The sequence below is a fragment of the Gobio gobio genome (assembly GCF_949357685.1).
Source record: "Gobio gobio genome assembly, chromosome: 17".
Classification (NCBI taxonomy): domain Eukaryota; kingdom Metazoa; phylum Chordata; class Actinopteri; order Cypriniformes; family Gobionidae; genus Gobio; species Gobio gobio.
The window spans coordinates 8,550,565-8,694,743 of record NC_137110.1 but is presented as its reverse complement, the minus strand read 5'-3'; the positions used below and the strand labels follow the sequence as shown (position 1 = coordinate 8,694,743).

Here is a 144,179-nt window from a genome sequence, read left to right as displayed (position 1 = left end):
TGACATGATATTGAGGCCTCTTGACCTGAAAGAAACTGTTCCTGTGAGCTACAGAGACTGAACTTGTGAAAGATAGTGTTGTCCAGTGAAGGCAGCATCATTGTTTGGGTTCCTGTTATTTCTGGGTTGGATTATTATTTACACAGAGAGGATCTGGAATGGATATTTTCTTTCACATGGTTACCCATCCACAAGACACAGGCAGCTGTAAAACCAGTTTAGCTCAGCTGAAGCTCATTGTTAAGCTCAATGTTTACTTGACACATAAGTCAAGCCTTTGACAGCTTTACATATTTAAATATCTGATGACGAATTTGAGCCCAAATAGTGCCATTGCATCACTGTCGGGTACATACCTAAATCATACAGAGCGCATCAAGCACTTGTTAAAATAAAAAGCTTCAAAACTTGTCTGCAACAGTTTCTACACTTTTTCTTCCTTTCGGGGAATCAGCCCACAAAATAATTACTTAAGAGTTGTATCTAAATACTAAGATGAGATAAAATACAGTATTTATTTCTGAAAAAGGTCTTGTTGATTCACTCTATAAGCTAAACTCTAAAAGTAGCTTTAAATGTCAAGCTGTTTTGTATTTAGCATGCTCGATGAGACTGTAAACAGATCTCCATACGGAACATTTTTCATTGCTTGCATTTCTCATTTATAAACAGAAAGTCGGCGAGGAGAAAGATACCAGTTTTGGACATGTGCACTCTTTTCATTTGCACACACACATGCATACACTCCCCTGCCGAAGATGCAAGAGCTTAAAAGGGGCGGGAAGTGGACAGACCTTCAATACATGTTGGAGTAGAAGCAGCAGTTCATTGAGTTCAAGACTATGTTATTTAACCAGCCCTGAAACAGGAAGTCAAATACCCACGAACACAAAACCTCTAGGAGGGACTTCGATTTTAAAACTCGCACACAAGAACATGTTGACCAAGTCCACACAAATGAAAAGGCAATAAACAGAATCATCGGCTCAGTGGACTTCCCTAAGAAGTTAACTACATACTTCCTGTTGCTGAAACATTAATGCTGATAGCAAACACACCGCAGAACAGACACAGCAGAGGGCTTGTATCTCTTTAAGAAAGATGAAGCGTCTAAATATGGAAGGTTTGACTTGAGTCTTACTCGAGGGGAGGGCGTAGGTTTGGCTATGATACATTCCTCTTCAGTATCCTGCCTTTACCCTATATCACCAAGCAGACATGCCTAGTTACACACTGCATACTTACAACTAGATAAACACAGAGATATAATGTTGGCCAGGCCCTATCCATGAAATGTAGTGTCTGTGTGTGTTGTACAATTACTTAATGGTTACATTTTTTATATATATCACCAAGCAGACATGCCTAGTTACACACTGCATACTTACAACTTGATAAACACAGATATATAAAGTTGGCCAATTACTTAATGGTTAAATTTTTTTTTATATCACCAAGCAGACATGCCTAGTTACACACTGCATACTTACAACTAGATAAACACAGAGATATAAAGTTGCCCAGGCCCTATCCATGAAATGTAGTGTGTGTGTTGTACAATTACTTAATGGTTACATTTTTTTTTTGCTTCGTCATTCTGAATCCACGCTGCTCACACCGCAAACAGTCATGCCCTTCTGCTGATATCACACACTGACAGTTTGACTTGGACACATATTTTGGCTCAGTGCTTATTGTGTCAGCGTACTGGTTTATATTTAGGGTTACTTTTCTCTAACTGTTTGAATGATAAGAATAAAAGGACTTCTCTAAATATCTTCCTTACATCCACAGTATAGGTAAACAACTTGATAACTTTCTGTAAAAAAAAAAAAAAAAAAAAAAATGCAAAACACAATTGCCCCAGGCAACTGGACGCCAGCTCTGGAGCAACCAAACTAACATGCAAATAAGCCTCACTATTCATGGCAAAGCTCAGAGGCCTTTTTTTTCTTTCGATTTTGGGCCCCTCTTGGGTTACGTAACAAACTTGAACTGGTCTTTAAATTGCTTAAGACACTGAAAGCCTTGGATTCTGAACTATGATTTAATTAGGAAAATATTTATTCAATCATTTTCTTTCATAACAGGGATGATTGGTTCCCCTCAGAAGAACACAATTTGAAATCTGTCTTCATCAGTCATCAAATGATTTTTTTCTGCTAAATATTATGTCTTGATTCATTAATCTGTTTAAATTCCAAAATTTTGATTTTAAGGCTTTTTGTGTGTGTGTGAGTGAGATTGAGACAGAGACAGGATGGAACTGCCTTATTTTTGTATGTACGGATGTGCACAACGACTAATTTCATTACATTTAAATGGAAATTTTGCAACCAACTAGTCGACTAGTCTATCCCACTCTCCAGAGACAGTCTGTATATGCGATCCATTTTAAATAGACTACTTAATCGAGGAACAGTCAAATCCCATCCTGAATGCCACTAAAAATAGGTCAGACACATGCAATGTGTTTGCATTGCATTATTATCTTATTAGTAATTGTATAGTTGTAATAATTCATTGTAATTAACAGAAGAATCTGAAAAGTTTTGTGTAGGCTTTCAAAATACTCCCTCACCTTGCTCATCTTCCAAGTGGACATTTCTCTGAACAGCTCTCGCTGCGAGCGCCACAGAGAAAACCAACGCATGCAAAATCTGAGGTAAAATGAGGTAATCTGAGGTCAAATTTTGTTTTCTGCTCCAGATATACACTTTTCAAAATAATATATTAATTTTAAAATGCAGCATTAACATGGCGGTAATTTAAATGTACCCTTTGTAAAAAAAATAAAAAAAATTAAAACCTAGTATTTATATACAGTATGTTAAAACTTTTAATAATAAAAAAAAAAAACTATATTCAAGTCTGTGAATGTATGTCTGTATTATCAGTCACTCAGGCTCAATACACATCATAAACTAGGTGCAATAACAATTAACGCTACTGAAAGTTTACTTACAGTATATTACAGTAACTAAGATCTACATCCTTAGTTAAACAAACAATGCATCTTGTAGCATTTTTGCTCAGTGGCGAACAAATCTGAAGGCGCAAGGCAAAACTTTTATTTTAAGGTGATGTAATAATTACACATTGCTTCATGTACTTACTATAGTAATAACAGTATGCATTATTACAAGTAACTAACCCTAAACCAAAGCCTAACTGTAACTCTAAAGTAAGTAAACATTTAATTAATATTTATCAGTACTTATTTGAGTAAGTAAAATGTAACTGTCGCCTTAAAATAAAGTGTAACCAAAAAAAAAACACATTTTATTCAATATGATAAAAAGAGTAGTGACATACTGAAATACGGTCTCATCAGGAAGCGAACACAATAATGTACGTACTCGGAAAACTACAGCGAGAATGACATTTAACAAACCTGTTCTTAGAAAGCTCACTGAACAGGGCACAGCATGGCATTTTGCCAGAAATGCATTCATAACCACTGAGAATATTACTTATTTGATTACACTTGAAAATGAAAATCAACAATGTGTACATGACACTAAAATGCTTTATTTGTTCTTCCAATTCCAGATCACAAGGAATATGCTCAACTAGGAAACCATGATTCCAGTCACAACTGCAAGGAAAGCTACTTATTTACATCTGTGTAATCATATAATCTTGAGCTGGACTAATAATTGCCTTGTTTGTGCTTGCTGACTTTTCAATCAATTTATTCCTTTATTTAATGGTTAATTATTGCTAGGCTCTAATTTAAGGCCTTGATGTGTTGTTTACAGTGTTGGGAGTAATGCGTAACTACTTTTAGCGGTAAAACACATGTAACTAAATATTTTTTAAATTGTTTTTATAGTTTAGTTTCTTTATAAAGTTAATTTAGAAAAATGTTGGAGCATTTTTTTGTTCGTTAAATTAAAGCTTTAATTTTTTTCTTTAAAGTGACGGTGACTTAACCCAATGCTTTAGCCTCTCAAATCAACACTTGACTTGTCTTGCCTATAATAAAACCCATAGATATAAAACACTTAAAGCATCACAATGTTAGTTTAAACGTTTAGCCTACTATCACCACCACCGCCACCACCACCACCACCACAGTAAAAAGGCATTTTTGATAAGTTGAGGAAGGCTGATCATAGGCGCTCACAAACGAAACGGGCTACACAATCTACATAAAAAAACCATGCAGGTTGTCTTACCTTACACCTCTCCGCAAAATGAATATAAATCAGATATTCAGTTCCCGCGCTATATGCACATTTAACAGAGTTCACGTCAACGAAAGCAACAGATATGAGCTGCATTTTATTCATCAGCTCATTTCAAGATCAAAGACCGCAATATGAGAAAGAGCGACCTAAGCACTGGTGAGATCATTTAGTGTCATTCGTTTTAATGAAGATGATTGTGTGTTTGAGCATCTGAGACTTGCTTCACTTGTGCCAGTTTGCGGTCTTGCTACTCATTCGCTGCGATGCGTGTTGCAGTAGAGCCATCATATCTGACTACTGATTACAACATGTCATATATAGCCTATAACGCGCTCTCACACGTTTATTTTTTAACAATTTGCCAGGAGTAAAATTTACATATGTGGTTTAAACAACCAGATGCATTTATACCAGTTCCGCCTGAAATGTTGAATGAAAAATTATGTTTATTGTGTTTGACTGTTCAGATTTCCATTTAAAAAGCAGACATAAAATAAACTTTAAGGGGTACTTTCCCTAGTAACTAATTACTTTTGATATACAGTAATTGGTAAAGTAATTCAATTACTTTTAAAAGAAGTAACTAGTAACAATTACTTTTAAAAGAAGTAACTAGTAACTGTAACTAATTACAAATTTTCAGTAACTTGCTCAACACTGGTTGTTTAACACACCCTATGTCAACAGGTCGACAAGTTGTACACTAAGAAAAACTAGGACACTTAAGCCACACTAAAAAAAATATATATATCATTAAACACGATAACAAAATATCAAAAGTGGCATTTATAATATATATATATATATATATATATATATATATATATATATATATATATATATATATATATATATATATATATATATATATATATATATATATATATATATATATATATATATATATATATATATATATATATATATATATATTTATTTCAAATGATAAAACAATATACTTTTCAAAATAAAATAAACTTTCTGGTTGCCAAACTTGCTGACTTGTGTTAACTTAAGGGGAACTGACTGACACTAAAATTACAAGTTGGTTAAAAGTAATTGCAAAAATGTCTCAAAAAAAGGAAGGTTATATCCGAAAAAAGTGCAGCATTTTTTACATTTTAGGTTTGACATTCTGTTATCTAAAGCAATTACATTAATACATTTTAGTTGGTTATGTGTCCAAACACTTTTTTGGAGCCAATGAATGATGAGTACAGGCCTGCAGCATGAGGAAGAGAAGCTGCTTCTTACTCTGCAACAAAGACAAAGATCTCTCTTTCTGCCTCTCTCTCTCTCCGAGCGTGATGCTCTGACTGTCATGTCCCCTTTTAAAGCAGCATCTAACTGCCAGCTTCTAGTTCAGTAAAGTCCGGGAGACACCCCACTTATGAAATGCTTTAAGCCACTCACAACTCCACTGAATTGTTTTTAACAGACGTCGACATAAACATCTCTGCATTTTTACAGTGCTAACAACGCTATCCTTTACTGGAACACAGCTCTGCTAGGACTTAACACTGCTGTATTACAAACAATATTATGTAACTTACAGTAAATGACCTCAAGCAAAAACTCGGCCCTCCCTTTCAAACGTCTATGATTAACAATTACAGCTCAGCACCGATTTGCCCCTTTATTTTTCACAGAAATAAATTACCTCAATGGCATTTGGAATTCTATCGTTTCATAATGCCTTTATTAGTGCCCATTAGGCTGAAATGACAGTAACAGGCTGACTTGAGGAAGCAAAATAGAGTCTTCTGACAGTTTGCTTTAGGTTTAATCTTTAATCAAATCCTCCAAATGTCTATTTGCAAATTGAGAATTCAACTGAAAGCTTGTTAGTTCCACTTGATGAAGTACAGGTCAACTGTACACCTGCCCCCAATTACCTGATTTTGCGGCCGTCCTGGTGCTCTCAGCTGTCATTTTTCAACAGTTTGAACTGATTAGACAGAATAACATGTTTCTGAAAAATGCTTGTCTTCATAGCCAGTATTTGTCTGGCTATCACCAGAACAAACTCAATTTAAGATTGAACATTGGTCTGGGGAGTCTGCTCTGTATTTTCTACTGCACAAGAGGCTTGACAAACGAGCATAAATTAAATGTCTCTGTACGCAACTGGATAGTCCTTCAACCAATCAGACCACAAGAGTGTGTAAAATGTATTCATAACTCTGTTTTTCATTTTATCTCTCCATCTCTACCTGGAAAAAATCATTGTAGTCATTAAATATTTACTTGTTATGCCAAAAGATCAAGAGAATTAGATCATTAGACATGACGTAATGGTTCTTCGGAAGACTGTATGAAACCAGTTTTGGTTTTTAACACAACTGGAATGTGGAGAAAAATTAAGAGAAAAGAAAGAAAGCAAAAAAGTGAGTGACAAAGTTGTCCTCTTATGCAAATACTAAAACCTGACAGGTGAGTGACAGGTGTGGCACTGCTGCCAATTCATACAATAGACACTGATAAATGTACTTTAAATGCCTGAGAATGTTATTGTCAGGCATAATAGCTAAGGCCACGTTTACACCTGGTACACTTTGTTCGATTGGATCACAAGAAGGGGATGATGCTAAATACAGGTGTAAATGGGGTCTAAAATATTTTGAGCTTGACCACTTTCGACCACTTCCAGAGGAAGTCAAGAACGCATTCTACCGGATTGCTTTCGTAGTGTAAACACTCATGTGGTCGAATGTGTTTGAACAGCCACAAAAGACAGACTACTCTCCACCTACTGACCTAATGCATAAACATTATGTGAAGTGAGCTAGATAGATGGGATTTACACATTGTCGGCTGAAGACCCACGAAAAACATACCAAGCACAATGTTCTCTTGCCATTTCCTGATTTCTAACACACTCACCACGTTTGGCGCGATCTGCTATCAGAGCAGAAACGAAAGCTACTGTCTCCGGGCACGTTTATATGTGAATTGTGCAAGCTTAGTTTGTCTATTAGATCGAAAGATCTGAATAAAAAAAAAAAAAAAAAAAATTGTACCTGCCCATAGACCCTCCCCTCAAAGAAATCAGGACAGAAGTGGTTGAAAGTAGACAAAATAGACCAGGTGTAATCGGAAATGTGTCTCCCTCATTTACTTGTGATCCGATCGACAAACACGCATCTTAAAACCTTTCCGACAAAGCATACACTCTTCACGCATGTTGTTTAATATCAGAAGCTGGTTTGGTATGAAAAACCCAAGCACGAGGGTCGTCTTAAAAACCAACAACGTGTGTGCATGTTTCTCTGGTATTAGAGAGGCACACGACCGGGCACAATGAATGAAGAGCGCTGTACAACACAGCCAAAACACTAGGCAGTGTGCTGGGAACGGGTCAAGAACACGACCTCTCGGGCAGGGTTATGTTGATTGTTCCCTAGCTAGAAGCCAGCTGCAGCTCTCCTCTCCCTATGGACAGCTCCATCATTCCCAGCACGTCAACCAAAAACTAGATTAATACAGCAAAACCATAATGCACCGCTGAACTTAATGTTAAACATACAGTAGTGGCCAAAAGTGATGTCCGGCCTAGGAAAATTGACATCTTCACCCTTCATTTAAATATTATTGTATGTGTTTATAATATGTGTTAACAATTTTGTAATCATTTCACGTAGTTGTGTTTGGAGTCGATTGTTTTATTTGTGAAAACGCAATGAAACTTGGGCAGACATTATTTTTGACCAGGCTGTCATACAAAGAAATGATGAACACACGCAAAAACAAGAGAGAACCAACTAAATATTCATAACTGATTATGTTGTAGTCATTGTATGCCTGTGAGCTATGCTTTTGTTTTTTTGCATTGTAAAATAAAACCTTTAGTTTTGTTACGAAAATAATGTTAGAATAATGACACTGACAACATCCGTAGATACTGAATCAGGACAACGCATTTTTCTCAGGCACTCTTAAACTGCGTCTGACAAAAGAGTCAACAGATTTCACACACGTCTTTCAAAATAAATGTCTCTATTCAGAAAAGACATGTTGTTGTTTCTTCTTTGTCTGCACTCTGGGTCACGAGACTCACCAGCTGAGAAGCACTGTTTTAGAGCTTACGTGAAATTCAGTGGCTTTATACGATAATTAATGCTTCAAGTATTAATACAGTAGTGGCCAAATGTTATGTCTGGAGGGGATCTTTGTTTAGTTTTTGTGACATTACAAGTTTGATTAAACAATCAAATATGAGGAAAATATTTTATATTTCATTAAATTTTTTAAATATGAAGGAAAAACACTAAACTTGTAAAAAAATAATTTGGCAAAGAAAACTAAAACTTGTTTCTCACCTCAAAAGTTGATTGCAAATGTGAAGGTACACACATTGTCAATTAGGAAATCACCAAAAGTACTAATAAATTACAATAAAATACATTACATAACTTGTAATTTGTGTGTTAGCAGGTAGAGATTTGCGTACAGGTATGATGTTATATTAATCAGGAGCAGCTTACATGTTCCATTAAAGGGGTCATGAACTGCGTTGTTTTATTATGTTTCCTGGGGTGCACTTATAATGTTAAGGCCTGTTCACACCGGGACGATTTTCGTGTGCGTTTATCGCCGACTAATAACGCCTCGTGACTAAACAATGGGCGCCAATGTGAGTGTGCACACCGACGCGTAAAACGCCAGGCGTAAAAGCGTCATTTTTAAAAAAACGCCTTGGTTTGTTTTTTTATTTTGACGTGGCGCGTTAAAAACTGGCCGACCAATGAGATCAGCGCTTTTGTTCACGTGCCTGGAGCTGCTGAAGTGACAGTAAAACATGACTTTGTGGCGCTCAAGCACAAAACGCTATTGCCGAGCACACATTGATACGACGAAGAAGTAGTAAGTAGACAAAGAACATGGGCTGCTAATGCTGCCTGCCAGTTAGCAAAAAGTTTGTGAATGGTTTAGTCATAGAAATAATATATCTGTGGTTTTGGCAAGCATGTAAATACTCTCTTCTTCTTCTGTGTGACAAGCGAGTGTCAGAAGCGCAGAAGTGCCGCAGCACCACCTTGTGTACCGGGAGCGCTATCTACTGAATGTGCATGTTCTCTCGGCGCATCGCCAGTGAAAATCGCTTGGGTGTGAACACTCAAGACGCACCTAAAAACGTCACGAAAAATGCTGCCGATAAGCGTGCGCGATATTCGTCCCGGTGTGTACAGGCCTTTAGAATGCTTTTTACATAAAAAATTGTCATAATTAATAGATAAAAGGCATTTTTCCAACCCTGATTTTAGACTCTGCTCTGGGGGCGTGTCTGCTGTGAGACTTCAGTGTAAACGCCCACTGTTGTGATTGGCTAACGTCTTTCCATTTGAAATAGTATTACTCCCTCTTTTAGCTCGTTTTTACAATTACAGCTCTCATGGTTAACTAATCGTGAAAAGTGTTGCATTACATTTAGATCTATGGCATTATATTTATATCTATGGCATTATATTTAGATCTATGACATTATATTTTGTTCTATGGCATTATATTTAGATTGTGGCATGAAAGGTTGCAGTGATGATCATTGTAGCCAATCACACATGAAAGCAGTGATCTCGTCATTGCAACTCAGTTCCTGTACACTAACGAATGCTTTCATCTTCACTGACAGTGCAAACGTGAAATAGTTAAGAGATTCGTTGTATAAAACGGGAGTCACTGATAACCGCGTCACTGATAATCTGTCGCTGTTTGATTGACAGGTTCATCGCGTGCTGCTCCAACGATTGCAAAGGGAGCTTTCTTTGATCGCTTTCTTTATAGAATTTAATCACCGTTAAATAACGTCAAACTAGACGTAGGCAGAAGTACCACCCCAAGCAACCTGCGAGGACTAATACAAACGCCCTTAACCAAAAAACACTCCATCTTCAACTTTAAAATCATCCGACATCGTTGTTTTACCTTTTTTTTTTGCTACAGGACATTTCTAATAGTCTTCACACAAGCGCTTTATAAACACAGGGTCAGTGCTTCCGCCTTCGTCTAGTGTGACGTTTTCGACGTGATTGTGCAATCACTGGCGAGTGCAGAGCAGCGCAAGATGAGCAATTTAGGTTAAAAAGTATATACATTTTTTTTATGACAGATTGTTTTGCTAGATAAGACCCTATTCCTCATCTGGGATCGCGCAGAGCCTCTGAAGTCCTTCGAAACTGCATTGATTTGGACCTTCAACATTTGGTTGCAATGGAAGTCAATGGTGGAGAGAAAAATCCGGGAATGTTTTCCTCAAAAAACTTATTTTCTTTTCGAATGAAGAAAGAAAGACATCTTGAAATGAGATGGGGTGAGCTAAATTTCAGGAAATTTTCATTTTGAAGTGAACTAATCCTTTAACACAGTTACTTACATGTTGCATTACTGTCAGGCACTGCTCAATATCTTATAATCCTCAACGGACTGTTTATTGCTTGGTTGCTCGATCTGGTTTAACAATAGGCCTGTGTTACATGCGTGAATTGGTGGGCGAGGCTAAACAGGCAGTGATGAAGTAGGCGTTGATCTTCTTCTGCAGAGGCGGTGTTTCACCACACTCAGACGTCACAGCCTGGCACATTCTGAGATCAAGCGTTTGCTGGGTCTGGTGTCTATAAAAGCTTTTCTTTGACTAACAAGGAAGTTTTCAGCTCCGAAACGTACAGGATATTCTTATATCACGATGAACTTTTATATATCAAAGGCTGAATGAAAAGTTGATTTCTCAATTCATGACCCCTTTAAGAGCTTGTTAGTATTGTATATTTACCACGGTAACTGTTGTTTCTGTAACCCTAAAATACCACTTAATTTTCACTTTGTGTTATTTTGTATATTTTAAATGACTGTGGTGATTTATACCAAGAAAAACTAGTTTAGGACTGCTATTTAGCCTTACCTTATACAGTTTATTCTTCAGTATTAGTTGTAAGTATTAGTTGTATTCTTCAGTATCAGTATTAGTGTAAGTATTATTCTTACAATGTGAGTTAAGTAAAGTGGGTATATATGTTGGGTTGCAGCCTTATGAGTAATGACCATGGAAAAATGTGGGTCCCATGTTCAAACCAGTTGAGAACAAATAAAACATTCTGATTGCTTTTATGGTCTGCTTCTGTCTATTGTGATAAAAATTAAAAAATCTCAACAAACAAGACCTTGTAAAGTCTCTAAGCTCAGGAAATCCGAAAGACACTTGCTCTATCATGGGTGATCATCATGCATCTGTGGTTAGGTTAGCCATATGAAACAGCCTACTAGTCACGTATGAGTCTCTAACTCAGTATTAGTCACTAGTTTGGATAAAAATAAATCAATAAATTGAATAAAAAACCTAGAGATGGACTTTTCCAATAAATAAATAAAAACATACTAATGAATTTTACGGTTATTTTAAGGTAAATTCAGCCAATAAGATGCAGGAATATGTGCTAATTTATTCTCACTAATATGCACAATATCCACTTTTATATTTATAGATTTACAAGGTTATGGTTCACACAACCTAGTGTGTGCTTAATTATGTGAACCATAATCTTGTAAATCTATAAATATAAAAGTGGATATTGTGCATAATATATATATATATATAAAGCACACACTAGGTTATGTGAACCATAACCTTGTAAATCTACTATATATATATATATATATATATATATATATATATATATATATATATATATATATATATATATATATATATATATATATATATATATATATATATATATATATATATTATGCACAATATCCACTTTTATATTTATAGATTTACAAGATTATGGTTCACATAATTAAGCACACACTAGGTTGTGTGAACCATAACCTTGTAAATCTATAAATATAAAAGTGTATATATATATATATATATATATATATATATATATATATATATATATATATATATATATATATATATATATATATATATATATATATATATAAAATACACACACGTAATGTATTTTAATAATTAACAAAACACTATGATAACAAAATCTTTCTTTTGAAAGAATATATAAAGAATAGTATATTTTATATAATTTGCTTTGTGTAATAATGCTTTGGCGATATTGTATTTAAGCACATCATGCCAATAAAGTAGCCTACTTCAAATTGGAAAAGAAAAGAAAAGAGCTGGCCAGCGATGGATTAAAGTGGGCACGTACACCACGATTCTCTGGCTGTGTCTGCAAACCTGGTGTGCTTCCTATAAAGACAGCATTTTCGGGCATCACATGCGCCACCAATGACACCTAGAGACGCTGTCGACACAGGCAGTTTAGTGTGCAACAGAGACAACGCCAGCGAACGCGCCAATTGTTTCCAAATACGTTGTCTATGTAGGCAGCATACTCGGTGTTTGAGTTGAAATACAGCCCCTGTCTTTAAACAAACGAGTTCCCGGCATTGACTGACTGCGATCAGTCACCTACCAGTTTTCAGGAAACTGTAACATACTATGTTAACTCATAACAGCTCGGCTACCCATGTGACATCTCACAACATGTGGTACAGGTTTATTTTGTTTTTTGTCACTAAACTAGTTTGTCAACTTTTTAGAGCTCGAGATGAAGGCGAGCGAGGCTATGCGGCTAATAACCGAGTGACATTCAGAAAACTAAACTTAGACATACAGAAATACCAATACAGGCCAATAACAGTTTCCACGTACCGTTTTATTAAATTTAATCTCTTATTTTTGTTAATTCTTGTACTTTGACAGGAAAAAAAGTGAGTTTTTGAGTTACCTTTCCTCCCTCCATCACGTCTTGTCAAATGTTCGATGACGTCTCGACGCACGTTGACTCAGTTGAGACTTCGCCTCTTTTCCCTCGGTTTCCCTCAGAAGTCGACTTGTAATAAATTATACAATTTAAAAAAATATATAAATAAATAAATAAACACAGCTTCGACAAGTGTTATGTAGCTTCAGAGGAAGACGGTGTAAATGCCCGCAGACGCCTCTCGCGAACTTCTTCTGACAACTCCCTCTTACTTAAGATGTTTCTCCTCTTTTTTCGTATCTGGTCTATTTGCTTAAAACCAAAGTTATCGGCTCGAGCCGGTGAGTCTGAGATGCTGTCCTGGTTCGGCTGTTAATATGTATGACGCAACTCTGCTGGGAGTGATGTGGGCTGGACTGGGAATGTGTTCTGTGATTGGCTATCTCGGAATGACGCCATACCGAAAAGAGCGTGAAAAACTACACATCACCACATCTTAAAAAATAGAGTTGAAGTATTATTTGATAAGACTAACGAGACGGTGATGAGTTAGTATGTGTTTGGAGAAATGTAGCCAAAGTTTCTGCTAAAATAATATTACTATTTATTACAAACAAGTATCACATTTTCAAAACTCCATAAATGTTCATTAAACTCTTTTTTTTCTCTTAATAACAGTATAATGTGGCATAATAAAAATATTTGGCAAATTCACAGCATAATTAATGTAGTTTAGTTGTGAGAGGTGCATAGAAATATACTGAAAATGCAAATTTCTGATTCTTGAAAAATGTTTTTCTTCAAGGGGTGTTTAAGGAAGTGTGTAAGAAGGAGAAAACAATATTTCCAAAGAAAACTCTTTGCATGATCAAAATAGAAAGAAACCTTTCATGTCGTATTCCTTTGAAATCGAATGAAAACAATAGTATCTGGCGACAGAAAAGTCTGGGTAATCGGAGAGCAAAAATAGCCTACACTCGTGAAATGATCAAACTTACTTATTGGTTTACATATTCTAGAGGTTATTTATTAAATACTAATCACCAGATCCACTCGCTTATCATAAGGTAAACAAATGTGGACACTTTCATTTAAAACCACTCTATTTAAAACAGTGAAAGTCTTCTGTGGCAGAATCACTAATGCAAAGACATCATATCCTGCCAAGAGAGGAAACGGTGTCCAGGTAATGTGCTGCATGAGTTCCCTCGACATGCAGTACCAATGCCCATTCTAGATCAGCGATTAAGCCACCGGATTTGCAGTCAAACTGAACAAGTATTTGGAGAGAAGCTCAAAGAGCGATTGTGTCTCACTCCTACAGACAATTCCCCTTGGATCGTGGGAAAACAAGAGATGAGAGGGGGGTAATACGTAACTACTCATTACAACACAGAGGTTTTGTTTGAGTTGGTGGGGAAGTATCTGCTTATCGCACAAACAAAATAATCAATCTGCAAGAGCAGGAAACAGTCACATTGGCAAAACTACACACAAATAAGAAAAGTTGGTTAAAAGTGCGCACCTTTCGTCTCATTGTTAAATTCGTTTGATATTCTAAAGAAAACAAAAACAGACATTTATGAACAATCATGAATCAATCAAGAATGTTTTAAACCTGGGAGACAGTTCCAGGATGTTCGTCACCTCGAGCCTTCAGAAGAGCGTAATAGTGAATCAAGCACTGAAACAATACAACGCAGGAAGATGCTAAGATTCAAGTTCAAATGAGAATATATAACTGTATTATATAAGATTCTGCACGCTTTTGTGGAAATATATACGTTTATGTATTAGTGCTGTCAAATTGATTAATTGCGATTAATCGCATATAACATAAAAGTTTTGTTTATATAATATGTGTGTTTATATCTATATCTATATCTATATATATATATACACACATACACACAGTATATTATATGTGTGTGTGTGTGTGTGTCTGTGTGTGTGTGTATATATATATATATATATATATATATATATATATATATATATATATATATATATATATATATATATATATATATATATATATATATATATATATACAAAAACTTGTTAGATGTGATTAATCACGATTAATCGATTTTGCATCACTAATATACAGTGTGTGTGTGTGTATGTAATGTAATTAAACTACAGAAAGAAATTTTAGATATATTGATATCACCCAACACTATATCTACACACACACACACACACACACACACACACACACACACACACACACACACACACACACACACACACACACACACACACACACACACACACACACACACACACACACACACACACACACACACACACACACACACACACACACACACACACACACACACACACACACACACACACACACACTTTTAAAGCTTATTTGTTTGACATTTATATAGGAATTAAGTGCCTATTAATGATTGATTAACTAAAATGATACATGTGTAATTGATTAAGGGTATAATAATTACATAAAGGATATCTAAATCATTCAAAATTATTATTATTATTATTAGCACTGTTAAAAGCCAGATGCTTTAGTCTTTAAAAAACATTTGCTATGTAGTGACCTTTAATTTGGAGTAGAAACAGGGGGCGTGACTTTATTGCATCAGAGCAGAGGTGTGTCACTTTGCTCACAGCTGATTGGTCCAATTTCAGTTTGAGATCTCATATCCAGAACATAACCTGCCCTGGAGCAGGTTATCCGTGGAGCGTAAATTACTATGGAGATGAACACTGCCAAACCACTTTAATGGTACCTAAACCCCAGAATTAGCACAAACTAAGCTTAAACATATCCTGGGTCACAGCTAAACTCCCAAACTCAAAGCCTGAGTTGACAGAGAAAGCTAATGATCAGCAAAGCTGGGACCAACAAAACCTGAATAGATTGGTTTGGTTTGGTCAACTTGAAACTAATCTTGTAACCCTGAGTTTGTTAAACTACCAGCATGGTACAGGCCCCAGGGGTAAAGCCGGTTTAGCTGGCTAACCAGATATGTTTAAGCTTAGTTTGTGCCAATCCTGGGTTTTAGGTACCATTAAAGTGGTTTGGCTTTTAGCAGTGTTCATCTCCACAGTAACTTGCGCTCCATGGATAACCTGCTCCAGGGCCGGTTATGTTCTGGATATGAGATCTCAAACTGAAATTGGACCAATCAGCTGTGAGCAAAGTGACACCTCTGATGCAATAAAGTCACGCCCCCTGTTTCTACTCCAAATTAAAGGTCACTACATAGCAAATGGTTTTAAAGACTAAAACGTCTGGCTTTTAACAATGCTTATTTATAATAATATTAATTTTGAATGATTTAGATATCATTCATGTAATTTTTATACCCTTAATCAATTACACATGTATCATTTTAGTTAATCATTAATAGGCACTTAGTTAAAATGAATATAAATAGCCTATATAAGAGTTCATACAAATAAGCTTTAAAATCAATAAATAAAGATATAAAAATTACTACATTTGAGCTTAAATGTTCAATTCTCTCTATATATCAACTAAACTAACTTCATAACTTTTACTTGCATTGATGTAGTAAGATTTTTCTTTAAGTTGTCCTCTTTTATAGACAGCTCTTTTCTTCTTTCTGTGTAAATTTGTTTAAATTCGTAATATTTTTCAATCATGTAATATTCTGCAGAAGAGAGAAGTGAATCTCAGTTCCACTGATCCACAGCGTGTGATTGGCTATACACTACTGATGTACTCCTAAACTCAGGATCAAAGCCTGAGTTGACAGAGAAAGCTGATGATCAGCATCATGGGACCAACAAAGCCTGAATAGATTGGTTTGGTTTTGTCAACTCGAAACTAATCTTGTAATCATGTTGAGTTTGTTGAACTACCATCATGGTACAGGCCTCTGGTCTATTGTTTATGTAAATTTAAAAAAAAATATTATTATAATTAATTATATAATAATTAATAATGGAGTTTGACACTTTGGCTGTGTGAAGAATATTGACATTTTTAGAAATAAAATGTTATGTTAGTCATTTTTTTCTTCTTAAATCGGTTCCTGCTTGGTATTCCCTTTGTAGTCGGCATGCAGTGGTGTGTTGGCCTCATTCACAAATACAGCCTAGTCAATCTGTCAAAGGTAGAACAAGTAGCCATACACTCTCTTGGCAGGTTTTGTGGGCTCCTGCACGTAAGGATCTAACTAATGTGCACTTTTGTTGCGCTAATCTGCTTATCCGGCATCTAGATTCATTCCACAGTGCGTATCAAGCGCACCATCCAGCAACCTTGTGCTTTACATAATTCACTACGACGAACTCGAGGTTTAGAGTCAGCAGTGAATTTCTGGGAATTCTAATAGCATTTGTTTACCTTCGTCAGTAAATAATAGTATTTTTTATGTCAACCTCTCCTCACATTTCATTCTCCTTGTCAAACAACATGCACAGAAATCTGTTCCCAAAGACTGTTTTCAAAACACATAAGCTGCTCGTGAGCATGATATAACTTCGTATTGTAGATAATAAACATGACCTGTGGATCAACTGTGACAACCAAATGTTCCTTTAGGGATATGCAGGCCTGCAAATAGAAAGCTCAGTATGGATATACACTTTTCTCTAGGCCATGTGTTCTAATATAAATAAGCTAGGATGTGTTTTTATTTGCAAAGGATCAATTTAACATAAAAGTGAAATGTTTTTACAAACCAGTATGATCACAATGATGACCAAAGTGTTGGGTTTCAGTAAGTCGCAGGTGGCAACAGGTTTTATTGACTGACTGAATGTGAAAACTGACCTCTGAATACGGAAACTGGACAATAGTTCAGAATTCATCAAACAACATTGAGATACAACAAATAATCACACCTTGCATCTAAGCGGGTGGTTTTCCTTTTTAACTGTGCTAGAATATGCATCTCGGGACCGCCTCAGGCCTAAGTCAGCCCAAGTTCAGGATGTTTTATTATATGAAACTATGTCAAAAGGCCTTATTCACACATAAAGTACTTTACAATAAAACTGGATGAATAATGATTTAAAAAGTGCACATTTCAGCCAAATACTTATTCGGTCTAATTTGTATATGAGTCATTACTTTAGAAAAAAGATAATATTTTATTGTGACCTAAATGAACGTTATGAGGACTGTATTTAACTGCTATGGAGAAACTGGAACAGGAAAACAGGATAACTGTGTAAAAGGGCGGTCCTCGCCCAACCTTTTGCCCCAATCTTTCTTAAGAAAAAGCAAATACGCAGTTAAGTTAGCAATCTGGTGTTACTAGCCAAGAAATGGTTCCGGTAACTGTTAGAAACAAAGTGCTAACATTGCACAGTCACTTTAGAATCACAGAGGATCGTATTCTTTACACGTTCTTAAAAAAATGAATTACTCAATGATTTTGAATACATTTTTTTGATATAATGAAAGTAAAAAAGCACTGTGTGGCTGTCAGAAAGAAAAAAAAGATCACATACTACTGATGCATTGTATTCCATGCCTTTTGAAACTCTCCGATTTGTGTGAAAAACAGAAATTTAAGAGGTTATTAACTGAATCGGTAAACCTAAAATAACAACTGAACTAAATGTGACAGTTATAGCTATAGTACTCTTTTTGTGGTGTTTGAGATCATTTTATAATGCAGAATTTGCTGAATGCACTGATGTTTTATGATTGTTGAAGGCTTTGATATTAGAGGGTATGAGATCAGAAAATGAGTAGTATTACCCATCCCTAAAGACAAGTTTTTTCAAGAATAATCCTTACAGGTGGAATAATTGTATTCTTTATTAAAGTTTAGTGAGTCTGGGAACTCTTACTCTCATTTTTTCAATCACTTCTAGCGGTAGGATTTCATTAAAATCACTTCAGATGTGGAGTTGGAAAGTGCATAGACATTATTTTTCTTCATAAATTGGAAATGGGCATATAGTATTATAGTGTTTATATAGTAGTATACACATCCATTTTGATTTGAGAAGCAGCCTTGTTTAGAACCAAATACATCGCAAACTCAAGGCCAAAAGGTCGCATAGCTGAATTAGCATAGCATCATGCCAGAAAATGTCAAGGATGAGCTTTTATATATACGTTCTTAAAAAAAAAAAGTTGCAAAGGGGATGCCATAATACTATTTTGGGTTCCCCAAAGAACCTTTCAATAAAAAAAATTTCTGAGCTGTCCAAACTGATACCCAGTCAGCTGGCATCCTTGAATGCTATGCACACAGAATAGACGAACAGCCTGGTCACTATGTCTCCTTTTCATTTAAGTCACTGGGAGTGATTCCAGCTACAGCCCTGGCCAGCTCATACTTTGGCCTCGCATATGCACATTCTTACCTGTAATCTAAACTTCATTCAACCTATGACATTTTAGCACCGGAGCAGTTGAGGCAAGGGCTTTCATAGCGGTGAAATCTGATACACTGGTAGCAGAACTGACAAGCTTGCTACAACTGCACTGAAACACCCAGTGCCCTCTCTGCCAGTTTCGCCCTGCTGAGTCACTGCCCTCATTTAGGCCAATTGGAGAAGGCATGAAAATATTCCCATGTCTCATGGGTTTGTTAATAAGACCACTGCAGGGCATTGTTTAACCTGCACCTCAGCAGATTTATAAAAAACTTCAGCAGTCAGTAAACTTTTTAAAAAGACAATGTAAGTACAGCTAAAAACCTAACAAAAGCTTAATGTTAGACTACACCAACTGCTATATATACAGTATGCATGCACAATGTTTTAGCAAAAAAAAATTATATTTGAATGTACATATTACATATTATTAAACCATAAACAAAAATCCATAATGTCTATTTGTTTTAGTTCTAATAAATACATTTCCTAATAAAAAAAATGTATTCACTGTGTTCGTACAGATTAATTTTGCATCATAATTATGCATCAGAGGGTTAATTGCTGACATCATTTGTAATACTACATTTTTTCAGTCTTTAAGTCAGTGTTGTTTTAGTATCATTGAGATACTATTATAATTTTAGTTTTTATAGTTATAAATATTTTAAAGGTTTAGTCATTTTGTTGTGTTTTTGAGGTTTTTGAGAAAATGTTTGTATGTCTATAATGTCTAAAGTTTTTTTATTTTGGTACATTGAGTTAAACTAAATGAAAATGAGAAATGTTACCTTGGCAATTAGTTGTTATTATATAATGTTTTTATATTTTAATTTATTTTAGTTAACGTTTATGATATTTCAAGTAATGCATTTTTTATGGTATTAGTTTCAGTTAGTTTTAGATAACTATAACAATGTTTTGGTCTCTAGAAAACTTAAGCTTTACGAAATGAATCCTGTTCATGCCATTAAAAGTGTACTTTTAAACATCATAAATGAAATGCATCTTTAAAGCTTTAATGCATACATAAAGATTTCATTGTACATGTGTGCTACAACAGTAGCTGAGCTACAGAAGAATTTTCTTATCGGGTCACAAAGGTCGATGTTACACATCTAAGCCTGTTGTGCTTGTTTTACAGGATGAATAGAGGATTTAGAAGTATTTACTTCAAATGTGTACATTACATAATCAGATAAGCATGGAGGAATTTGAAAAGATATAATTTTAACAAAGTGGTTTTTGTGTCTAATTCTGGTCATTCTTTTTTCCTCTGAAAATTTACAAATTTGCGCAAACTTCAGCAACATTCAATATTTATTCACATTCCCCCTCAGTCTATATGGTAAAAGTATCAAATAGAAAAAGTGTAGTCTAAATAAAATGTCTGCTAATCTTTATGTAGGTAGGTCCAAAAGATGTATTAGCCAACCCATAGTATCTTTGTCCAACTCATAAGTTAACTGTTACTGTAGCATGTTGCATATAATTGCTACACAAATTCATCTTCTAAAACATCAATGCAGCATTTCTGCAATTCCTGTCAGCATCCATTAAGCCATGAAGTGAACCAGCATATGACTCCTTTAATGGTTCTGCTGGATTTTTGCCATTATCTATGGTTATGTTATCTAATGCCAGCATACCTCCAATTTCAACCAATCACAAACTGTCTTCAAAATAAACATTGGGATTTTAATTTGATAAACATATCTGTGTATTGGCTAGTAATTCTGCATAGCCTATAGCAGAGGTTTTCAAACTTTATGATGCCAAGGACCCCCAAATATGATGAACCTTTTATGAGGGACCCCCTTCCTAAAATCCATCTATATGTTTTTAAGTATGGAAAAAAAACATTTAAACTGTTAAACAGATAAATAGTAAGTGTGACATTATAAATACAACATATTGTTTCCAAAATGAAATTTGCTATACGTAATGTTGGAAGTTTAAACCCGAAGAAGAACATTTTCAAATAAAAATTATTTGTATAAGCAACTTTCACAATAATTGTATGTAAGCATCTTACGTACTGCGTTAAGAAAACTGCCTTACAACCCCAGTGAGTGAGACAAAGGGGACTATAGTGAGAAAAACTCACTAGAAAGATACAATTCTGGAAAGTATGTATACGGCAAGAAAGGTGTGAAATATTTAGAACTGAAACAGTTGGAATGTTTGGTAGACTTTATCCATTTTTGCTTTGTCTTTTTTTTTGTGGAAATTTTCTGGGGACCCCTGGGGGTGTAATTTGTAAACACACAATTGACCACACACTCTATTTAATAGGTCAATATTGTGTACTAAACACTGACATAACAGTAAAAGTGCTTTGCTCTGCATTCAAAGGCTTTTCACTGGTTTATTGAAATCCTTCTCACACAGTTGGCAGCTCTTCTCTGATTCAGATTGATATAGGTGGGGCACTTTAAGTAGTGGTCATACATAACTACCGGTCAACATAAAGTCTTGTTCATGCCTGTTCTGAGACACAGACAAAGGATTAATTGATATCAATAAAAGCTGTCTGATTGTTTTACAGCCAAAGCATTTCCTTAATAAAATTGAAGACGTGCACGATAACACACAATGAGGCAGGCTTTAGCTAGCAATGCCTCGCCTTCTATATTATCAGGGAATGTCTGGCTGATGCAATATTGACGTGTTTATATAGCTTTACACCTGAACTGTAATGCCATGGCCCCTGAACTGTAAGTTACTACATTCCCTATTTACTCAATACACTTTGGTTTGAAAATGTCATAGGATGACCATTGTCAGCCTCAGATGGTACGTCAACATGATGCACAGGTTTTTATCAGTCCAGGGAGCAAAGTTTTGTTTACAAGTCACCTGGTTGCAGTAAGCACTTCCGAGGAAGAGTCAATGAAAGGTTTATTTAATCAAATATCTGAAAGACAGCCACATGAGTTAGTAAGTAAACAAGATGTCCTCAAACTATATATTCTGTATTATTTTGTCCACATGCTGAGAAATACACTGTCAAATATATTATAATCACCACTTGAGCAATTCATATCTTTAATAGAGAATGCTGGACACTATTTGAAATGAGCTACCACTTTCATTACTGTGATACCATCTATTCTCAACCTTTACGCTGAGGAGGAAATCCAACACGACTTTAAAGGGACCAAGCGAAACTTTATGTATTTCTGCTCAGCTAGCGACATTGGGCATCAACCACACGGCAAACGCTATAATACTTTTTCGTAAACCGTTTACTTTCTTTGTTGAACAATTCTATCTAATAACATATTTGATAGGACTGTTAAACAGATTGTAAACTAATGAAGACGGCGAATGGAAGCACTGTGTGTTCTCATGCTGCCTTCACGTGCTATTGGAATTATCATAAATACGAGTTTCTGAGGTAAAAATTGTACATGAACGCCCTCTGATGTCGTGTTTATCACTGGGAAGTTCGGAAATAATTTTGATACCCAAATTCCCGAGATGGGCATGTCATAAACTTTAAAAATGGTGGCGGGGAGAACGACTGCTGTGGCATGTGTGATTTATTCGTTTTTTTCCATAAATAGCTAAATTGTCCTGTTTGGTCAGTAATGTGGTGCATATTTACATATACGAGAAATCATTTGAAGCGCATTGTATGTTTTATACACAGCGAAAATAGCCTGTATTTGACCGAAATTACAGAATCGACAGAAAGCAGCCTATATGGATAGCCTCGTAAATGTTTATACGGTTGTCAGTGTATGTGACACTACATATAATTTAGGTTTTAATAAGATTTCCTAATAAACAGGCAAGAATAAACCTGGTGTCCTTCATGATTCCTGTTCATTCCGACAACAAAGCACTTGAATGCAACAAGCTTGTAAATTACGACTTCTGAAGTGGGAATTATGAAGTTCCGATTGCACATGAAGTATCGCCGTCAAAGCAGAATAATATAATAACAATACAGTAGAAATCAAGTGTAGTGTCAGTTCTGGCAGGTCATGTTAGTAGACATCCCAACCTGCAAAAAGTAATTTCAGAGAGGTACCCCGAACATGTGCGCTCTTGCTCGCTCGCTCTAGATTGAGGGAACTTCCGGGAGACTTGGGATGTCTGCGTTAGTCAAGCTCGCATCAGCTGACTGTCAGCTGATCACGTCTACCTATAGGAATACAACGTCTATCACAGCATACATATATAAGCTCCTTCAGTACTATCAGCAGCTATCGCGTTTCTCCAGAGCTCATTTACCCTCCTCCATCCCCAGCTCCTCCTCTCATCCAGTCAGGATTTGGTATTCTGATTTCCCTTGAATCATACTAAATTCCTGAATTATTTTGTACATTTAAATATCGACATTAATGATATCTGCAATACATTATGTTGGTTCTGTTCTGTTTACCCTAAGGGGGTTATCGCTGCCCTCCCTGCTCTTATCCATGCTAGGCTGCATGGATGCGCAGGGAGTTCTTGCCCAGAACAGAACCATAACGCCAATCCAAACTGTATGCTAATAATCAATTATCTTTGAAGATAGTGGTCCTGACAGAATATTCATTTTTATGCAAACCTTTAAATATGTTTATTGTAATAATAATAATTTAAAAAAAGAAAAGAATAAATAAAAACATTTCTAACTACACACTATCAACTGACAGCTGTCACTGAAGACATCTAGTAACCCATGAGGATGTTTGGTTTGGGTCAGTGACAGCTGCCTAGTAACAAAGCATTTGGAGGAACTACTCAATTGATACATGTCTGGAGCAAATAAGACCTGAATTGTTCAGGCTCTAAGCTTGAAAGTGCCCATGGGTTACTATATCAACTGCTTGGAGTATCACTACTGGATATTGTATCTAATAATGTTAATTAATAAGGTAATTTTATCTAATGACCTCAGCTGTGATAAGTGTACTTACATCCACACATTGCTTCTGTTGTTGTGTCATTAAGAGCTTCTTCAACAGGGATCTTTTTTGTCAATTCCATAGATTCTTATTTACCAATATTTATGTGCAGACTGGTAATCCAGTTACTTTCAATCCCTTGAGAACTGGGGGCCCACTTTGATTGACTGAGAGGGGTTTACTGGCAACGGTTAATCTCACAGTAATTAAAAAGGGGCATTGGAAAGGGGACAGTCAGAAATATAGGGGCCTATTGAAAACATGCAACCCTTTTATAGATCTTCCGAGGGTTTCTTTGCTACCAGCAGCCATTTTGTTTGGGTAATGTGCCATTTTTCTTGGCTCCAAATTGAATGCAAAGGATTCTGTGTGCCTTTATCATTCAATTCCGGATGGAAAGCTTCATCTCCATGGAGCATCATCAGGGTCTCTGTGGACTTCCTGTTAAACTATAAAAAGATAGTGACTGGTAAGGGTTGGACACAGAAAGTTATAACTCATTCTTGGCTGGGCCGCTAAAGAGATCCATCCTACCTGACATTAAGTAGGTAGATGCCTGCCTCCTGAAAACGTAGCCCTGGTTACAGCGTTTTCTGTTGCCTGATGCATTGTGAACAGTTTTTATAGCGTCTGACTGTAGATAGGTCACACACACAAATTCACTTTAAGGTATGAATCTACTAAATTCCAACCTTATCTAATAAGTAAAGCATACAAAAAAAAGTTAAAATAAGTAATATTTAAAAAAAAAATTGTATATTAAGATATATGTATATATGTTATATATATTATGCAATAAAAAATTATTTGGACTCATTAGCACTTAAAAATAAATTATATATATATTATAAAAACATTATATATATACATAAATTCTCAAGCCATGCTTGTACTTGCTGACTTTTTAATCAATTCATACAGTTAGCCCTTTATTTATTTATTGGTTAATTAATGCTAAGCCCTAATTCAATGCCTTGACATGTGGTATAACACACTCTGTCAACATGCCTACATTACACTGAAGAATTGCATTATATGCCTATTGCTTTTTAGAGGAATTTGGACACGTGTGCCACACTGAAAATGTATGACATTACATAATAAAATACCAAAATAAAAGGCATTTATTTTGAAGAAACAGTACAAGCACACATTTCAAAGATTTCAAAACAAGAAGTTTGTCTTTAAATGTTAAAACAGTAGATATACACTACTGTTAAAAGGTTTGAGGTCAACACATTTCTTTTTTGCAAGGATGCATTATCAAAAATGACAGTATAGACTTATAATGTTTAAAATAATGATATTTTAGATAAATGCTATTCTTTATATTCATCAAAGAATCTTGTACAAAAGTATCACGGTTTGCACAAAAATATTAAACAGCACTTATTCACTGCTAATATTAAGAAGAACTATTTTTAACTTTGATAATAATAAAAAAAATATTTATTGAGCAGCAAATCAGCCTATTAGAATGATTTTTGAAGGATCATGTGACACTGAAGACTGGAGTAACGATGCTGAACATTTTACAAATATATACAAATCTAAAATAGTCATCTTAAATTGTAATAATATTTCACAATATTACTGTTTTTACTATATTTTGATTACATACATGCAGAATTTGTGAGCATAAAAGATTTCTTTCAAAAACTAAATATTTCCAGCCCTAAACTTTTGAACAGTTGAGTACAGTGTGAAGATTATCTTTTTGGGCCCACTGTACATTTTTAATGATTTAAATAAAACTGAATAAGCAAGACTGATGAGGAAATAGTGTGCGACCACTGAACCTAGTAATGCATCATCCCCTCCAGCATTCATTATGTCCAATTAAGCATCCGCCAGTCCAGCTTTTCCCTGCAACTGGGCACAATATAAAAACAGGCTGTCAGTCAGAGTTAAGCCAAAGCCTTTTTGAACCAACGAAGCATCAGAGTACCGGGCTGGCTCAGACCTTTTTTTCTTAAAGAGCACACACAGACAGACTAAACAAATGTAAAAATGAACTATATTCCCATTGAGTTGATTGAGAAAGACTGAGAATTTGAATTCCACGAATCCGTTTGCATAGAATCTATATGTTTTGTCCAGCTGTTGAGTATAATTCAAAATGCTTGTCCAAGTCCTAATGGACCAGAGTTTCCATCAGAACAGTTTGACAGAGGAAAATCCTCAAGTGCATCCCTGAGGGACACTTTAGACAGGCGCGGGATGAATGGTGAGCATTTATAAGCTTTCATTGTGAATATATTAGCATTCCGCTAGTAAACAGAATGCTTTTGTGACATGTTTTAAAAACATGTGGATATACCAGAAATATAGGTCAGGTGTATGACTGCGATTATACAGGAAGTGGCATTGATTAATATTTGAGTCACCAAGTGTCACCGTCTCTGTGTGTGGGAAGTTGCTCTTTCATTATAACTGAGTTTGAATATGTGTTTGTGTTGGCAGTCAAGATCAGACTGGTTTAGATTTACAATCACATGAGGCTGACGTGTAACGCAATTGTGTGACACCTATCACGTCTCTCTTTCTTTTACCCTCCTTCTGTTACAACCCCCACTGATCCAGCTATCTGACCATCCATCAGAGTCTCCTATTCAACCTTTCAGTCTTAAATCCAGAATATCGCAATAAATATCATAAACTTGGAGCTAGAACTTTTGACTTGGCTCCTAGAACCTAGAACTATGCCCTAGCAACCACTCAAAACAAAGTCTTGCACAGTCAAACACCATTCAAAATAATACAAATCTAATATTGCTAATATTGCTAGTACCTTTTTTTCTTTTCACAGTTCTTGCCATTTTGAAAATTGTGCTTCTTTTGCCTCTCTCTTTCTCGATCAGACACTCACAAACACTCTTTCTTTCTACCTAAACCTTATCCCCCTTACTGGTGAAGCAAATGCTCTCGCTGACACATACACACCCTGAAAGCCAAACCCACTAGATGTGTGCGTGTCTGCGAGCATGCACGTCTGCCATCTGACGGCACGTCCCCTCCTCTGCCATCTCACGTCTATTCGTTTAAACAGCAGCTCAGCCTGTGAAGTGCTAACCACAACCTGTTATTACTGTTGATCCTGCCTTGTAGAAGCATGGAAAATTTTGACCTCACGGCATCAGCCCGGCTTCAGTCAAAATCAGCTGAATGGAAATGGTGAAGTTTTGTGGTAGCATCACTTATTGTTCTGCTTTCTTAAACCTTTTGTCATTGGGGCATGATCAGCAGTTGTAGGTTATATGGCTTAAGTTTCTGATCAAATGAAGATGCACTTCCTATACAGGGGCAACCACTAAAACCCTCTGCAAGTTCAGCTTCCACCTGTACTTGAATGTGTGTGGCTTTCACATGTACATACATGTCTGTTTCATTAACTCATGTCATTCCAGTCCAAACAAACATGAACGAAATGCTGGAATTCATCTTGTAGACAATTATAAATGGTGCCTATGTACAGTATAAGGAAAAGCAGACGATATGTGTACAATACATACATGAAAACTCCTCTAATAATACTCTAGAAGCATCTCAGACAGACAATGTGAAAGATGTAAAGATTTTTTGGTCACTATATAATTCAAATACCTCCATTTGTGTTACTTCATAGTTTTGATGACTTTACTCAGTCTAAAAATTGTACAAAAAATAATTAAAAAAAACAACAAACAAAAGTAGTAAATTTTTTTCTACAGTATAGTGTAGTATCATTTATGCTTTATTTCATAAAGATTTTTTAATCAGTTCCATATTTCTCCTAATATTTATATAAATGGCTCGCAAAATGGACCAATACATTACCCACAAGCCACAACTATCTTTCAATGATGTACATCAAGGCTGTGTGAGGACACAGTCACACTTCTGCAAGTGAAAACTAGAACTCGAGAACTGCAAATGCAAGAAATGCAAAACTAACCACTTTAGGGGAAATGCGAAGTGTAATACAGTCTGTGTTAGACTATGCAGCGCTAACCACCTAGAACTGGTGAAAGGTAGAATAACCTGCTGACAAATATATTCTCTAATGAGGAGAGGATAGGGTTTCCCCTTCAAGCACACAAACACACAACAAAAAACAGGCTCAAAGCTCATTGAATGTCTGCAAGACATCACATTCAGAACAGCGGCCAAGCGGCTGAATGAAAAGACCTCATGAAGGCTTTGTATAGTGTTTGCTTGTTGGTCCCAGCAGAAGCTTTGAGAGCATGAATGCTTTAATACATTTATTCATTCCCACAGTAACTGTGGTAACTCCATATCCAGATTCCAGACACAAAAGCAACAAGAGGTTATGATATCTGACACTTAATAGAGGCAATGATTTTAAAGGGTCCTTTTATGCTTTTTTTTTACATTTTCAATGTTGCTGTTTGAGCATGAAAAGGGACTGCAAAGTTAGAAATCACAAAGTCACTCCAAAGAGAGTTATCCTCTATCAGTAAGCACTGTTTTTGAACTCCCTGAAACACATCAATTGTAATCTTGAGTTTTCTTCCGGGAACGAACAGGTCACAATATCACTCATTTAAATAATTCCCACACAAGTAATGCAGAAAGAAAGTTTGAGGCCTGGTTGAGTTGCATTAGTAGTGTGTTAAAACCAAGCGTGCCACACAAGTCCTGAAAAGTGAAGCCATAGCGCCTCGATCGCCCCCAGGTGGTTGGTCCCAGTATAGGTCATAAACCCCGCCCTCTCTGTGTAATGTTGCTAATGGGACGTGAAAAAAACAAAACAATCAAATTACACTTCAAATAATTTTTTTCAAAGATGGTTTCTGTCATTTTAGGTAGTTTTTATCAAGCTGATGTAAGTTCAACTGTTCGTTGTTTGGTTTTAGTTAGTTATGAGATGCTATAAAAACAGGGACGTGACGTCATGATTGACAGCTGAGATTGACAGCTTCTCTGAGCAAAGTAGTCACTGAGGCACTAACAGACTTTTTTCGGGAGGAGATTGGAGCTTCAACTTCAATTTTTACATTTCCATAACTGTTTATTTCACACCAACATAATGAGTTGTTCTGCAGTAAACTGAGGGAGTGTGTGCGGGGTTTTGATATCGTGGCTCTACTTCCTGCTCTCTACTGCGCAGACCCGGTCCAGAGGTCACTACTGCACGGACTCAGGTCCCAAATCAGCACAAGATGTCAGCGCCATATTGAGACATTGGTTGCTTCGCTTTTCTTCAGTGGAAAAGAGTGATGGCAAGTCGTCCATCTTTTTTCACGGCCTATGGTTAAAACTCACGGTTATGGTAAGGAGGTGTGACATTTCCGAAACACGCTTGAAACGCTCGAAACAATCACAACACCCTGTTTCAGCCGACCAATCAGAGTACAGTGTGCTTTTTGAAGGACGGGCTTCATAACTAAATAGAGCATTACTGACAGACTGGGAAAAGAGGTGCTGCAACAATGGCTATGTTTACATGCACAAATGTAGCTTCAATCGGACTGAATTAATTCCAATTGATGAATCTGAATGTAGTGTTTACATGAACGCTAAACAAAGTGATCGGGTTGATTTGTGCGTTTATCAAATCAGAAATGATTTTTTGATATATGCTCAAATATGCAGAGTTATCGCTGTTTGCGCATAATAACTATTCTCCTACATTGGTTCTTTATTTGTTGTAAACAGCAGACTTAATATTTAGCCATTTCTCGTCATCATTTGGAGACAATGAGCATATGAACCATTTTGCTGTGCTGCTAATACTTTATATACGTCATTACGCTATTCCTACGTCATTGCACATTCACAGTCCTTTCAGTTTCGCTTTTCAATCTGATCAAGTGTTTACATGTCCTCTCGATCGGATTAGAAAAGGAATAAACCACCCCTTTCAATCAAAATTTCATTCAGATCATAATGCACTTCTCAATCAGATCGATTACATGAAGGCTTTTCAATCCAATTGAGCCGTCAATCCGATTACTACTGGATTATTTGGTTGCATGTAAACGTAGCCAATGTAAAATATGTGAAAAATAATGTTGGTTTTTTTTTACATTTAAGCATGAAAATCAATTCTAGTACGCACCAAAAACAAAATCAAGAGTTTCAAAAGGGACATAATAGGTCCCCTATAAGCTCAGTTAATATTACACAATTTCATTCTCAGACAAACACACTGACATTTTTGTTCACTGATTAATCTGGTGCCAGTTTTTCAGTGAGAAGCGACCGCTTTCACAGGTACAGCGGGTCTCTTTCACACTACTGTCCTATGCCAGGTACAGCACAAAAGGCCAAAATGTGGTCAAAACAATCATTCATTTTACCTGGTCAAAAACTTGGGAGATGCTCTTTAGATGTATTACATATAAGAATAATAAATAAGAAAAAAATAAACTCACCCTGAGAAATATTCACTATAGTAAAAAGTGTGACAACTAGTAATATGGATTACTGGACGTAGGCATGGCGTAGTATAATAATGCTGACTATTTAAGAACTTCAATCAGAGAACTGATAGGATGATGTTTAATTGTGTGTTATTTTGGCCACCGAGTCTGATTACTTTTGTTCAGTCTACACTCATTTACTTGTTACAGAAACACATTCATCTCTCAGATCGGATCATCCATGTGAATACCAAATCCCACTTGGAAACAGCCCTTCCAAGTCGCCATCCAAAGCATCAAACAAGCTCTTTTGAAGAGCATTCATGGCCATTCAAACTACATGGAAAAGGAAAAGGCCTGCTCATGTTAGACTAAATATCCGGACTGCAAAAGTCACAAGTCAGTCGCGTAACTAGACAAATAAACGAGTAACAATGAGAGAGGAATACTGAGAGTCTCTATGTAAATATACAACCTCTGTGACAATACAAATCAAAGTTCCCTCCATGCTGCCTTTTTGAGACACTTCCTTGAAATACTGAGAAAAAAGGAAGAAAAAAATGATCTCAAATGCAATTGTATTTATTCCAGTAAATGCATTTGACTTTTGCTGTTACGGCTTTTTTTTGTGTTAGATAACCAGAACTGTTATATTTGTGATATCATGCATAGTGCATGTTTTTCATCACTGATATCAAATTGATATAATATTCATATACACAGTTACACATACGGTTATGTTAGTCAGTGGTTAAAAGCATCTCTTGCTGCTAACTCAACTGGCAGATAGGCAGGAAGTGGTTAAGACATTAGATAAAAAGAAGGTGAACACTTTTCTTCATTTTTGGCTAAGTCTGACATTTCAAAGTATGACTCTGACTAGCTATGCATCTAGTCAAAAACATACACACAGAAATGAATGAAAAATAGAAATTGTCTTATTTTTTGCTGGTTCAATGTTGTGTTTCATTATTGTTTTATTGTTTACCATCATTGTAGAAATATTGCATAAAGTACCGCAAATAAAAAATATATAATATAAATAATATATTTTATATAATATATATTATTTTTTAATAAAAAAAGTCTACAGTGAGGACAAGCTCTATGCTACATTAAATGGGCTTCCTTGTAAGATCACAAATGTCAGATCACTTTGAATAGAAATAATCTCATTTAATGGTAAATTTTCTTTTATTCGAGGTCAAATGAGGTGAAAAACTACAGATTTAACATTAGGAGCATTTTGTTGACCTCTAGTCAAAAACATACGCATAGAATGTGTGAAAAATACAAATAGTCTTATTTTCTGCTGGTTTAATGTTTTGTTTCATTATTGTTTTTTAGTTTACTATTATTGTAGAAATATTGCATAAAGTACTGCCACAAAAAAAACTATTATATAAATAATACATTTTATATATTAATTGTGATTTATTATTATTATTTTTTACCTTAAATACATGTCAGTGGGGGTTGACAAAATGTCAAAGGTCAGCATGTTAAATTTAATAAGCATTTTTTCTTCAGGAAATAATCAATAGCTTTTTTTGTAAGACAGGCTGTAAAGGTACAAACTGTTTGAAAATGTTTTATATAACTGGTTACAATTCCAGTTACACTCTATGTTGTTTTGGTTGAGTGTAAGAACTGAATAGGACCTGTGTAAGCCCCCTTGTGGAAGAATGCGTTTCGTGTTCTTTTTTGAACAATGCCTCATTCTGATGAACAGACGTCACTACAAAAGACTCAGATCTTCAGATTGATTCCCACAACCTCATCGCCCAGCAGTTTTATAAGACTTGCTTTTTCATTTCTGGCCAGTTTCTTCACTTACCTCACATTTTTCCTCTGTTGCACGTCTGGTATTTCGCAACAGGCCATTAGAGGGCACAGCGATGCCATAACCATCCCACAATGCCACAGTCGGTAGTGGGCGGAGCTTACCAGTCACTGCCAGACCAGAACCTGCCACAATAAAATGCAATGATAGATTACAGCTCAGTTCTGTTTTACAGGAGACATGCACTATAATTAATGGCACTATCAGAGACCTGACACATGTAAGAATGGGAGAGAACATCATTTATCAATGAAAATATTTAAAAATGGGAAACAAACTGTCCCATATACTATGTACACTGATCAGGCATTACATTATGACCAAAAGTGAATAAGGTGAAGTGAATAACACTGATTCTCTCTTCATCACGCCACCTGTTAGTGGGTGGGATATTATTGCCAGCAATTGAACATTTTGTCCTCAAAGTTGATGTGTTAGAAGCAGGAAAAATGGGCAAGCGTAAGGATTTGAGCGAGTTTGACAAGGGCCAAATTGTGATGGCTAGACGACTAAGTCAGAGCATCTCCAAAACTGCAGCTCTTTTGCGGTGTTCCCTGTCTGCAGTGGTCAGTCTCTATTTAAAGTGGTCCAAGGAAGGAACAGTGGTGAACCGGTGACAGGGTCATGGGCGGCCAAGGCTCATTGATGCACGTGGGGAGTGAAGGCTGGCCCGTGCGGTCCGATCAAACAGACGAGCTACTGTAGCTCAAATTGCTCAAGAAGTTAATGCTGGTTCTGATAGAAAGGTGTCAGAATACACAGTGCATTTATGATGGCCGATAAATGAATATTTAAAAATAATAATAAAAACGGACGAAACACCGCTCAACCACATTATGAGTGTTGCCGTTTCATAGTTTGCCCACCAGAGGGCATTCTACAACTAGTGGTTGGCAACACCAGCTGATCCAGCCAGAGTCATGCTGCACACCGCATTCACAACTGAGAGATCATCCGTGAAGTGCCTGGTAAATTGGCAACTGTCCCGGGACATACATTGCTTGAATAACAATTAAAAGAACATCCCCATCAGTTCTCTCAACTCAAATAAGCATGAGAAAATTTGTGACTGCCAAGTCCAGTTTGGCTGTTACATGTAAGCCAAGAGTGAAACGGAATTAGCCAGTAATTACATAAGGTTGCTACAGTATAGTTGACTGACTGTCAGTTTAACTCGGACAATGTGACTGAATAAGATGTATTTCTTTAATAGCGTGACAGTTGGACAGCATGAGACGTATCATCTCCCCTGCCCGCTATTTTGAAAAAGTATGTTTTACAATATTTTGCAGTATGACGTTGTCCATTTCTAAATGATGGCTTATCATAGACTTTAGCTAACCACAATGCCATGGCTATCAGTGGAAGACCGCTAACATTAATGCGCTTGGAAATCACAACAAATTTATTCTGCCTAAATAAAGTAATGATTACTGTATTTATAACTAGTATATTTGTAGTTCCAGTCCCTGCATTGTAAATCGTAAGTTAGGCACGTGAGGAGTGAACGAAAGTGCATTGCTGACTTCGTTCAGACGCAGCATTGATGAGTGGACTTACTGCATCATCAGTAGTAGATTTTCAGAAGGCAGGCACCAAATTATGATTGAAAATGGTTTGTTGTAGCTTGATGGATAGAATTAAAAGAGTGCATGTAAAGGGATAAGCAAGTTGACATTGTAATTATAAGGTAGCTCATAAAGCAATAAGGCATGGGTGTCGGAACCATTGTATGTGGGTGGGACAAGACCCACCCACTTTTTAAGATCAATGATATTGGACCCACTCACTTTTATCGTCTCTAATTCAGCACGTCTGTTTACCGACCACTAACCGATAAGCACTTATTATTAAACATGTTAGATGCTTTATTTCAACTTTTTTAATATTCTCTTAATTTCGAATGATAATAAATGCCTTTCCGATCTGATATGTGATGGGAAAAGGGAGTAGAGTGAGTTCGGCAAAAGTCGGATTCGAACCTGGGGTCGATTTGCGTCAAAACTTGATGCCATATGTCTTACCCCTACACTATTGCCACTCTCAATGATGTGGTGATTTCTGTAATTTTGTCTTGCCCAACCAGACATTTAGCAAACAAGGCGGTATATTTGTACTTAATGTAAATGGTACCTACTCCAGTCAAATCTTTTGACTGGAGAAGGTGAGAGGAGGACCCACCCACATTTTTTTTCTTCCAACACCCATGCAATAGAGACTAATTTCACACACACACACACACACACACACACACACACACACACACACACACACACACACACACACACACACACACACACACACACACACACACACACACACACACACACACACACACACACACACACACACACACACACACACACACACACACAAAACATCAGGAGTGACCTTTGTCTTGTTTAATAATAATACAAATGACGTTGATAGAAATAATAATATAAAAAACATCAGGAGAGACCTTTGTCTTTTTTAATAATAATAATACAAATGATGAATAACTATAAATAACTAATGTAAGGGAAATCTGTTTACATTTTTTTATGCGTTTCTGTTTATAAATATATATAAATATATATATCTCGGCTTTTTATTTTTAGATTTTTAAATCACCAAATATCTGTATCGGTTTCGGCCTTAAAAATCCTTTATCGGTCGGGCTCTACGTACCACCTTCCTAAGCATTGTTGCAGACCATGAACACCCTTTCATGGAAATGGTATTCCCTGGTGGCTGTGGCTCTTTCAGCAGAATAATGCGCCGCCACAAAGCAAAATGTAAGATTTTTTTTTTCCGGATAACTTAGAATCAGTGGGGGTAATGGTGCTGTTCTGGTTATTTATACATTTTTATTCCTTTAACCGCAGATTGTGTTAATATTTGCCATGTATGTTTTATATATAGCGTCATTGTGGAATCTGCTCAATTAAAAAAAACAACCTTGACAACAGCTCAAGATCCAACATGTAAATCTAAATATGACCACTAGATGGCAGCCATAACACAGTTTAAGTGTTTCCTTATCCTGACCTACTTTTGATTTCACACCATCCACACATACCACATTCTTATTCAACATACAGAAAAATTATAAAAAATGTAAGAAAGCCTACAGTGAGGACAAGCTCAATGCTAAATAAACTGGGCTTCCTTGTAAGATTAAGAATGTCAGATCACTGAATAGAAATAATCTCATGTAATAGTACATTTTCTCTTTTATTCAAATGAGGTGAAAACCAACTGATTTAACATTAGGAGCATTTTGTTGACCTATGCTTGCAAAGGTAAACTAAAAGATCAATTTTAAAAAAATATTTATTTACTTATTTGGTCAGAATTAACTAATTAAACCCTCAGTTCTCCTCAATTAAAAGCCAATCATGCTCCATGCAAGATCATACTGTGGAAAATACTCAAGGGACATCAAAGGAACTATTGCAGGTATTTCTACAACAGTACATCAGCGGCACAGAGGGACTCCACATAAATATTTCATCTTCTCGCCCATGAATTATGCATGTTCTATTACACGCCCACATAATATGATGCTCATGTCAATTTGGAGGTCCATTGCTCTACAGGGTGACGGCTATGAAATCCACCTCTCAGGTGAAATGTGATATACCACTGGATGCCTCTGCTTCTCCACAGTGGGGCTTATGGGAATTACTGTTTTACTGGAAAACAGGTTGAGGCAGTGGGTCACTGTGTCTGGAAGCCAAGTATCAGGGGAGCTGTTGTGGGGCCAGATAATTAAGTACCGGTCAAATCAGATAAGTCATATTGCAGATTAATTATGGAATAATCCTCATAATGCATACGCAATATCTAATGCTAGATAGGGAGACGCGAGAAATGAAACTAGTTTATAATATGATTTGTTTCTAGCAATCATATATATTGACTTTTGAGGGCAAGACAAGGCCTGTAGTACAAAAAAACCCTCTACAATCTCTACACAATTCTAATGAATTTTCCATGGAACAAATTGCTTGGGTCCATCTATTCCGCCCTATGATTAATCATAAGTGTTGAAAGATAAACTAGATTTCAACATTTTCCAAAGAAAAATCTAAGTGTGTGTCAGTCCAAAACTCACTGCCTGATTGGTTCTAATGTTGCTATGTGGTTGCTAGGGTGTTCTAGGGTGTTACTAGGTGGTTGCTTACTTGCTCAAGTCAAAGCCCAGGTCCAAAACTCTGCTTTTCTGGTCATTATGTAATAGTGATGCTTGTCTTAGTACCTCCAACAATTGAGGAAACATAAGCAAACCTGGGTACATAACAGGAAACAGAGGAATTTCATACATTAATAAATTATTGCAGACTTGCATGCACAAACACATGCTAGATTTATTCCAGTGGCTTCCACCTCCCCCCATGATGAGGAACACATGACCACTGACATGAAGACCAATCACGCTCTGGACCAAACAGCACAATCAAAATTAGCCTTTCAACCAATCAGCTTAACCCCAGGGCCCTGAGGACTGTGTTTTACTGTGATCCTCACACCCCATTATTTGAATATATTTGCATACATTGCAACCCCATTGCCTACACAGAACCCAGTGGCCCATAGGATGCTAGCTTTGTCTTTATCTCAAAGAACTGAGGTTGAAGAAAATTTCTTAATACATTAATGTATATATATCTATATATATTCTATTTAAATAAAAAAAATTGGTAATTCACGTTTGTTCATGATACACTAGCCAATGTTCATTTACATTACTTAAAATGTTGAAAAGAATTGCAGTTAATAATTTAATTGTGTAATATATATATAATGTGTGCATGTGTGTGTGTGTGTGTGTGTGTGTGTGTATATATATATATATATATACACATACACACACACATAAGTTTGTGTTTACATTATATATATGTGTGTACTGTGCATAATTTGTATGTACAGTATATTTGAATACACACACATGCATATATTTAAGAAATATTTGCATCTACATACTGTATATATATTTTTATCATTTGTATTATATATAAATATCACATATTTTTCTTAAATATATACATGCATGTGTGTGTATTTACATAAACATAATTATACACAGTACACACATATTATGTAAACACAAACCTTTATTTTGGATGTGAATTATCGTGATTAATGGATTTGACAGACACACACACACACACACACACACACACACACACACACACACACACACACACACACACACACACACACACACACACACACACACACACACACACACACACACACACACACACACACACACACACACACACACACACACACACACACACACACAACAAATGCTTATCGAAACCATATTGAATCCATATCAAACCTGAACCGTATTGTAAAGTGTTACCCTTATTTTTACATAATTGTCAACAACTACACTATATATTTAACCAATGGCTATGCTTTCACAGGTCAAACATTTATTTTTCACAATATTTTAAGCAAGCAGGTCATTATTTATGGCATCAGGAATACGCTTCTCGCTTGCGGTTTGTCATTTTATCAGTAAACTTTTCAGCATGCATTTCAAGCGAGCCGCCATGATATCCAAGAGAGGAAATTAAAGCCCTTTGTGTTGCCATGGTGCTGGTAGACTGACAGAACAAGAAGCAGGGGAGGGATTTAGGAAGAAGGGGGAGGGTTATTAAAGCATGCTGTCTTGTGATTGGCTGAGGCCGTGTCACATGTGACCTTTGGAATGCTAATGCCTAGATTCCCCCCTACTTTCTCTCTCTCTTCTCTGCGGTAAAGCTTACAGCACAAACACAACCCAGAAATGGTGTAGGATAGCAGGAAAGCAGGACGTAATCCAACCCTAGGAAGGAAAGGCAAAGCCAAAGCGTAAGGTAGGCATTATTTATGTGCATGTTGTGAAATTCCTTCCTTCTTGTGGTTCTTAAACAAGGTAGGAAGTAATTAGGGAGAGGGAATGTGTTTGTTTCCTCACTGCATGCTTCCAGACCTGTTTCAAAAAGCCAGTCCGGTCTGACAGCTCGAGAGACGAGAGTGTGGATGTGAGGGCACTGGCCTGCTGTTGGCAAACCTGTGTATGCAAAATACACTTTTATTAGGACAGCAATCCTATTTTGTAACACAAAATCTGCCATTCTTGTGTATAAAAATGAGCTTGGGAATTCTAGAATGCACGACACATTATTTACTTTAGATTCCTTCCAAATTCGAAGGACGATGGGAATGTTATCAGGCATTTCTACAGGATTACAGAATTGGTTACAAAACAGGCTATCTGAAGGATATTCCTTTAAAGGTCAGTTTCTTTCACGCCAAGTATAGTGTGTGCATCTGAGGCGCCCATGTAGAGTAGTCTGGGGTCAGGAACGGGTCAAATTTGTGCCCTTGGCATTCCGTGTGACCCACATTAGGCCAGATTATATAGAATGGATACCATGTGAATAAGTGCACCAGACCACAGTGCAATTGGATGATTGCGCACATGTGCGTGTGTACGTTCAAACTGCTCTTGTCTTTAGTACTTCCAAGTTGGTGATTCAGCCAAATAACAACACAGCTGGATTAGCACGAGAGGCGCAAATCATTCCAAACCAGATCCAGTCAAAAAAACACTTCTGAATCATATTGAATCCAGAATGTTCTGATCTGCTGAGTCCCAAACATGGTCTCATGGAATTATTGCATTTGGTTCAGGTCATTTGCCTTTAAAACAAAAGGAAACACTTTATTTTAAAGGGTTAGTTCACCCAAAAATGAAAATTCTGTCATTAATTCCTCACCCTCATGTCGTTCCAAAACCGTAAGACCTTCGTTCATCTTCGGAACACAAATTAAGATATTTCTGATGAAATCCAAGAGCTCTCTGACCCCGCCAGAACAAAATAGTTGAATAAAGTTGATATTTTTGTTTGTTTTTGCGCACAAAAAGTATTCTCGTCGCTTCATTAAATTAAGGTTGAACCACCTGAGTCACGTGGACTATTTTAACTATGTTTTTACTACCTTTCTGAACCTTGAAAGTGTTAATTACGTTGCTGTCTATGGAGGGGTCAGAGAGCTCTCGGATTTCATTAAAAATATCTTAATTTGTGTTCCGAAGGTCTTGACAGTCACCCTGTCAATTAATGACAGGATTTTCATCTTTGGGTGAACTAACCCTTTAAGGTGACGTAGTTACACGTTGTGTACTTACTATAGTAATAACAATAAATTATGCATAATTACAAGTAACTAACTCTAACCTCAACTGTAACTCTATAGTAAGTACACATAGTTAATTAATATTACAATGTAACTATGCCATCTAAAAAATAAAGTGTAAACAAACAAACCAACCTTAATTTTGTCCTGTGTGCATTAATAACTTCTGAGGGGTGTGTTCAGGCCATTTGTTGTGGCTGTAAATCAAACAGTTTCACATAGTGTAAAGAAAAGCATTTGGTCCTACTAATATATTGACATCACTTGCCTCAGCATTTCCATCAAGCTCTGACTGGACAGTTTTGTTTGAGTTCTAATTGGTTGTTCTAAAGCAGGGGTGTCCAACCCTGCTCCTGGAGAGCTACCGTCCTGCAGATTTTAGTTCCAACCCTGCTCTAACACACTTGTCTGTAATTATCTAGCACCCTGAACACCATGAATAGCTGGTTCAGGTGTGTTTGATTGAGGTTGGAACAAAAATCTGCAGGGTGGTAGCTCTCCAGGACCAGGGTTGGACACCCCTGTTCTAAAGAAACTAAAATCGATGATCTAGACCAGGGATCCTCAAATCTGGTCCACGAGATCCACTTTCCTGCAGAGTTTAGCTCTAACCCTAATCAAACACACCTGAACATGCTAATCAGTGTCTTCAGGATCATTCGAAAATCACAGGTAGGTGAGTTTGATCAGGGTTGCAGCTAAACTCTGCAGCGCATTGGCCCTCCAGGGCAAGATTTTAGGAACCCTGATCAAGACTGTAAAATGATGACACATTTAGAATCAAAGTATCAACTTAGTAGTGAGTTTTGCATGGTGAAGCATCACTCAATGTCTTTTCTAGGCTCTCGCTGGGTGGATTTATATGTGAAATGTTATCTACATGAGTACATGAATATTTTGTAAGTGAACAGAGCCCATTCCCAAAATGTCTATGATATGCTGGTCTCTACATAAGGCTTGAGTCCATAGTTGCCAAGTCCACATATAACATGCGACTTTGGGCTTCTTTTTTTGGCAAGTCACGTAAAAAAATCAAGAGTCTCGGTTTTTTGGGCTTATTTTAAAAAATGTGGTTGCTTCTTAGGAAAATATAATAAGTAAATTCGTTTCTTTACATTTATGGTCGCTGTTTTGTCCAATACATTGACTGACACTGTCTTCTCACAGCTAATAGCCATTCAGTGCAACGATACAAGTGCTGTAGTAGTCCGTCCTTTTATATCCCGCCTCCTTCTCCCCTTCATTGAAGAAAAACCGCGTTCAACGTGCAGGTATGTGACGTTATAAATGCACGTAATGATAGTTAGTAGACTTAAATAGACGTATACATTTTTACAAACAATGCCACCAGCAGAGATGTACAGAGATGGAGAGGAAACAGGGAGGAGTGGCACCTAATTTAATTTAAAATATATTTTTGTAATCCATTTAAAATTTCAGGCTATTTAAAAAAAAAACAAGTCTACTAATAATATCAGTAGGTATGGTTCGAATGTATTTTATTATAAATATGTGGCTATATTGCAGCGCTCCCTTAGTGCTTGCCTGTGTCCCAATGTGCATATCCATCCTAAATAGTATGTGACATTAGTAATTTTCAATACTATTTAGGGCAGATAGTGTGCACATTGATATGTAGGGCTTATCTTTTTCAAGGTTTGCAGTGTGTGTGTGTTCACTACTTACTGCCCCTAATATGTGTGCACTAACTCCGACTATGGGTTACCATAATTGGCCTTCATGTCACTTTTCTCTTTTTCCATCTCCAAACCTCTTCTGTTCACAGCTGATCGGAGGATATTGCGTGTCCTTTATTGCAATTTGTTTGCAATCTGTTTTTGCTTTTCAAACTCCGAGAGGTTTCAGTTTAATATGTTGCAGGCTCATTTATTGATAAAAAAATGATTTATTATAAAAAATATTGATGATAATAAATAATATAGGGCTTGTTTTGGGCTTGTTTTTGAAGCTGCGGTTGCTTATTTGTCTCGCGAGAGTTGGCAACACTGCTTGAGTCTTAATGTCCGCCAAGTGAAAAACATTTTTGCAATTGTTTAGAAATGAATGGCACCTCTCCTCAACAAAACACATAATCTGAGGTATCATTCAAGTCCATAACACAATTAATATGAGTAATACTAAAAATAATAGTGATGCTTGTCTCAGCAAATACAGTCTGTGAAAGAATCTGCCGGTCTGCGCATCCATCCATTCTTTAATCCAGAAGCTTTTTCTCAAGCTGTCTCTTAAAGTGCTTTTATTAAATAAACCATCTTCCCTCCTTTGTGCAGTGACCCAGAATTCTTGTGAGTGGGACTGAAGGTTAATTGCACAGGGAGCCTGGTTGTGTGCGCTTACTCTAACGTGCCGATTACTTGACGGAATTATGGCTTTGAGTGTCTCAGTTTTAACCCAGAGTCAAAGACGTATCCCTCAGTGTGTATATAAACGCGTTTACCTGCAAAAAAATTTGAGTCCATGTTGTCCCCGTAGAAACGTTCTCCCAGCTTAATTAAAGAAGTTGAAATGTAACTTACGTGCTCTCAGATTCACTGACAAGTCTAGTTGTCCACATGATGTTCTCCGTGGGCTGCATCACTGACAGACGTGTGTTCCTGTGTTGACGTATACATTCTCCAGGCCAGCCACAGAGGTGTTCTGCTTTGTTGCATTCTGACATTCAAGACAAGAGATGTTATACTTAAAGAACACGGGCTGGTTTTTCAAACACTTGCTTAAAATCATTGGTTTAAGGGTTTGTAACAAAAAGGTGTAATTCAGTGTCAAAGCAATGGCACCAGTTTTTCTACAAACTACTTACTACAAGGTGTGGGACATTTTAAAAAAGAGCTGCCTGGAATACAGCAACATTTAGCTAAAAGCGCAATTTTACACCGTTTAAACATGCATAGTAGACTAGCTGTGTATTTGAAGCATAAAAAAAAAGCAAAAATGTTCAGTAGTTATTGTAGAAAGCCATTGCACAAAAGCGCTATTCACAGTCACACATGATTAATTTACTACAAAAATGTCCAACAACAGGGCGTTTGCTAAGACAGAGTTGGAAGTATTTGGCTGGTCATGTGATCTTAGTATGTTGGTCCTCATGAGACTGAAAAATAAAAATTTTAATAGGCTAATATGATTAGAGTCTTAATCTCATGAGTAAACATCGTTTTAAACAAACGAAATGAAGGAGAAAAAAATGGGGAAACAATTACACCTTTAAATTAAATGTTGATGTGTCTATGAAGGAGAACAAAACTATAGCCATATAAAAGAATAAATCAATGGACACCAAACAACCAACGGCAACATCATTATAATTTTTTTTTTTACAATCATAATAAGGTTTGTGGTTCCAGAGGTGCTCATTACTGACAATCATATCCTCCTTCCCATTAATAAGTATGAGGGGCCTCCTCTGCCTCCTCTTAGTGGTCATCATCAGTGTACTATATTCACAGCCTTCTAAGGGAGAGTTAATCCATCTCAGCTGCATTGATGCTGCGGCTCTGCTGAGGGAAATAGAGTCACTTGGGAATGTCTGTCTGGGGCCGTAGCGGCTCTACTGCCACAGAATGGGGTACCAAAGGGACAGCAATTAACTGAGTCTCAGAGGAGAAGGAAAAGAGAGCAGGATGGAAAGAAGGTGAAAGAGGGTTACTCTCTCGCACTCTGCCATTAGTCAAGTAAAGCCCACCGGAACCAGCAAGTGTTCTATGGCCGTGATTTGATGTTCACGCCATATAGTATGGTCTGCTTGCTTGCATGTATCGTTGCAAGATGTAAACTATATCATCGCCCAGCTCTAATTTGCTTAAATGCAACTGTCCACATCATTCCAGACGAGCCGACTGTGAACTTCCATTCAAAAAGACTGATCAAGCCATTTTAAATCATACGGCTACCCTACAAATAAAGCTTATCCGTCAGTTTGACTGAATGAGCCGTCGATTTTCCTTCACGTTCTATTTTCAGACATCATGAGAATAACTTAACGCTTGGTATTTTAACGTGACATATTATGACAAGAATATACATGGCAAGAGCTGCATTCTTTTCCACATGATTATTTTCTTTTTTCCCTTTGCATTCTGCTGTAATAGTATGAAAAAGGACAACATATACTTTAAATTACGATGTATCCCATTAATATGTATGAATGTACGAAGAATCGCTCGTTTTTCTCAGGTAAATATAATTTATTGGGAAAGGAAATCACTGAAAAAAATGACGGAAATCACTTTGAAATAATCACGCAATGCTGAAGTTAATGAACATTTTTGATTAAGGCAACGTATATTACATAATACAGATATATACTACTACAGTGATATTAACCTGTCCGTTATATCTGTGGAAAAAGTTATTCTTTTGGGGCTATTCATGGTCTGTTGGAAGTACCTGTTGATGCTTTTACACTTTTAAATGTCCATTTAATGTTCAATGATTGAAGGGTGAGTAGAATAATGTCATCTCAATGTACCCAGTTTAAAAAAAAAACGTATTGTTGCGTTTCACAAATTGTTTACAGCTTAACGGAGTTACACCCATAATTTGAGCTAAGCGTCATGGGGCGTAGGAATAAGGTGGATAAGATATGAAGATATTAGGGTGGCCGATCTGACGATTTTATATCGCGATCGATCTTGAAAACGTCCACAATCTACCTTTAAAGTGAATCGTAGAGATTTTATGTTCTCGTAATGATGATAAAATACAGCAATGCCTGCCAACTAGACTGTGTTGACTGGCCAAATTATATAATGTGTCTCTATCATGAGTCTTTCATGTGTGGTGATGCATTTGAAAAACAATTGAACAGCAGTAGGGCTGTGCCCTGAATCAAATTTTAGTTTTGGTTTTGGCTTCCAACGATTATGAAAACGTGATAATCAACATAAAAGATCATTGTGCTGTATGCCGTCCCTTTCCTAAAGCCTAAACTTAACGTACAAACCAGTCAAATCATGTAACGTGACTGTCTTAAAATGCAGTCTACTGCGGGACATGCTTTATTTTAAGAAGAGTTATTAAAAGAGCATTAAACTGTGAAAGAGACCGATCACCACGGCTTTCTGTGTGCGCGATGTGAGACGGAGTGGAATATGGACGAGTAAAGTATACTTGGGGTTTCAGACACATGCCTAAATAATGGAGTATTTACAATTTAAGTTATGTTCAGTTACTATGCAGTGTTTTACAGTTTAACTCAGGGTTTAATGACTATTGATTGTTTAATGCAACACAAATTGTGCAAATAAATCCATAGGCTTGTTCCAGTCTGGATATTCTTGTACATCTCAAAATTGGGAAGATCAAGATTCAGATTGTGATTGTTTGTTATAAGATCATGATGTGAAATTTTGGGAAGATCGATTGGGAAGATTTGTAAAGCTGCTTTACATATATTGTGTAAAGCACTACAAAAATAAGATTTTCATTGAATTTGAATAGTATGCAAAATAATGCATACAGACTGATGCATGATTTAAATTTATTTAAAAGACAGGACAGGTTGATATTTTGTATTTAGTTAGTATACAGATGGACAGTTTATTGGTGACCATATCATATTCATCACATTAATCTATTGGAATCACACTGATTAGGTGGATATTATAAGCATATGATTTTTCCCCCCAATTCAAACAATTAACTTTTTAAGACAGGATTTAATAATAATAAAGTAATACATTAAGTAATAACTTCAAAAATAGTATAAAATAAAAATGGATTATAAATGAAAATAATATAATAAAAAAAAATCAATTATATAAAATAATTATAAACAAAAATACAAAAGTATATAAAATAAAATACATGAAAATGTATATATATGAAAAAAATAATACATTGAATAAAAAATATATAAAAAATGAGTATAAAATAAAAACAAATTATAGCAAACATTTCTGCATCTGTCAGGACCCACTAATAAACATCAAACAGTCATGGGACAAAAGTGCCAAAAAACCTCACTGACGAGATATCCGAGTATTAACCTTTCCAACATAATGCAACCAGACTAGTTACCACTGACAGACTGAGGTTTACTAGGACTTTTACAGCAGTCGATTAAATGCTCTAAATGAGTCCAAATTTAGTGATGTGGGAGACACCGTGAAATCAGCATTCCTCCATCTCTCAATGCATCTGTCCTCACCCCCTCCGCCGCCCCCGATGACTGCCCACCCCCGCCTCATTCCCTGCCCCCCACTCATTTCATGCTGAGTGGATGAGCGAGTAACTAATATGGATCAGACCCAGACCAGACAGACAGCAGCACCCCCATCCCATCCCAGTTTACTGCCTCATCCTCATCTGTCCCTCTTGATTTTCCTGTCTATATCTTTTCCTATCTCATCCAATATTCACTCTCATTCTTCTGAATGGATGTGGCACATGTAGAAATGACAATGGAACCAGGGATAAACAACGCAAAAAGAAATAATGAACAACAATGCCAAAGAGCAGAATGGAAAGAAAAAAAATATTCAAAAAAAGTGTGTGAAATCTATCCCCGGTTTCCCTTGTATACAATAAAACAACAGAATCCTGTGAATCCTGTTGTTTTTGCAGTCACCTTCCTCTGTCCGTCCCTTCTCTTCGTGTTGTTTCCACCTTGCCTACCTTGTTCCATCCACTTCCTTCTCTAACCTTCCTTTTTCCACCTTAATTTACCCGGCCCCACCAGAAGCTAATCTATATGCTAATAAGAAGATGGCAATCAATGCCCGTCTGTGTGCAATCAATGTGATATTATATGAGAGAGTACCGATGAAGGAATACATTTCAGAATAACACAGCCCAGAGGTATTACACAATAAGTGCCTCAATTTACTTTTCACGACAGTGGCGTTTTTATCTCCTCCTCAAGGTCAGAAAGGCCCCCTTGTATGTATATTTTCAATTTAGTAAGGCCTCTTCAGAACGACCAGAATCGCCTTTTGTTGTGCCCTGATTTAAGCAGGCCCCAAAATGCTATTCACCTTCTGTAGCAAATCTGAATAGCACATCAGCTGCATGCGGTCTATTTTTCATGAGTGTGTGTTTGATTGTGATTGCCACAGCAGTTGGGGGTATTTACCCTTTGCTTAGTGATGCTCTAATCACTGATTATTAAGAGGCAGCTTCATCAGCACACAACACTTAATCAACCAAGACTGCGAACTGCAGTGTTTTCCTACTTCACCACGTCTGCGCTTGGGGTCTCTTCTTTGTTTTTGTTTTTAGCACTGCCTTTAATTACAATTATTCTTAAAACTGAGAGCCCCTTTTGTTCCAGAAAAACTCACTGCGACAATATAGGTGTTGTAGGTGGTTGCCGGGGTGTTGCTATGTGGTCGTTCGGGTGTTCTGAGTGGCTGCTAGGATGTTGCCATGCTGTTTCTAAGGTATTCTCAGTGATTGCTAGAAGATTGTTCAGTGGTTCATAGGGTGCATCTATGGTTTATATTGTATATTATTGCTAGGATGGAGAACTAGTCCACTAGTCTTGTTCTAAAGTAAAAATCAGTGAGGTAAAATAAACTCGCCAGGATGTTTTAGCATTATTGCAATGTCTGTATCATAAACAGTTCAGGATGACTTGCATACCAAATTTTAATATTCAACTTTAGGGGTTTATTGAAATCCCTAACCTTAAGTATTATCAAAACATTGACAATAACATTATCAATCATGTTTATATTTTTAAATACATTTAATTATCCATATAATATATGACATTTTCATCCTTTTTTTCCTGGGACAGGCCTTTTCCTCTGTTTTGGCAGTACAAATCATCACCGGTGAATATTCTGAAGGGGAGGTGGGCTGGTGGTGCTTATAGAGGGGGATAAAAAATCATTACCATCACCCTCATTAGAGAAGAACCAATTGTCCAATCAGCACACAGCTCTGCAATAAGGCTCCAAACGGCACCCCCAGTTGGCTGTCGCTAGGAAACCACAGAACCGGGGGGGTGGGTTGGTGGGGGGGGATCTCGCATGCGTGTGTTAGATGGAGAGAAACAGGGAGAGAGAAAGAGAGTGTGTGTCTGTGCCTGGCGACTGGGACGGTGGATGCTAGCAGTGATCTGGCAGGACTGGGGTGCAGAACGCACACTAGACAAAGAAGCATTAGGGTCCTGAGGCATGGGGCTCACCACGGGGCCAAACGGAGCTCGTGCTGCCCCTCAGAAAAGGTAGGAGCTGGGTTTTTGTCTGAGAGACGGGCCCTTGGCTAACCTGGATGTCTCTGAAATCTCTCAGTGCATGCATATTGATGCATGTTTGTTTTCTATGTCATGCATTTCCATCCTCATCCTTCCATCTTACCTAACATCCCTTTAACTTTTCTTGCTCCTGGAATGGTCTCTGCTAGTTAGTTCTGGGTTTTGGAATTACTGACAGGCTTATTTTTAGCTCTGCTAAAGGTGACAGCGCATTTAATAGTTGTGTTTAAACTGCACGCAGTAGAGAGCCTCTCATTGGTGGGATGCATATGGTTGGTTGGTCCGGAAGCCTCTGAGGGGACTTGGACTCAACATAACAGCTTCCCTCTTATTAGTAGACCCAATCAGATGCTTAATGTGAATGTAGCAGGCTTTAATCATGAATGCATGCGATTTCCATCATTACATGTTCTGGTGTTACTATATATACACCGGTCATAACATCTGAAACGGTTGTGATGGGGTACTACACTACACCATGTACTATTTCTGCAATATTAAGTATGCATACTTAGTATGCAATATGCAAACTTTCTGAATGCATGAAATACCCAGAGAATTCCAAGCATTAATAAAGCAACGTTTTGAACAAAATTGCAAAGGAAAAAACTGCCTGTTATTTGCTGAATTAAACATGCAAAGTAGTCTGGTCATGTGACATTGTGTGTGTGTGTGTGTGTGTATATATATATTTTATATTAGTATATGTGTCACTATAATACATGTGCCGCTACAGAGGTAGAAGCTGTATGTAGTAAGAAGCTTGCTAGTATGCCACTAGGAACCCAGCAAAGTAAACTTGTGCAGAAGACAGCCTCTTTACTTTTGTACAACATTTAATAATAATCTAATTCTGTAACCATGTTTTCAGATGTCCCTATGGCCCTTCCATTAATGCATATTAATGAGGCTCAGGACTTATATTTAGATTATCTAATTACAATGCCCAACTCCATTAGTTCTTTGGAGCACAGGAAATGGCTTAGGGGGAGGGCTCATTGATATTACACCATCTCTTGGCGTAATAACAGACCTAGAAGGGGGGGGGGGGGGCATAATGGTTTGTTGTGGGTAAAAAGAGGGGGCGATTTGGGGAAACTGGGAAGGGGGTGCAGAGTGTGTGGGGTTAGTGGCTCGCAACCACGTGTGTGAGTAATTAAATGAGTATAATTGAAACCATGCCACACTTCCCCTCTGAAACTAACCCCCCCCCCCCTTTCCGTCCCAACACTTGTTCTCTTTCTGCGCCCCATCTCAATCCCATTACCACTTTCTATGCCTGAATAACAAACCCCAAAAGACAGAAAGGAAAGGAGAGGAGAGTCATTTAACAACAGTGCCTATGGCGACTCCAGTGATGAGATTTAGATGGGTGAACCCTCAGCGCAGGGACCTATTTTTCATTCGTTTGCCCTGATACCATGCTTAATGTTTGTATGATGGGACAAACAGACAGACATATGACTCTCTCGTGATACTTATGACAAATTTAAAGAATGTTTCGGGTTAAAAACAAGCTCTATTAACCACATCTGTGACATGCTGTGACATGAGTTAGGCTTATGTTTATAGTAATTCAAATACAATGGAAGTTGATGGGGTAACATTCTAGAAGACACACACACACACACACACACACACACACACACACACACACACACACACACACACACACACACACACACAGGGTCAGTAAGATATTAATTTGAAATGTTTTTGAAAGAAGTACATTATTGTAAGTAACCAATGATGCATTTATTGAAACATTACAAGTTAAAATAACTGTTTTCTGTTTTCTATAGAAATGTATTCTTTTGTATTGTCAAAGTTGAAAATGGTTGAGCTGCTTGTTTTTAAAAAAAAGAAACCATGGTTGTTATTCAGGGTTCTTTGATTAATAGAAATTTCAAAAGTTCAAACATAATTATTTGAAATATAAATCTTTTTTTAACATTAGAAATGTATTGACTGTCACTTTTGATCAATTTAATGCATCCTTGCTAAATAAAAGTACAAATTTCTTTTAAAAAATACTGATCCAAACTTTTGAATGGCAGTATATATATACACTGTAAATACAACTGTTGTCAGTAAGTTGTTTTATTTCTTGTATTGTTTTTTAATTAATACTTTCAAATAACAAAATTTTCTGTACAAAAATGTGTTATTTGAAATTTAAAATGGTCTAAAAAGCCTTGTAAGTAATGGGAGTACTCTTCTAGGAGGATAATGATTATGATTATGATTATGAACTGATTATGCATCATCGGTGTAATTCCTGTGGAAGGATTTTTTTTTCTGTAAACAAACAGTCCTTTCTGGTATATAGCAAGTTTTGTACATCATAGGCTATCAAAATTGGATGTAAAGTTGCAGAGGAGTTAGTAAGTGATTGTATTACATTAGTTTCATGTTAGCAAGTACATCATATATGAGTTTAATGGTTATATTTTCAAAATAATGCATAACAGTTTCTTGGCCCATACATTTCCATTGCAAGTGCATTACTGTAAATGGAAATTCAATTAAGTTTAAACGAACTGTGATAACTGACAACCTACTACCAAAATTAGCTTGTACTGAACCCAGATATTTTAATAATAATAAACACATTGAACCAAAGTTGAAGCATGGTGTGTTTGGCAACCTTTAACGTGGTGCTGTATCTGGGCAACTCTTCTTCTGACTGTCTAATCCATCTTCCGTGGCTCATGTGGTGGTAACTGGAGACTGCTGAAAAAAAGATTTGATGAAATGTAACACTGAAGTTGATGGGATGAACTCAAATGCAATTATAATGTAATTTTCAGTGAAGTACAGTGTGAATGAAGTGATGTTAACATCTGGCTACCAGCTCGGACCTTTCATTTATGCTTTTGTAATTTGCTCTTCCCCACCCTTTCTCTGTACCTTTATAAAAAGTACAGTGATGGTATCAAATGGTAATACCATGGTACATTGCCATTTAACATGCTACTGAATGTTTGTCATATATATATATATATATATATATATATATATATATATATATATATATATATATATATATATATATATATATATATATATATATATGTGTATACAATGGCATTTACATACTCTAAAGCATTTTAAAGAATACTATGGTATTACCATAGTACACAAGTTCAAAGAACACGATACTATTTTTGTTAGCGCATCACATTTCATAACTTATGATCATATTTTAAAACTATCAGCTAGAAATTGCTTTTTTTCCCAGCGCAACATCTCCACAATCTCAAAGTTATTAAAAAAAAAGATTGATAAGATAGATAGACAGATGGATAGATAGACGATACATAGAATAGATGATTAGATAGATAGATAGATAGATAGATAGATAGACAGACAGACAGACAGACAGACAGACAGACAGACAGACAGACAGAGACAGACAGAGATGGACTGACTGACAGATGGATAGACGATACATAGAAGACAGATAGACAGAGAGATAGATGATAGAGATACAGACAAACAGACAGATAGATAGATGGACAGACAGATGATACATAGATAGATAGATAGATAGATAACTCAGCTAGAAATTGCTTTTTTTTCAGCGCAACGTCTCCACAATCTCAAAGTTATTTAAAAAAATGATTGATAAGACAGATAGACAGATGGATAGATAGATAGATAGATAGATAGATAGATAGATAGATAGATAGATAGATAGAAAATACATAGAATAGATGATTAGATAAATGGATAGATAGATAGACAGACAGACAGATAGACAGACAGACAGATGGATAGATGATACATAGAAGACAGAGAAATAGAGAGAGCGATAGATAGATAGATACATTGAGGACAGATAGATAGACAGACAGACACACATACACAGACACACAGGATCCCTGCATATAGTACCATGGTATGTATTGTACAATGGAAGAAGAGAGATTTTAAAATGCTTGTTCTCTGTCTCCCTCAGCTTGCGTCGAGTGTGGCAGCGGGGCAGTCGTGGTTCAAAGGTGAGGCATCGGGGCGGCACAATGGAGGGTGAGCAGAGCACTCCTGCCTCCAGTGCCAGCAGCACTACGGGCACCAGTACCCCCACCACAAACTCCACGGGCACCACCAGTGCCTCCACGGCCAGCACTGTCAGCTCCACAAGCAGCGGAAGACAGGCCGTCCCACAGATATCTGTATACAGCGGCATCTCTGACCGACAGACTGTACAGGTGCGTGACACATCCATTCGGCAGAATCAGTCAATGAGTGTTCACGTTTAAAAACACCACCCTTCTCCTTGTCAAACCTTCTCGTAATAACCCATTCACTGCATTGCACCACACATCACTTTTTCTTGCTTAAAAGGTTTAATTATTGCACTTTAAGTCCATACTGCCATCTGCTGGTGTGTATATGAGAAGGAAAAGCAGGAGGAAAGACAATGAAGATTTCCATAGACATATTCATAATCTTTCCCCGGCTGTGGAATGTGGTGGTTCATTATTTACATTATTGACTAATAATAGTAATAATAATGTATAGCCCAATTCATATATAAAGTGCTGCTCAAAGGGCTTCACATGACAAACTGAAAAATGGCAACATCCGAAATAGTTAAATTGCTTCAACTTCATCCCTATGTTCAGTTAATTGTGTAAAACTTCATTTCCATCTTCTGGCAATATATATCAGTGCATGATCAGACACAAGCAGCATGAACAGTTAACTCAGTTCAGGCTGCACTTTACTCATGACAAGACCAGGGGTCAGGATGCCTGTTGCCAAGCAACTGTGCAGTTGTGGGCAGTTCAGTGAGGACATAAAGGATGAGACAAACAGAAGCAGAACATATTATAGCTGCAAGAAAACGATAAGAAGGTACCGTTAGTGATGAGACCGATGAACTTATCTACTACTGAAAGGGTTGTTTGTTGAACGTCTGCTATTTGTTCAGGTATTTTGGCATCTTGTTGATTTTGGTCCGAATGTTTTTTTCCATGTTATTATGGGATGCTAGTTAACTGTTAAAATAGATAGGTGTTCATTTCTTGCGCAAATGGTTTGCAATCATTTTAAAGTACCATTATAATTTAAGTATTACAATAAAAACATTTAATTCTTCTATCGGATGTATGAATGTAAGTAAATATTTGGTTGCCATTACACATAAATATCATAAAATGCAACTGTTAAATACAATATAAATGTGTTATTGTTTTATTGTAAGAGTTCATGCATTCGTATACGTGTATTACCAAGCCTTGCAATACTGGTTAATATTAAACATCTTCATATTAAATTAATATTGAGATAATATAATCATATATTCAACATCTAGGCTGACCTTGAAAGCAATATGGGTAGTGCTGAAAAACAACAGTTTCAGAGATCCACTTTTCTTTCGAGCTTGTTGCAGTTCATTTCCTGACCAAAGGGAGGAGACAAATGCTGGAACAAAACAAAACGGTTGCTGAGGGCAGGGGTTTACAAACTGGGGTCCTCCAGAAGGTCCTGAGGGGTCCCCAGAAAATTTCAGAGAGTAAAAAGACAAAGCAAAAATGGTTAAAGTCTACCGAATATTCTGTTTCATTTCTAAATGTTTCTCTCATTTCTTGCCATATACATAGGCTACTTTCCAGAATTGTATATGTTTGCTCTGTATCTTTCTAGTGAGTCCCTTTATCTCGCTCACTGTGGTTGTAAGGCAGTATTCTTAACGCAGTACGTAAGCTGCTTACATATATTTATTGTGTAAGTTGCTTATACAAATAATTTTTAATTGAAAAATTTTAATTAAAAATGTAATTGTATGTATAAACTTCTTCAAGTTTATACATACAACATTAAGTATGGTCAATTTATTAAGTTTGGAAACAATATTTTGTCACACAGTTTATCTAACAGTTTAAATGTTTTTTCATAAAAATAGATTGAATTTAGGATGGGGGTCCCTCATAAAAGATTCATCGTAGAAAAGCCCAGGCTCAGGGGGTATTCCAGAAAGCAAGGTTAACTTACCGTCACATATACCTTAAACTCTCGGTTGATTAACACAAACCTTGCTTACTCGAGGTATGCTGGTTCCAAAAAAAGAGTATGTTCCCGGTTAACACATAAAACATTCTCAACATGATTCACCATGGAAACATGCTAAGAAAGAGTGTGCCATTCTACTTCCTCTTCTTCTTTTGTTTAATGGCAATTTACATAACCTACTTAGTGCACATCGACCCCTATTTGGTGGTTGTGCAATAATTTTTTCAATCTTTTCGTTTAATAAGTAGCCTAATCTTTATTCACTGAGAATAAGGATTATATTGTTTGTTTGATGCTAATTAAGTGAATGCAGATCAATGTGTGAGATGACAAATAACTGTATACTATTTATATAACTGTAACCATATAACAAATTTGGTTATATTAATATAACTATATTTATAACACACATCTGAATACCTCTTAAGAAAACTAACCCAGGAACATATGTTACATGTTCACATGTTCAGAGAGTGAGTTGCTATGGCTACTTACATACCCTCAAAGTTTTTGGTTATCCATTTACTTACTCTTAAACATACCCGGGTATGTCACGTAACCTGCTTTTCTGGAATACCCCCCAGGAAACATTACAAGATTAGAATTGCAATCTGGCCAGCAAATATTTAACATCACCTTGAATCACATCTTGCATCTTGCAGCTATTTATCATTTAAGTCAGCTGTCTCAGATGTTTCTGTCAAACTTCTTAAGGTGAATACAATAGAAACACGAAAATTGATGACACAGAAAGTGTACAGAGCTATAAAACTAATGTAGACAACATGTCTTGAGAAATGGTTGAGTTCATATTGTGATGTCTGACTCTGTGATCGCAGACTTTGGCATCTTGGAAAATCTTGAGACATTATTTACCAGTTTTGGGGAAGTTACTTTGAAAAGTAATGCATTACAATATTGTGTTACTCCATTAAAAAGCAACTAACGTAACACATTACTTTTCTTAAAATGTAACTAAGTAATGCGTAGTTACTTTTTAAGAAAAGTAATGTGTTACATTACTTGTGCGTTACTTTTTCTCACCTGGGCTGGGCTTGTTTGTTTTTAGAACAAAAAAGTTTTATTTAAAGACCCTTCTCACCAACGTTTAAATAATAAGCCTCAGGCTGAATAAAGTAATTTTTCCTTAGGGTTTAACTGAATCATTGAAGGTCAGCAGCAAGTACATTGGTCAATAAAGTGAGATTAAAAGCATTCAAATATTTGTTTTATTTGACATCTAATTATTGGAGGTTTGCGTTTTCTGATTTTGCATTTGACTGATTGTTTTCATTTTGAGGAATACTGAATCTTTTTTGTGCAAGTGAGATTTACTAATTTAGTAAATGCATGCTCACATTCTAGAACTACAAAAACATCATGTTTTACACACAACGCCTCTGCATTTACAATTTTTCTCAACATTGGGACAAGAGTGCTGTCAGTCAATAAATGAAAACAAAGTAAGTTGTGTTACTTATTTGAAAAAGTAATTACATTTTGTTGTAAATTTTAAAAGTAATGCGTTACTTTACTAGTTACTTGAAAAAGTAATCTGATTACATATTGGCAACTTGGTAACTACTGGCAATCTCAACTACTGGTAATTTTCTTTAAAAATAAATAATAATAATAATAATAAATATATAATATATATATATATAAAAATATATATCTTGAGACTTGAGCTAAAGTCTCCATTTTCACTCCATTTAATCATTTTTCAGTATGTGAAGAAATTGAGATATCAAAGGTGCAGAAGCGATAACACTGTTGATAACTGAAAGCAAGTCAAACCCCCAAATGCATGAACACAATGCGTGTATGAGATGTCTCTTTATCATAGCTGAAGCAAAGCATAATGATGTTTTGTGAAAAATAAAGGAAAGATGACAAACGACAAAAAAGAAAGAACAAAAAAGTAACATACAGAATATATACAAGTCCGAATTTGTTGTTAGTCACCAGCAGCACGTCAACTCCTGTTACTATATAGCTATATATTACAACAAGAGCATCTTGGTTCTGTGAAACTAACTAATAGCGAAACTAATGTTACTCACGTATGGAGCAGAATCAACACAACCTCAGCGTCTGTTTTCAGGGCTTCCAGCTTAGGCCTATCCAGAACTGGAAAGCTTTTCCAATATAAATGCTCTTGCCTGATCAATACCCTTCTATTTCCAGTGATATTCCTCTGACCTTTTCTCTTTTGTAATGTCTCACAGCCATCTCTCTTTCTACAGTCTATTTGAGTAATTATGGGCTCAACACAGTCTTATCAATTCCATCTTCCTCCATTTCAAAACAAGCGTGTGTTAAAAAAGTAAAGAAATGCTTATATTATTTCACTGGCCAACGGAGCAAACCAACACCGTGTCGCCACACCCTGTGGTACTGCAAGATGGCGGCGCCATTGCTCGTCTAAAAGCTATAACAAAACATCCTTTTTTCTTTAAAATGGTTACATTAATCGTGTTTGTTATATGTATCTGGTTTCTCACTCTTTCTCTGTCTCTCTTGAATGGTAGGTGATCCAGCAGGCTCTAAATAGGCAGCCCAGCACAGCGGCGCAGTATCTACAGCAGATGTACGCAGCTCAACAGCAGCATCTGATGCTGCAAACGGCAGCCCTGCAGCAGCAGCACCTCAGCACAGCACAGCTCCAGAGCCTCGCAGCAGTGCAGCAGGTCGCTCAGCACGCAGTCTCACAAAGCAAGAGGAAGACATGAGCATAATGCACCCAAATACACTCTTACTCGTCTTTGTTTTCTCCCTCCCAGGCCAGTTTAGCAGCCGGCAGGCAGAGTTCAAACCAAAATGGGACCTCATCCACCCAGAGTGGGCCATCACAGACCACCGTAAGCTTTTATGTGGATGCATCCACCAAAAATATGCACATTATAATCATCTTGCACTGGTTATGATATTCTGTTTTTGCATGTGACAACATTCAGACTGCTCATGTCACAACTCCGTCTCTCTTATTTCCACAGATTAATTTAACCACGTCCCCTGCCGCTGCTCAGCTGATCAGTCGAGCCCAGAGCGTAAACTCCACCCCCTCTGGGATCTCCCAGCAAGCAGTGTTGCTAGGCAACACATCAAGCTCCACCCTGACAGCCAGCCAAGCTCAAATGTACCTGCGGGCACAGATGGTGAGCACACCTGTATACTCACAAACACAGTCACTTCAATATTTGTGAAGATGCTTTATATATTTGCCAGTAGGATGAATTCAGCGAAATTAGGCCACTGTCATAAAAAGGTATATCGGCCAAACTCTATCAAATAGTGGCACTATTTACTTGAGTTCAGTCTAAGGTTAAAATCAGGGGACAATTACACTCCATATTCCTTCTAACTGACCTATAATCATTTGTTGTATATACGCAGTTTGACCATTAAAGATAACTCCCAATAACTAATAGCCAATAACTGATATGCTTGCCTATCAATCTGTGCTACATTTGGCATGTTTGGTTAGATTAAAATGAACCCTGGTGCAATTGCTCTGTCAGTACGGTTCATTTTAATAAGTGTGACCGTGAACGCTGCCATCCGAACCCTGGTGCGCACCAAACAAGCAGACAGAGACTGCTGAAAACATGGGTCTCGGTCCGCTTTCAAACAAATTCTGGTGCAGTTTGAATTAAAAATGCAACACAACATGGACCAATGACATGTAAACAAACCAAAAACGGGACAGGATGTCACGAGATGCTACCCTAAAAAGGACAGAATGCTCAAGCACACCTGTTTTTTCTCATCATAGCCGCGTTGTCCATTGCAGTTCGGTACAGGCATCAGAACCGCGCCTCCTCACAGCAGATCTTTGTGTGTGTGATGGAGGGATTCCTGCCACTGTTTTGACTCTTTTACACATTTTATAAGCTCTTCACGAATTCTCAGCTGTAATTCTCAAAATACCATCATATGTAGGCTTCACACATACAACGAGAGCATTTATCCCAGTGCACAGCATAGTTTTGGATGTTAGGCAAGTTCTGTCTCGAAATTAGTGATGCACCAAAATGAAAATTCTGGGCCGAAACCGAAACCAAAAATTTAGGATGCACTTGGCCGAAAACCGAGATTGAAGCCGAAAATGGCTTCTTTTAAAAATGTATACTACTATATATATATTAGGGATGCAACAATACAGTTAGTCCACGGTTCAATACATACCTCGGTTTTTAACCACGGTTTTCGTTTCGGTTCGGTTCTGATGGCTTGTCACACAAATTTTTGTTATTCTATTCTTAGGCGACAGGAACAGCAAGAGGTTAAAGAGAAAAAAGACTATTTTTTATTGCAATACTCTTTCTTTATTTTACTTAAAAGAATTGAAAAACCTTACTTAAACTTAAAACTTTACTTAAAAAAACCCTTGTACACATTCCTATATTGTATAATATAAAATAAATATATATAAAGATTTACACTGGCAGCTCAGAGCTGTACAGCAGCATTTAAGTATGAAATTGAATTAATGAATGTAAAAATAAAACACTACATAGACTTCATTATAAAATATACACTGATTCTTATTAAAGCTACTGTATTAGTTTTTCAGTCAAGAGCAGTGAGTGAATTTCTCTTTGTCTTTTGTTGTTTTATTAATAGTTCACTCAAAAATGAAAATTCTGTCATCGAGAAATGAATACAGGTTTGGAACAATATTAGAGTGAGTAAATAATGACATCATTTTAGAGGTGAACTGTCCCTTTAAGGACAGCGTGTTCACTAGGCTACTGCGCTGTTGTCAATTTAAGACCTCAGTGCATCTAATATACAGACACGATTGTGATTTTACTTTCACTTTAGACATAACCGACTGTGTTTATGTTAACCATGTGTGTATTTGACAGTATTAGCGCAGTAAGACGACTACTTAGTCCAGTAATCCCGTGTTTGACAGGCGTTTAGTGCGCGCGCTCTGAAAAGCGCATGTTAAAACAGTGCACGCGAATGAAACCGGCAAGCCTTTAAAACGCATGCAAATAATGAACTTTGGTGATTGTGAATAACTATAGTGTTCCGGGAGTATAACTCCACCATGAACGTGTGATGTGAATGTAGGCCATGTCGCGTTGTTCAGTATTGGGATGGAGGCAAATTATAGAATTTGTAGAAAAATATTTAATTAAATGCGAAACCGAAAAACCGCAATTCACAAGCGCGCATTGAACCGTGAATGCTGTACCGAACGGTTCAATATTATATTGAGAATTGTGGCATCCCTAATATATATATATATATAAATTGCTTGAATTTAATGGATCTGAAATGAAAAAAAAATCACGAACCAATAGAATAATCAAACTTTTATTAAGTTACATAACAAAACCTAAAATATTTTAACAATAATTATAAATAATAATACTATTAGTAATAATATAAATAATAATATTTTTCTTCAAGTTTTATGTTCCATCAAGTAAAATAGTTTTTTAACAGTTGTACAAAAAAAGATCCACAATTATCTGAATAACTGCACACAAAATCACAGAATGGTTCTCATTAAGAACATGAGATGCTGCACTGAATAGTCTCTCACTGTCTGTCACTGTTCTCTGGGAAAAATGGCATTTGGGGGGGTAAAATATGTGTTTTTTTGGCAGGGTTGCTGCTAAAATTCGCATTCCTGGGTCTAAATATCACATAATTGGGGTCGCTTCAACCCGCGGACATGGAAAAACATCCCGCGGGAAAACCGCGGACTTGGCAACACTGCTTGGGGCAGATAAATACCTGCGTGTGGGCAAGCAATGGAAAGGGGCCTTCGTTCGAGCGCCAGTAGTCAAGGGGATTGTGGCTTCTGGCAAGGGGTAGTTCAGCTATACCTAAGTGAAACCTAAGTGCTTGCGCACGGATGGGAGGGGCGGGTGACATTAATTTTCGGTTTACGTTTTCGGCTGTTTTTTTTATTTCGGCCCGAAACCGATAATGCCATTTTCGGCCGAACATTTTCGGCGGCCAAAATTTCGGTGCACCCCTACTCGAAATATACATCATAAAAGCCGACCAATCAGGTTGTGAACGTATCCCTATGCCATTTAACCTGGCTCCGCCCTCCTACGTACTTCCGCTCAATTTTCATTTTCCTTCAAATGTACGAGAGTCTGGTAAGACCAGGCTATATGCCATTAGGTTTGGTGTTAAAATGCCACTGTGGATGCTAAGCGGATGCTTTTGCCCGGACCAAACTAAACGAACCAAGCGAACCGAACTGTAAGTGTGAATACACCCGTAAGAAATGAGGGTTCAAATCGTCTGAAGAAAAGCTCAATAAACATTTAACATTTAATTAATAATGAGCATGTTTATGTGTGATTATTTTAGGCTCAACAGAGTAATCTTGTGCATGTAGCCAGGAGTCTGGGCCGAGCCGTCCCTCTGTCCTCTCAGCTGATCCTGGCTCCAACTGCTACAGTAACTGCTCTACAGTCTGACACTAATGCAACCAATAACACACAGTCTGCCTCTGCACAGGTGCACACATATACTGTAATGCATGCACATCCAAAAGTAATTGAAGCATTCATACAATTGTGGATGTCTTGACAAAAATCCTAATTTGGAACCATTCCATTTACTGTACTACCGGTATTCATTCACATCAGACACTTATCCAGAATTCCTTTAAAAAAAGGAACTGATCCTAAAGGATCTTAATAGGAATTTTATAGCTTTCCAATATAGCACAACAGAACTATATTTAATATTTTGTAATTTGATCTTTAGAACACTGTGTTATGTTTGTCAATAGGATATAATGCTTCAGTAGGCCATCACAAAATATCCTGTAGATGTCCAATGCAATACTAATAACATTACAATTCCATACATATTCAAATAATATATAAAAAAACACATTAAATAGCATTTTAGGAATAAATTAATATGTTAGCATTATTTTAGAAATATTTGTAGGATCATAGTTAATTTATTTTATTTGATCACATTGGGATAATTATAATTGGCTCCAAATTATAATACAAATTCCAATACAAATAATGTATACATTACTTTAGGAGCGTTGCAAATGCAAAATATTTATTTATCAAATATTACAATTCAAATGTTTTTAATATATTTGAATTCCAGAGTTTATTGACATTTATGACTTTCATAGGTGCAGAACCTTGCCCTGCGCAACCAGCAGGGGGCGTCTTCCACCACTCAGTCCTCTGGCCTCCAGGCACTGAGTTTAAAGCAGACCCCCATCTCCATTCAGCCCACCCCGCTCATCAAGACACCCAGCCAGAGTGCTTCCAGCTCAGGCACTGGTGCCGGAAAAGGCAACTTGAACACTGCTTCCTCGGTTGGAGCAAAGAAAGAAGAGGAAGGACAAACAGAGATGAAAGCAGTGAACATGAGTCGTAATGTCACCTCTTCACATCACTTAATCGCACCAGGTAAACTCAGACCCATATTGCCTATACAGTGACCCCAAAAGCATTAGCCCCCAGTTTCACAGACAAATCTTAAACCTAGTCACAGACTAAAATGCGTGTTTGAGCTGTTTTAACTGAAAGCAACTTGCACTGCTATATCTTAAAATATGTCAGTGCTCATTGTTTTGTCTTTTTTTTTCTAAGGCATGTTTGACTATAACTACTTTTTGTTTCGCGATACATCGTCCCAGAAATATTAAAATTGTCATTTTAAGACTATTTTATGCCACTGATTATATAATCCTAATATAACAGCATAATAATGCAAGTAGACCTACACACTTTCAAATCATGGAAATTAAGGCTAAAAAATATATCCTAAATAAATTTTTTTTTTGTTGAATAAATAGTAAATAAACATTTTCCCTCGTGAAACGGCTTTAACACTCGTCATTCTGCGTTGACATTCATATGTGCACCGTAACAGGGGATTGCGGCTTTGAAATCGAGTCCATTTGGGCTTATTCTTCCAAACTGTCAGTAGTTGTCAGGAAAACACTATAACGCCTCAAATGGCGCCTTTTTTTCACCTGTCGGTAACCGCTCTGTGTATGAAGGAACTGCCTGAGAACCACTTTTGCCTCCATCACGAAAAAACATACAAGATGACAGCACAATCGAGTAAAATGTTGGTGACATTCATTATCATGTAAACATAATGGGCGATCACAAAAAATTATTGAGGTCATGTACATATATTGTGCGATATATCGATATATTGATTATTGCGACAGGCCTAGGCATGTTTGTAAAAGCCACTTAAATGCCCTAATTGAACTAAGGTCTAATCCTGGCATAATCTGATCCTTGTCTGTGACTCTAGGACTCTTAAGCCCCACTTAAAAGGGTCTGAATGCCATTGCATTATCACAAAAGTATGCAATTGCTAAGAAATTATATTAGAGCTTTTCTATAAACTATCATCACAATACACACAGGTGTCCTCCAGAAAAGACGATCAACCACAAATACAGTTACTTCTAGTATTGTCTTTCACTTTGGTTGATATTTTATTAACTACTGATTCTGTCAAGCACCTTTTGTCCAAAGTGGTGCACATTGGGAATTTGAACAAACTGAAAGGTTCAATTCACTCTAATAAGATCCAACTCCACTTGTCAGTCCATCATGTCACACACTAAGTACCAAAGAAAGGAGAAATCCACCCCAGGCCACACTTGTCCTACATGGCTTATGCTCAAATGCATTAATGCGTACGTGGCCTTTCAAGGGCACACACTTTCTCAGATGAGTCTTTCAGTGCCCGTCAGCATCTGACATGCAAGCCATCCATCATTCCACTGGTCTCTAATCATAACAGCTCACACAGGGCAATTATCCTGCACATTTAAAAGCAGGTATACTGGGCGTGTCGAGGCCGGTAGGGAGTAGGGACTATGCTACGTTTGTTATGCTTTGGTAGAAGATACAAAAAAGGTCTCTGATTTTTTTCAAAAGAAAAAGAAAGTACCTCCAGTAGCTCCAGGGTCAAAAATTAGCACCAGTGAAGTGCCAAGTGAAGTAAGAACAGGCTTTCAGGTGTTTTTTTTATGTGACCAAATAAAATCCAATACATAAATCTAAGTAAGCCTAAGGACTATACAATGCATTCTACATTTATATATTTTTAAGCGCAAAATACATTTTCTCATCCAGTCAAAACAAAAGTACATTTTCTCAGTATATCTGCTATTGCAAAAAGTCAATTTTTGACCCTGGTTAGCTACATTTGTGCATTCACATAAACTCGTCAACACTTAATTTGAGTTTAGGAGAGCTGAATTGCTTTCACGTTATACAGTAATTTCTCAGTGATCATTTGCATGCGTAACGTGCATGCCACTGTGTATATACACAAATAACAGAATGGATAAAGCTTGAACAAGCTTTGACTTTATTGAACAAGTGTGTTTGAGAGGGTCCAATTGAGCCTCAGTGGAGAGGAAGGGTAACAAGCCACCTGATGTGTGTTGGGATGTAGTTTCCATAGCAGTGTGTTCCAGAGAGCTGATGTGATGCGTGTTATGATGCTTGGTTTTCCCCATTGTGCATTAATGATATTCACAGATCTGGAAAGTCATCCTGGGCTATTATTCTCTTAGCTGAACCTTGTCAGTTTGCTTTAAAGAAATGCGTTTAAACTCTGGATATTAGATTAAAAATAATATGAACGTGGATATTACAGATTGGATTGGAGATTTTGGTATTAGAAAATTACTATTTGCTTGAGAATATGATTGCCAGCTGATTGTGAGATTTCACTCCTTGCTCGTCTAAACCAGTAAAAATGTACTCTCTATTTTTATACTAATTCTCATACCAAATAATAAAAAACTATCCATTGAATACAACCACTCGCTATGGAGGGCTTATTAAAAGAAAGTAGATAAGAAAGAGCCAAAGACATTAACACACCGCTGCTGTGCACTCAAAATACTAAAGTAAAAAGTACTTATTGTAGAGCAAATGCACCAATATAGGAAAACCTTGCTTAAAGTTGCCTTCTCTTCATAGCTCAGGAAACTTAACGGAGTTAAAGGGATAGTTCACCCAAAAATGATTTACTCACCCTCAAGTTGTTCCAAACCCATATGAATTTCTTGTTTCTGCTGAACACAAAGGAAGATACAGATCTCAGCAGCCAATGGTAGTCAATGGCTGCCGAGATCTGCTTGTTACAAACATTCTTCCGTGAGTAAATCATGACAGAATTTTCATTTTTGGGTAAACTATCCCTTTAAACTAAGAACAGTTTGAGACATTTATCTCTTCGGAAACTCATGCCTGATTATCGGAGTCTAATCTCATCTCAGGAAATGCAGAAGTCTCTATTTACGCTGCATTTAATCTTTGAGGCAAGAGATCGAATTTGGCCCAACATGTGAGAAAAGGTACATCTTGTATGTCTCCAAGCACGAGTTATTGTTTTAATGTGTTATACGTGTTGTGGCTTTGCATATAGTAGTTGAACGTTCGGCAGGAAAATTCGGGGTTTTCCAGGGTTGCGCTCCGCAGGGAATAACTCATCAACTCCTTATTCTGAACATCCGGAGAAAGAAAGAGCGAGAGAAAATGAGCACAGAGGATTGAGTCATCTGAACACACCATCCCACACCATTCACATTAGACGGAAGAACATTCCCACACTGAACTGTTTGCTATTAGGAGTTTAAAGAAAGACTGTATTTGTTCCTGACGTCTGCTTCACATCTTCGGTGTGCATTTCATGTGACAGAACACACACACGCATATACTGTATATATAAACATAAAAACCACATGCTAGCTAACTTTCCAACCAGTTGGAGTTTTTCAGATTCCTTTACCGCTCATAAACTTTTGAGGTTGTGATCTCAACGTGCCCAACTCGTAAGGTTTTTCTGTTTGAATGTTCTCCTGCTGAGATAATATTACATTTTAACACACTTTCCTGCAAGTCCTCCAGTCAAACACCTAATCACAGTTTTAAACTCATCCAGTTTCCACTGCCGTAGTCCTGGATACAGAAGTTGTACTGGAAAACCCAAGCACAGAGACTAATGTTAGGAGATCACTGAATAAATACAATAAAATAAAAACTAGGAAGGAATAAATAAGTCGACCAGTGAACTAACATGACTTTTCCATGAACTTTCCAGATGTTTGTGATTTGCTGGATAATGATTTGACAGAATAATTTATATTCAGGCCGATTCACAAATGAATCAATAAGATGGATTTGTAAATATATTCAACTTCAACTTCATTGTCAATTCTACAATATATACAAGACATACAGAGGATTGAAATTCCGTTTCCCTCAGACCATCTGTGTAAAAAAACGGCAACAACATAAAAGACAAGTAGTTAAAAAAACATGAAAGTTAAAGGAATATTATTAGTATTATTAATATTATTAAGTGCCAACAATACGCTAACAAGACAGCAGAAGTTGTAAAAGTGCCTCATGCATTAAATGATCAAATGTGTGTGCGCATGTGTGTATGCATGTGCGTGTGTATTATAAGGGTAGAAAGTTAGTACAATGCACCCGAGCGCAGAGGGTGAAGAGAGTTCAACTTCCTGACAGCCCGGTGAATGAAATTATTCTTAAGTCTAGTGGTTCGGGCCTGGAGGCTCAATTTCAATCAATATTGAAATTGATTCATTGAAAATAACTAACTCAAATGTATTTGTTACAAATCATAGTTCACTAATGTCTTGCAACTGCAACACATGCTACTTTGACAAGAGCATTATTTAATTGATCAAACTAAAAACTTTAGAGCACAGTCAGCATATTGATTATAGAAATGAGTCCCAGACAGCAATAGAACCGGCCCACATCTGGTACATCTACCAATCCACATGTACCAGATGTGGCCCGGATCTGGGCAGACACTAATATGTTGCTGTCTGGGATGGGAAACACAATTTTAAATAGCTGTGGTGGGATACCTGTGCACTTTAGGAATTTACCTATGCTTTACTGGCCCGGCTTAAATAACCTTGTTCTTCATTGGCACGTTACTATTGCTTTATATTTGCAACTGTGAGTTTAATGTGTAGTCATGTGAAATAATAGTAAGTGTTTGTCCTTCCAGCGTATGCCCAAATCCAGCCTCAGGCCCTGATTAAGCAGCAACCGCAGCAGTTTGTCATTCAACCCCAAGCCCCACCCACCTCTAGAACCCAGCCTCAGTTACTGCAGACCGCCTCCGTCCAGCCCCACCAACACACAGCCTCTTTAGGCATCCAGAGCTCCGCCCAGACCTCATCTGTAGCAGGGATCATTCCGGTTTTGCCCAAACCAGCACTTCACAACCAGGGATCAGCTCAAAGTCAACAGGCCACCATCTTCCATTCAACTATAAGCCACCATGCAGTTAGCCAGCACGGCTCACACATGGCCCTGGCCCATGCGAAAGCTCAACCGGTCCAACTGACAGCCATCAATCTCCAAATCCAACCTGCACAAAGCCAGGTAAGGGACTCCCTTAATAGAGCCTTATAGTAGATTAAAGATAATGTATACAATTTGAAAACAACTAACTGCTTTTATCCTATTTAGGCTTCAAGGCTGGCTCAGGACGACAAGGAGAAGCCCACCTCTTTGGTGGTAAGAGAGATCTGCCCACCAGTACAAATGCAACCATCCACTACAACCCACGGCACCAACCCCCCTGAACAAGCCAAAGCTGACACTGTTAACGCCACATCTCAAACACAAGGTACGGTGGCCAACAAGAGTCTAAATGTACTAATGTACAAGTATAGTTTGATAATCAAACTATTAAATTTTCAACAATAGACACATTTAACTCTTTCCCCGCCATTGACGGACATTGCTATCATTTATGAGAAAACGCTTCCCCGCCATTGACGGAAACTTCCAGCTTTCCATGTTTTCACTGTTATACAGTAGGGGGCGCTATTACACATCTTCTGAGTACAGAATCTCCTGGGTAGGGTTGCACCAGTCGTTCGTAAGTTTTTTCTTAAATTGGAATGTAAAGTCCACACTAGAGGCTTAGTAACAACTAGATAGTTTGTAACTAACTCTATACTTTTTTCGGCTGCACCATTTGTTCTTAAGGCAGAACGTAACTAGTAGGTCGTAAGCTCTCCGTAAAGTAATGCGCATAGTATGACGTTTACCCTCAATAGCAGCCTTCAAATACGTGAGCAGAAGTTGTGTTGAAATACCGTGAATTTCAGTGTCCTTCATTATTATAACTTATTTTACCTCAGGTAACCAACGGTAAAATAAGTTTCCATTAAATATATTTAATCATGAATAACATAAGTGCTTTTATATATAAATAACATTCAGAAGCATTCAGTATATGAAACAACATTAACAAGGATCAATAAATAAATACTGAAACAAAAACAAAAAAACATAAGAAATTACATTCATTGATTATGACTGATTTTATTTGACATCATGACATGCACAACACGGGCCGATGGGACAGATGCACGCAGCGGCGCACAGTTTTGGATGGTTTCGTGTTGAAGAGCTGCAAATAAAGTAATCTATTCACATAATGTTTTCTCTCTTAAAATGTAAGCGAGTGTAAATGTCAGCATTATCATATATGTGTAAAGAATTTAAGTCTGTCATGTAAAACAAGAGCTTATTATGCAGTTCAGTCAGTCTGCTTTATTATTCCAACCATTACTCCTGATCGGAGGCTAAATATTTAGTTTATACGTAGAGTTACGCCTCAACTAAGTTTAATGGTGCAAAGCAAAAATATTTAGTAGTGCGTACGTTTTAATTTTAGTGCCCATTTACGTCAAAACTAGGCTAAGTTGTAACTTACGCACAATTGGTGCAACCGGCCCCTGATCAAAAGACACGTGAAGAAGAAGCAGAAACAAGCGATAGCATATGTAAGCAGAAGTATAAGTGAAATAACGCGATCATCAGCATTAAACAGCATATAAAGGCCCTTTCACACCGGACGCGTAGTGAAAAAGCGAAGCGGAAAAGCAAATATTTAGTGTGCGAATAGTTCGCGTCAAAACCATTCACATCAGCAGCAACAGAAATTTGCGACGTCTGTGACGTTTCAGAGCTCCAAAACATTCATGACACAGCTGGGAAAACATGGACACTTCATCATCCATCAGTGAAGACGAGCTTTTCATTTTATTTAAAAGACCGAGAAGTAGGTTTTGGGTGCACCCAGTCTTAAAGAACAGAGAGTCGGAAGGCTAATCTTGAACAGGAGCTAAAACTTTATCTTGGGCGGTTCCGCACTTACTTTTGAATGTCCTCGGGACAATTTGAGGAGCTCCTCCAGAGACAGTAGCACCGCATTTGAAGAGACAAACCACAGACTTCAGGAACCAATCGATCCGGAGCAGCTGTTTCCAGCGATGCTTCCAGTCGAGTCACAATGTAAACATTTATGAACCACAGTCGTACTGACGGAAACACATTAACTTTCCCTAGTAGCGGACACAAGGTTTAGAAAAAAAAAAAATCAACGAGTTTTAACTCAAAAGGTGATGTTATCGTTGTCTGTAGCCTACAGCGGGCAAACAGCTGCAGCTGTACAGCTGTAACTACAACTATAGCTGTAATCTCGTGAGAAATGCGATACCTGGCAAAGGTTAATGTTGTTTGAATAGCTAGTGACATCTACTGGACATTTCGTGACCTTTGTTTCCTTGGATGTGATTGGTTGAAGCCTTTTCTGTCGCTGGGAGAGTTAAAAAAAATAATCGACATCAAAGCGGAAAAAAGAAACTTTGTTTTTTCGCCGCAGCACATTCGTGTTCGGTGTGGAAGCACTCATTACACAAACAGCTGATCAAAAAAATAAAAGCATTGCGCAAATTTTCCGCGCGTCAAAATCGCGTCCAGTGTGAAAGGACCTTAAATCAAAACTGCCTAATGTTACTGAATGAATGTCGACCCAGGACGAGCTATAGGACTGTGCAACCTTAGGGGTGTTGATGGACTCGATCTACTTCATCTGTGTTTTGATCATCGTTCTAAAACCGATCTGGATGTAGAAAAGTTCAGTCTGTGATTGGTTCCCGCAAAATTGTAACAGAAGCAGTAGAAATGAATGTTCAGGTTTCCAGTCTGAGTTGCCGGGCGAAATCAACCCACAAATGTTGATAAAAAAATTATGCATGAAACTAGAATAAAACAGTTTTTTTATTTAAAAGCAGGGGGACTATTCTTTCTTTTGATATATTGCATGTTCAGATATTCATACACCAAAATATTCTGGGGGCAATGAAAATTTTGTGAAAATTATAAAAAATGCTGAAGGTGGCTGACAACGTAAAAAAATAAATAAATAAAAAATGCTGGCGGGGAAAGAGTTAAGAGTGTATATGAATTGTTATTAATATGTATTATTATTATTAATTATATATATATATATATATATATATATATATATATATATATATATATATATATATATATATATATATATATATATATATATATAATATATATATATATATATATATATACTAGGGCTGTAATCTTCCAGTCGATTAGTCGATTATTGGTCGATACGTTCTGGCTCGACCAAAATTTTGATTGGTCGATTTTTTTGCAGCGTTCATTTAATTAGTTTTTGCCGCGTTCATTTCATCAGTTTTGCCGCGCCGCGTTCATTTAATCAGGTGGAAAGCACTAATTGCTAATGGGGGTGTTTTCAGAGCACCCCTGTTTCACAGGTATCAGTCTGCCTTCAGAACACCCCCATTGTTTTCACTTCTTTTGGATTAGCCCAACCAACTGGCGAAGAGAAGTCTCTCGCCCGTCCTTTGTTTTTCATTCCCCGCTGGCTCAAACGCACGCCCATAGCGGTAAACTTGAGGAACGCCCATCAACATACACATGAGGGGAAGCCTCACAACACCACGCTTCAGTCGTGCCGCAAAAGTGGATCTGTACTGTCCGTTTTGCCGCGTTCATTTCATCAGTTTTGCCGCGTTCATTTCATCAGTTTTGCCGCGTTCATTTCATCAGTTTTGCCGCGCCGCGTTCATTTCATCAGGTGGAAAGCACTAATTGCTAATGGGGGTGTTTTCAGAGCACCCCTGTTTCACAGGTAACAGACTGTCTTCAAAACACCCCCATTGTTTTCACTTTTGGATTAGCCCAACCCACTGGAGAAGAGAGACAGATTGAAGAAGGCTAGTTTTCTGTAACTTATATTATTTATTTAATTGTGAGAGCGTTTTTTCTGCTCTTGATCTGGCTTGTTTAATAAATATTCATTTTTTATTAAAGTGGACGTGCCTTTTGTGTTTAAGAGTAAAAGCTTTAAGTTAATAGTCTATTCGTGTCTCAGCCGCGAAGCTGAGCTCAGCTCCTGTTTGAGCTGCACAGAGCGGCTGCAATTTTACTGTCTGTCAGTTATTATAATACATATGACAAAAACAATTGTCTAAATTATGTTGCATATTCCTCAAAAGTTCTTGTGATGATATCTAGTTGACAATAGTACTATATTTTGGGAAATCATAGGCTATGATATTGCGCAGGTGCACGTGATGCAACGCTGTCAGAGCCGACAGACTCGCGTGTCAGACTCATTTCAGTGCAAAATAATCAGCTCAAAAACTATTTAATATACTGCAAATAGCCTACTAGTTTTTTATGTTTATTTATAATTCATTTATGCAGACAACAAGGCTACCAAGTACTGCGCACAGTGCGCAGCTAATTAATTTAACGTTTTTTTTCCTAACGTAATTTTTAGTCGATTTTTAGTCGAAAATTTCAGGACTTCAGTCGACCAAGATTTTCTTTGGTTGATTACAGCCCTAATATATACACATACCCAAATATTTTATAATGGACATTCTGAAGAAATCTATAGACACTAGTTTAGCACACTAACCAGTAAAACATAAATTGCAATGGTGCCAAAATATTTTGCATACAAATTCATATAATTCACTGCATTAAATCACAAAATATCAAATCAAGTGGCATTGCAAACAAATTATGATCATTTGACCTTTTCTTAGAGCTTACTTTATTATTTTAATTTTCACTCTTTGTGTGCAGTGTTTTGCTTGAAATGTGTGCTTACTGCTTATGCTATTTTACTTCAAAACTGACTTCAGTGTGTTTTACATTCTGTTATCTAATGACAATACATTGTAACCTATGGGTTGAGTGTCCACATTCTTTCTGACTGTGGGAACTGCTTCAAAAGCCACATGGCTTGAATTAAAGAATCACAACTGCATTTTAAAATACAAGGCTTCAGACTCCCACATGGTGAACCAGATTGGCTAAAAGAGAAATATAAGGGGTGGTGTGCCGTGCAATTCCCATATACAGTAATATGGACAAGAACTGTCTCTGGGGCAGTCACATGACTCTGTAGACTTCCTTGACTGCCAGAAAGCACAAGTAGCCTTGCTGCTGAATCAGTCAGAAACGAGTTTTAGACCAGGGACGCTTTCCTAGCTTCAGAGAATGCCCAATATAGGCTGAATAAAGGACACAGTCGCTGCCACGCCAGTGAAAGACTCTTGAACCGCTAGAGTCATGTGACCTGCCACTTGAGGCTGCCGCTGCCATCCAGGGAAAGACTGAACCGCCTCTCCGGCAGAATGTGCAGTGCTTGTGCGTGGGAGCGGAGCATTGAAAAGGAGCAGCGCGCACTACATGTTGCGTAGAATCGGACGCGTGGAAATTCAGTCAGTGATATCAGTGTAACAGGCGTGTGGGAATGAGGCTCCCCCCGTGTTTTGAAACGGAACTGAAGAGCCCCCCTGAGGGAAATGACTTTTTATTGTGCTTTGTCGGTAAGCTACAGTATGTCTTGTGTTGTGATTCCAGTAGTTTTGGTTAGTGGGCTTAAAAGGAAAAACGGAACGGTCTCGAGGCGCGTTTCTTTGAACTGTGTGGTAGACTTGATACGCAGTCTTAAAACGCGACGCATCTGACGCCAGTCTAGTGCGTAACGTTACATGGACCATACAGCACAGACTGAACGCAGTGACGCGTCTTGTGTAAACGGGAGAGATGTATTTTTCTTCAGTTGATTTAAGTTTTTAAATGTCTAACCGGTGGTGTGATGTTTCTTAAAGTAATAGTTCACACAAAAATCAAATCATTTAACTGTTAACTTACCCTAATCATGACGTTCCAGCGTTATTCCTTTCTTCAGTGTACTGCAGCATGTAACAGTTACGTTGACAGTTTGTCCATAAAATGACATTAAAAACACCTCCTAAAAGTAGTCAATACTTTAATATTTCAAATTATTTTGACGTTATTGGATAGCTTTGTGTGAGGAACAGAGTGAAATTGCAGTCGTTATTGATTGATACTCTTCCCTTCAGCTCAAAAACCGTTGACAGTTGCGTTCAAATTAAAAATGGCGCTCTACGTTTTCGACGTCAAACGCCATTGGCTCTCGAGTGTCACTTGACTGATCAAGAGTTTGCTCGTACTTATAGCGATATCTGCATTAAAATGTTTATATTTTAATTGCTGTTTATGAATATGTTACTGAAGCCCGATATATTTTCCATCAATGTTTGGCTTAAAGGGAAAATTCTCTCATCATTTAACTTACTCACCCTCAAGTTGTTCCAGACCTGTATTAATTTCTTTCTTCTTCTATACACAAAGGAAGATATTTGGAAGAATATTTGTAACCAAGCAGATCTCGGCAGCCATTGACTACCATAGTGGGGGGGGAATACTATGGTAGTCAATGGCTGCCGAGATCTGCTTGGTTACAAACATTCTTCCAAATATCTTCCTTTGTGTTAAGCAGAACAAAGAAATTCAGGTCTGGAACGACTTAAGTGTGACTAAATGATGACAGAATCTTCATTTTTGGGTGAACTATCCCTTTAACTGTTCCATAAGCGCTTTTATAAGCTCGCTGTGTTTTATTTCCAGCAGCTGTCTTGTCCTGGCTTTCCCTTGAACACTGGTGGAGGCCGCTGATATTTGTGCTGCTGATGTTGTTGTGGTTGCTATGGTGATGAGTTGATGCTTTGTTTCTTTGCCGCCAGGCTCTGTGGAGATGGCGCGTGACCCCACGGGAACACCGGTAACATCGACCATGACCGTGGCAGCCTCGAACGAGCCGCCCCCGGCAGCTGTGACAGGAAATGTGGCACAAAACGGCGAGAACAAGCCGCCTCAAGCCATAGTGAAGCCACACGTCCTCACGCATGTCATCGAGGGATTTGTTATCCAGGAGGGAGCTGAGCCATTCCCTGTGAGTTGTAGTAATAATAATAATATATTCATAATAGTAATAATAATTGCATTGTTACTCTGTCAATTCGATTAATCACATCGAACATAAAAGTTTGTAATATATATACACAGACAAACTTTTGTGTTAGATGCAATTATTTGACAGCACTAATAATAATACAAGGTAAGAACAATATTATTTCTATCTCATAATAACTTTAAAACAACAATATTATTATTATCATTATTACTATTCATAAATAATTAACAACAACAATAATAACACAAGTTTTATTATGATTATCATTATTAATAATAATTCAGTAAATAATATAAATGTTTATAAAAAACTAATAAAAAATAAAACAGGAAATGATTGTCTTAATAATAATATATTTGTATTAGCATTCATAATAATACAATACAACAACATATTCTTAATATTATTATTATCCTCATGATTGTTTTACTATTCGTATAATTTTAATACCACAATAATAATACAATTACTATTATTGTTGTTATTATTATTGTTATTAATTCAGTCAATTATATACATTAATTATAAAAACAAATAAAAATAAAACTGACAATTAATTTAATTATAATAATTGTATTATTATTTATATTTATAATTAAATAATATTTTTATTTTTACAGAAATACAGGATGTATTTCTTTGTACGTTAGTGAATTGTCCTGATTTACAACATCAAAATAAACTGTAGAAAAAAATATGGACCCACTTTATATTAGGTGGCCTTAACTACTATGTACTAACATTAATCATTTGATACAATGCACTTATTGTGTACATACATGTTTTTACATTGTACTTACATTTTAAAAAATACCTGCATGTAATTACGTCTGTAATTAATTTATGTAGTTACATTTGTATTTACACAGTTGACACTTCCCATACACCTAACCCTACCCTTAAACTTACCCTTCTCACCACACCTGTCCATAACCCTACCCGTATCCCACCTCAATATCAGCAAAGGTGTTTTGCAATACAATTTGAACACAGTAAGTACATTGTACTTATTTTTTGATGTAAGTACATAGTACTTAAGGCCACCTAATATAAAGTGGGGCCAAAAATATTGTCTGTTGAAGGTGTCCAGTGTTACGGTAATCACCTTGACATCGTCACTTTTGAATACTGTATTGTCAGGTGGAGAGACCTCCAGTGCAGGCAGACAGCCCCAAGAAACCAGACACACAACTTCCCTCAGATCCAGAGAAAACGGCCAGCAGCAACTCCCTCAGTGCCACAAACTCAGACATGGAGGAGGTCGGACAACAAGGTGGACATTTCAAACATTCCGCAGCACATGCTTGTTTTTATAAGATACATGATCAGGGTAAAGTTTTGAAAGATTGAAAACTTGCATTGTTATGAACAACGGACCGTCACTCATGATGCATTAGTGATGAGAGATATGCAATATCCTGTTTGTGAACTTTACGATTGAAACTTTGTGTGATAAGGTGCGGCAAAAAGATAAGCTTCGCACCATTCCAAAGATTACAAACAAACATTGTTTTAGCTATTCATAAATAAACTGTAGCTTATTACTTTGTCATTTTTTCATCAGACACACAGGCTCAGGAGGAATCGGAGGAGCCCAAGCTCACATGTGAGCTCTGTGGATGGGTTGATTTTGCCTATAAGTTCAAACGTTCAAAACGCTTCTGTTCCATGGTCTGTGCCAAAAGGTTAGAGATTCAAAGCATTTTAATAAATATATTATTATTTTCTAGATATTTCTAGACGTCCGGGACGAATATCGCACGTGCTTATCGCCAGCGTTTTTTCGGTGCGTCTTGAGTGTTCACCCAAGCGATTTTCACTGGCGATGCGCCGAGAGAACGTGCACATTCAGTAGATGGCTCTCCCGGTACACAAGGTGGTGCCAAAACCATTCACACACTTTTTGCTAACTGGCAAGCAGCATTAGCAGCTCATCTTCTTCTTTGTCTAATTACTACTTCTTCGTCGTATCAATGTGTGCTCGGCAAGACCGTTTTGTGCTTGAGCGCCACAAAGTTGTGTTTTACTGTCACTTCAGCAGCTCCAGGCACGTGAACAAAAGTGCTGATCTCATTGGTCGGCCAGTTTTTAACGTGCCGCGTCAAAATAAAAAAACAAACCCGAGGTGTTTTTTTTTTTTTAAATGCCGCTTTTACGCCTGCCGTTTTGCGCGTTGGTGTGCAAACTCACATTGGCGCCCTTTGTTTAGTCACGAGGCGTTAAACGTTGGCAATAAACGTGCGCGAAAATCGTCCCGGTGTGAACTGGCCTTAAAGGAACACTCCACTTTTTTTGAAAATAGGCTCATTTTCCAACTCCCCTCGAGCTAAACAGTTGAGTTGTACCATTTTCGAATCCATTCAGCTGATCTCTGGATCTGGCGGTAACACTTTTAGCATAGCTTAGCATAGATCATTGAATCTGATTAGACCGGTAGCATCTCGCTCAAAAATGACCCAAGAGTTTCGATATTTTTCCTATTTAATACTTGACACTTCTGTAGTTACATCGAGTACTAAGACCAACGGAAAATGAAAAGTTGTGATTTTCTAGGTCAATTTCTAGGCCAACTGGTTATGTTTACGTAAGTTAGCCTATTTTCAGGCGCTGCGTAATATTATTGCGCCGCTGCACCCATGGTACGGCTGACCTAGACCATATCGACCTAGCAAATCGCAACTTTTCATTTTCCGTCGGTCTTAGTACACGATGTAACAGAAGAGTGGAGTTTTAAATAGGAAAATATCGAAACTCATTTTTGAGCAAGATGCTAACGGTCTAATCAGATTCAATGATCTATGCAAAGCTATGCTAAAAGTGCTACCGCCAGACCCGGAGATCGGCTGAATGGATTCGAAAAGTGTTCGAACGAGTGTTCCTTTAAAGCTGCATGGGTTCATTTAGGAACTTGTGATACTGAAATAATAGATATAACTGCTACCAAAATGATAACTTATTATATATTGTTGTGATGTGCAGTAGTTTTATCTGTATGCTAACATACAACACTCTTGATCAGGTACAGTGTTAGTTGCACGAAGCGGGTTGGTCTGTTCCACCCCGACAGAACTAAAACAACCAATCAGATAAATCAGTGGAGAAGGAGAAGGTCTCATAGTCCCAGAGGCAGGGAGCCCAAAAAGCAGGTGAACGCCTACATCAATCCAGTTGTGCATGCCACAATCTTTGTTATTACCTCATTTTAGTGCATGCCTATAATCTCTTGTTTTATTCTTGATCCCTCCAGCGGCTCTCGGTATCTCAGCAATCTCAGGGAGAATCTATATCCTCACCCCTCCAATCTCAGCCTAGTCAAGGAGAGTCCAGCCCCTGTTCGGATATCTCCAGTTATGAGGAAGCAACTTCCCCGCTCTCTGCAGCCAGTTCTGGCCCAATCGTTTCTCAGGGTGGGGTCGCTGGTAATGATCCAGAAGAGCTTCCTCTCCTCAGTCAGCACTTCCTACCATGCGACCCCACCAAATGGAATGTGCAAGAGGTGTTTGAGTTCATCCGCTCTTTGCCAGGTAAGTGGCTTTTTATAATATATATATACAGTAAACACACACACACACACAACACTGTTTAAAAGTTTGGAGTCGGTGCGATTTTTATAAAAAAAAAAAAAAAAAAGTAATTCATGCTTTTATCCAGCTAGGATGCATTAAAGGGATAGTTCACCCAAAAATGAAAATTAGCCCATGATTTACTTACCCTCAAGTCATCCGAGGTGTACATGACATTCTTCTTTGAGACTAATAAAATCTGAGTTACATTAAAAATGTCCTGGCTAATCCAAGCTTTATAATGGCAGTAATAGTTGCTCTGTTTTTGAAGTCCATAAAAAATGCATCTGTCTGTCAAATAACTGCTCCATGCGGCTCCGGGGTGTTAATACACGCCTTCTGAAGCGAATCGATGCGTTTGTGTAAGAAAATGTCCATATTTAAAATTGTATTTCATTTTTTTCAATGGCTCTGCATCAGCCGTCCCCGTGCCATCACTTCCGGCGAATAAGGTCAAAATACATGCAAAATACCAGCCCGATCATAGATATATACATAGATTCCTCATTAGTGCCTGCGTGGATCAGTCGAATGAGGCATCTATGTATATATATCTTTGATCGTGCCAGTATTTTGACCTTATTCGCGGGAAGTTATGGCGCTGGGAATACTAGATGACATCCGTCTGATAATAGGTTAAAAAAATAACATAAATACTGTTCAGTTTCTCGCAAAAAAAACTATCATTTCGTGTCTTAAGACATCAATGTGTCGCCACGAGCCGCATGGTTTAATAAGGATTCGTATGACTATGTGTTTTTACTCTCATTGCTCTCATAGTCATACTCTAAAATATCCCCATTGACATGCATTATACGACAATCACACTGCAACGGTTGGAGTTAAAAATCTTCATTTGTGTTCTACTGAAGAAACAAAGACACCTACATCTTGGATGCCCTGGGGGTAAGCAGATAAACATAAAAATGTTGTTTTGGGGTGAACTATCCCTTTAAGGCCGGGACACACTAAGGCAGCAGTTGGGTAACGCCAGGCCGTTTCTGAGCGTCGGTCAGCTTCGTATTTTTTGTTTGTTCTGCACCGTTGACTCTAGTCAGATGCTGTCAGGTTTGAAGCATGTTGAAATGCATCAGGCCGTCGGTGAGAGAGAGAACTCTGATTGGCTGCTCCGCTTAGTGAATGAGTCAGTGCATGAGAATAAAAGCAAAAGTGATGAAAGCGAGCAAAGAAGTCAAGACCGTACAGACAGAAGGCTATTATAATTTTGTCATCTTAACTGAGCATTCGAATGCACTAATATTTTCATAATAACATGAGCCTGTGCTGTGTTCGAAATCGCCCCCTATACCCTCATTCCCTATTCCCTACATTGCTCCGCTAATATAGTCCACTTGAAGGAGTGAATGAAAACGAGTGAGTGCCGCTTTTGCATAGTTTGTTCTTGCTGTTCAATAATCATTTTAAACGTAGCAAACTTGTGGGATTGAATGAGTGCACTCGATAACGTCCACTATGGTTTCGGACACCACTACAAATGACTGCCCCTCAAATAGTGTCCTCCTTAAGGGTATAGGTGGGTGATTTCGGACACAGCCCTAGTCTTGGTTTCCCTTTTTGAATGACGAAAAAAGATACCTGCTTGATAACTGCTGATATAGACAGATATTTACTAACACGCAGGCGCAGAAAGCACATGCTAGTTGACGGATGCCTTTAGTCCTTTTGGGGTGTTCAAGCACAGCTTTTTGGCCGAGACGCAGCCGACGAGATGCGTCACAGTCAGCTTTTATCACAGCTAGTTCTTTGACGTCATCTTGGCTTTAAAGGTGCACTATGTAAAAAAAAATTTCAGTAAAATATCCAAGAACCACTAGGCCAGTGTTATTTATTTTGTTCAGGTGAGTACTTTCAATATATCCCAAATGTTTCCAGCTATTTGTAAATCGTGAGAAATTGCTATTTTAACCAAGGAACCGGGACGTGTGAGGGAGTCGCCTGTAGTTTGCGTCATATCTGCGTTACCCTCGGTTTACGGTTTTATTTTGCAGAAACGCTTTACTCTCACTGCAGTATGCAACAAGTGTCATAGCAGCCGCCGAGCGAACGCCCAGAGTAACGTCGTAACATCATTTTCAACACACTCAGATGTATCTAATATGATAAACAGACCTGCGTTACCTCATACTCATGACCGGAAAAGCGGAAATGGCGCCGGCGACTGTGGCATAATAAAAGTCCCGCTGCTCGCGAGGTGTGTGTTGCATTCATCTTATTAACAATCGCTCCAGTGGCCTTGCTCAGGTCCCACAACACTCGGCCCTGCTCTGCTTCACACTACAGTAACGTTAATAATCGCATCCATGAACATGACGTCCTATCCCGATTCTTTTCCACCGACTGTGAGGTGAAGACCACATGTCCCAAGATTCTGCGCTCAAACGTTGCGTCATCAAACTACGCCTTTGTTTTGAACAGGCGACCTCTAGTGGACGGAAAAGTTACATAGTGCACCTTTAAATTGATCAAAAGTAACAGTAAAGACTTTTACATTGTTACAAAAAAAATTCAGTTTCAAACTAATGCTGTTCTTTTGAACTTTCTGTTCATCAAAGAATCCTGAAAAAAATGGTTTGGTGGTTTGGTCATGGTTTCCAAAATATTAAGCACCACAACTGTTTTCAACATTGATAATAATAATAAGCGAAGACTGCTTCCATCACAGGAATAAATTACATTTTAAAATATATTAAAATAGAAAACAGTTATTTTCAATTGTAATAATATTTCACAATATTGCTGTTTTTAACAAATCCGCATAAAAGACTTTCAAAAACTTTTTTACAAAATCTTTCCGACCTCAAACTTAATAACAATATTTTATAAATACATACATGCACACACGTTTGATCAACTTTGCCATCAAATATAATATTTGATGGCAAAGGAAATAAATGCAAAGCTATGTTGAAATTTGACATTTGTACAACAATGTATTTATCTACAAATATGCTATTAAATTATGCACATTTTTGTGTCTCAACGATTAGGTTGCCAGGAGATTGCAGATGAGTTTCGTGCTCAGGAGATTGATGGACAGGCCATGCTGCTACTGAAGGAAGACCACCTAATGAGTGCCATGAATATTAAATTAGGACCCGCCCTCAAGATCTTCGCTCGCATAAACATGCTGAAAGATTCCTAGCCTTAAAAAGGCTGTAAGTGTATGTGTGTGTGTGTCCTCTGATGTCACTTAAACTTGACCTAGTGACTACAGCACCCCAAACTGCACTACAACATTTTTTTTAAATAATTAATAACTAAAAAATGTATAAAAAAAATCGGGGCTAAGCCCAAAACAGCACCTCCTCAAGAGAAGAACTGAAGTAAATTCAGCCGGAAAAGAATTTGACCCAACTACCTATGAAGATCCGCACAAATGTGGACTTATACCAAATGGAAGGCATTATGAATCAGTGATTTGGAATTAAATTCTGACTGGGACTCACAGATCACTGGACTTCTTTGGATAAACAGAACTAATAATATCATGTGGTTTCACAATCCCACATTTTGGCCCAGATATCTCTGGAATGTACATTTGTTGTTTTCAGGTTTGATTTTGTCTTATTGTACATGCCAGATGCTTTTGTACAGTATAAATATGTTTAAGTAAATTATTCTTACCTATGTGTGTATTTGTAACAGAGTTGAATCACAACAAACTGGTGCTATTTCACATTCACCTTTACTTTGAGAAGACTTGAATAACAGAAGCACAGTAACAGAATATTCAACGTGAAAACCTAAAGAAAGGGATCCAGATTGAACAAATCCTGTCAACAGCGCCTTATTCAGTGTGTGTCTGTACACTCTGGTTTTGAGATGCACATTGTATTCGTCTTGGATATTGGGAATGACACTATGTTTGGTTTTAATTGTGCCCAGATTTGTCATTGTATGTTGCTAGAAATGATTGTGATGATGGGTTGTGTTTTTTTAGAACAATGCTTTGTGAAATGCCTGTATTTATCAGATGAATGAAATTTGTAATATAACATTTTTAAGGAAGGAACTTGTTTAATTTCTTGATTTCACCTTAACTGCTTGCACAGCTTCAATAATTTTTTTATTCCGCACTTCATTTTTCATCACATTGATTAGAAAACAAAAAAACCCGACAAAGTTACATCTGAAAAACATATACCCCCGGTTTCAGAGACAAGGCTTAAACTAGTCCCAAGCTATGTTTGAGCTGTTTTAACTCAAAGCGACTTGCACTGACATATCTTAAAATATGTCAGTGCCATTGTTTTGTCTCAAGATGCACAACAGTAATGTTTTTTTATCTAAGGCACGTTTATAAGGCTTAATCTCAGAAGCCTTGTCTGTGAAACCGGGCCTCAATGTTTTGCCATTTACAACCTAACAAACTTTTTTAAACGTTCTGCTTTTTTCTTCTTTAAATAAAAAGCCATGTGTAATACACATGCAGTTTAATATTTTGTTAAATATGTGTATGATGATTGTGTGCTTAGAATTACAATAGGACGCCACTAGGTGGCACTCATGCATTCCGTCAAACTTAAAACTATCCCGTGTACATATTTTCAACATTTAAGATGACTTTTAGAGTGGTCGCCTACCTAACTCGACCCTGATACTATAAAAACTTAATTTTTCAAAGAAACCCGTCCAAATATGTCAAGTCGTGGTGGGAGTTATGGACCAAAGAGTGCTTTCAGAGCTCCCAGTCCCACCGCCGCACAAAGAATCCCAACTTTCACGTCAAGTCCCGCCTCCTATCTCTCCGTCTCGTTTCTCATTGGCCCTTTGCGCCGCAACACTCCCACCTCATTGGCTGTTTAAGATGTCCGTTTGCGTTCTTTCACAGCAGCAGATGAACTTCGGTGAAGCCGATCTTCAACAACGGTGCTGCTCGATGAGCGATATTGGAAGCTGATCAAACCTGGCATGGCACCCACAACGGTGAGAATGTTCTCTTTATAACATATAACTTAATATTTATAGGGAAAGAAAGTAGAATAAAATGAGCACGAAAGGGGGAGAAAGTATTTTTTGCAAAGACGGGATACAGATTGTATGAATACGTTAGTAAGTTAGTTTGAATAGTTAATGCTCATTACAGTTTTAAACGGTTTTAAAAACGTTAAAAGCAAAAGTACACAAATCCGTCCTGGACGGAGTTTGTTATATGAGCTGTAAATGGAGGTGGGAAAAAAAAAAAAGTTTTAGTCGGGTAAACATTCAAAATTATTTTTTCGTAACTGATTTTCCTGGTCAGATCTGCATAATTGTAAAAGGCCGTGTCTCAAAACGGAGTTAACGGTCTACCTAGGCATAATATTTGTCTATTTTGTCTATCAATAGGTGCGCGCATCATTTTTGGGCATCATAAACGAGTCCAGAAATGCTGCACGCACATATGATGCCCCAAACTGCATAATAGATTGGCAGTAGCCTACACTAGGGTTACCACCAACAAATGTCAACTAAAAAGAGGAACTGTGTGACACACTTTAGTTTAGGGTCCAATTCTCACTATTAACTTTTGCCTTAATAAACTCATAATTACTGCTTATTAAGTTAGTGAGGTAGTTAAAGGATTAAGGGATGTAGAATATGGTCATAAAGCATTAATATGTGCCTTGTACTAATACACAACCAATATCCAAGTAATATGCATGCTAATAAGCAACTAGTTAATAGTGAGAATTGGACCCTAAACTAAAGTGTTACAAAACGTTTTTTTACAGTATAGTATAAAATAAAACAATGTATTTTAATTAATACAATATATTTTCAATATAGTATATGCTCAAAATACCATAATTGATTTTTTTGTGTGTATATTTTCGAAATCATATGCTATTTTGAAGTGTTTAAAAGGTTTAACAGTTAAAAATATTACACTTTATGGAGTCTGTACAGCTGATCACATCAACAGGCAGTTGACATTGGGCCATCTGTTTTGTAGCTCACAAACAGCTTGAGGATTAAATGAATTACCCTCTGACATGTCGGGTGAGCTTGGACTCAAACACTGACTGCTTCAGTCTAGCTCCAGGGGAAAATGCTGGGTAATTTAAGAAGCATTTGGGCCGATGTTGAATGCTGTAGCACCCTTTAATTCAGAGAGGCATGGGCACCATTAAAGAGGAAATGCCAAATTAGTCAACCATGAAGAACACTATCGGATAATCCTCAAGTGCACAAAAAGGTTCTCTTTTTATCACCTCTTCCTCATGTCCACATAATGTTTACTAAAGAGACAAAAAAGCAAGTGAGTCTAGTATTTTTCAAACTTGATCTATATGACTGTTATTTAGTTGAATGCATCATCATTTTCCTTTGGTTTTAAGTGAAGTTGTGAAATTAGCGCGTCTATAAAGTGTTGCTTTGCGTTGTTAACATGCTTCAAATTAGCACTGTTTGAATGGGTAAACCGCAAACCATGAAAGCTTTCTTGCATACTCGTGGTTCCCATCGGTGCACAATACATCAAAAGGAACCTGACTGCTATTTACAAGGACACATTTGACTTAAAGGTTGCACAACACTTTCAAAGGGAGAATTTGAATCGGTGCACTGCAAAGTACAGTAATGTGATTTTTATGGGAGCTCTGACGTGGAAGTCAAGCTTCCAGATTTCAGCTGGAGCACGGTAGCTGGACGTCTTCCGTCTCCGGGCATATTATGTAACACTCAGAGACTCCTTCGTGACTTCATGATGTGGAAACTTTGGCTAACCACACAAATCTCAACATGAAGCACCATTAAAAGCAAAGTGGGGTCAGAGCGAAGAAATCTAGATTCAGTTTCATAAGATTATTTCAGTTGAGGCTTGCAGCGCAGGGTCAAAGCATTTATGGTGCGCGCAGCTATATGGCAAAGTGAAATTCGATGCTTTCAAGGTTATCCATGCGCAATTACGGAGTATTTAACAGCGAGTGCCCGGGAAGGAATTTCAGTCAGTCGTACCCTACCAACAACAAGTCTCTTTCACTAGCTGTCTATCAATAGAAAAGTTGTGGAATGCTGCTTTAGCTTTGATGTATGAAAGATGCTTTGACTCATAAGAATAAAATGGAAAGAAATGACCTGCTTTTTTCTTTTCCTGTGAACTGCACAACATGGGAATGGGAGTTTTTCCTGAGATCACAGCTTTGATCTATAGCCATTATGTTCTCGGGCAAGCCTGTTAAAGTGATAGTTCACCCTAAAATTAAAATTAAGTCATCATTTACTCACCCTGGTGTTGTTCTAATGCCGTATTTTATGAAAAAATGTCCTACTCACGCTCGTCCATATAATGGCAGTGAATAGTGACCAGCATCAAGCTTTTTTTTTTTTAAAGTTCTGGGGGTATACAATAGGGTTTAGTGAAAATTTCAAGTAGGTATAGCTGCAGACTAGAGATCTCCAAAAGTGTGCATTGTCTCCACACGCAAAGACTTGCGCCATTGGCTCTCAGCCAATTGTTATTGACTTTTAAAGGGTCGTGAAACCCTAAACCAAATTTTCTTATGAGTGTTGAGGATCATAGAAGTCAATGTTACCATCCATTAGTTTTGATTGTAGGAGAAAACTAGTTAATTTTAAACCTTTTTTGCGCTATATTCAACTTCCGGGTTTAAATTCATCTTTGTATCAACGTCACAGGAGGACAGGCTAACAGTATTGCTTTTGATGATTCGTGAATGGCTGCTAACAAAAAGATAAAGAGACTTAATATTGTGATGGGTTTAATTCAGGCTGCCAATGTAGTGCATTTTCTAAAAGAATAAAGTAATAAAAAATTGCCCCTTTATTGGTACCTACATTTTCCTACTATGGAAGTTATTCAGTTCCGTCTGTTTCATGCTGTTAAGAACCCAGCAGAAACTAAAATCAATTTTTATTTGTGATTTATAGTATACAATATAAAAACTATTTTTTCAAGTAACCTAAAATGTGCTTCTAAATAGGGCTGTGCGATATTGAAGAAAAATGCGATATCCTTGTTAAATAATGCGATATTCGATATGCGATACGACATTGCTTTAATTGTGTAAAATCTATTTCTTTCCCCAACTGATATCTTTCACTTAAAGCATAACCGACTGTGTTTACATGAATAGTCATCAATACAGCCATTTTGATATAACTCTGTGTATTTGACAGTTCGAGTGTGCAACAAGACACGAAAAAAAGAACGGCTTGTGCACACGTTTCGGTGTGTGTGTCAGACAGCAGACAGCTTAAGACTGCAAGGAGTGGTTTTTTGCAAGTTGTTGCGTTTAATAACTCTTTTTGACGTCAAGCAAATCACATAAGTAACAGTCGTGTGCTCAGTCTATTCTCTGCTATATGCGTCAACCTAAAACGTACACTTTTCACAATGTTGAAGTAGCCTACTAAAATCATTCAGATATTGCGTACCCTTGCGATATGCGTATTGCGATATGTACATTTGCGATATTTCGATAATTTCGATATATTGCGCATCCCTACTTCTAAAATAATTAAACTACCATTCAAAAGTTTGGGGTCAGTCAAAAACGTTTTTAAAGATACTACTTTTATTCAGCAAGGATGCATTTAGTTGCTCAAAAGTGACTATTAAGACATTTATATTATAATGTTACTATATATATATATATATATATATATATATATATATATATATATATATATATATATATATATATATATATATATATATATATATATATATATATATATATATATATATTATTCATAAATTTTTTTAAATGCTCTATTAAAAAATTCTATTAATCTAGATTAGAACATATAATAATCAGAAATGTTTCTTGAGCAGCAAATCATCATAAAAATTATTTCTGGAGGATCATGTGTCACTGAAGACTGGAGTAATGATGCTGAAAATTCAGCTTTAACATCACAGAAATAAATTACATTTTAAAATATATTCTAATTACGAATAGAAAATATTTATTTTAAATTGTAATAATATTTGACAATATATATTTTTTTACTGTATTTTGATCAAATAAATGCCAGCCTAGTTAGCATTCTTTCAAAAACATTTTAAAAAATCCTACAGACCAAACTTTTAAACGGTAGTGTGCATGTGACAAATAAACCTGCAAGTTGATGTTTAACGGCACCGTTAACTGAAAACATTTGCATGCTGCATTCGGAAAGAAACATTATTTAGTGCACTTGTTTACTGTGGGTTTGCCCTGTTTATCTCATTACAATGTGCATTGAATAAGTAGCACACTGTACAATCAAGTCAAGCACATCAGTATTATTGCATTTGGTCTGCAGATGGGGAATAAAGGAGAGGATTTGTAGACTTGGATATTGTTGCCTGACTGCATGTTTTCCAAAAAATGTATTCTAAACTTTGCTTTAATGTAGTGTACCGTTTGTTGAGAACAGTCATTAGAGTCCCTGAATACATTAGAGTATTATTTTGTATTTTTTCGCCCACTCATTTGCTCATTTGTGTTTTGTTCTCTTTTCAGGAGGCGAGGCTAAATGTGGAGGCTCTGAGTAAGAGAGACGTGCTACTGCTCTTCAGTGTTCTTGAGGGAGAGCTGGAGGCCAGAGACTTTGTCATACAGGCACTCAAGGTTAGTGCAGCCCCTTCAATGCTGATGTAGGGCAAAAATGTTTCTGTAGTTTCTTTGTAAGCTGCAATATATGGCAGTACAGGCAAATTGTGCTACTCTTGGTTCTTAAAGGAACAGTTCACCCAAAAATAATGAAGGTTTTATCATTATTTATGTAGCCATATGTCATTCCAAACCAATATGCTGTTACTTTTTGTGGAGTTTTGGATAATCGTCATACAGCTCTTCATTTAGACCAAAAACACCATAAAGAACAATAAAAGTGTGCCTGTGCGTTATATATCCAAGTCTTCTCAAGCTATGTGATAGCTTTGTGTGAAGAACAGGTCAATGAACATCACATAAACATAATTAAACAAACATAACAAAAAAGAAAACCATTCCTGTGTCCAGGGTAGAGTTGTCAAAAGTAGTGATGCACCGATTATGATTTTACATGGCCGATTCCGATACCGATTTTTTTAAATAAAACTGCCCGATTCCGATACCGATTTCCGTTTTTTTTTTTTTTTTTTACACATTAAAAGAACGAAAGTATACATGAACAAGATGTTTATTTGGTATTTAACAGGCAAAATTGCCTTTTGGCTAATGAAAACAAGTCTGCAATCTGAAATGAATGGGAAATTGAATTGGAAATGAAAAGGCTGAAAGGTGAAATTAAAGGCAACAACTGCATATTCTGCAATCCAAACAAAGATGTTACTTAAATCAGCATTTGTTTTTAAATTCAGTGTATAGAAAAAAAGTCTTTACCAGTGAAATTAAATAAAATCAAAGTATATAATTGTTCCAAAATGTTAAATCAAATAATGTTTAGTGCAACGAAAACAACTAAGATGCTACAGCAGGTGTTTTTTAAATGAAATTAAGTCAATGTAATTTTAAGGTAAAATAAAAATGATCATCCTATACAGAACTGATAGTATTTCATTTCAAAAGTGCATGCATGTTCTTCTTTACAAAAAGAAGTATTTCGGCTTTGTCACAAGTCTGTTTCGTTCTCATCCGATCCACCATATGAGAAGCTGAGCTGAACAAACGCTCACTATCTACGCTTGTGCAGGCGCGGAGAGGTAAGCTCGCGCAACTTCAGCTCGCGCAGGAAAGCGGCTCTTCATTCCCTTCAGCATATCTCATCTCTTCCCTCAGTTTTCCAGTTTCCATTTGTAACACACAAGTGACATGTTCGCGAATGATTGCAATATAGGCGTATGTGCACGCGGGCGCATTTCCTGAAAAATCGGCAGAGAAATACAAAGAAAACCGTCCGGTTGCCGATCGCGCGCTAGAAGCAAAAACCGTCCGGTTCCGGTTTTTGGCCGGTCAACCGGTGCATCCCTAGTCAAAAGTAGTTGGTACTGAAATTAAAACAAATGTGACAATACCAGCATTCCCTCTAGCATTTAGAGCGCTGTTGAACAGATTCTTAAACACCTCTGATTGGCCATTGTGTTCACGTGCTCAACATATATGTCTGTGATTGCTACAATTATCAACGCTCTTCACAGAGTGCTTAAGTGACGTTCGCTTTTTACCAGAGTGCTAACACAGATACACACGGTAGCATTTGAAAGGGAGGTCTATCAGCGGATCCCTAATATATCCGCTGACTGACGGATCCGCTGATAGACGCCTGCTTTCAAACGCTCCCGTGTGTATCTGTGTAAGTGCTCGATGAAGAGCGTCATTGAATCACTCGTTGATTCGTTGATTATTGTAGCCAATCACAGACATATACTGTAGTTGAGCGTGTGAACACAATGGCCAATCAGAGACATATATGTTGAGGGAGTGAACACAATGGCCAATCAGAGGTGTTTAAGAATCTGTTCAACAGCGCTCTAAATGCTAGAAGTCAGTACTTTTGACAACTCTGGACATTAACTTTTTTGCTCACTAGCCACTGTGGCTAGTGTTTTTTCAAAGATACTAGCCACTCAGAATTTTCACTGGCCACAATTTTGACATTGATACCATAGGAGAAAACTGCGATATAGATATTTTTAATATTATCTCATAATTTGGCAGGCAGGAGGTATATGAGGCTGCTGTCACATTAAGATCTGATGCACGGATCCATTACTGTAACATATACGTTTTCTTTCTCAACTGTTTACGTTCACTTAAAACATACTCACCAAGCTTGCATTTTGACATTATTTTGTGTATATTTGATTGTTCAAGCGCAATAAGCGGTCAAAACTAACTCAAGGCGGCTTTATCTGCGTGCGCACTTTGAAAAGTTTAAATTATGCACAGTCCCAGGCCGAAATTTAAGCCCTGTAACACCAACAGTATTCATCCGGAGCAAATGAAATGAATGAGTAAGAAGAGGTGAGTTTGTGTGTAAACTTAAGGCCTGTACACACCAGGACGAATATCGCGAAGATCTCATTGGTCGGCCAGTTTTTAACGTGCCGTTTCAAAAAAAAAAAACGAACCCAGTGCGTTTTTTTTTTTTAAATGACGTTTTTACGGCTGCCGTTTTGCGCGTTGGTGTGCACACACTCACATTGGCGCCCTTTGTTTAGTCACGAGGCGTTAAACGTTGGCGATAAACGCGTGTGAAAATCGTCCCGGTGTGAACAGGCCTTCACTGTCGGAGAGATGAGAGAGCGAGAAAGTGCAGCTGGTATCATGTATCTATTCTGCAGAAAATGAGTATTGAAAGCGTTTCAGATATTTCAGCATAGAAAAATCTGTACTCTTTGACAACATTAATTTGCATTAATTTATTTCAGATGCCTTTTAAAAGACTACAAGTGAAAAATGTATAGGCTATATTATATATAAAATTCAAGTGGCTAGTATTAGAGTGACTGCGTTTCACGCCACTGCTGAAATCCACCCGCATTTAGCTTGTCAAGTCCTGTCTGTGTCATCATGTAGAATTTGTTCAGGAGCATCTGGACTTATTTAACCATTCAAGATGTTTAGATGCTTAGCTACTTACAGTGCTGCATGTTTTCCGAATAGCTGCGACCCAAGTCGTACATCAGTCGCAATTTACACCATTATGGAGGCTCCCTCTGTGATTGATAGCTCTTATGATCGTGTGGTGTGTATTCCTTGGAGAGTTCCCTTCATCCATACTCAACTGAGGCAATTGCATGAGAACTGAAAACAAACAAATACATAAACAAGCTCAGATTGTCCTGAATAATATTCATTTAAAATACTTTTTATCAATACTAATAAATCAATACTTCAATAATGATATGCCTCAATTACCGTCTATTGACAGTCAGTAGTTCGCTGTCAAACAGATTTAACTCTTCGCACAGAATACTAGATACCCAGGAGAGACATTATATCTGTATCACTCAATGAAATCCAGATGGCTGTCTGGTTCATAGCTCAATCGTGCACGCTAGCATATTAACGCTAACATCCTGTTAGTGTATTAAACATCAGTGTACAGTTTATCTATGCCAGACGCTCAGTTCATTTAAGATGTAAAGGCTATACATTTATAAAGATAACTTTAGCATAGTGAATGATATTTGATCATACCCGCCGTTTGTTGTACTTCCTGTCTGAACTTAAGTCTTTTGCTATTTGCTGCATTTCCAATTTGTATTCTCAAGTTATTTTCAATACAACATTCATCAACCTTTAATTAAAGCCAACTGGATCTCCCTTACCCTGCTTTTTCATCAGACTCTTTTCTGTTTAATTTTTAATTTATTTATTTTTTCTGTGAGACTCCTACTACATTCCAGCACTGTTGCTGGGCCCCATCCCACACTCCCAGCAGACAGAACTACACTTCTTTTAAAGCACTTTAAAGTACCATTTAAATACCATGGTATGTATATGTATAGCAATTCAGTTCTGCTATATTGGTGAATCTCAAAAAAACAGTAAAGAACATTTCGAACCAGTTCATATATATTTAATCATAATATGATGAAATTGTGGTCACTCGTTATATTAGGTGTCCTTAACTGCTATATACTTACATCGAATAATAAGTTCAATATATTTATTGGGCCCTATCATAAACCCGGCGCAATGCAATGCCAGGCACGACGCAAGTGTTTTTTGCTAGTTTCAGCCCGAAGCAGTTATTATTTCCACGTTGTTTAAATAGCAACTCGCGGCCATCTGTTCGCCCATGGGCATGCTGGTCTGAAAACGAGGTGTGTTCAGGCACATTATTGGCGCGTTGCTATTTTGAGGCAACTGAAATCGACTGCGCCATTGACGCAGTATTTTTTGTGTTATTTAAAGTGCGCGCTAGTAATGTGCGCCTATAGACAGGTGCACAACATGCATACACTCTGCTTATTACACACACAGGGACGCACAGCAGCACACAAAAAAAATGTAATAATAAAAATAAAAGGATTCCTCATTGGTCTTTCTGCTTGCAAATTTCACCATGTAAATAGCAAATCCGCCATGGTGCAAGTACAACTGGCTTTTAAAGGAAATGGGAGATGAGAATCTGATTGGTTTATTGCACGTTACACCCAAAACACACCCATGACTCATTAAGAGACCTGGTTCAACCTTATTAGACCATGCGCCTGTCGCGCTGACTATTTTTTCCATCATTAAACTAGCAAAAGTGTATTCGGACACTCCCTAAGTGCACCTGCGCCATGCGCTTCAGACCATGTGATTAGATCATTAAAATAGGGCCCATTGTGTTCATATTGTTTTGCAACACACTTTTGTTGCTATTAAGGTGGGATGGGGTAAGGTTATCGACAGGTTTAGTGGTATGGTTAGGTTTAAAGTGTAAGGGAAGGGCCAACAGTGTAATTATAGATATTTACGGAAATTACAGTTATAGTATTACATTATAGAAATTACATTATAGTATTCGAAATTAGAATTAGTGTGTCCCAAATCATTGCCCACAAGCCATTGCGCGTTGGACGAGGATTTGATTATAACTCAAACATAAGTAAAACGTGTTAAAAAACTACAAACATGGTGGATGTGTGAGACCGACGGTTAAGCAGCGATGTTTTTAGATAAAGTGATTAATAATCAGTATCTAACCTGACGAAAAGATATTCAATGTTATCCACATCAAATTTAATCTGCAACAGCATTGTGAACTTGTAAATATACGTTAGGTCAATAGCCATTAAATGCATCATTATTCAAACACATGAGGAGAGTCGTGTAGTTACGTGCATACATAATACATTTAAGGCATGGTATAAGTAGGCGAATTGGGAGGAAGCAATTGATTAGCTTGTTAAGGTGTGTTTGATTAGGGTTGGAGTTAAACTCAGCAGGACAGCGGCACTCCAGGATCAATGTTGCCCATCCCTGATGTACACATTAAGTGCATTGTATTAAATAATTAATTTAAATGTAGGACATAGCAGTTAAAGACACCTAATATAAAATGGTACCCAAATTATATAAACGTACAGTACATATATAATGGGTTTACTTATTTGGCAATTTAGGAATGACTCAGAATCAGCCAGACAGTGAGCAAGACAACTTCCTTTTTGAGCATATCATCTGCGTCAGTACCAACGACAATACTCTGGGCCCCTGGTTTTATTCCAAAATACGCTTTGAATGTTATTTGTTCTCTGTATAAACATGCACAAACATGTCAAACATTATTATGCTCATTTCCTGTTGTCTAGTATCAACTTTTAACTTTATTGTAGTGCCGTTAGTTCATCTGATCATGCTAGCACGGTAATAAAACTCAGCATCTGTGCTCTCAGATCATGTTTTTTTGCGGTAAAGCTGTATGGAAGGCTGCACAGATATTATCTGCTGCATTCCTGTTCTTTAAAGCATTGGACTGAGGCTATGCGAGTGTCACAAACAGTAGATTTTGGGCATTAACCATTCTTTTGAATCCCTTTTAAGTGACTTCCTAAGTAGCATATATTTAACCCAACTGCATATCTCTACTAAAACTCTCTGTGGTTTTTAGGGGGCAATGTTCTGGCATGCTGGGATTACAATCTCTGTCACTCATTGCCTGCTTTGAATGAGGTCATTAAGGCATGACTTTTCTGCTTTGACTCTCTCACACACACACATACACACATTACAAATGTTCCTTATGCATTTGGTAAAAAAGAAAAAGGGGAAAAGCAGGAAGGCAGAAGTCACATCACAACAGCTCCTAATCTCGGTATAACTTCATTAGTAACGCTAATCGTACATACAAACACTATTCATTATTTCCTTGTGGTGTTTTCTCTGAAAAAAGGGGGAACTAAATAGTATTTTGCTCAAATAATCGTTCCCATACTTATTTATGCCCCTTAGCGGCAATTGACTTTTGAGGGAAAACTCGAAAACATTTCATGACTAACAAGTAAATCGTTTTAAATAGTTAGACTTTGAGCTCCAGAAAGAATGCCTTCCAGGTGTCTCAAAGTTTAAAGTAATTTTAGCATCTTATCAACATTCAAAAATAACTTCATATGTTTTTTAGCATAGCATGGAGGATGTTGGGAGTGCAGGTAGCAGATACCAAAAGTATCTCACTGTTGTCAGTATGTTGTTTACCTTTATCCCCTGGTCTCTTTAATGAAGATACTCTTTACGTTATCTTTCTCTATTAGATAGACACACACACTCTCTCTCTCACACACATACACACACACACACACACACACACACACACACATATATAAAAGGTTGTTTGAAGGCACCAGACTGGCTGACTTATCTTAAGTCATTAGTAAGGTTAATCTTCCCAAGGCCCCCATAATTGCTGAAGCTTTTAGCCTAAACACACACACACACACACACACACACACACACACACACACACACACACACACACACACACACACACACACACACAAAGCATCATACATATAGAATGGAAAATAGACATCCATTAACTTGACAAACAAATGATTTTGCTTTCAGAACAGCTGTTATTTATTTGGTACTTACAGTACCTTGTAGTCAAGTAAATTGCTTGAATACAGTACTTTCAAGTCCTTTTATTTTAGCTTAGATTTTGTGCAAGAGTTTTATTTACAAATGGAGGAATATTAAAACAAGAAAATATAATAATCTATAATAAAAAAATAGTGTTATGTTTTAGTACTAGACTGCATTCACCTTCTCGTCTGATTCTTCTTTTTAAACATCTAATACTGGATGTTAGTGTTCTGGGCTTCATTTTCTTTTGTGTGAACTAGAAGAGTTTCCAAGACAACAAAAAGTATCTATGGAATTCTGCATCTCGTGAGGTTTTGTTTACAAGGCTGATTGTTTATCTGTCACACAATAATGATCTGAAAATCTCAACTGAAAGCAAGTACAAACATCTCGCTGTGCATGTGAGTGGATGTGCGTGTGCTCATGGCTTGAATACAGGTCTCAGTACATTTCTTCCTTTCTTTCCTGGTTTGTTTTTGACCTTTTTTTCCCTTTAAAAAAAAAAAAAAAACCCTTATTAAAAAGGCAAATATTTTAGTCTGGCCTGTTATGTTGCAATCCCTTTTGACATTTATTTTCCCCACTTTTCATTTTGACTTAATTATCAATTTAAATCAAAGCGGTTAAATACGATTTGACTTATTATGCAACAGCTCTTAGATGCTTATCTTCAAAATGTCTACTTTAGAAACGACTTTCCTTACTTTTTATTTTTCCCTTCATTTTGTCTTTTTTCCATATAATTTACAGGATGTTTTCTAAAACAGGGAATTTAGCCCTTTTATTTGCCCACTAACTTCCAAAATGTTTCAGTAGAGAATACGTCACAACTGGAAAGAAAATCGCATTCATCAAAGACAAATGGCATTCATCTATAAAGCTATTGCTGTGTGTATTTTTTTTTACAGTATTAAAATGCGTTTTAAAGCACCAAGCTTTCATTAAAGTATTGGTGGTAATGTCTTGTTAAGATCCTCCAGCAAGACAAAAACACAGCTTTTACTCTCTTTCTACCTCTGTAAAACACTCATTCATTGTGTCACGTCTGCACGGCACATTTATCTGTTCCAGCATCAGCACCACAGAGGTTCACAAAGAATCAAAGCGTACACTTATTTACCACATCCATCATGGCTAGTGTGTGATGTGAGTTTCCGATAATCCTGTTTCTATTGAAGCAGAATCTTAGAACTCCCTCAGATGGCAAGGTTTTATGTTGCTGAACTTGAGTAACCCATTAAAACACACAAATACTCTCTCACACACTTACCATATGGACATGCATGTTACAGCTTAAATCTGTCAATCTAAGAGCAGAGAAGTCTAATAGATTTGACAATGCAGTAGAGAACCTCATTGTCATTTCTTTCATTTATTTTGGAAGCCGGATATTTTACTTTATAACGTGTTAAATATGTATATTTTTCATACACAAATGCACTGCTTCGCTTGCGATTGGATCGCGAATGCTTGGATTAGCCAGGACATTTTTAATATAACATTCATATAATTATATTTTAATATAAGTCATATACACCTAGGATGGCTTGAGGGTGAGTAAATCATGGCGTATTTTTTAATTTTTGGGTGAACTATCTCTTTAAAAACTTCTCTATTCTATACAGTGTTTCTCAACTGGTGGGTCGCGACCATAGACTGTAAAAAAATATGGACGTAGTGACCGTGACGTCACCCATAGGGATCTGAAGAGCAGCTTTGAAGCCTCAAAGCTGGCCGTTGCCATCTTGGCAGCGCATCACTCCCGGATAACAGAAAATGGGCAAAGAGGCGGGACATGGGTGGAGCTGAGGTGACGTGATGTCTAACAGACAGCAGACAAATGACAATCAACCTGTCACTCAAAGTGGCCACGCCCTTAATTATGCAGAACTTTAAGGCTTTATATAATGTAAACGAATGAGTTATAAAAAAAATTCACCCCCCTCACAGTTGTCATGAAGGGCAAAATTAGCTGTATAGATCAAAACCACAATTTGTACCAGGCTGTAAACATGTTTTTTTCTGCTGTAAATTTGGGCATTTTGACATGGAGCTCAATGAGATTCTGCTCCTTCTGGAGCCTGTCGATGAATTGCAGTTTAAGTCACTTCCATATTGGCTTCAAGAGAAACGGGGGGAGGTTGCCGCTTGGTTGCGACCCAAAAGGGTCGCAAGAGTGTGCAGTCAAAGAAACAACATCAACATAAAATGTAAATCTAAATGTTTTTCTGATGCGAGACTTTTATTTTGAAAGACGTGCGTAAAAGCTGTTGACCCTTCTGTTAGACGCAGTTTAAGTAAATTGGCCTTAGAAAAAACGAACAAAGACAAAGATATCGCTTTTCTTCAAACCGATTTTGTGATTATGAATATAAGATTGACCTGAAGAATATCAGCTAGATGCAGGTAATGCACTCGTTTAGTCTCATAATACTCTACAAAATACAATACGCTTCAACGAAGCGACTCAGCGTTCCTTCATTACTAGTTCTAGGCTCAGCTGTCAACTTGAGATTTGAATCTATGGCAGAAGGAAGTGGTTCCGCACAAAAGAGGGTTTTTGAAAACACTTTCTTATTTATATATAAACTTACACTTTCTTATTAAGATATATATATATATATGCCGGTAATTCCTAAAAAAGTGGGTCGTGGTTTAATGACCCTGGGGAAATGTAGGTCCCATGGTCAAACCAGCCAAGAACCACTGTTCTACTATATAAAGCTTTGTGACTGGTAATAATTATTTATGGTCAGTAAATTTTCATCCTCCATTGGCAGGTGTGGAAAAGACCCTGAGAGTGTGTTTAGATGCATATCCATCTGTGTGTCTTTACCCCTCCTCCTGACATTAATTTTCATACCTCTATTCCCTGTAGACGTCTAGTCATTTTTCAACAGCTCCCACTCCCACAGCTTTCAGCTGGAATCACGAAACATGCCATGTCATTCCAAACTACCCTGAAGGAGCTGGAGTATTTCATCCCTCTTTTATTTTTATATTTAAGCTCCAACCTCCTTTGTTACAACCAAAAGTACGATTATAAGTTTAAGTAACCACACAGAACACCCTATCATCCACCTAGCAACAGCCCAGAACACCCTTGTAACCACATAAAAACTCCATAGCAACTGCCAAAGACACCCTGGCAACTCCTTAACACTGCCCAGAACACCCTAGCAATCACATAGCAACTCAGTAGCAACTGTCCAGAACACCCTAGCAACCACCCAGAGCACCCTAAAGGTCCCGATATACTTCAAGCGAAATTGAAGCACAAACTTCAAAAAAGCTTGCCAAAGTGAACTTTCCGGAAAAGTTCGCTCCGAAACACCTTCGACTACCAATGGTTTTTTGGTGACGATGTAATAGGTAGGTGTGGCTCAGAGGCTCTTCAGGAGCATGGAAATTGGTTTTCAACCTCTGCCCTGTACATTTTTTTAATAAAACCACTTTCGCTACTGAAAGCTGCATTATAGGCTATTTCTCAGCAATGAGATGATAACTTCCCTGTTTTTGTAAATAACAAGCTTCACTATTACATACAGACGCACGCAGTAGTTCACACTCAAAATCTCTCTCTCTCTCTCTCTCTCTCTCTCTCTCTCTCATTAATTCCTTCAAACTCATTCAAATAAATGAAATCTTGACTAAAATAACAAACGAAAATTACCATTATTTTCCTGTCTATATTCGTTCAGTCAGATTTTGCGCTGCAAACATCCATGACAGCTTTTAACTTACCCATGCTGGCAAATAATCATGACCACCCGATGTGAATTATAAAATTATTTCAGATTCAGAACCTAAAGGTCAACCATGTCGCATAGTAAAGCAATCACCAACAGAATCGTTTTGGGCAGGGATTAATGTAAACACAGATATCGAATACCAGTCGTGTCTAAAGTGAATGTAAACAGATGGGCCAAAAAAATCGTATACGGTCAAAAGATCAGGGGCCTCATTTATCAACTGTGCGTACGCACAGATCTGAGCGTAGTGAGGGCGTAAGAACAGTTTCACGCAAAGTGTGGGATTTACAAACTTGTACTTATACGTAGAAATGTGTGTAAATATAAGCACACCTCTGAGCATGCTTACACAGAGAGGTAGAATAGCGATACTACACATACAAAGCATTTAAGAGTGTCACAGTATGCATTAAGCAATCTACATGTCCTGTATTTCCTTTCATTATAAAACACTACATTTATATATATATATATAATGTCATTTTAAACATGATTCGTAATTGGTGTCAAACCCAATAAAGACAGCTGTGACAAATGTTGGATGCAATTATTTCCTTGGACCCAACCTACATCCAGTTCCCTTACCGAAATCCTCAACAAACCGAAATAAAACGGGGCTTTCATGCTATCGCCAGATTCCCAAACATAATTGGAGCCATAGACTGCACCCACATCGCCAGAAAAGCACCATCAACCAACAAATTTAATGATGTAAATAGAAAAGGGTTTCATTCTGTTAATGTGCAAATCATTTGTACGCTAAATGTGTTGTTGTTGTTAAACGTTGTTGCACGACTCATTCTGTGTTTGTGAAGTTCCTCTTCTTTGCCATAATTGTGGTGAGGAAAAAACCCAATCACATGATTTTTAAAGGGATGTGTTGTGTCACCATATATGGTTCATTGGAGGCGTTTCCGAATGCTAATGACTAGGGCTGTAATCAACCAAAGAAAATCTTGGTCGACTGAAGTCCTGAAATTTTCGACAAAAAATCGACTAAAAATGACATTAGGGAAAAAAACGTTAAATGAATTAGCTGCGCACTGTGCGCAGTACTTGATAGCCTAGTTGTCTGAATTATAAATAAACAAAAAAAAACTAGCAGGCTATTTGCAATATATTAAATCGTTTTTGACCTGATTATTTTGCACTGAAATGAGTCTGACACACGAGTCTGTCGGCTCTGACAGCGTCGCATCATGTGCACCTGCGCAATATCATAGCCTATGATTTCCGAAAATAGAGTACTTTGTTGTCAACTAGTGATATCATCACAAGAACTTTTGAGGAATATGCAACATAATTTAGACAATTGTTTTTGTCATATGTATTATAATAACTGACAGACAGTATCATTTCAGCCGCTCTGTTGCAGCTCGAACAGGAGCTCAGCTCAGCTTCGCGGCTGAGACACAAATAGACTATTAACTTAAGCTTTTACTCTTAAACACAAAAGGCACGTCCACTTTAAGAAAAAAGGAATATTTATTAAACAAGCCAGATCAAGAGCAGAAAAAACGCTCACAATTAAATAAATAATATACAGCAAACTAGCCTACTTCAATCCGTCTCTCTTCTCCAGTGGGTTGGGCTAATCCAAAAGAAGTGAAAATAAGGGGGGTGTTCTGAAGACAGACTGTTACCTGTGAAACAGGGGTGCTCTGAAAACACCCCCATTAGCAATTAGTGCTTTCCACCTGATGAAAATGAATGCAGCAAAACTGACAGTACAGATCCACTTTTGCGGCACGACTGAAGCGTGGGGTTGTGACGCTTCCCCTCATGTGTATGTTGATGGGCGTGCGTTTGAGCCAGCGGGGAATGAAAAACAAAGGACCAGCGAGAGACTTGCGCACGCCAATAGCGGTAAACTTGAGGAACGCCCATCAACATACACATGAGGGGAAGCGTCACAACACCATGCTTCAGTCGTGCCGCGAAAGTGGATCTGTACTGTCATGAAATGAACGCAGCGCGGCAAAACTAATGAAATGAACGCGGCGAAAAATCGACCAATCAGAATTTTGCTCGAGCCAGAACGTATCGACTAATAATTGACTAATCGACTGGGAGATTACAGCCCTACTAATGAACGTGAACGTGAACGAGCATGGTTCTTACGCACATGTGGGATTTATCAAAAATGATTGCTTACTCGTGTGCGTAAGAACTGTGTGCGCACGTTTGATAAATACGGATTTTCTTGTACTCAGAAACATTCTAAATTTCAGTTGTAGGATGAAATATCGAACCTTTTCTATGCACTGTTGATAAATGAGGGCTCAGATATGTGCATTAAGACTTGCAGTGTAACTTGACACTGTTTTTTCATGTATTCTAAAGTGGCTTGCTTCAAAGCAATGTATTGTATAAAGTGGTATATAACTGGAGCGCCACATTTCTGGGCTTGTGCAAACACGTCGCTATGATCAGATGCTTTCTTACCTGCTGTTTTCTCATCGCTGGCTGTGTGTTCTACTAAGCAAAGAACAAAAAAGACTTTATGCTTTATGCATCAATGGCCGGGCAACCCTGGGTGACTTTTGCCAGAAAGATTTTTTTTGTTCTATTGGTCTGGAATTGTCAACATTACTTGAACCCTGTAATATAAGACTCTTCTCCTAGCTATCGGTGACTCTCTCTTTACTGTTCAACCTTTCCGTTCCTTATCCTTGTGTTGTTGTTTTTTCTGGGTCAAATGAGCCCTTTATTTCAGAGTCATTTCAGGAGGTATTAAATTACTCCAGCTGGAACTTTTTTTGGTGTCCCATTCACTGCATTGACCCTACCTAGACTGAAGCAATTGTTTCATCCCTATATGGACCCCTTGCTTGACCTCTTGCTTAAAACAGCAAACACAGAGAGCTGAACACACACTCACACACACATATACACAGAGCCTTAGAGAATGGTTTATGTTGCTTTTGGCAGGGTCATATGCTCTGTATCATCTCATTTCCTGTTTAGAAAGCAAGTATGGAGTGAGCGTGTCTGTGTGAAAGAGAAAAATGGAGGCCACTTTACAAGCCTAGCAAAATGAAATGGAAGCTACAAAAATGAGCCCCTTAATACTAAGATCTCAAATAGTTGTTTCATGTCAAAAGATTATGGACATTGTGATCTCTTCAAACACTGTTTAAACTGAAATGTGCAGAAATCTAATAAATCCATCTAAAATAATCAATTAAATCCCTCTTCCTCTGTCTCCTTCTCACTACAGGCCCAGCGTAAAGATTCCTACATGTGTGAGCGATATGGGAAATACAACCTGAGCGACCCATTCTTGGCCCTGCAGAGAGACAGTGAGGTCCTCCAGAGCTCCGGCCAGACCAGGGGAGATGGAGGAAGTTCCTCCCAGAAACGAGAGGGTGTCTGTGGGGCCACGGCTCGCTCGGACCCTTTGGCGGTGCTGAAGCTGGTGGTCGGACACTGCAGAAGGATGCAGGAGAAGATGCTGAAACAGCTGGCGGCTGCTGAGAACAGACACAGGAGGGTGAGTTTATACTGCATAATAGCTAAAGGCCACTGACATCAATACTAATGTGAACATCATATCATTTAAATTGGATTTACCACAGTGTAGCAGGTCAAGGAGAGATTGGATTGGTTTATAAACTAATCTTAGTCTCATGCTGTCGCCCCTCTGTGGTGGTTTCAGGTCATTGCTGATCTGGAGGAGGAGAAGAGAAAGCATGCGGAGGATACTGCAGAAGGAGATGATGTCACTTACATTCTGGAGAAGGAGAGAGAGCGCCTCCTGCAGCAGGTACAAAGAACTGATCATATTATAGTCATCTTAATTTGAGGTACTCATAGGGTAGAGGCTACAAATTTCCTTTACCTTAATCAAAATGAGTTTTTGCTCTATTAAAATATACATTCAAACATGATTTCTTTTTTAAATTATGTATGGTTTTTACACATTTAAATATGCAAGTTGGGCATCATATTAAATATGCACATTTTAACAACAAAAGTGTTATAGATCCAACTGAAAATGTAACTCATTAACAGACCTGATTGTTAAAGCTTTTGTCAAAAGTTGTTTTAATTTAACACACTATTTAATTAAGCATGCTTTTTAACATAACATTTCAAATAAATGCTGTTCTTTTGAACTTTCTACTCCTCAAAGAATCCTGATTTTTTTTAAATTGTGGATTCCACAGTAATATTAAGCAGTGCAACTGTCTTCAACATTGATAATAATCATAAATGTTTCTTGAGCAGCAAATGAGCATATTAGAATGATTTCTGAAGGATCATGTGACACTGAAGACTGGAGTAATGATGCTGAAAATCCAGCTTTGCATCACAGGAATAAATTACATTTCAAAATATATTAAAACAAAAGACATTTTAATTTGTAATGATATTTCGCTATATTTCTGTTTTTACTGTATTCTTTTATTTAATTAATGCAGCCTTGGTGAGCAGAAGAGACTTATTGAAAACATTAAAAAATCTTACAGACCTAAAAAGGGATAGTTCACACAAAATTGAAAATGACCCCAATTTTTACTTACTCTCAAGCCATCCTAGGTGTATTTGACATTTCATGAATACAATCAGAGTTGTATTAAAAAATGTCCTGGCTAATTTACCTTACAGAAAAAGCGTAACTGGTGCGATGATGACGTCAGAAGGAGCGTAAGCGTTTTGAACTGCGAGAGACGTTACACTTTATTCATAAATTGAATATGGAAGGCAGTCTGGCGGAAGCTAGATATTTTACTTTATAAAGTTTTAAATCTGGATATTTTTCTTACACAAACCCATTGCTTCACTTCAGAAAGCCTTTATTAACTGCCAGAGCCGAGTGGATTACGTTTATAATGGATGGATGTTTTTTTTTGGCCATCAAATTTTGGGCTCCCATTCACTGCCATTATAAAGCTTGGATTAGCCAGGACATTTTTTTAAATATAACTCCGATATATGTATTCGTCTGAAAGAATTAACTCCTATACACCTAGGATGTAGACTGGGTAAACCCAGCCTGATCTGCCGGCGATTTGATTTCGTCCTGCAGCTCAGTCTGGAAACCCGTACATTCATTTCTACATTTTCTGTTACACTTTTGCGGGAACCAATCACAGACTGGCTTATCCATCTGGCGCGCTATTGGCGGGTTTAACACGATGACGGATAGAGAAGCGATGGGTCGTTCCCCATTGATCACGCCTCTTGTGGTCTGATTGGTTGAAGGACTATCCAATTGCGTATAGAGTCATTCAATTTATGCTCGTTTGTCAAGCCTCTTGTGCAGTAGAAAATACAGAGCAGACTCCCCAGACCAATGTTCAATCTTAAATTGAGCTTGGTCTGGTGATAGCCAGACAACCTAGGATGGCTTGAGGGTGAGTAAATCATGGGGTAATTTTCATTTTTGGGTGAACTATCCCTTTAAACTTTTGAACAGTAGTGTATATTCTCTGAAAAAATGATTTTGTGTAAATCCATGAATCAGTGTATTTCAAACTGGTTTTGTTTTTATACATATGTTTAGTTGGAGTTTGAGAAGGCAAGGACGTCCCGAATGGAGAGGGAGAACAAACGACTGCACAATCAGTTAGAAGACCAGCGAGTCCAGCATAAACAGCTCATGACGGCGCTGAGTCGGGAATGCAAACGCTCCGGCACCCGCGCAAACGAGGAGTCCCAGCGTGCCAGCGAACTCAGCCATCGCCTTGATCGCGAGCGAGCGGCCAATCAGACCCTCAGGGCGGAGCTCGAGGAGGAAAAGAAGCGGGCTATGCAAATGGAGGCGAGGCGAGAGGAGCTATTGGCCGAGTTTGACACCGAACGGGAGCAGCTTGGGCTGAGAATACGGAAAGAGGAAGCACGCTGTAACGCACTACAGGAAGAACTAGAGAGGTTGAGTGGAGAGATGAGCAATGCTGAGGAGAAAACAAACAAGACCAAGACAAATATGAACGGGCATCTTACTCCTACGGAGGAAGATGGGAGTGTTGAGAAGCAGAATATGTTAACCAATGGGAGTTCTCCGATCAGGTCACAAGCTCACAGCCCTACGACAAGCAATCAGTCACCAGACATGCCCAGTATACAAGCTGCATACCAGGCTGGCATCAACCAGCGCTTCCACGCAGCCCGTCACAAGTTCCAAGGCACAAATGATCAAGATTCTCAGGCTGTCTCTTCCCCTCCGAACAGTCCGCGTGACCTTTCGCCCTGTGCGGCCCATGTGGCTTCACCAGACAACGTTTCATCTAAACAAGCAGCCCGCAGCACCCTCACACAGGCTCTGAGTCGCTTCAGCACCCAGCAAGGTCCCAGCTCACCAACATCCCCCAACAGTTCCCCTTTCGGCACAGATTATCGCACGTTGGCCCACTCTGGGATGTTGTCTCCCACCATCAGGTCTCCAACTATACCCAGAGCCGACAGAGGGAACCCTCCTCCGATCCCACCCAAGAAACCAGGCCTCGCCGAAACCCCGCCTTCTCCGGCCACCCTCCGAGCTGCTCACTTGGCTCAAATGTCGGCCGGTTGCGGACGCAGCAGCAACCCAGAGAGCAGCAAAGAACCAGACCTGGTGCTGTCATCTAGCGGCTAGCAAGCACAAATGATGAACTTGATCACGTCAAACACTGTTGATTTTTTTTGTAAGGGACGTTTCAGGTTTTTGAAATCATTTTGGAAGATTTGAATGGTCTATTTTCTACGTAAATTTGCGACGTTACAATATCTCATTCAAATTCATGTTGATTGTGCGCATGAATACATTATACATTCTGTATTTTCTGTATGTCATCCATGAGAAAAATCACCTGTTTATCGCTGACAATCACCAGCTTCTATAAATAGTTATAAATATTTATATACAGACACATTACCATTCAAAAGTTTGGGTTAAAGAAATTAATATTTTCATTCAGGAAGGACGCATTACATTATGGCAAAAATTTCAATGAATCAAATAATCCTGTATGTTTTCAAAGTTGATAATAATGAGAAATGTTTCTGGAGTAATTTCTGAACATTCAGCTTTGCATCACAGGAATATATTTGAAAATAGTTATTTAAATTGTAATAATATTTTACAATATTACTGTTTTTATTCTATTTTTTTAGTCAAATAAATGCAAATTTGGTGAGCATAAGTGACTTCTTTCAAAAACATGTTAATAAACCCCGAACTTTTGAACTTCTGACCATTTTACCCTTCCCTGTCATCTAGTTTATACACTGAACTATATATTTACAGATTGCATGTGCAAACAATCCTTTGCTTTCTCACATAGCAGTTTGTTTTTTGTATATCTAAGACATTGGATGTGTAGCCTAAATATTCACATCTCGCTCAGAATCATGTTACAGATGTTTGTATCATCTTATAATGTTTTGTTCTGTTTATCTTTGAAGTTTGTATTCTTTTTGTGATCTGATATGAATTATTTTTTATAACCAATATCATCTATAAAATCTTTGTTAACTTGTAGACATTGCCTGGAACATTGCATATCTGTACTGCCTAAATCCAGCCAGCAGGGGCCACTGGGTGGTAAAGTTACAGTATCGCCCATCCTCAGCCATTTATAGGCTATATTTGGAATGGAATACTAGCACACTAGCTTACTGCGCAGTATACACTATATACTGCTTTCTATTTTGTAAACAAATAGTATGCAAAATAAAGTTATTTTGATATTTAATCTGGTTTTGTGTATAAATGTGGTAGTCTGCTCAAATAATAGTGGTTAAAAAATCACAGATTATATTAATTTGTCACACTAATAAATAGACGGTTGGTGCATTGTATTATACAGTATTAATTTTAACACAGTACATTCAAATGTACTTTTATTAGTTGACACTTTCATCAATAACATTTATTAAATCGTATGATGCTTAACACATTGGTAATATACTGTACATTCAGATTATTACAAATTTCATTAAATAGTCTTTGGGCCGGTTGCATAAACCGTTAAGACTAGTCTTACAAGTTAGACATACATTTTTTTCTTTAAGACTGTTCATAATTTTTTTAAATCAGTTACATAAAAACATAGACTGGCCTAATTTGATATGAAAAGTAAGACTGAATGCCACTTGCCTAACTGCTAGTGGCTCATACTAGATCTTAAGACACTGTCTTAACAATGGCTTAGTTTATGCAACTGGCCCTTTATTGTCATACATATTCATATTTGAAACCTACAATGACTTTTTAAGTAAAAAACACATTGAATGTGTTTATTTTGCAATAATGACTGATTATATGTTATCCTGCCTAAATGGCTATTTACCTAATTAATTAATTGGTTGAAATGAAATATCAAGAATAAATTAATGTATTATTCGGGAATAAATAGCACAAAGTAATATGAGAAACATGAAACTATAGCTCAGCTATGTAAGTAAGTCAGTGTAGAAAGCCACGACTGACCAATCAGAATCAAGTCTTCCAGAGAGACATCTAATAATGAACGTTGTCATAAAGGACCCCTTAATGTCATAATGAGTTGATCGTATATAAGTCGGCATGAAAAAGAAGTTGCTAGTGTTTTCTTTCCTATTTTGACATATATATCTGAGTGAAACGGCTTCTCGAACAAGGAAAATGTAGGACGGGACTTGATTTTGTTCATCATTAATTGATTGGATGGTTGTGGTTTGCTATTGGTCGATCTCATGTGAGTGACAGGTTGTCCCGCCCTCATGCCAGTAAACACGTCATCAGAGAAGAGGTGTCGCTGTTTTGATTAAAGATTACGAGGGCACATGTGCATGGATAAATCATTTATAATAATACTTTAAACACTACAAGCTCAATACCACAGAAATTAGTCAATGTCAATAAATGTATGATTCTCATTTGAAAGTCATAATGAAAGCACAACTGACCCTTAGATCTTCCAGGACAAAGCGTGTGAAAAATGTGTGTGCATCACAAGCATCCATGTGAGACTAACAGGAGCAGGGATCACAGTTTAACCAGCCAGGAGCCTCTCCCTAAATCCTAAATCCCCTCTTTATGTGTGTGTATATGTGTGCGAGTGTGTGTGGCCCGGGAAACAGAGAGGCAAACACGCATGAAGTATGTGCCACTCTGCCCCCCCGGTCACAATGGTCTTACCAGGTTCCAGTCAAGCGCAAATTCTCTGCTTATTCAGTTTAGATCTGGACTCAAAAACTTGAATTTTTTTTTTTAAATAATCAGAATCAGAATCAGAATGAGCTTTATTGCCAGGTGTGCTTACACACACGAGGAATTTGTTTTGGTTACAGAAGCTTCCAGTACACAATGTAAATTGACAAGACAAGAGACAAGTAACATAAAAAAATAAAAAAAATATGTAAGTTAAACACACAATGGTGGAAATGCAATGTGACAGAAGCGCTTCGGATGGAATAGAATATGTACAGATGTTTTATAAATATAGGTACTATATATAAGTTATAAGGTGCTATATGTGAAATGTCTGAGGTAAAGTATTGCACACATTTATTGCACAGTAGGGTGTATAATATGTATATACGGGTGCTCTAGGATCTACAGGTGTTTTAAATATACAAATTTACACATTTTTAAGGTGCTATATACGCAGAGTCTGACGGAAGTTGTTTATTGCACACATTTATTGCTCAAGGTGAACATTTAACTGTTCATGATGTAGATGGCCTGAGGAAAGAAGCTTTTTCTAATATTAATTAAATTGTGTTAAAACATCTCATTTGAATGTGTCATTATTTACATTATTAGTACTGAGTGTGAATAAATAAAGAGGTATTTCAATTTTAACTATTGCTTTAATGTCCCTTAAAATATCAGTGCTGCTATTTCTGCTGACTACATCGGTTTATCTGTAGATGTCCTCTGTGTCAGGGGATGGTCACCCCCTCTGGTGGATGCTGCTAATTAACATTCCTGTTTGGGACAGTAGGTCGAGGTTGCGAGGCCGACAGGGACGCATGCCTGGCCTGGTGAAATCTGTCTCCCACACACTGCTATAATCACCAGCTCCTCTAGATCAGGGGAGGGGAGGGCACTGACCTCTCAGTACAGAAAGGACATGTCACTAATTATTGGTGCACATCCTGGGTCCCAAAGGGTTAAGCATTCTGGTCATACACTGTTTAGAGACGACCAAATGTTACAAGTGATGCTCTCCACTGTATGAGCTATAATAGTAGTTACCTTTGGAATATTTAATCAGTATTTAGTGGTGGTTTCTCAGGCAAGCATCTACACTTAATGTTAGTAATCGGAAAAACTTTTAAGCAATTTGGCACAGAACTTGTTTAATACCTCAAATAGGTTGGACTTTATTTTAGTGCGTTCACTTGCCTAAGAAAGTACTGTATAATAATATAAGATAACTATATGGGTTAAGGTTAGGTTCAGTTATTACCCAGTTATTGCAGTTACTGTAATAAGTACATCGTATGGGGAACAGGACTGTAAAATAAAAAGCTACAGTAAGTCTGTTTCCAAGTCTTTCCTAGAATCCCAAAACTTCTAATATAACATTTGTTATATAGCCTAAGTAAATAAATGGCATTCAAACAAAACTGATAGTATAAAAAATTAACTCCTAATGTGCATATTTCCTCCATTAATGATCTTGGCAGGAAGTTAAAGGAGTCAAAGCGACCAGAAACATTCTTTCAGAGCTCTTTGTGTAAAACAGTTCACCCCTCCATCTAATACCAGTGGTGTATTTTATGAGCAAGGTGGAGTGATTATATACATTCACAATGTCACGTCCAAAAATATATGAGCAATGGCTTCTATCTTTGCTGAGAAGAGATTCATTGAGTTATATATAGACTTGCATAGGCCAGTTTGGCATGTTGATACCAAAACAAACACTGGACGTCTGGAATGATATTACATTACGGCCTATAATAAAGCATGTTATAAGGCGATAGATAGATAGATCAGGCATAACATTATGACCTAATATTGTGCTCCTCAAACTATTCCTGAACCATTTTTGCTTTGTGGTAGGGCACATTATCTGCTGAAAGAGCCACAGCCACCAGGGAATACCGTCTCCATGAAAAGGTGTACATGGTCTGCAACAATTCTTAGGTAGGTGGTACGTGTGAAAGTAACACCCACATGGATGGCAGGACCCAAGGTTTCCCAGCAGAACATTGCCCAAAAGCATCACACTGCCTCCACTGGCTTGCCTTCTTCCCATATAGTGCATCCAGGTGCCATGTGTTCTCCAGGTAAGCGGTGCACACACACCCGGCCATCCACGTGATGTAAAAGAAAATGTGATTCATCAGACCAGGCCACCTTCTTCCATTGCTCCGTGCAGCTCGTCTGTTTGATCGGACCACACAGGCCAGCCTTCGCTCCTCACGGGCATCAATGAGTCTTGGCCGCCCATGACCCTGTCGCCGGTTCTCCACTGTTCCTTCCTTGGAGCACTTTTGATAGAGACTGACCACTGCAGACCGAGAACAGCCCACAAGAGCTGCAGTTTTGGAGATGCTCTGACCCAGTCGTCTAGCCATCACAATTTGGCCTTTGTCAAACTCGCTCAAATCCTTACACTTGTCCTTGTCTAACACATCAACTTTGAGGACAAAATGTTCACTTGCTGCCTAATATATCCCACCCACTAACAGGTGCGATGATGAAGAGATAATCAGTGTTATTCACTTCATAATGTTATGCCTGATCGGTGTAGACAGACAGACAGACAGACAGACAGACAGATATAGATTTTAATTTAAATGTTTTTCTTGAAATGTTGTGTTTGTGCTATCTGCCTTTATAATAAGTGATGCTTGGTTTTATATTTGTTATAATTAGGATTGCCACCGTCAGTGTTGCAAAATAAGGGACACCCTTTCACAACCCCCTTATAATATATAACTTATAATTGCAAAACCACTTTATAGGCCTAGCCCTAATTTTCCGGACACTTTCGAACAATTAAGTCACTGTGAGGTACAGCCCAAGCTGCCCAACAAAATTAAACATACACTGATATCATGTTAATCGACAGAAATGTCATGGTTTTACCATCATGGTAGGGTCCAAAAACGATGGTCTACTTCTTTGTAAGTTGTCAGAGTAACGGCTCTCAGACTGACAGTGTGTTGAAAAGCGCGGCTGTTATCTGTGACAGCATCAGGAAATGTGTGTTGACGCGCGCTCATTCATCTCGTCTCCTCGTGCTGATTCCAGCCAATGAGCGCCAGGACACCCCCACCGACCAGAGATATCCCTCTGCATCTGATTCTGCGGGACAGATACTGTACCTCACCCAATGGACCGGTCCGGACGCAATTAGGAACCGTGATCACTATTTTAACATAGACATTTTCAGATTCCTCCAGCTGCTGCTCGATTGAAAGGAACACACTTGGATACTAATGTAATAGGCAATGTTATATGGATATTTATATTTTCATTCAGAGTACGTTTATCGATCCTAATTTCTTTATTTGAATAATGAGGAATACAGTGTCTCAAGAGACGTAATGAACCTGTGACTTTTCCTTTTCTTTGTTGGACTAAATTTGTTAACAAACTGACCGTGTACAACATGCGAGAGTTGGATGGACTTGGATGCGCGTCAGCGGCGCGCAGGGACAGGCGGCGCGCGCGTAACGGATTTCTGTCACGCCGTGAGCCGGGCGGCGGCGCTCACCGGATTTACCTGCTCTTTATCTTACTACTGCTCATGTTTACCCCCAGTGTAAACTCTTCTTGGTGGTAGGTGTTTCTAATTGTTTATTTAAAGTGGCACAATATCCACTCATTGGCACTTTCTTTTCGAAATTGAGTTTAAAGGCCTAGAATAAACTGTTGCTGTCAGTAGCCTAAAAGTAGTAGTATTGGGTTGTTTACCGTGTTTTACTACATAGATAACAAGAATCCTTTAATAAAACACTAAAAATAGGAAATTGTGATGGATATTCCTATTTGGCTATAAGGAGGTAAAATGACAATGAAATGGAATTCAAAGAAATTAATATGACTGTAATTATTAACTAAAGAACACATTGTATCGAGATAAAAAACATTGAAAAAAATGTTGTATTTAAATTTGTATTTAGTTTACATCATCATATGTAATAAATTCACTTTGGTATATCTGGGTGGAAGAACCGGTAATTTCCCAGAATACATTAACTGGGTTAAATTTCTTTGCATTACAGTTCAGTAAATTCCTCTTCCTGCCATTTTAATTCTCCAACTCAAGTTCTTTCCATCTATGACTCACATCCTCTTTCAATACAATGTGATTTTGTCATTTTTCTGTTTTAAGATCCACTCAGCCGGAAAAGAAATGCTTTCATACACACAGACACACATATAGAGAGAGAGAGACTATATATATTGGCTATATATATATACACTGTAAAAAAAAATATTTAAAAAGTAAGTTACCTGACTGCCTTAAAATGTTCATGTGTGTTTCATGTTCAAAAAATTTAAATGAAAAGAGTTCATTGAAATTTAAAATTTGAGTTAATACAAAGAACATTTGAGAATCGACATCACCCCTTATTCAAATATTTTAAAAGATTTGGAAAGCATATTGCGTAATTGTGTTTTATTTGTAATAATGCAGTGAACATGCCAAATTGTGCAATTTCCATGATTTATCACAACATTTTTATTTATTTATGTGGTTCAGATACAATAATATTTTGAGTTTCTATTTATTAAACCAATTTCCTTCATTGTATTAACTCACATTTTTAATTTCAATGAACTCAAACTTAAGACAACCAGGTTACTTACTTTTTTAAGTTAAACCAACAATATTTTTTACAGTGTATATATATATATATATATATATGTGTGTGTGTGTGTGTGTGTGTGTGTGTGTGTGTGTGTATGAATATAGTAAAGTAAAGGTTTTTAAAAAGAAAAACACTCATAAAGTACATATACTTGAAAAATGTACTTAAGTAAAAAGTAAAAATACTTATATATATATATTTATATTCTTTAAATTTATATTTTTCCCCAGACCAATTCCATTCATAGTCCAGAGTATAACAAGGAAGGGTGATGTACAGTTAGTGATATTTGAATGACACACATGAAAAATACTAATGTAAAAAAATAATAATAATTAAAAAGACATCACACTAATATTAAAGAAAAAGTCAGATAAAACGAGACAACAAGAAAGAAGAAGAGAGTAAATTAGCTCTAGATGCCTGGCAGAAACGCACTTCCTCAGAGCAGTTGTTAGTAAAGACAGAGGAGTCTGATGTCTTAAACTGTCATTGATCATCACATTCCAGACTGTTCTATAACAGGTCTTGGCTGGATCAGCAGACCTACTTGTGTGCTAACACACCATATAAACACACTTGCTAGGGTGATATAGATTTGAAGTGACTTGGTTCAGAAGTTATTGCTTTTTATCTCCATTTCTTCATTGTAAAACAGCAGACATGATGACACAATGGCAGACTTCGCCTTTAAAAACGTCTAATTGCGGCATTCAAAAGTTCCCCATCACGTCTCAGAGGTAGCAATATCAACATAGTCAGCACACTGCCTAGTGCCCCACAGCTGAGTAAACAACATAATCTCAGTCCACGCTATTTTTTGATACTTTCAATTAAAACAAATGCTCGGTTTCTCTCATACACACACGATAAGACAATAATACTGTATTTCATGAATGGGAAAAGGAGGGTTATCATTTGTATCATCTCTGTTGAAATAACTATACGTATGGCCCCTTTTGCCCTCCACTAGGCAGTGGGGATTCGACGGCGTGAGTACGCAAGACAGCCATGGCGGCATGCCCAAATCCATGTGAGCCAGTGGTGATAAATATCTCTCAGTTCCTTAGGTAATTTATACAGTTATGGGGATTGTTGTCATCGTTGCAATCAATTCACGCGTAGCGGTTTTCTGGCTCACGTGCAGCAGCCTTTCCCAATCCCAGCCGCATGCAGCTGATAAGTGTTCTGGAACAGAGAGGCAGAGCAAGATTGTGTTTCTGTGTGTCAAGGATCAACAGGGCAAAGCCGGCAATAGCAGGCCCTCCCATGGATGCTAAAGCGTGAGGAATAAGTCTTTCATTGGGTCGTATGTTTGCACTAGTATGTCAGTGTGAGAGAGAGAGAGAGAGAGAGAGAGAGAGAGAGAGAGCGATAGGGACAGGGACAGCCATAAGAGGAGTGGAAATTGTTCAGTTGGTTTGTACGGAGCGCTGTCACACAAACCCAGACACGACTGACTGGATAATGAGATCCGGGAAGGAGACAAGGGCGCGTGAGCACAGCGTAAACCTCGCTGAGGGCGTCTGTGTGGTGCGCTTAAACAAAAAGGGGAGAACAGGAATACCTGCAACCAGTGTTGGGGAAAGTTACTTTGAAAAGTAATGCATTACAATATTACGTTACTCCCTTAAAAAGTACTTTTAAGAAAAGTAATGCGTTACGTTACTTTTGCGTTACTTTTTCTCACCTGGGCTTGTTTTCGTTTTTTTTTTTTTATAACAAAATAGTTATATTTTTTTAAAGACCTCTTCATACCAAAATTGAAATAATAAGCCCCAGGCTGAGGTAAAAATGCAAATTCACGCATGAACAGTAGAGGGCGCAGCTCTGCTGCCATTCTGGATAATGGTAGAATAGCATGCAGGAGAAAAAAGTTTTACCAATAAAAACAAACAATCTAGTAATTTTCATCATCAAAGGTCAGCAGCAAGACATTGCAAATTAAATATAAAGGTAGATTAAATGCATAAAAATAGTTGTTTTATTTAACATTTCATTATTGGAGGTTTGCATAGTATTCTGATTTTGCATTTGACTGATTTGATTCATTTTGAGGAGTACAGAATCTTTATTGTGCGAGTGAGATAAATAAATGCTCACATTTAGTCTAGAACTACAATATCCGTCATGTTAACACACAACGCCTCTGCACTTATTTTTCTCAAAATGGGGGCAGGAGAGCTATCAGTCAAATTAATGTTAAAAAGTAACTTGCGTTACTGTTTTGAAAAAGTAACTCAGATATTTTGTTGTAAATTTGAAAAGTAATGCGTTACTTTACTAGTTACTTGGAAAAAGTAATATTATTACGTAACTCAAGTTACTTGTAATGCGTTACCCCCAACACCGCCTGCAACACAAATATCCATAAGGGTAAATGTTTTTTAGAAATTTGTTCAATCAACACAGAACCATGGGAAATGCTGGGAATGCCCTAAATTATGGAGTAAGAAATAGTCCTTTAAGGGATAAAAAAAACCCACTCTGTTCCACAGCAGAAAGAAAATCACCAGGTTTGGAACGACATGAGGGTTGAGTATGTGGTGACAGAATTTTATCATGGCAATTCCTAACTATTTTACATTTTTGTGAAATGGTAGCTAATTCAAATGAATTCGTACAATCTCAAATAGTCTGATTTCACCCACTTCATACAAATTGATTAGTACAGAAGTGTACGATTTTTAGGTTTAGGTTTTTTTTTAAGTCGAGATTGAATGAATTCATATGAATTAACTACCAACTATTAGACAAAAACTTAAAATAGTTACGAATTGCCATGATCAATGCCCAACTCGTAACCTAATTATGTTTTATCATGAGATTGGTTTGGAAGTTTATTTTTGGGTAAACTATCCCTTTAAAGGATTAGTTCACTCCAGAATTAAAATTTCATGACAATTTACTCTCTGTAACATATTCCACTCGAGGCAAGTTGTAGTTGAACCCAAGTGCAGCATTTATTAAATCCAGAACGTGAACAGGAATACGATGAACATAGACTTGGCTTGGCTTGGCATAGATTAGTAGCCTGGATGCCAGCCGAATTTAGCCCTGCCCACAACATTTGAGGTCGGGAAGTTCGGTCTGGACTTGATCTATTGTGGAGCAACTATGCTCGAACGAGAGCTGTTCGGACCAATCAAATTGTCAGGGCGGGCTTTATATGATGATGGACAGATGATAAACAGTAACGTAATCATCCACATCACCAAAGAGCGCTTGGGTTGAATTTGTTCTAATCCTAAACGGAGAACTTGTTCGTATATGCATTCACCTTTACTATTTCTCTCAGAAATGATGATTGTGTTGGTAAGTACTCCGTGTATCCTTAAATTCTTTTTACAACAGTGGCAAAGATCGTTTACACTCATCTTCTTCTTCTACTTCTTCCAGTGTGCGTGCAGTTGAGTTCTGTTGACAACTATGCGTCGCTCTGTTGCTCTGATTGGTTGTAGGTCTATCCAATTGAGTACAGAGGCATTTTCTTTCCTAGTTCGGTTGAAACACGCCCCATAATCACAGCCCAATGGAGCAGTATCAGACTCATATTCTGACTAGAATAGATTAGCATAGAATCGACCAGAAACATCAACTCACCAACAATGGTACAGGGGATAACACTCGACAAGCTGACTAGGCAAACATGAGGACTATATATACAGAGACTAGGGGAACACATGACTATGACAACCAATGAACAGCCAGACAATGAACCAATGAGAACTGTGGACACATGACTAGACCAACCAATGAGAACATGACACATAGACAAGGGAACCAATCAGAACCAGACACATGAAACTATCCAAGATGTTCATGTCTTTCTTTCTTCAGTAGAAAAGAAATTATGGTTTTTGAGGAAAACATTCCAGGATTTTTCTCCATATGGTGGGCTTCAACGGGAACCAATGGGTTGAAGGTCCAAATTGCAGTTTCAATGCAACTTCAATGGACTCTACAGGAATAAGGGTCTTGTCTAGCGAAACGATCAGTCATTTTCTAAAAAAAAAAAAAAAGAATATTCTGTTTTAACCACAAATGCTCTTCTTGCACTAGCTCTACGATGCACGTCCACGACTTCACGCATCACGTAAACACGTTGGAAAGGTCACGCTTCTAGGTGGACGAGCTTTAAAGGGTGTTTGACCTGCGTCCCAATGTCCATACTAACCATCCTAAATAGTATGTGAGATTAGAATATGTTTGGCAAAGCATACTATGTTGAAAAGAGTATGTCAAAAGGCCCTGGATGGGCTACTATTTCCAATAGATTTTCAAAGTGCAGATCCATGCAAACTATAAAGTCTAATATTGCCCACAAGCCATTGCGCTATTTCATGTTTTGTCTGGTCAACTTCATGTCATTTGTAAATATGCATCCTTTGCTGTCATTCAGACCTGCAACACATTTCAAAAAAAGTTGGGACAGGAGCAATTTAGGGCTAGTAATGAGGTAAAATGGTTAAATAATGATGTGATTTGAAACAGGTGATGTCAACAGGTGATTGTAATTATGATTTGGTACAAAAGCAGCATCCAAGAAAGGTCTAATCCTTTAGGAGCAAAGATGGGCCGAGGATCGCCAGTTTGCAAACAAATACGTGAGAAAATTATTGAAATGTTTAAAAACAATGTTCCTCAAAGAAAGATAGGAAGAGATTTGGATATTTCACATTCAACAGTGCATAACATAATTAAAAGATTCAAGGAATCTGGAGGAATTTCAGTGCGTAAAGGACAAGGGCGCAAGCCTAAGCTGAACAACCGTGATCTCCGATCCCTCAGGCGGCACTGCATCAAGAATTGTCATTCATCTATAAGCGATATCACCACATGGGCTCAGGACTACTTTGGCAAACCTTTGTCAAGTACCACAATACGTAGTTACATCCACAAATGCCAGTTAAAACTGTACTGTGCCAAAAGGAAGCCCTATGTTAACAGTGTCCAGAAGCGCCGTCGACTTCTCTGGGCTCGGAGGCATCTGGGATGGACCATCACACAGTGGAAACGTGTACTGTGGTCAGATGAATCAGTATTTCAGGTATTTTTTGGGAGGAATGGACGCCGTGTGCTCCGGACCAAAGAAGAAAAGGATCATCCAGACTGTTACCAGCAACAAGTCCAAAAGCCAGGGTCTGTCATGGTATGGGGTTGTGTCAGTGCCCTTGGCAAAGGTAACTTGCACTTCTGTGAAGGCACCATTAATGCTGAAAAGTACATAGAGATTTTGGAGCATAATATGCTGCCTTCAAGACGACATCTTTTCCAGGGACGTCCATGCATATTTCAACAAGACAATGCAAAACCACATTCTGCACACATTACAAAGTCCTGCCCGCGGAGGAAGAGGGTACGGGTACTTGACTGGCCTGCCTGCAGTCCCGACCTGTCTCCAATACAGAATGTGTGGCGCATTTTGAAGCGCAAAATGCGTCAACGAAGACCCCGTACTGTTGCACACCTTAAGACTTGTTTGCAGGAAGAATGGGACAAAATTACACCTGAAACACTTCATCACTTGGTGTCTTCAGTCCCTAAACGTCTTTTAAGTGTTGTGAAAAGGAATGGCAACATTACAAAGTGGTAAATGCTTTTTTTAAATGTGTTGCAGGTCTGAATGACAGGAAAGGATGCATATTTACAGATGACATGAAGTTGACCAGACAAAACATGAAATAGTTTTTGTTCATATTGTCTGCAATGAAATACAAATCAAAGTAAATTTAGAAATCACTTTTTTTTTTTTTTTCCAGTTTTCCATACTGTCCCAACTTTTTCTGATTTGGGGTTGTACAAACACATAAGTAAAAATTAAAAAAAACTACAGAACATGGCGGATAAGTGCGACCGATGGTGTGTGGTTTAGATAAAGGCTTGAGTGACTAATGATAAAAGTTTAACCTGATAAAAAATATTTATTTAATGCTATCCATGTTATACTTCATCTGCAATAACAATGTGGACTTTTATAAAGATCTGTTTGGCCATTAACTTTTACAAACATGAGGAGAGTCTCCGCATGAAAGACCCGCGACTGCAGATCAACGTGCTACTGCATTTTTCTCCGATACGGTAGGAAATTAAATTAAATGTGGAGGATTTTAACTGTGACAAGATGATTGACAGGGCAGTTTATGGATGCGTGTCAGGATGCGACAACCATTAAAGACGCAATTGTTTGACGTGATAGTATGTCCCAAAGCTTGTCTACTCTTTTGCTACACACTCAAAAGTATGTACTTTTTCTTCACAAAAAGAGTACATACTTTTAGGGCATAGTATAAGGCGAATTGGGACGCAGCATTAGTCTTTGCACGTTCGCTTTGTAAACACTGGGTACGCCACTTGTGACCTTTCCAACACTACTATATAATGCGTGAAGTCGTGGACGTGCATCGCAGAGCTAGTGCAAGACAAGCATTTGTGGTTAAATAGTATATACATTTTTTTTAGAAAATGACCAATCGCTAGATAAGACCCTTATTCCTTGGCTGGGATCGTGGGGATCGAGCCCTGTGAAGCTGCATTGAAACTGCAATTTGGACCTTCAACCCGCTGGTTCCCGTTGAAATCACCTATATGGAGATAAATCCTGAAATGTTTTCCTCAAAAACCTTCATTTATTTTCGACTGAAGAAAGAAAGACATGAACATCTTTGATGACATGGAGGTGAGTAGACATAAAAATAGCACAGCTATAAGAAAACCAGGAAATTAAAAAATGTAGTGGCCTTTATGCGGAGTTCACACTGCCTGATTTTAGCCCACGGTTTTGACTCGCCGACAGGTTTTGCGAAATCGCAGACAAATCCCCGAAATCATAGGCAAATCGGTGCTCGTGCACGTGAGTGACAGTGTGACGTGTGAATGATCAAAGACGAGTGACTCTTCAGAGACGTCCGTGAGATATTTGGCATGCTATATATCTGGACCTGTATGAGATTCAAACTCCTGCTGTGAAAAATACATCGGCGATGACCGACAGCCAATGAGAGAGCAAGATACAGGGCAGCAGGAGGTTCAGCGAGGGGTTATGGACCAGAATATCTGTATTATAATAGATATATTTACAATTCTATCAAACAGAAACAAAGCACAAACATTTGCTTGACCAGCCGCAACAGCAGCACATTGCACAATGATTTATTTACCTCAAACTCTCTTTGCAGAACACTATCATTGCTCCCTGCGTCTCCCCAACCATTTCATCCACCATAATCTTTTTTCTTTTTCTCCTTTTCGCTGCAAATCAGCGCACAGACAATTTGGATTACAAGGTTTCTGAAGTCAATACTCTATCGTGTAGTGTGAAAACAACAGTGATCCGATGAGTCTGAAGATTGTGCAGTCTGAACTATGCATTACACAAAAAGATTTGACAGTAGAATGATTTACTAGAGAGAATCAAGCATTCCAAAGAACCGTGTAACATGAACTTTGAAGGTTTGGTCTCAACTAAAGATGACCCAGAAGAAGTCATTTTCTCTAATCACAAGACTGCCAACTACTGCAATGGAAATGTATACATTACAATTGTTCAATTATCAGATGCTTAGTCAATAAATGTGTCTGTTTCTGCAGGTACATTGGCGCATTAGGTGCACGGGTCATATGTGACAACATTCCAGGGCTGGTGAACAAGCAGAGGCAGCTCTGCCAAAGACACCCAGACCTCATGCAATCCATCGGAGAGGGAGCCAAAGAGTGGATCCGAGAATGCCAGCACCAGTTCCGACACCATCGCTGGAACTGCAGCACGCTGGAGCGAGACCACACTGTGTTCGGCCGCGTCATGTTGCGCAGTCAGTATTTATGTTACACTTTATCATCATCATACAGTACTTGAACTGTGCAACCCTGTATCATGAATAAAAGCACCATATTTAATTCAATATCAAATTGTTAAATCAAATAAAGCTGTTTGCAAAGGTCATTCTCACCAAACCCGCCGAATCAAAAGAACGATATAAGAAAGCATATTTTGCATAAAGAAAAAGCTGGTATACTGGCCAGAACTAGGTGTTGGCATATACTGTACCTCTACAGTAAATGCATTACAGCCATCGATAACAATCGCATCAATATATCTGTTGGATAGTTGTAGGGACAAAAAAGGTCTCCACTCGAGCGAGAGAGAGTGGATATTCTCCAAATACAAGTGGCTAGTCGGAGGGGGTTCTCTACAGGCTGATGTATAAACAGTAATAGGAGATGTAAATATTTGTGCAGATGACTCTGGCAGACAGACAAAGCTGCTCTTTTTGACATATCACCCTCTGTTCTGGCTCAGTGCGTGAGCTGGAGGAGGAAAATGAGCAAAATAGGGGTCATTTTGCACTACTTTGGCAAAAAAAACACACCTCAAGGCTATGAGTGCAATCGACCAAAGAAACTAAAGGTGAAGGAGTGTCAGCTTGAATCAGTCGAATGTTACAAAACTGTAGGGTGGCTTCCCGCACTTAGTTCAGCCAAGAGGCTTAAATCTAGAGATGATGTTAGAGAGTTGATATAACAAAAGCACAGTGGATTTAATCATATTAAGAGCCTTACACCTCATCGGCTCGCTTGGCTCTTTTAAAACTACTGAAAAGGGACTTTTTTATGTTAAAATGCTTTCTGACAACTGTTAGTTTTGTTCCAGGCAGCGTTGGTCTGGTTTCACGCTCGCTTGATTCTATTGAACTCCGGCACATTTGTGTCCATCATACATCATCAAAAACATGCAGAGCATGATAGAAAGCAGAACAGAGGAACAATATATAGTTTTTGTTAATTTGCTGCTACTATGCACAGCAGAGTGAATGACTCTTGGGGTTACTGTATGTGCATCGCATGAAGGCGGCTTTCCGCTGCTGGCAAACTGACTCTTTTGTGGAGACAGCGGATTTCGAGCTATTCATTTGCTGCCCGGATTGCACTCGCTCTACACGAAGACACTGCATGTGTATCAATGTAGGCCAGCAAGAGCGTGTAAACCTCACTCCCCTGGCTTCAAGAGGAGTGCTAGTGACTGACGCTACCAACTGACTAGTGATTGCGATTTTTAGCGTCCTTGTTATTCAAATAGGACCGGTTACATTTGGTACCATTGACCAGGATGGGAGTGAGGTTTAGGGGGGTGAGTGTAACGAATGTAGGCCAGTAAGAGCTGTGCGTGTAAACATCACTCCCCTGGCCTTAAGAGCCATGCTAGCAACTCCCACTAGCTGCTGTGCTCTTTAGCGTCCTTGTTAGCGCACCCATCTCCCATGCCAGAATGCCGGTTTGAGTCCCACTTGGAGCGGGCTGAGTAGGACCGGATACATTTGGTGACATTGACCAGGATGGGAGTCAGGTTTGGAGGGAGGGATGTTTAACTGGTGTAGGCCAGTAAGAGCTGTGTGTATAAACATCACTCCCCTGGCCTCAAGAGGCACGCTAGCAACTCCCACTAGCGGCTGCGATCTTTAGCGTCCTTGTTAGCGCACCCATCTCCCATGCCAGAATGCCGGTTCGAGTCCCACTTGGAGCGGGTTGAGTTGGACCGAATACATTGGGTGCCATTGACCAGGATGAGAGTCAGGTTTAGGGGGGTGAGTGTAATGAATGTAGGCCAGTAAGAGCTGTGCGTGTAAACATCACTCCCCTGGCCTTAAGAGCCATGCAAGCAACTCCCGCTAGCTGCTGCGATCTTTAGCGTCCTTGTTAGCGCACCCGTCTCCCATGCCAGAAGGCCGGTTCGAGTCCCACTTGGAGCGGGTTGAGTTGGACCGGATACATTGGGTGCCATTGACCAGGATGAGAGTCAGGTTTAGGGGGGTGAGTGTAACTAATGTAGGCCAGTAAGAGCTGTGCGTGTAAACATCACTCCCCTGGCCTTAAGAGCCATGCTAGCAACTCCCACTAGCAGCTGCGATCTTTAGCGTCCTTGTTAGCGCACCCGTCTCCCATGCCAGAATGCTGGTTTGAATCCCACATGGAGCGGGTTGAGTAGGACCGGATAATTTGGTGCCATTGACCAGGATGGGAGTCAGGTTTTGGGGGGGTGTGTTTAACTGATATAGGCCAGTAAGAGCTGTGCGTGTAAACATCACTCCCCTGGCCTTAAGAGCCATGCTAGCAACTCCCGCTAGCTGCTGCGATCTTTAAAGTCCTTGTTAGCGCACCCGTCTCCCATGCCAGAATGCCGGTTCGAGTCCCACTTAAAGCGGGTTGAGTAGGACCGGATACATTGGGTGCCATTGACCAGGATGAGAGTCAGGTTTAGGGGGGTGAGTGTAATGAATGTAGGCCAGTAAGAGCTGTGCGTGTAAACATCACTCCCCTGGCCTTAAGAGCCATGCTAGCAACTCCCACTAGCAGCTGCGATCTTTAGCGTCCTTGTTAGCGCACCCGTCTCCCATGCCAGAATGCCGGTTCGAATCCCACATGGAGCGGGTTGAGTAGGACCGGATAATTTGGTGCCATTGACCAGGATGGGAGTCAGGTTTAGGGGGGTGAGTGTAACTGTTGTAGGCCAGTAAGAGCTGTGCGTGTAAACATCACTCCCCTAGCCTCAAGAGGCATGCTAGCAACTCCCACTAGCAGCTGCGATCTTTAGCGTCCTTGTTAGCGCACCCATCTCCCATGCCAGAATGCTGGTTCGAGTCCCACTTAGAGCGGGTTGAGTAGGACCGGATACATTTGGTGCCATTGACCAGGATGGGAGTGAGGTTTAGGGGGGTGAGTGTAATGGATGTAGGCCAGTAAGAGCTGTGCGTGTAAACATCACTCCCCTAGCCTCAAGAGGCATGCTAGCAACTCCGGCTAGCTGCTGCGATCTTTAGCGTCCTTGTTAGCGCACCCGTCTCCCATGCCAGAATGCTGGTTCGAATCCAACTTGGAGCGAGTTGAGTTGGACCGGATACATTTGGTGCCATTGACCAGGATGGGAGTCAGGTTTAGGGGGGTGAGTGTAACTGATGTAGGCCAGTAAGAGCTGTGCGTGTAAACATCACTCCCCTGGCCTTAAGAGGCATGCTAGCAACTCCTGCTAGCTTCTGCGATCTTTAGTGTCCTTGTTAGCAAGCCTGTCTCCAATGCTGGAAACAACCGGTTCAAGTACCGCTTAGAGTTGGTTGAGTAAGACCGGTTACATTTGGTACCATTGACCCAGATGGGAATGAGTGTAACGGACATAGGCCATACAGAGCTGTGCGTGTAAACCTCACTCCCCTGGCCTCAAGAGGTGTGCTTGCTTCCCATGCCGGAGGCGGCGGTTTGAGTCCCGCTTGGAGCGGGTCGAGTAGGACTAGTTACACAAGCTCACTCTCATTTGTATCCAAGGTAAATCATCACCACTGTCACCCCCTAAATGCATTTTGTTGAATTAGCTATGTCATCATCAAATGCATGCACACGTTACTTTACTTCCTGAAAAAGTGCACACCCAAGTCTGAGTTGCTTTCAAACCACGCCACAGTTCCAGTGCAACCGAACTCAGTTACCCTGGTGCGCTCCTGTGTCTGCATGACCCGTTTCGAACTAAACTGCCAGTGTGAAAGCACTCTGAAGTCAACATAAAACTGTGCATAACCCATTTGGCACTGAAATTATACACCAGACATGAAATTCTTTTTGAATTTCACAGAGTTGTACCACATTTTTCAACATGCTAATATGAAAAATACGTATTGTTCTCCTCCATCAGGTAGCCGCGAAGCAGCATTCGTTTATGCGATTTCCTCTGCGGGCGTGGTTTATGCCATCACCAGGGCATGCAGTCAAGGAGAGCTGAAGATCTGCGGCTGCGATACGCAAAGGAGAGGACGAGCCAGCGATGAAGAAGGGGACTTTGACTGGGGCGGCTGTAGCGACAACATTAACTACGGTATCAAGTTTGCCAAAGCTTTTGTGGACGCCAGAGAGAGGATGGTCAAAGATGCCAGAGCACTGATGAATCTGCACAACAACCGCTGTGGGAGAATGGTAAGTGTCAAGATTCTCACATTGGATTGATTATCATTGCAAAATAGACCCAAATAAGTAATTAGGTTATGACCCTGAAGGGGTTTGTTTTGTGAAACATGGTTAATCAGGGTAAATCAGCAAGCTAATTATAAAAACGTTAACTCTTTAATCTGGGTTATGGAGTGGTTCATAGGTCATGGGTTGAGTTTTGTTTTCTTTAGGCAGTCAAGCGTTTTATGAAGACTGAATGCAAGTGTCATGGAGTCAGTGGGTCATGTGCTCTCAGGACATGCTGGCTGGCTATGTCTGATTTCCGGCGAACGGGGGACTACTTGAGAAAGAAGTACAATAGTGCTGTGGAGGTCATGATGAACCAGGATGGTACAGGCTTCATGGTTGCAGACAGAGAATACAAGAGAACAACCAAAAATGATCTAGTATACGTTGAGAACTCTCCAGATTATTGCCTAATGGACCGATCGGCAGGTAAGCAAAAAAAAATCTTAGAGTTGAGTGTTTTTGTACAGTTTAAGTATATAAGAGTAACTGGGCAGAATTTACAAAAGCTGTTAAAGGGTTAGTTCACCCAAAAATGAAAATTCTGTCATTAATTACTTACCCTCATGTCGTTGGACACCCGTAAGACCTCCGTTCATCTTAAAAACACAAATGAAGATATTTTAGTTGAAATCTGATGGCTCTGAAAGGCCTCCATTGGCACAATGCACGGTTCACTCTCAAGACCCTTAAAAGGTACTAAAGACGTCGTTACAAAGTCCATCTCACTACAGTGGTTCTACAATAACTTTATGAATCGGCGAGAATAGTTTTTGTGCGCAAAAAACCCCTAAATAACGACTTATATAGTGATGACGATTTCAAAACACGGCATCATGAAGTTTCGAAGCGTTATGAATCATTACGTGAGTCGATTCAGCAGTTTGGCGGTTTGACACGCGATCCGAATCATGATTCAACTCACTGATTCATAACGCTTCGAAGCTTCATGATGCCGTGTTTTGAAATCGTCATCACTATATAAGTCGTTATTTAGGGTTTTTTGCGCACAAAAACTATTCTCGCCGATTCATAAAGTTATTGTAGAACCACTGTAGCGAGATGGACTTTGTAACGACGTCTTTAGTACCTTTTAAGGGTCTTGAGAGTGAACCGTGCTATTGAGCCAATGGAGGCCTTTCAGAGCCATCAGATTTCAACTAAAATATCTTCATTTGTGTTCTGAAGATGAACAGAGGTCTTACGGGTGTCGAACGACATGAGGGTAAGTAATTAATGATAGAATTTTCATTTTTGGGTGAACTAACCCTTTATGAACATGTCTGAGTCATATTTCACCCCAAAGTCAAAAAGAAATCAGAAATTATATTTTACATTCAAAAAAAGAGAATTATTTAAGGGCTATTTAGATTTTGCATTGTTACAGTATTAAGCGCATTTCTCCCCCAATTTTTATTACTGCAATGACAGAAAATGTATACATTCAATTCTAAAGTATTTATACATCATGGTAGTACTTACACTACCTTTAATTTATGCTCATTTACATAAAAAATATAGCATTTTTCTGTAATACAGTAATCATTTAAATGTATTAAAAATTATTATAATAATGAGAATCTAATGGGAACTACCAGAATGTCTGAAGAATAAAATTATGCTTAATCATCATTAAAATAGTGTCATAAGGCAAAATAAGTTATACAAATATAGTCCTAAAATATGCTTGATTTTGTTTGCTTTTATTAAATATAAATAACGTTTAGATTTTATTATAATTTATTTGTTTCTTTTTTGGTTTTGGGGCGGAATGTGACCTAGACTTGAAAATAGCGCAGTTGTCCCATGGCAAAAAAATTCTGTAAAGGTCCTAATCTCAGAAAACATGCTTTAGGAATATGTGAATAGCTTATTGATTCACAATGTAATAATGTTACTACTGTAACTGAAAAATCCTTTCCTGCATTTATATTTCAGGTTCTCTGGGTACAGCAGGACGGGTGTGCAACAAGTCTTCCAGAGGCATGGACGGCTGCGAGGTTATGTGCTGCGGCCGTGGGTACGACACCACCCGTGTAAAACGTGTGACCAAATGCGAGTGCAAGTTCAAATGGTGCTGCGCTGTCGAGTGCAGGGACTGTGAGGAAACTGTGGACGTCCACACCTGTAAACCACATAAGAAACCCGACTGGCTCGATTTGACTTGACTGCCGTGACCATGACCAATCAGCAGCTACTGGTGCTTTTCTGTTCTCAGGTTTTGAAAGCGGGCCACTGCATTGTGCGTGGTGTAGTTTAAGACTATAACGCACTTGCAGAACCCTGAACTTTATTCGCCTTCAATGATGCAAGCGCAGAGATCACAGGCCAGTCTGGAGCACTGGTAGGCGGTGGGTGTCATGGGAAATTATACAACGGGCATTGTTTGGTGTTTTTTTGAACGAACTGTGATCAGGACACAATCCTTTCACTATTTTCAAACTGTAAAACACCTTTTACTGATAATATGTGTGCCTATATACATCGAATTATGTTTTTGGACAAATGTGATAAATGCATTCATGCAGTTTTGGGGAAAGAACAATATACAGCATCAAGCTTCCCAAAGAACGTAGCAATAAATCGCATTTCACGCCAAGAACAATTCCATTTAATTGTCCAAAATGATACTTTGAAGGGCGCTGTAAAAAAATATTGTTAAACAGTGATAACTGTGTATCCCTTCATTTACTTAATGGACCATGATTTTGATACACAAATTGTGCACGAAAGAATTAGATCAATGTATCATGACACATATACCATTGTCAATGTATATCCGAGAAATATATTTCATCTCTTGTTATCTTTTTAATACCGAAGCACTTAAACATCCCTTCAAATATGAGCATTTTTCTTTGGTTTGGTAGAGTTTGGTTCTGATTAACTTCGATCTACGATCAAGTCAGTACTTTCCCTGATGGACTTCTCACTGAAATGTGATGTTTGTTAATAAATTAATACATTTTTTAATAAATAAAGAGTCCCAACCATCAGACTATAAACTATTCGTGATGCACCCAACATATGAAATTGTAAGCTCAAATTAGTTTCTGCGAATAAAAGTGCACAGATTTTCTACAATGAGCGCTTCAGTTGGCAAAGCTTGTAGAATCAAGTCTTTGAAAATACTTATAGTTTGGGTCAGTAGCAACTAAACAAGATACCTTCAAGATTTTATGTGCATGAAATAATAGCTACTCTGAAGCCAAATGGCCTCTCTGAATATATTACTGCTTGCTTCATACTTATGTCCTCATGTAAAACCCACACTAAATGCCAAATCATTGCTAAAATAAGACGGCAGCTTACTGAGATTGAGCTGTAAAAATAGTGAGGTTAGCATGACTCGCATTCTTCGCCATTCATTTTGTTGGTCTGAATGAAGCACCTTGGTTTGACAACATGGTTGTTTCTAAATTTGCTGTTAAGATGGATGAGTGAATGAAGCGCTCGGGTTGTCATGCTGGTCAGTAATGCGTGTTCAAAATGGTGGCCCCATTAATCTAAAGCAACCTGAAACTTTGTCAGGTAAAGGCCACGGACGCTTATTTTGTCACTGTACAAACTGTCATTGACGAAAGAGACCAAAACGGAAAGCCGTTGCTATACAGACAGTATCCATTTTTTTTTTTTAATTGCCACAAAATAATGGGCAACACTTTACAATAAGGTTGTATTAGTTTACATTAATTAATGCATTCGTTAACATGAACTAACCATGAACAACACCTCTGTTCAGCATTAGTTTATCTTTGTTAACAAGATTTTAATAATGCATTAGTAAATGTTGAAATTAACATTAACAAAGATAAATAAGTGCAGTTTATTATTAATTCATGTTAACTTAGTTAACTAATGAACCTTATTGTAAAGTGTTACCGAATAATGTATGCATGAAACTTTTTAATAAATATTTAATTATTCAATTAACTTAACCTTGAAAATACAATTATTCTGACTTCAAAATTTCCAACGTTAGTAGACAGATTGATGTAATTGATTAGAATTCCAAAAGTCACTTATATAATCAAAAGTCATTCTCGCTGCTTGAATGAAACCATGTATAATGTTGCAGTTCCTATAAAAACCCTACATTTTTTTGCTTTATTAACCATTGTTTACTGATTTTTGGCTCTCAGCGAGTGTTAATTTTGGATCCTGCACAGAAGTGATTCTGATCTCAAGCCATTCCAAGTGGTGTCGTGCTGTTAGACAGAGCTGCTCGTTGCTTTTTGACCAGATTTGTTTTCGGCTCTGTAATTCTTATATCAAGATTTAAATCTCAAAGTGTGCCAAATGCTCTCTATTGTTACTTCATTTTCAGCATCCCATCCAAAGATACATTTTTCCAATTGTGGAATGTCAGAAATTTCCCACAGCTAGTCTGATTATGTTTTCCGTTGTTCAACAGTTCCACCTCACACCTTGTCTTTGCCAGAAAAACTTCTGTGTTGAGAAAGACTTGTGGAAAACATGTCAGAGTATGTTTACTTTTGAACATTGTAAAATTACCCCCTTGGCAGTGTGTAACCACTATGTGGTTAGTGTTGAAATTTATGCATGTTCCTAAACAGAATCGGCTAACATTTTAATTAGCGCACTAATCCGTAGAAGGACATATTGATGGAGTCAAGGCGCTGAAAGCTAAAAGAGTATTCACAACTTTTTGTTCTTTGGAGAGGACTTTGTGTATATTCATTGAGTCACATGATCGTGTCCTCAGAGCCCAATATGTGTGTGGTCCTTACAACTGCATTAATTTTCAGTCAATTGTCCAAGATAACAATCTTGTTATGCTGAAAACAAACCAGCTGTTTCAAAAATGAAAACTTGAACAATTACATCTTTTAAAATGTCAAATGTTCAAATGACTCTTAAATATTCAATGAAGTTATATAGGCGAACCCCATAACCCTAAATGTTACACTTCAGGGCATAACCGTTTGGGAACTCTATAGAAAAGCCCTGTCAACCACCCAAAACACCCTAGAAACATATAGCAAAACAATGAACATGACTCGGAACACCTTAGCAAACATATAGCAACGCCCTGGCTACCATTCACAAGATCTTAGCATAATGGTGATGGGTGTTGCACAAGCAAAATATACTATATAAATATGCCATTCCATGACTTGAGAATAGTAGAATAGAATTGAGTAAAATACATTTGCATCCCTAAGAATACCCTTGCTTGTAGAGGAATGCCGCATTGGGAACTGTGAACTTCCCACTGTAGGCTTTAGTCCACAGATCCAGGGCAAGTGTTTGGTCTTGAGGGCAGATTTATAGGGGAGATAAGCGTTATATATACGTGACCTTTGGGGACGAGTGTGGCTTGGCTCCCAGAAGCGAGTGGGTGTGAGCGTTAGCACGCTTGCTGTCAGACGGAGCTTACCAGGCCGCCGACATGGGATTAACACATAAAAACTCTTATCTTGTGAGTCAGCTGGCAAGAATGTAGCTCTTCCAAAACTTTCAATGCAAAACAGAGGCACAGCAGCACTCCTGTGAGTAGCACCAGATGACTTTCATTTTTGTTTAAAGATGTATGGGGAATGAGATCCATAGATCTCATGTGGTCTATACATAGATGTCCCATTAGTGGCTGTTTCTATGGTGCGCTATACACTCACCTAAAGGATTATTAGGAACACCTGTTCAATTTCTCAATAATGCAATTATCTAATCAACCAATCACATGGCAGTTGCTTCAATGCATTTATGGGTGTGGTCCTGGTCAAGACAATCTCCTGAACTCCAAACTGAATGTCAGAATGGGAAAGAAAGGTGATTTAAGCAATTTAGAGTGTGGCATTGTTTTTGGTGCCAGACGGGCCGGTCTGAGTATTTCACAATCTGCTCAGTTACTGGAATTTTCACGCGCAACCATTTCTAGGGTTTACAAAGAATGGTGTGAACAGGGAAAAACATCCAGTATGCGGCAGTCCTGTGGGAGAAAATGCCTTGTTGACGCTAGAGGTCAGAGGAGAATGTGCCGACTGATAGAAGAGCAACTTTGACTGAAATAACCACTCGTTACAACCGAGGTATGCAGCAAAGCATTTGTGAAGCCACAACACGCAGAGCCTTGAGGCGGAAGGGCTACAACAGCAGAAGACCCCACCGGGTACCACTCATCTCCACTACAAATAGGAAAAAAAGGCTACAATTTGCACGAGCTCACCAAAATTGGACAGTTGAAGACTGGAAAAATGTTGCCTGGTCTGATGAGTCTCGATTTCTGTTGAGACATTCAGATGGTAGAGTCAGAATTTGGCGTAAACAGAATGAGAACATGGATCCATCATGCCTTGTTACCACTGTGCAGGCTGGTGGTGGTGGTGTAATGGTGTGGGGGATGTTTTCTTGGCACACTTTAGGCCCCTTAGTGCCAATTGGGCATCGTTTAAATTCCACGGCCTACCTGAGCATTGTTTCTGACCATGTCCATCCCTTTATGACCACCATGTACCCATCCTCTGATGGCTACTTCCAGCAGGATAATGCACCATGTCACAAAGCTCGAATCATTTCAAATTGGTTTCTTGAACATGAAAATGAGTTCACTGTATAAAATGGCCCCCACAGTCACCAGATCTCAACCCAATAGAGCATCTTTGGGATGTGGTGGAACGGGAGCTTCGTGCCCTGGATGTGCTTCCCACAAATCTCCATCAACTGCAAGATGCTATCCTATCAATATGGGCCAACATTTCTAAAGAATGCTTTCAGCACCTTGTTGAATCAATGCCACGTAGAATTAAGGCAGTTCTGAAGGCGAAAGGGGGTCAAACACAGTATTAGTATGGTGTTCCTAATAATCCTTTAGGTGAGTGTACCTTAGCTGTCCGCCATGTTGGAGCGGTCAAACCTGGTCCAGGTGAGATCCTAAGGTGAGAACTACCCTAAACACCTCAGCAACTGCATAACAATGGTCTATAACCCACCCACATCACACCTGTGACCACACAGCAACAAAGTAAGGGTCAGATTTACTAACAGCTTGTGTCAGCACAAACCCTCTATTAAAAACTACTGTCAGGATTTACTAAAGAGACAAGCAGAGAAAAAATAGCACTGAAAAGGTGTGGACAGTAATTTTTGTGGCTGACCTTATTGCATATGCATTTGTAGGAGTTTCCCTTTTAGATGCAAAATTTATGCGAGGAGATTATTTAAATGATTCACGCAAGGTGATTTACAAAGGTTTGCGCTAGTCAATTTACTGGTATTTGCACCATTATTTATCACACAAAAACAGCATGTTTTAAACCAGATGCTGATTTGCGTTGCCCTTGGTAGATTGCATTGGTCATTATGGAAATGATCTGGCTGCGTCTTTAATTTGTGCATCGTCAGTAGATCACGCGCAGAACTTTCCACTCTAGATGGCCCTTTTATGGGATTGCGCTCTCACGCTAATTTGCCCTGTTTATTAAATCTGGCCCCAAAACTCATTAAAGGTGTCATGAACTCGCTTTTTTATTTTTTTTATACTGTTGTCTGAGGTCAACTTATGACGTTTGTGTGGTTTTTGCATTCAAAAGCATCATAATGAATAAGTAATGGGCTATTTTCTGCCTTTGTTCTGAGGCTCTCTGAAAAACACTAGGATTTGATGTGCGTGCCGCACTGAACACTTGGAAGTAAACGCCCACGGCTAGGATTAGATAAGATTTATATTTAAATTACTGAAAAGGTTACTTTAAGAACACCTTATATACTAGGTTGCTGCAGGTGGTTGTCAGGGCGTTGCTATGCAGTTGCTAGGTAATTGCTTACTAGCCCACCTATTAGTCTTTATAATATTCTAGTCCATACCCAGACAGCAACAAAGTGTCGGCCCACATCTTGTACATACAGAGTCCATCCATACCAGATGTGGGCCGGATTTGGGCCAACACTGTTGCTGTCTGGGTAGTAACCAAAAATAAACAACAAAAGGAAAGTAAAGTGGCAGCCCCTCACAGACGACTGCTGCATATAAACATATTAAAACACAACATAAATGTCCCAGGCCTAGTCCTTTCATTGTCGTCATTTAGCCTGGCTCCGCCCTCCTACGTACTTCCGCTCAATTTTCATTTTCCTTCAGTACTCCGTCTGGGTTTGCGGTATATTCTCTGGTTTTCTCCGGTCCAATTTTAACCGGTCCAATCAGCGAACAGAGGGAGTGGCTGAGAACGATGACGTTGATGTCATGAGCGTCCAGAGTGGCTCTGGGCAGATCCAATAGTTTTAAACTTCAACAGAGTACCCGCCTTCAAGGAAGTTAACGCTTGTCAATGGAGAGTGGCCAGACTCTCTGTACAAATTAAATGTACGAGAGTCTGGTAGGACCAGGCTAGTCGTCACTAGGGATGCACTGAAAATTTTGGGCCGAAACCGAAAAATCTGGATGCACTAGACTAGGCCGAAAACCGAAATCAAAATGTTTTTTTTCTTATTAGGCTATTTGAAATGTGCTTTTTTTGTATATAGACTTTTTAATTAAATACATAATTTGTATGCTACTGAATAAAAAAAAATACAAGCAAATAAAATAAAATAACCACACTTTTATTGAAAGTAACACTACAATTGGATAGAAAATAAAGAAAATATATATTATTTAGTTGTCACTCATTTTATCTTCCCGGAGCGCCTCCATGGGACTCAAGACAGAAGACACCACCAGTGGGGCGTAAACAAATCATACGAAAATGTACAAATTCTTACGAATTGCCATGCATAAGGGCTAGTAATAGGACATCTGTCATCAACAAAATGATTTGAGGTATCAGTCACCCAAATAGTGTAGGATGAGTTACATGATTTAGTTTACTACATAGTACTTTATAAGGCTTTAACCAAACCCTTAACTCTAAGGCAAGATGCATTTCTAAGTGTGGCATGATATGCTGTAATACAGACACAGCTTTAATTTAACATAGCAAAGATTGTATAAGATCTCATAGGACAGTATTTGCTGTAAACATGATTTGCTTTGTTGTCACTAGGTTTTGTTACACTCTGTGGTTTAAGCCTGCAGTAAACTGCCAACTTGAACAAATCCAGACCCCTGGAGAGCGCCAGTTAAGACGCCCCCAAATGTACTTAATCCAGCTGTAGGCCACCAGCTCAGTCAGCACACAATAAACGGGCCTGTGATGGTATCAAGCTAAACATATTCTCATCCTTCACAGGCATTCCCCAGGATGTTTTCACGGGACATTACCTTCTTTAAGTAGCATTTGTTTGCAAATATATGACTGATTAAACTTCATGCTTCCGTCTTTGTGTGTGTATTTTTTATTCTACATTCAGTACCTTATGGAGCTTTATTTTGACCCTGCACGACCCCGTCTGACCGTTGTATGGATGACTGCCAAAGAAAACAGGTGGTAGCGGGACGTTTGATGATCAGACACCATGCTTTCGTCTCATATGTAGCTGTGAACATCCATGTCCATGCCAAATATGTTGAGAGGCATAGCTGTGCTTTAAAGACACTGGAACGAAACCTGGGAAAGAATTTTGAACAATACTGTGTAACTTTAGCAGCCTTCTTAGATATAGGACATGTGATTTTAAGAAACTCTGTAAATGATAAAAAAATTTAAAGTACGTCACAATGTAACTGCATAATAAGTATTATTTCATAAACATGTTCATGTCATATTTAGTCAATCGTTATGCAAGCATTCCATTAAAAAATGAGGAAATATTAATTATGAAAACTATGAATCCTGGTTAGAAGACAGAAGAGGTGATAGCGCTCAGAGCGGGACAGGAACCGATGGAGAAGTGTTTATTTACAGGTTGGTAAAACCCACTTAGTGATGTTGACTATTTACAGTAGCCACATATACACAGAAAAAAAAACTATCTGAAAAGACACTATTTACAAAACTCAAAGTGGCACATGGAAACATGGGGAAAAAAACCCAAGCACCCATAAATAATACTCACACATTAGAGAAACTTCTTGCCCTTCAATGTCTATGGTGATTAATATGGAAGCTTGTTTCCGCCACAGAATAAAATTTTTTAAAAGATAATTGCAACTTTTTATCTCACAATTGTGAGTTTACATCTAGCAAATCTGCCTTTTTTTCTCAGAATTGCGAGATATTAACTCAGAATTGCCAGATATATAAAGTCAGAATTGCGTGTTATAAAGTCAGAATTGTGAGATATAAAGTCAGAATTGCGTGATATAAAGTCAGAATTGCGTGATATAAAGTCAGAATTGCGAGATATAAAGTCAGAATTGTGAGATATAAAGTCAGAATTGTGAGGTAAAAAGTCAGAATTGCGTGATATAAAGTCAGAATTGCGTGATATAAAGTCAGAATTGTGAGGTAAAAAGTCAGAATTGCGTGATATAAAGTCAGAATTGCGTGAAATAAAGTCAGAATTGTGAGGTAAAAAGTCAGAATTGCGTGATATAAAGTCAGAATTGTGAGGTAAAAAGTCAGAATTGCGAGATATAAAGTCAGAATTGCGAGATATAAAGTCAGAATTGTGAGGTAAAAAGTCAGAATTGCGAGATATAAAGTCAGAATTGCGAGATATAAAGTCAGATTTGCGAGATGTAAAGTCAGAATTGTGAGGTAAAAAGTCAGAATTGCGTGATATAAAGTCAGAATTGTGAGATATAAAGTCAGAATTGTGAGATATAAAGTCACAATTGTGAGATACAAAGTCAGAATTGTGAGATATAAAGTCACAATTGTGAGATAAAGTCACAATTACCAGACACTGAGAAACTCTTTTTACAGTCAAACAGTAAAGGGTTCACCATTTGCACCTGAAAAATCCAGACCCACCTGTACAATCCTATTTGCTGCTATTAAAGGTGCAATAGATGTTTCTCTACAGAATTTTTTTTTGTTAAGCTAGTTGAAAGTATCCTCATATCCTAATAGCAATCACTATGGTGGTATAAATGTATTTTTATAAATATCTATCTCGTCTGTGGAACATAAAATGTTCGTTCAGTCATTGCATTTGGTCCGAATGAAATGAAAGCATGTGTTCCCTGTCAGTCGTAGTGTGTTTGCATACCACAGGCAGCCTGTTCACATAGACATCGTACACCATCAGCGTACGCTGTGCAGACAGAGGGAGAATGGCAGGCAAACAGTTGTTTATGGTCGTTATTGTAGTACTGTTACTCACTGTACTATAAAGTTTTCACACCGGTGAATGACACATGATGTAATCCATTACCTTTGTCTTTGGTCAATCGCTTCTGGTTTGGGTGCGTTGTGTTTTGGAGGAGGCGTGGCTTTGGACGGCGATTTGCTGGGAGGGTGGGATTGTATGCTTTCAATGCTAGCAGGCTAAAGATAGCATGTCCCAGATCACCTATTGCACTGAATCCTTCCCTTGGGTCATTTTGACCTAAAACTCTTTTTTTGTGTGTGTGTATGTGTGTGTGTGTGTGTGTGTGGGTGTGTGAGTGTGTTCATAAGAGTGGTCCAAGACCCTAGGACTTTTGTCGTACTTGAATCACGAATACACACTCTTTTTTTTTTTTACTGGATTCGAGGAATTTTGTGGTCGAAATTTTAAAAAGTATTAAATCCTTCGAGGAATGCTTCAGTACATATATAAAAACCTAAAAATGATCAAAATTCAAATAAAAAAATGCTCAAACTTAAGCAACATTATTTTATAATGTCTACATGTGTTACTGAATGCATACTGAAGATAAATTACTTTAGGTATTTTAGCTCATTTGCTCCATATAGAGCTATAAGGCCATCTAATGGCAATAGTCATGAAATATCATGTCATATTATCTTTTAGGTTTTAGCCTAGAAATCTAGACGCACCCTAGCGGCAGCAAATGTAATTTGCAGCCAGGGTCGTCTAGCAAATCTCCGTTGGCTTGCGAGCTGGAAAAACCAAACTCTGGTCAAGCCAATCACATCGTGTATAGAGTCGGTGGGCGGGCTTAACATAATGACGGCAGAATTGCTGGCGAACAGCGGCCTTTCGAATCGACTTTAACCGCGACTCTGGAAGACTTGGAGTTAAGCTTTTCTTTGAGAAAAGAACAAAGAACAGCACTGAAGTCATTCTTAAGAAAGGAAGATGTGTTCGGAGAAAAGTTTAGGAGTGAAAGTTTAATCTATCAACTAGCTCCGCTTCACCTTCTTCGTTGCTCTGGTTGGTTGTAGGGATGTGGCGGTGAGGAAATTTCCCCACCGGTTAATTAATGTGTGACAACACCGGTAATACCGGTATCACCGGCGGAGGCTTTTAAATCACTAATTCTATCTAATCGAAAGTAACATGCACACGACCGCTCTGGATTGAAAACGCACCAGTGCGCATACACCGTGAATGACAGCTCGTCTGTAAATGCGCGCTCTGTGAGGCCATCAATCAGTTCCCTAGTTCAGTAGTCAGGGCACTGACCAAGCATTGATCAGTCTATGATTGAGATGCACGCCATGAATGAATAACAGTTCGTCCGTAAAGCCTTGTTTATACTCGGTGCGCGCGGCAAAAATAAATGCGCGCAGTCAGCGTAGCGCGGAGGCTCGCACTGCGGAGCCAGGCGAAAGTAAACAATGCGCGCTCTCTGCGGCCGTGCACATTTTACTTTCGGTTTTGAATTAGCGCCAATTCGGCTGCGGGTTGCTTGAATTGTGGGTTCATTAGCCTATTATTTTTAATGAAAAACACAACAACAAAACAAATGACAAACTCCCTTAAATAGGCGCTTTTACGTTTCGCTTTGAAACCAAATCTTCCGCGATCATCTCAGTCAGCTCGGAGCTCCTCACTCTTAAATCTGATGAATGACTCCTGCCGCCTCCGAGACTCACGGTCGGATCCTGCTTTATTAAGCAGATACGTTCAGTTTTTATTTGTATTGTCTGTTCTCTAACTGAACTAAATTATTTTATTACTATAAAAAAATCTAAAAGACGGTGGGCGGTGCCACGGTGGGCAAGTGATGTAACCGGTGTTGAGTCTGGACACCGGTAACACCGGCAACACCGACTATCGTAGCAAGCCTAGTTGGTTGTAGCGCTATCCTATTGCGTACAGAGGGAATTTGAAAGACAACCGTTTATCCCACCCCTCGGATTGAGCCCTGCCAATGGTGAGTTCCCAGACCCAACATCTTGGGCCCTATCCCAAATGGCACCCTAAACCCTCACGGTCTTCCTCTGAGTCCGCACTTTCACGACGTAATGCCGCTTTGACTGCCGGGAAGAAGTCCGGTGCGTAACCCACACCAGTGCGGGCACGGCAGAAGTGCGCATCGAGGGCGCATATCGACCTCAAAGGGGGCACTCGCGAGCACCCTTCCGAGACCTAAAATGACAAATGGTGCACATGAAGTGTGCCATTTGGGACAAGCCATGATGTGGGTCTGGCTTGTCAGGCTGCAAGAGGTTGGCAAAGACACCCAATGTAAGATATTTTGAATTGAATTAAAAGGGTTATGCATGAAATTGTTAGTTATTTAGAATTGAAGTTGAAAGAATGTGAAGTATGTGCTTAAATTATTTATTTTTTTATTACTTATTGATCAAATCTAGTAATTTAAAGGTAAATAGAATTAAAAAATATTATCAAAATGAAATGAAATAAGATTTCTGGACAAAAAAAAGGGCTTCGGGTAATTTTGACCCGCAAGGGAAGGATTTGTTACAAAATGCAAGGGAGGGATGAGGGTTAAAGCCACCTATTCTGTTTCTCTTGTTTTTGTAAATTATGCATATTTAAAAATAGTTCAATATTTTATCGCCTACAACTATAACTCACAAAATACCATGAACCTTCAATGCCCAAGTAAACTATATCCTATAAACCCTTACAAAAATGAACCGGTTTTACTACAAATAAAACCAAAAAACCATGGTAACCACAAATAAACCATGGCTTTGCTACTCTAACCATAGTTTAACCATGGTATTTGTGGTAAAACTGTGGTTATATAAATGGTAATCAATTAGACAAAAAAAAAAAAAACACGGTAATACACTTTTACTATAATAAAACCACGGGTGACCGTGACTCATAGTCTGTATGGACGAACAACTAGAATAACAGAAGAATTTAAAAGTGCAGTAAAATATAAAACTATTTTCGTTTACGATAATTAAGACAAGTACGAGTTTGCAACATCAAACAGAAAAATGGACTGTTTTAGTACAGCCAAACACGCCTCAAACCGGAAGCCTTCAAGTTTGTTCACGTTACATAAGCTCGCAGCCCCGCACCCGCTCTTACGTTAAAAATAAGGTAATTTCAGCACCTAAAGTGTATAAATGAGATATATAAGGGTATTTATTTAATGGGTTTTATACTGACCTGCCTTCCGCATGCCTGCCTCCCGCGTGCGCCGTACATTTGCCTACTGAATTTGCCTAAAGTCATTTCTGAAAGCCCGCCAATAAATCTACCTTTCAACGTACCACAACAACGGAAAGAAAACGTTAGTAAAATAGTGTTTTGGAATGCAATTATCATTATTGCACAAAAGATTGTTAAATTATAATAAGATTTTACTTATCTCAACAAACACTCTTGAATGTTAGAAATGTTAAATAAAAATGTCAATGTTACACGTCTTTTTAAATCTCCTACCAATGTTTATAAAACATTCAATATTTTGGTGGTACATCCTGATATGTCTTTTCTGCCGGACATTAAGATGTGTAAACATATTTTGCCTGACAGATTCATTAACCATGATCTGCCTCATTTGTAGATTAGCACATCATCAAATGATGTTTGACATTTGACATTTATGACCAAAACCACAATCCCTGACAGTCTTTTCTAATGTCTTAATTACAATCTCATCAAGCCTTTATGCTATAAAAAGACGGTCTCATTTTATATTAGGTGTCCTTAACTACTATGTAGATACATGTTTTTACATTGTACTTAAAAATACCAGCATGTAATTACATCTATATTTACACTGTTGGCCCTTCCCTTACACCTTAACCTAACCATACCACTAAACCTGTCGCTAACTTTACCCCACCGCAATAGCAGCAAGGGTTGTGCAATACAATATTAACACCTAATATAAAGTGTGACCAGAAAGGCTATTATAGTATTGTGTGAACATACAGTTTCATCTGCGTGACCAACTCACCCTCATGCTGTGGATGTGAACTTTTGTGTAGCGAGATCTTCTAAAAACAGACACATGATTTACTGCTGAATCTTCAGGGTATAAAAGGCCAGTCTCTTTCCTCAGTGATTGTATCATAACTATATCACCGTGGCAACCTGCCCCGCAGCCATATTTAAGCAGGATTAGAGGCAGTCACGGCATAGAGGTTGAGAGATGACGTTTAGTCAACAAGTTCATATTGACTACTTCTGTTATACTCAACAGAGTCAGACAACAATACACACTGTAGCAAAAGAGAAGTGTGTCAAAGAGCCAAAACATTTTTATTATCAGTACAATTGGGCACCTTACGCATGTTACATGTACAGTAGTGTTTTTTGAGTGCATGTATGTGTGAATTGGTGTACGTCAGACATTTGCAAGTTGATGCCACAGACAGGAGGGCATAAAACTCTCCATCTTGTCTGCAAAAAAGCCCAGTGGTGCAAAGAGGGTGCTGAAGAACTGCAGAGAGAGAACGAGAGGAGAGAAAACAGTCAAAACGTGTGATATAGCATTTACAAAGAACTTACTAATAACCACACGCACATCTTAAAGAGTTTGTGCAAGATATTTAAGAAACAAAAGATTACATTTCTAAAGCAAATGGATGTACTGAATGCCAAAAAGTGGCACGTTTTTGGGTAGAAAGAGTAAAGAGTAAATGCATGTATAAAAGAAAGAAAATGCTAATTTAAATATACATTCATTATATTACTTCATTATATACATTTACATATTCAGGATTTATAAATATATATTCTGATTTACATGTACATATACAGGATTTAAATGTATATATTCAGTTGTATCTATATTTTCAGACTTATAACTATACACTCACCTAAAGGATTATTAGGAACACCATACTAATACAGTGTTTGACCCCCTTTCGCCTTCAGAACTGCCTTAATTCTACGTGGCATTGATTCAACAAGGTGCTGAAAGCATTCTTTAGAAATGTTGGCCCATATTGATAGGATAGCATCTTGCAGTTGATGGAGATTTGTGGGATGCACATCCAGGGCACGAAGCTCCCGTTCCACCACATCCCAAAGATGCTCTAATGGGTTGAGATCTGGTGACTGTGGGGGCCATTTTAGTACAGTGAACTCATTGTCATGTTCAAGAAACCAATTTGAAATGATTTGAGCTTTGTGACATGGTGCATTATCCTGCTGGAAGTAGCCATCAGAGGATGCGTACATGGTGGTCATAAAGGGATGGACATGGTCAGAAACAATGCTCAGGTAGGCCGTGGCATTTAAACGATGCCCAGTTGGCACTAAGAGGCCTAAAGTGTGCCAAGAAAACATCCCCCACACCATTACACCACTACCACCAGCCTGCACAGTGGTAACAAGGCATGATCTCATTCTGTTTACGCCAAATTCTGACTCTACCATCTGAATGTCTCAACAGAAATTGAGACTCATCAGACCAGGCAACATTTTTCCAGTCTTCAACTGTCCAATTTTGGTGAGCTTGTGCAAATTGTAGCCTCTTTTTCCTATTTGTAGTGGAGATGAGTGGTACCCGGTAGGGTCTTCTGCTGTTGTAGCCCATCCGCCTCAAGGCTCTGCGTGTTGTGGCTTCACAAATGCTTTGCTGCATACCTCGGTTGTAACGAGGGGTTATTTCAGTCAAAGTTGCTCTTCTATCAGCTTGAATCAGTCGGCCAATTCTCCTCTGACCTCTAGCATCAACAAGGCATTTTCGCCCACAGGACTGCCGCATACTGGATGTTTTTCCCTTTTCACACCATTCTTTGTAAACCCTAGAAATGGTTGTGCGTGAAAATCCCAGTAACTGAGCAGATTGTGAAATACTCAGACCAGCCCGTCTGGCACCAACAACCATGCCACGCTCAAAATTGCTTAAATCACCTTTCTTTCCCATTCTGACATTCAGTTTGGAGTTCAGGAGATTGTCTTGACCAGGACCACACCTCTAAATGCATTGAAGCAACTGCCATGTGATTGGTTGATTAGATAATTGCATTAATTAGAAATTTAACAGGTGTTCCTAATAATCCTTTAGGTGAGTGTATATTTAGACCTATATCTGTATATATTCAGCTTTACATTTATATATTCAGACCTATAACTGTACATAAAGCCGGGTTTCCACTGCAGGAAATTTCTCCAGGAACTAGGAACTTTGGGGTGGTACTCGGTGTGTTTCGACCGTAGGAACCAGGGTCTAAATGAAGTTCCGGGTAAATATTTCCCCCTCCAAACGGCCCTGCTCGCGAGGTAGAATTTTTTTAAAGTTCAGGAACTTTCGGGGGTGGGACTTGGGCGCTGAACATGCTGATTGGTTGAGCTCACGCAGCATTATATTTCAACCGGCATTTTTAAAAGTCTTGCGAGGTTCGTTCTGCGTTCAGTAAATATCAGTCTTGCTCTTTCTGTCCGATGGCACGCGTTGTCTCAGCAATCGCATGGTCAATGTCCTTAATAGCTGATTATAACATACGTTGTTTTATTTTAAATCTAGCTTTCAGAATACGCTTTAGTATCAGTGCTCGTCTCTTTTCCGCCGTTTTGTTTATTACATCTTTAGTAAACCAATACATAACTAGCAAAAGCAGCGCTGCTTGCATCTCCTCCACTTGTTATTGTTGCAGTATCGCACCAAAAAATGATTACTGTCCGTCGCTGACTGGGAGGAGCAGTTGCGCGCAGTCCCACGTCTCTGGACTAATTTGCCTAGTCCTCACGGTACACTTGACCGCAGTGGAAACGCAGACAGTAGCATTCCTGTAAAAAAAGTTCCTGGTACAAATTGTTCCCGGGTAATTTCGGTGGAAACGGGACTTAAGTGAATTTGTTATTAGCGACACCGGTGGCCGTTAAGTGAACTGCAGCCAGCAACTGCTCATCCTCGCACTCGTGCACACATAATGCGACTGAACGTGATTAAAGGATAATTACACCATTATAATACTTTGATTATAAAAGTATATTTTAGACTATAGATCTGACTATGTGAGACTATAATTTGAATTAATTTATTTTCTTTGCATGACACATTGACATTACGGTACAGAATAGCTCTTTTGGCATTATCTTGAATATTGAATAAGCGTGCGCGTAATGTTTTTTGTCGGCCCGAGTCCTTAAAAGCCCACTTTAGTGCCTTGAAACACGCCGCATTATTCAGTGTGTTGACGTAATTTCCACTGAAACGGGAAGACAGGGCAGGACATATCGATCAGCTCCTCCCCCTTTAAAAAAAAGCCATTTATATTGTTTATATCACAGCTCAGCCAAAGCCGTTGAGCTCGGTAAAGCCACAGTTTTCCTCTAATGTCTAAGTGTTTCTCCTCCTAATCTCCTCTATATCGCTTCAAAATATAGCATTTCCAATACGTTTTGTGGTCTGCGTCGACTCTCACATATGATCGACTCTGTGTTATCGTGTCTCTGGACTGGAGCAGACTGTGTTCGCCAGACTTCATTCACCCCAATGGAAAGCATATTTACACTGTCTGGATCGTTCCCTATGTCCTACGTATATAGTGGACTATGTGCCATTCATTCAACAAGTGGCAGATTTTAGCCGCAGATTCAGACAGAAAATCTCAAGAGTAGCTGAAGTGCAGAGTGATGTCGTCAAAATCATCATCCATATTGGCGGAGAGACTTAAGTTTTGAATGCTTACATCTTCTAAATGTGAATTTTGTCATTGTTTTGGAGCACACTACCTAATTGATAACAGTAAGGCTAACCTATTTATACTAAAAGCCAAAAAACTTCAATTTCGATTTTATCAGGACTTTAAAATCAGTCTACATGAATACATAGACAACCTAGGAAGTCTCGTTTTTTAAGTTACAAGCTTTGGCAATACAAAAAGCGATTAATACATAAATTCTTACATATAGCCCTTTTAAAATATTTAAATATTTGAGAAGTTTCATTTTCAGTCACTGGTAGTGACTGTACAGTAGTTTGATGTTTTACTACAAACAGCTGTTTTGTGAAATTACGTTGCTATGAATTTTAGCCCTAAACTGAAGTATGATCATGGCCGATGTGAAATGATGTTGACATGAGGTCCACGAGAAACACCTGTACAAACCTGAAACTAAAGAAGTAGTGCTTTTGCAAGCGCATGCACGCATCTCTTGTGTTGTCGCCCTCATTCGTGGACTATTCGAGTGTCTGAGCCACAAGCTGTCAGAAAGATGCCTTTAAAGTGCCTGAAGTGCTAGACATAAGTATGATAGACTTTATCCCTCTGGGATACTACATGGAGGTCCTGACAGACACAAACAAGAGGAGGGAAAAAAAATCTCTGGATGGCAACCAACTTTAAGGCTGTTAAGTTTTTGCTTTGAAAAACACTGAAACCTCCACAGTTCTATCCACCATAAACAAGCCCCTAATGTGTTTATGAAGCGATACATTTCACGGATGAACAGATGTTTATGACGGAATATGGGAAAGGAAGCCCAGGGCCGCATGTCGGAGAGGGAGGAAAACTGGGCAGAGTGGAGGCTGGAGAGGTATCATCCATTTTAACGCAGATCCAGGAAATAGATAGAGCTAACGTAAATATGTGTTGTAAGATGACAAACGAGGTTGATAAAAAGATAAAGGCTATTGAGGCTGCATGTCCTCACATTCAGGAATTTATTGCAATTACAAATTAGGGCAATGTTCCCCAAGGAGAACAAGATGTTTGTAGTGGACTGGGAACAAAGCAGCATATGTGTGTGTGTGTGTGTGTGTGTGTGTGTGTGTGCGTGCGGGCAAATGAGGGAGTATAACGGAAACTAGAGCGACTTTGAATGCATCTCGGAGGTAAGGCCTTCCGTGCCGTCTAGTACAAAAACTCAAGTATGTTCTGAAATCAATCGGTCGCTATTAATTACACAGATGATAAGAGAAGAAAGCACCGCCACGAAATGTGCATCCTGGCCATTGGAAGGACTTGCATACAACCAATTTAAAGGCCTGCATGTCTGTACTTCTGCTCCTTAATTTATCAATTTTCCACCCTACCTCATTGTCTTGCTTGATACTGAGAATCGTTGGTTGTAGTATTGTGCATATATAAGGGTTGGACAATGAAACTGAAACACTGGCCAATATTAGTGTTGGAGGTTTCACTCATATATATGTGCGGTCTCATGGCCAATCTTCACTGATTTCACATTCCATCAGTGAGAGCAGAGTGTGAAGGTTGACTTAGCAGAGCAATAACAAAACTGTACAGAAAATATAACATAATGGGAGACAAAGGAGGACAAATTGTTGGTGCGTGTTTAGCTGGCTCATCTGTGACCAGGACAGGAAGTCTTTGTGGTGTATCGAGAGCTAGTAATGTCGGCATACCACCATGTAGGATGAACTTGATGAACTAAGAGGAAGCTGTCTGAAAGGGATGTCCAGGTACTAACCTGGATTGTATCCAAAAAGCATAAAACCACAGCTGCCCAACTCACTGCAGAGTTAAATGCGCACCTCGACTCTACTGTTTCCACCAAAACTGTTCGTCAGGAGCTCCATAAAGTCAATAGTCATGGTTGCTATAGCCAAAACTTTTGGTCACTCGTGCCAATGCCAAATGTCCCAAGGCGAATTGATGCTGTATTGGCCACAAAAGAAGGCCCTGCTCCATACAAACAAATGATTGTGGTCTAAAACCAGGCGTTTCCGTTTCATTGCCCAACTCCTGTGTACACACACACGCATATTATACACAAATATTATTGGGTAAAACTTACAGTTACAGAAAAAAGTATTATAGTACATAGTTAATTTTTATTAGGATTTAAAATTATTACTATAATTAGTTGTAGTAGTAGTGGTAGTATATATAATAAATATTATAATTTTTTCTACTTGTAAATCCAATTTTAGAGGGTTTTTTTGGGGATGGCCATGCAAATCTTGCTGCCACAAAGCTAAAGCCTTGTTTAAAATAAATTAAACAATTTAGTTAGGAATATTTTCTAATTACATTAAACATATCTCATTTCATAATTTTTTTTATTAAACATGGACCTTTATATTTTCCTAAAAAAATGTGGGTGAGATTCGAGTGCCGGTACAGACAAACCTGCTCGCCCAGTCGCCTCATGGATCTTCGGAAGTGGAGTGACATGCAAAGTTACAAAAAATGACAGCACACCGGCACTCGAAAGGGGGTCTTGTGCGCTCAACCAGCATGAAAACCGCGATGACACGTTTTTGCTGCACGCACCTTTGCATTTGTGCGGACACAGCGAGTATAAACATGGCTTAATATATTGTAGGCTATTGCTAGGGTGTTTAATTTAATGCACAGCCTATTTTGTTCCTTTAATAGAACATCACAGATAGTTATTGGTCTCATAAGAGCCGTAGTTTATACCGTCTAGAGTGCTATTGACAGAGACTTCATTCTTATATTGCAACACAATGAAATGTTTATCTTGGAAGTTCAGTGATTGTGTCTTTCTCTTCTAAACAAAAAAAATAATAATAATAATAAGGGCAAAGAGGGATGAGAGAAAAGCCAAA

General features: G+C 38.2%; 5 protein-coding genes across 8 annotated transcripts in view; 3 read left to right on the top strand and 2 right to left on the bottom strand.

Moving 5' to 3' along the window:
- slc2a1b (solute carrier family 2 member 1b) overlaps nucleotides 1–13,307 on the bottom strand; it is a 25,882-nt gene extending 12,575 nt beyond the window's left edge. For both annotated transcript variants that reach the window (XM_079840263.1, XM_079840264.1), the window contains exon 1: nucleotides 12,944–13,307. In XM_079840263.1, the coding sequence (XP_079696389.1) occupies nucleotides 12,944–12,958 (15 nt within the window). In that variant the 5' untranslated portion in view covers nucleotides 12,959–13,307. The remainder of the gene's footprint in view (nucleotides 1–12,943) is intronic.
- A 24,749-nt stretch (nucleotides 13,308–38,056) lies between these two features.
- phc2b (polyhomeotic homolog 2b) lies at nucleotides 38,057–80,580 on the top strand. 2 transcript variants are annotated; one of them, XM_079840610.1, is made up of 15 exons: nucleotides 38,057–38,225; nucleotides 51,735–51,984; nucleotides 56,323–56,481; nucleotides 56,575–56,652; nucleotides 56,788–56,949; nucleotides 60,137–60,226; nucleotides 60,930–61,212; nucleotides 65,834–66,213; nucleotides 66,301–66,460; nucleotides 72,759–72,967; nucleotides 74,129–74,261; nucleotides 74,553–74,673; nucleotides 76,008–76,134; nucleotides 76,236–76,512; nucleotides 79,560–80,580. In XM_079840610.1, the coding sequence occupies exons 2-15, from the start codon at nucleotides 51,796–51,798 to the stop codon at nucleotides 79,712–79,714; spliced, it is 2,523 nt and encodes an 840-aa protein (XP_079696736.1). In that variant the 5' UTR covers nucleotides 38,057–38,225; nucleotides 51,735–51,795; the 3' UTR covers nucleotides 79,715–80,580. The 2 variants fall into 2 exon arrangements, with proteins under 2 accessions (XP_079696736.1, XP_079696735.1); XM_079840609.1 differs by having other exon boundaries at nucleotides 38,111–38,225; nucleotides 60,137–60,286.
- An 819-nt stretch (nucleotides 80,581–81,399) lies between these two features.
- cttnbp2nla (CTTNBP2 N-terminal like a) lies at nucleotides 81,400–104,461 on the top strand. The gene is made up of 5 exons (XM_079840259.1): nucleotides 81,400–81,498; nucleotides 86,025–86,132; nucleotides 99,999–100,271; nucleotides 100,437–100,544; nucleotides 102,288–104,461. Exons 1-5 carry the CDS (start codon nucleotides 81,484–81,486, stop codon nucleotides 103,356–103,358), a joined length of 1,575 nt encoding a protein of 524 aa, XP_079696385.1. The 5' UTR covers nucleotides 81,400–81,483; the 3' UTR covers nucleotides 103,359–104,461.
- Nucleotides 104,462–108,854: 4,393 nt separating this feature from the next.
- Nucleotides 108,855–126,630, top strand: wnt2ba (wingless-type MMTV integration site family, member 2Ba). The gene is made up of 5 exons (XM_079840325.1): nucleotides 108,855–109,487; nucleotides 118,115–118,335; nucleotides 122,202–122,479; nucleotides 122,683–122,947; nucleotides 124,457–126,630. The coding sequence occupies exons 1-5, from the start codon at nucleotides 109,318–109,320 to the stop codon at nucleotides 124,684–124,686; spliced, it is 1,164 nt and encodes a 387-aa protein (XP_079696451.1). The 5' UTR covers nucleotides 108,855–109,317; the 3' UTR covers nucleotides 124,687–126,630.
- Nucleotides 126,631–137,024: 10,394 nt separating this feature from the next.
- Nucleotides 137,025–144,179, bottom strand: part of st7l (suppression of tumorigenicity 7 like) — a 35,607-nt gene continuing 28,452 nt past the window's right edge. For both annotated transcript variants that reach the window (XM_079840257.1, XM_079840258.1), the window contains exon 15: nucleotides 137,025–138,128. In XM_079840257.1, the coding sequence (XP_079696383.1) occupies nucleotides 138,033–138,128 (96 nt within the window). In that variant the 3' untranslated portion in view covers nucleotides 137,025–138,032. The remainder of the gene's footprint in view (nucleotides 138,129–144,179) is intronic.

Excerpts from the sequence above, each read along its gene's own strand:
- phc2b (XM_079840609.1), top strand. The coding sequence starts at position 51,796 with ATGGAGGGTGAGCAGAGCACTCCTGCCTCCAGTGCCAGCAGCACTACG. Across the intron at positions 56,950-60,136 it reads TGTACCTGCGGGCACAGATG|GCTCAACAGAGTAATCTTGT; the intron begins GTGAGCACACCT and ends TGATTATTTTAG. Across the intron at positions 76,135-76,235 it reads GCAGGGAGCCCAAAAAGCAG|CGGCTCTCGGTATCTCAGCA; the intron begins GTGAACGCCTAC and ends TGATCCCTCCAG.
- cttnbp2nla (XM_079840259.1), top strand. Across the intron at positions 86,133-99,998 it reads TTGTCATACAGGCACTCAAG|GCCCAGCGTAAAGATTCCTA; the intron begins GTTAGTGCAGCC and ends TTCTCACTACAG. Across the intron at positions 100,545-102,287 it reads GAGAGCGCCTCCTGCAGCAG|TTGGAGTTTGAGAAGGCAAG; the intron begins GTACAAAGAACT and ends ACATATGTTTAG.
- wnt2ba (XM_079840325.1), top strand. The coding sequence starts at position 109,318 with ATGCGAGAGTTGGATGGACTTGGATGCGCGTCAGCGGCGCGCAGGGAC. Across the intron at positions 109,488-118,114 it reads AGTGTAAACTCTTCTTGGTG|GTACATTGGCGCATTAGGTG; the intron begins GTAGGTGTTTCT and ends CTGTTTCTGCAG. Across the intron at positions 122,948-124,456 it reads CCTAATGGACCGATCGGCAG|GTTCTCTGGGTACAGCAGGA; the intron begins GTAAGCAAAAAA and ends TTTATATTTCAG.